Source organism: Heterocephalus glaber, unplaced genomic scaffold (genome assembly GCF_053883595.1).
Source record: "Heterocephalus glaber isolate CG9 unplaced genomic scaffold, H.glaber_assembly_v1.0 deba00001497, whole genome shotgun sequence".
In the NCBI taxonomy this organism is placed as follows: domain Eukaryota; kingdom Metazoa; phylum Chordata; class Mammalia; order Rodentia; family Bathyergidae; genus Heterocephalus; species Heterocephalus glaber.
In genome coordinates this window covers 1041570-1180190 of record NW_028258320.1, presented here as the reverse complement: position 1 = coordinate 1180190, position 138621 = coordinate 1041570, and the positions used below count along the sequence as shown (strand labels likewise).

General features: G+C 54.1%; 4 protein-coding genes and 1 long non-coding RNA gene across 15 annotated transcripts; 3 read left to right on the top strand and 2 right to left on the bottom strand.

Annotated features, from left to right (window-relative positions):
• Positions 1-45766: 45766 nt before the first annotated feature.
• On the top strand, positions 45767-59932 carry Mtch1 (mitochondrial carrier 1). 4 transcript variants are annotated; one of them, XM_087184458.1, is made up of 12 exons: positions 45767-46051; positions 49193-49277; positions 51454-51560; positions 51765-51842; positions 52069-52126; positions 52373-52424; positions 53359-53418; positions 55908-56001; positions 57450-57497; positions 57591-57658; positions 57877-57952; positions 59267-59932. In XM_087184458.1, exons 1-12 carry the CDS (start codon positions 45785-45787, stop codon positions 59336-59338), a joined length of 1065 nt encoding a protein of 354 aa, XP_087040584.1. In that variant the 5' UTR covers positions 45767-45784; the 3' UTR covers positions 59339-59932. The 4 variants fall into 4 exon arrangements, with proteins under 4 accessions (XP_087040584.1, XP_004846724.1, XP_087040586.1 ...); XM_004846667.3 differs by having other exon boundaries at positions 55908-56052; XM_087184460.1 differs by lacking the exon at positions 45767-46051 and adding an exon at positions 46319-46463.
• A 4037-nt stretch (positions 59933-63969) lies between these two features.
• On the bottom strand, positions 63970-71118 carry Pi16 (peptidase inhibitor 16). The gene is made up of 6 exons (XM_004846672.4): positions 70712-71118; positions 67547-67768; positions 66323-66432; positions 66062-66150; positions 64892-65623; positions 63970-64696 (listed from the first exon to the last, which is right to left on the bottom strand). The coding sequence occupies exons 1-6, from the start codon at positions 70877-70879 to the stop codon at positions 64581-64583; spliced, it is 1437 nt and encodes a 478-aa protein (XP_004846729.1). The 5' UTR covers positions 70880-71118; the 3' UTR covers positions 63970-64580.
• Positions 64683-80250, top strand: LOC106009527 (uncharacterized). Its single transcript, XR_001183590.3, has 3 exons — positions 64683-64870; positions 66778-66859; positions 79618-80250. It is a non-coding gene; the product is annotated as an uncharacterized LOC106009527 (long non-coding RNA).
• A 2347-nt stretch (positions 80251-82597) lies between these two features.
• Positions 82598-117113, bottom strand: CUNH6orf89 (chromosome unknown C6orf89 homolog). 7 transcript variants are annotated; one of them, XM_087184454.1, is made up of 11 exons: positions 116931-117012; positions 112018-112128; positions 111254-111330; positions 110945-111014; positions 108215-108422; positions 107567-107780; positions 90048-90202; positions 89818-89957; positions 88965-89094; positions 85549-85672; positions 82598-82776 (listed from the first exon to the last, which is right to left on the bottom strand). In XM_087184454.1, exons 5-11 carry the CDS (start codon positions 108401-108403, stop codon positions 82682-82684), a joined length of 1047 nt encoding a protein of 348 aa, XP_087040580.1. In that variant the 5' UTR covers positions 108404-108422; positions 110945-111014; positions 111254-111330; positions 112018-112128; positions 116931-117012; the 3' UTR covers positions 82598-82681. The 7 variants fall into 7 exon arrangements, with proteins under 7 accessions (XP_087040580.1, XP_087040583.1, XP_087040581.1 ...); XM_087184457.1 differs by lacking the exons at positions 111254-111330; positions 112018-112128 and adding an exon at positions 109651-109856 and having other exon boundaries at positions 116931-117026; XM_087184455.1 differs by lacking the exon at positions 112018-112128 and having other exon boundaries at positions 116931-117006.
• Positions 117114-120946: 3833 nt separating this feature from the next.
• Positions 120947-129742, top strand: Ppil1 (peptidylprolyl isomerase like 1). 2 transcript variants are annotated; one of them, XM_004846674.4, is made up of 4 exons: positions 120947-121320; positions 122709-122863; positions 127968-128036; positions 128541-129742. In XM_004846674.4, the coding sequence occupies exons 1-4, from the start codon at positions 121265-121267 to the stop codon at positions 128759-128761; spliced, it is 501 nt and encodes a 166-aa protein (XP_004846731.1). In that variant the 5' UTR covers positions 120947-121264; the 3' UTR covers positions 128762-129742. The 2 variants fall into 2 exon arrangements, with proteins under 2 accessions (XP_004846731.1, XP_004846732.1); XM_004846675.3 differs by having other exon boundaries at positions 121234-121592.
• Positions 129743-138621: the final 8879 nt, after the last annotated feature.

The window sequence follows — 138621 nt, the reverse complement described above, 5'->3', positions numbered from 1 at the left end:
GGCGGGGCGGTGGACTGGCCGGAAGTGGAGCCAGGATCCTTGTCCTCATTTTTAAGAGCGGGAAAGGTCTTCTCGGGGCTCCACTGGGCCTCTGGGTCAGCAGCAAGGGGTAAGCAGCAGGTGCTTTGACTCGCCCCCCACCCCTGGGGCTTATTATTGTTCTGTTTAGAGACGGATGTCACTATGTAGCACAGGCAGGCCTCGAACTCACAGCAATCCTCCTGCCTCTGCCTCCAGAGCACTGGGACGACAGGCCCGTGGCAGCCCTGGGTTGGTAAAGTTAAAGTCTCAGGTACCCGGCTCCCTGGCATGAAGCAGGGGTTTCCCCATGGCCCCAGGAACTGTTTACCTTCTACCCCTTCTGCCACTTCCTGCCCTTGGATTAGGCAGGAGACCTGGCTATTTGACCTTGAACCCTAACCTCCTCCTCACTCTGGGTTTTGCTTTCTTTTTTTTTTTTTTGGTACCAGGGATTGAACTCGGGACCTTGTGCTTGCGAGGCAGGCACTGGAACCACTAAGCTAAATCCCTGGCCCTGGGTTTTGCTTTCCTGACTTATTAAAAAAGAAGAAAGAGGGCTGGGGATTTAGCTCAGTGGTTTTGCTGCCTGCTGCACAAGCGCAAGGACCCGAGTTCGATCCCCAGTACCAAAAAAAAAAAGAAAAGAAATGGGAAAGGTGCTCTTGGCCGTCAAGTCTGGCCGCACTTGTGCAGTGCACGACACTGTGTTCCGCACCAGTCTCTTGGTGCCTTGTCCCTTGCACCTGGAGCCTCGGCCGGTGGTCCTGACTCCTCCTTCTGGGTCAGGGCAGCGTCCCCAGACCCGAAGATACAGAGGCCCTGTGTCCCTCCAGGACGCCTGCGAAGCTGCAGACCCTCCTGACTGAGTGGCCCAGGCAGGGCCAGAGACTGGAAGCTGCCTGGCTGCTGAGTCCCAACCTGGGCTGCCCCTCAGAGAAACCTGGTGCAGATGCTGCAGACCGAGGAGGAGGGCGGTGTGCCTGGGGGAACCGGCACAGAGCCAGGGCTCACGGCCTAAGCCGAGCCAGGCAGGCGCTGACAGCGCCTTTCCAAATGGTCTTTAGTTCTCTTTTAATTTCTTACACTTTCATTTTACACAGTTGAAATCCTAAAGGAAGAGCATCTGTTAGACTCAAGCGGGCATGCTGGGTCTTGGCTGTAACCTCAGCACTCGGGAGGCTGAGGCAGGAGGATTGCCATGAGTTCGAGGCCAGCCTGAACTACACACCGAGACCCTGTCTCAAAAAAATTTTGTTTTGTTTTAAAATGCTACAGTCTCTTTCCCACACCCATCTCCCAGCCACTTCCCCTCTCAACAGGAACCTGAGTTAGTTTCCCATGAGACCTGGGGATGGGAAACTGCAAATAAGGGCACTGGTTTTTATCAGACTCCTTTTTGAAAATTCAGATGGTAGCCCACCACCCAGCAACTGGAGGACCTGGTGTTTTTTCAACTAATATACTTTATCAATACATAAAGAACATCCTAGATTATATTTCAGCTGAGAATTATTCCATTCTAAGGATAGATCTTAATTCATTCACATTGGCAGGCCTTCTATTCATGGACTTTTATTGTTTTTTGTTTTGTTGTTGTTGTTGTTTTTTGGTACTGGAGATCGAACTCGGGTCCTTGGCTTGCGAGGCAGGCAGCGGAACCACTGAGCTAAATCCCTGGCCCTTGTTTTGTGTTTTTGAGATGGGGTCTCACTGTGTAGTCCAGACTGGCCTCGAACTCACTATGTAGCCCAGGCTGGCCTTGAACTCATGGAGATCCTCCAGCCTCAGCCTCCTGAATGCTGGGATGACAGGCATGCACCACCACACCCGGCTCCTCAAGTATTTTGAAATTGTCATTCTGAGGTGCCAGCCCTTGTTCTATGTTTGGTTTGCAAACCTACACACCTCTACTGGAATTGCTAACACAAACACCAAAATAGGCAAGGTTCAAACGTGCCCCAGGCCCTGGAGTTTGCCTCAGATCCTTGGTTGGGGGGTGGAGTTTAAAGTCCCACACATGCTGGGTGTGGTGGTGCATGCATGTGACCTCAGAATTTGGGAGGCTGAAGCAGGACTGCTGTGAGTTCAAGACCAGCCTGAACTACATAGCGAGACCCTGTCTCAAAACAAAGGAAGGGAATTTCTGACAATGCGACAAGGTGGATGAACCTGGAAGACGCGTGTCCCGGTGAAATCAGCCAGATGCAGAAGAACAAATCTCGTCGGCTTCCGCTCACACGCCGCATCCGTCAGCAGGGGCACAGAAACAGGAAGTGGAATGCAGTTGCCGGGGTGAGGAGAGTCGTGTTCCGTGGGCGCAGTTTCAGTGTGGGAAATGGAAAACGTTCTACAAGGCAATGTTAAGGTCATGGAATGGAAACCTAAAAATGGTTAAAAGAGGGTTTGGTTTTTTTCCGGTACTGGGCACTGGACCCAGGGCCTTCACATGGAGCTACATCCCCAGCCCTTATTTGTTCACTTGACCATTTATGAGGCAGGGTCTCTCTAAGTCACTGAGTTTCCCGGGGTTGTGCCTGAACTGGGAATTCTTCTGCCTCAGCCTCCCAGAGTACTGGGATTACAGATATGTGCCACCACACCCTGCTTAGCTACAGGTATTTTTTTCCTCTAATTTTTTTGCTTTGTTTTTTTGAGACAGAATCTTGCCATGTAGTCCAGGTTGGCCTTGAACTTGCAACGATCCTCCCTCCTCAGACTTTTGGGGTTGATTTTTGGTACCAGGGATTGAACTCAGGACCTTGCGCTTGCGAGGCAGGCATGGTGCCACTGAGCTAAATCCCCAGCCCTCTCCTCAGCCTTTTAAAGGCTGGGATTACAGGTGTGCGCCACTGAGCCCGGCAGCTGTAGGTATTTTAACGTAATAATTTAAAAAATGAAACCGTCCGCTCTGCCGCGCACATCAGGCCCTTACCAACTGCCCGGAGGAGGCCCGTCTCCACCCTGACCACGCCTCCCAGGATCCGAGGCAGCTGAGGACCGCCCAAGGCCAGCAGCCCGGTGCCCCGCGGCTGGGCCAGAAAGGCGGGCACGTGGGCTGGGCCAGGCTGGTCAGGAACGGACAGAGGCCAGGGCTCCGAGCTGGGCTCCGAGCTGAGCTCCGGACTGGTCGGGAGAAGAGGGGGAGGCAGCAGCGGAGGGCGTGGGCGAGGTCAAAGGTTAAGGCCACGTGCAGCACAGTCAGAGCCTGCGCCCCTGATAGGGCCGGAAGGGGCCCCTTTCCTATGGGCGGGGCCTGGTTATCTACCTGTTTGATGAAGGAGTCCGGGTGCCCTTCTGCCCTGCGATACAAATTCCAAAGTCCTGCCGATCAACTGCAATTGAAGGCACTGTGGGATGGGTGCAAATTCCGCCTGGCGGCTCCCTGGGCCCAGCCTGGATTGTGTCACCCACTAGCTGGCGCCTTCCGAGCCGCAGGGCAGAGAGGGTGGGTGCAGCCTGCCAGGTCTTCCTGGTGCCTCAGAGAAGAAATGCTCTGAGGTGGATTCTTTTTGGTTTTGGTTTTTTGTTTGTTGTGTGTGTGGGAGGGGGTTAAGACAGGGTCTCATTATGTAGCCCAGGCTGGCCTCAAACTCCTGGCAATCCTCCTGCCTCAGCCTCCTGAGTGCTGGAATGACAGGTGTGCACCACCACACCTGGGCGAGATGGATTCTTTTGGGGGGCAAATCAGACTTTTAAAAAAATGTTTGCAAACAGGCAGTTCTAGGAAACAAAGGCAAGGCAGGGGGCGTCACAATCCCTGGCTTGAAATTATACTATAAAACTACTGTGATGAGGGCCGGGGATTTAACTCAGTGGCGCTGCGCCTGCCTTGGAAGCGCAAGGTCCTGAATTCGATCCCTGGTACAAAAAAAAAGCTACTGTGATAAAAAACACCATGGTACTGGCAAAAAAAAAACAGACGAGCTGGGCGTGGTGGCTCACTCCTGTAATTCTAGCACTCGGGAGGTTGAGGCAGGAGGATTGCCACAAGTTTGAGGCCAGCCTGGGCTACATAGTGAGTTCAAGGTCAGCCTGAACTACAAAAGGAGAGCCTGCCTCAAAAAAAAAAAAAAAAGCCAGACTGGAGGATCAATGGAACAGACTAGAAGATGCAGAAACAGCTCCAGACATACTCAGTCACCTTATTTTTGACAAAGGAGCCAAACACCCTCACTGGAAGAAAGATAGCCTCTTTAATAAATGGTGCTGGGAAAACTGGCTTTCCATATGCCAAAAGATTGAAACTAGACCCTTGTCTCTCACCATGCACTAAACTGAAATCAAAATGGATCAAAGATCTAAATATTAAAACAGAAACACTAAATCTGCTGGAAGATATAATAGGTGGAACTCTCAAAGACATTAGTGTAGGCAAAGACTTTATGAACAAAACCTCAGTCTCGGGCCAGGATTTAGCTCAGTGGCGCCATGCCTGCCTGGAAAGCACAAGGTCCTGAGTTCAATCCCCAGTACCAAAAAACCCCCAAGAAAACAAAGTCAAAAACAAAAAAAACCCATAAATCCTCAGTTACACAGGAACTGGTACAAAGAATCAACAACTGGGATCTCATCTTATTAAAAAGCTTTTGCACTGCAAGAGAAACCACCAACAGAGTGAAGAGACAACCTACAGAGTAGGAAGAAATTTTTGCCAGCTATTCCTCAGACAAAGGACTACTATCTAGAATATATAGAGAACTAAAAAAAAAAAAAAAATTTAAAGACCCAACCCAAAAATGGGCATCTGAAATGAATAAGCACTTCTCAGATGAAGAAGTAGAAACGGCAAATAAATATATGAAAAAATGTTCAACATCACTGGTCACTCGAGAAATGCAAATGAAAACAACACTGAGATTCCACCTCACCACAGAAAGAATGACTGTTATCAGGAAATCAACAACAAATGCTGGTGGGGCTGTAGGGAGAAAGGAACCCTTCTCCACTGTTGGTGAGAGTGCAGACTGGTGCAACCGCTGTGTAAGATTCCTTGAAAAACTAGGATTAGAGGTTCCACTTGACCCAGCTATTCTCCTTCTTGGTCACTCCCTGAAAGAATTGAAAGTATCATACCACAGCAATATATGCACACCCATGTTTATAGTGGCACAGTTTGTAATAGCTAAATCTTGGAAAGAGCCCAAATACCCATCAACTGACGCATGGATAAAGAAGATGTGGGTTTTTTATACAGTGGAGTGCTACTCAGCCATAAAGAAGGATGAGCTTGAGATATTTTTAGCTAAATGGATGCACCTTGAGATCATACTCCTAAGTGAAATAAATTGGACACACGTGAGTAAAGATTGCATTGTTTCTCTGGTGTGAGAAACTGAAAGTATAAATGAGGACCAAAATGTATAATAGATATTGGGAAATAGGAAGAAAATGTTCAAATGGGAAGGGGAACAAGGGAGAGTGCCGGGGGGAAGGGAAAGAAAGGATGGGGTGGGAGGGAAGGAGAAAAGAAGGAAAAAAGGAAACAAAGCTTTTTTAAACAAGGAGGGGAAGAAAGGTTGAAGAAGGGAGGAAATGGGAATGGGAAAAAAAGATTGAAGATGTGTCACGTGCAGGTACAAATTCCCTACGATGAATGTGGTTGTTATCTATACCTAAAATGTGCCAGTAAACTTAATTAAAAAATAAAAATAAATTCTTGCTGAATTTGATTGTTAAGCTCATTTCTGGAGAGTAAAGAAAAGGCAGACTTACATTAGGACGGTTTTCATGGAAGACATTGGAAGATATCACAGGGTGGTGGAATCCCTGCCGTGCGGGGCAGCTTCCTATTACTTCATTTGAGATAATATATTTTCACAAATTTTACTTACTTTTATTTTCAGATAGGACAGATTTACAGCAAAGTGTGTACATCGTTACAGTACAGCTTGGTGAATTTTTACCTATGTCAAAACCCCTGTGATGTCCATCCCATGGCATTTAGGGGACATTTCCACCATCCCCCACTCATGGGTCATTGTTATTCTGACTTTACCAGGATGGAATAGTTTTACTTGTCCTTTTTTTTTTTTTTTTAATTTTATTGTACGGGGGATTGAACCCAGGCTCTTCTCACTGAGCTCCATCCCCCGTCCTTTTTATTTTTTATTTTGAGACAGGGTCTTGCTAAGTCACTAAATTGCCCAGACTGAGCTTGAATTTGAGGTCCTCCTGCCTCAGCCTCCCGGGTGCTGGGATCACAGGTGTGTGCCACCACACCAGCTAGTTGTGCCCGTTCTTGAGCTTCATGAAAATGTGACCATACTATGCATATGCATGTGCGTGGCTCCTTTCACATACGCCAGTGAGCTCTTCTAGGAGAAATTTCCGAACTCTAGACTTGCAGTCTTTTACCTGAACCCCGTGGGGCAGACAGGCCTCAGAACCAGCATTTCCAGGGCTCTTGAAAGGGCCACCTTGAGTCCCTTGTGTACTCTGAAACATCCAGGCAGGACCTGGGGCGGCGCTGAGTAAATAGGTAAATAATTCCGAGCAGTCTCCACAGATTCCCGCGCCGCATGTGTAGACCACGGCTGTAAGCAGTCTCCTGTCATGAGGTCTGCTTTTATGCCTAATTAGTTTGCATGCTGCCAAATGCACGCTGATAGTACTCAATTATCTAGCTATGGATTTCAGAGGTTTGGAGATTTGTTTTGTTTTGTTTTTTGGAAACAGGGTCTTGCTATGTGGCCTACACTGGCGCCAAACTCACAGTGATCCTCCTGCTTCAGGCTCCTGAGTCATGGGATCACAGGCATGTACCACTATGCCCAGCTAGGTTTGGGGATTTGGAAATTGAGAACCAGGATTGGAGACCTGTTCCTTGCTGTAGAAACTTTGGCTCTGGGACTTGACATCCCAGGCTATACCCAGCAGATGGCAGAGATGGCCTGTGGCAGGGTCTGAGTGTGAACGCCCAGCACAGGGGCACAACGTTTTTGTATGTGCATTGGGGATTTTCCTGGGATCTCTGCTTTGTTCTTTTCTGTTTTTATTTTTCCACTGAGGCATTTTATTTCTATATGTTTTACACTCCTAGAAAAAGAACCCCAGAGCCGGGCGTGGTAGTGCACACCTGTAATCCCAGCACTTGGGAGGCTGAGGCAGGAGGGTCATGGTGAGTTCAAGGCCAGCCTGAACTGCAAAGCAAGACCCTGGGTCCAAGAAGAAAAACAAAAATGAAAACAAAAACAGAAAAGAAAAGAAAAAGAATCCCAGGATTCCCCACACACTGGGTGTTTTTGTCCTGCTTCTTCGTGGCCCATGATGCCAGCTGAGGTTGTCAATACAATGAAAACAAACTGGCAGGATGGGAGCAGATTATCTCGCTGTGTTTCAGCTGCACATCCAACCCTTGGCTGCTCACACTCCACACTTGGTTAACCTGCCCTCGAGGTTCACACTTGATTAACCTGTGGGGCCCTGTGATCATCACTGACTTCAAACTCGCCAGTGTCACCTGCTTTGTCACCACAGCTGGAGACCAGACCGTGGCCCCATGGCCTGACCACCTCTGCCTCTCTCCCCGCCGTTGGTTGACAGCCAGGACACCCCCGCACAGATGCACCACTGTGGCTCAGCTGCTACAGGGAGGTTGGGCCCAGGGGCTCTCAAAGCCAGGCCAGGCACAGGAGGATTGCGATGTCCTCACAGGGACCTAAGCCCAGCCTCAGGCTGGGGGGCGGCGCTGAGAGCCGATGGGTGAAGTCCTCGGAAATTCTGGGTTCCTCACTGGCTTGGGGTCCCTACTTTGGCTTAAGTTTTTTTTCCCCATTTTTTGATTGATTGACTGATCGATTGGAAGGCCTCACTACGTGGCCCAGGTTGGTTTTGAAGTCACGGTGATCCTCCTGCCTCTGCCTCCCCAGTACTTGGATGACAGCACTATGATGGGAAGATCTTTCAAAATCATCGTGCTTCACATGTGAGGCCGAGAGACCCGGCTAGAAGCGACAGGGAGTAATGGGGACTGGTCAATGAAGGAAGCAGGTGAGGAAGTGGAAAGGTGCGGCAGGAGAAAGCACGCAGAACCCTGAGGGGGCCGTGGGAGGCCCCGTGCAGCTGCACCTGACCGAGGGAGGCCCCTGGCCCTGCGTGGTTGGTGGCTGAGTGCCCTGGTGGTTTCTCCCTCTCTTCCCCAGTCTCACAGAGAACAAGAAGCGGCCTCGAGTTAGTTGCCCAGCACCCATGGATGCCAGAGCTTCAGGGCTCCTCCTCCTCTCAGTCAAAATTCCCTGTGCCCACGATGCCATTTGAAGGAAGGAAGGTTGGGTTTTTATTTTTTTGTTATTTAAGACAGAGTCTCCCTATGTAGTCCAGCCTGATCTTGAACCACTGTGTAAACCAAGCCGGCCTGGAACTTGCGACCCTCCTGCCTCAGCCTTCTGAGTGCTGGGATTGCAGGTACTGGGATCGAACTCAGGACCTTGCGCTTGCCAGGCAGATGCGCTGCCAGTGAGCTACACCCCCGGCCCTGAAGCTGATGATACCATTGATCCCAGGCAACCCCTGGTGCCCACCGAGGTTGAGCCTTAGCTGTGTGACCTTGGGCCACATTCTGGCCCGAGCCTCAGCTTCCTCCTCTGTGGACTGAGCTACAGTCTGGTGCTCCCGACCTCCCACAGAGACCCTCACCCTCTGCCCACGGCCCTCACCTCGCGGCTGTGAGGAGAGGGAGACCCTGAGCTGCTTGGGAAATGAGGGTTGCTCCCAGATACTCCTTGGGGTTAACTTCTGGCAGCCTCAGAACACTTTTCACTGCCGTTGCGGGCTAGTGGGGGGCGGGGAGGGCTCAGGGAAGGCGGGAGGCTCCAGACCCCATCCCCACCCTGCGGGAGTGGTGTAGACGCCCATCCTGTCCTCACTATCCAAGGACTGGATGGGCCCTGGGGTCTGCGATCCTGAGAGATGAAAATGGCCTTAAACTTGGGCAACCGTCCGTTTCTCCGAACGATTTTCAGCACTAAGACAGGGGCGGAAGGAAGGCCTGCGGGGCTGTGGGTGAAGGCCTGCAGCGTGCAGCCTCGATGGAAAGGGTCTTGGGCGGCAGGGCGCTCAGGAGGTGGGAGTCTCCGCGGGAGGCGCGGCCGGCCGGAGTCCCCAGCTGTCGGCCAGGGCCTCCAGGCCGGTCACCAGGGAGGCCGGGTTCTCAGGAGCCAGTGTGGGTGCTGGGCAGCGGGGGAAGCGCAAAGAGCGGAGGCCAGAGCGCGGTGCGCGTCCGAGACGGGTCGGCGGAAGTCGGGACCTGCCTGGGGGCTCCAAGGGCGGTTAGCGTCCTGAGAACACAGGTGATTTTTCTTTCTCACTTCTTCTTTTTTCCATACCGGGGACCGAACTCAGGACCTTGTGCTTGCAAGGCAGGCACAGAGCCACTGAGCTAAATTCTGGGCCCTTTTTTTGTTTTTTTGAGACAGGGTCTCACTATGTAGCCCAGGCTGGCCTGAAACTCACGGTGATCCTCCTGCCTCAGCCTCCGGAGTGCTGGGCTGTTTTCTTTGTTTTCATCTTTTAACTTACTTGGGTTTTCCAACAGGCTGGCCTCAAACTTGTGGCGATCTTCTTGCCTCAACTTCCCAAGTTCTGGGATTACAGGCATGCTTTTTGTTTTTGTTTTTTTCTCTCTTTTTTTTTTTGTACTGAGGATTGAATGCAGGTCCTTGTGCTTGCGAAGCAGGCGGGGAAACCACTGAGCTAAATCCCCGGCCCCTTGTTTTTGTTTTTTTGAGACAGTCTCACTAAGTCATTAAGTTGTCCCAGGTAGACTAGAAGTTTCTTTCGTTTCTTTCTTTTCTTTTCTTTCTTTCTTTCTTTCTTTCTTTCTTTCTTTCTTTCTTTCTTTCTTTCTTTCTTTCAGACAGGGTCTGACTATGTAGTTCAGACTGGCCTTGAACTCACTACGTAGACTAGGCTGGCCTTGAACTCATGTTGATCCTCCTGCCTCAGCCTCCCTAGTGCTGGGATTGAATGTGCCACTGTGCCCTGCTTGTGTATAACTTCCACGATTAGTGTATAAAAAAGAAAAAAGCACACATACCAAACCCAGAAAGCCACTAGAGTTGTCAGGGAAAGGAGCAGCTGCAGGCACCTCCTCAGCATGGCAAAGCCTTATTTGGGCAGAGCCATCCCGGCAGATTCCAGCGGGTGTCCTCCCGGCTCCTCCTCCAGCGCCAGCGCCCGGCCAGCTGTGACCCGGCTGCTCCTCCCGCCTTCTCCTCTTTGGTAGCTGCGGCTGCTGGCCTGGGCCAGCCTGCACATCTGGACCTCATTAGAGGCCGGCAGACCAAAGCCCGCACATCTGGCCACAGCCAGACAGTGCACTGCAGGGCCCGGGGGACGGGGCACGTCAGGACAGCACCCGGCACCCAGGGCCTTGGCTCCCCAGACATCTGGGAACCCGAGGGTGGCAGAGCTGTGCCCTGGGTCCCCGGAGGCCTCCGAGGCAGGGGTGGGGAGCGAAAGGGACACTCAGGTCCCCACGCACAGTGTCCTCACTCAGGGGGCCTCTGCTGGGGCTGGGGGCAGCAGGTTCCAGGAGGGAAGGGACAGGAGCCGCACGCCCCAGCCTCTGCCAGCTGCAGGCCAAGAAGGAGAATAGTTTTTCTGGGTTTTTGAGACAGGCTCTTGAAGTTGCCCACTTGAGCTGCACCTTGCGATCCTCCTGCCTCAGTCTCCTAGAGTGCGGGATTACAGGTGTGCACTGCGGCACCGTGGTTGAAGTAAGAAGGGAGGAGGTGAAGGGGACCTGTTGGGCACACCCTGCCCACCCCGTGCTGCCATTCCTTGCCCCTATCAAGGTGATCTATCTCACAGAACTACTTTAAATTCTAGAATAAAAATACACTAGACTTGTGCCAGGTGTTGGCTCGGACTGGTAATCTCAGAATTGGAGAGGCTGAGGCAGGAGGATCTCAAATTCGAGGCCCACCTGTGCTGCATAACAAGACCCTGTCTCAAAAAACATTAGTAAAAACAAAAACAAGGTTATACACTTTTCGGATAGAAATATAATGTAATTACATATATAATTTGGAGAGAGCGATTTACACTTTTCATTGGGATTTTTTTGTTGTTGATTTTTGGAGACAGGGTCCCCCTATGTGGCCCAGGCTGACCTTGAATATGGGCAAATCCTGCCTCAGCCTCTGGGTGCTGGGATTACAGGTGTGCACCACCACACCCAGCATCGGGAATCATTTGATTTATAGAAGAGTTGCAACTGACAGCTCAAAGTTCCAGGAAACCTTTCACCCACTTCCCCTAAGGTCAGCATCTTGCGTAACCACAGTGCACTTGCCAAACTTAGGAAACTAACATCGGCACAGTATTATTGACTAAACTGCAGGCGTTTCTGTGGATTTCACTGGTCTTTCCAAAACACATAGCTTTTAAATTTTTATTTTTTTGAGACAGGGTCTCACTGTGTAGCCCAGGCTGGTCTTGAACTCTCAGCAATCCCGCCTCAGGTTCCTGAGGGCCGGGATTTCAGGCTGCGCCACCAGGCCCAGCTGAGAGCTGACTTTCTATTTACAGAGTGTGGGCAGGGCGGCTGTCACACAGTTGGTAACATCTGTGTCTGCAGGTAGGACCCCTCCTCCAGTCTTGAGGTGCTTGGGAAACCTAATTAATTATGGAACTGCAGAGCCGCCTGTGCTCATAGCTGCAGGGCAAGGGATGGAGGTGTTGCGGGGGATGTTTGTGACAAGCATGGTGGCCGGTGAGTCACCGATGTGCACTCTGAAAGGACACACCTGGTCCCGGGAGGCTCGGAGTGGAGCGCCCACACTCCTCTTCCAACACCCCCTCCCTTCATGCCCCACTGCAGGCTGGTGGACCTGGAACTCAGCGTCAGTGAGTCCCCTCTGGAAGGTCTCCCTGGCGGTGCTCAGCTGTCACAGGGCTGCAGGCCACCTCCTCTGGGCCTTGTCTCCTGTGACAGGGAACGGCCACATCTGGACCAGCATCTGGCCCTTCCTACACCGGCTTTGGGCGGGGCCTTGACTCCCTGGAGTTCACACTAAGTGGGGCAGTGGGCTCCGACACCCAGGTTGTACAGATGGGGAAACTGAGGCCCGGGAAAAGCAGCCAGGCAGGGATACACAGCTAGAAAATGCTAGAGCCAGGCCTGACATCAAAGCTCTTGTTTTTGTTGTGGTGGTGGTTTGTTTTGCGTTTTAAGACAGGGTCTCTCATGTAGTGCAGGCTGGCCTTGAATTCAATATGCACCACTGGCTGGCTTCAAACTTTTTGTGATCCTCCTGCCTCAGCCTCCCAGGTGCTGGGATTACAGGTATGTGCCACCACACCCGGCTATCTTCTATAAAACAGAACAGATGCATTTCAGGGGCTGCTGCAAGAATTTGTGAGGTAAACGGGCCAGGGATTTAGCTCAGTGGTGCTGCCGTCTGCCTCGAAAGTGCAAAGTCCTGAGTTCGATCCCCGTACCCCCCCAAATAAATTTGTGAGATATTGTCCAGTGGCACACATATGTAATCTCAGCTACTAGAGAGGCTAAGGCAGGAAGGAGGACCAAAGTTCAAGGCCAGTCTGGGCAATTTAGTAAGACCCTGTTCCAAAATAATGAAAATAAAAACCAAAGGGCCGGGATGTAGATCAATAGTAGAGAGCCCCTGTGTTCCATCCCTAGTACTAAAAAAAATAAAAATAGGGCTGGGGATTTAGTTCAGCGGTTCTGGCGCCTGCCCTGCAAGCACAAGGACCTGAGTTCGATCCCTGGTACAAAAATAAATTTTAAAAAATAAAAATAAAAATAAAAAATAGAAGCCGTGTATTCTTCGCACCCAGGACCATATATCTATTGCTGCGATCTCACTGTCCCCTGTGTTAGGCAAGACTCTCGGTGTCCCCCATAGGCCGGCAGGACCCCGGACCCTCCCTGCTGTCAGATGTGGGTGGGCAGATCTCAGCCGGTCCCTTCGGACATCTACCCAGGCCGGGGAGGGGGCTGCTGTCCTCTCTGGTTTCCCCGAGCCCAACCAACCCTCCACCCTGGTCACCCTCCCGCCAAGACCCTGGGCTGGGGACTTCCTGCTGCCCTAGGGTCTGTGTCCCTTCCGACTCAAGGCCGCCATCACTTGCTCCCTGTCCTCTCCTTCCATTGTGGCCTTGTCCCTTTTGGCAAACAGCCAGTCACACACTGGACACGGGCTGCTGGTCTCACAGGGCAATGGGGCAGCAGGGACAGGGGCCCCACTTTTCCAAATGCCCATCCCCCCCTCTACCGGCTTCCTCCCTTCTTGCTACCTAGGTCCTCTCTTCCCTCAGGCCCCAGCCCTCTGCCCTGGTTCTCTGTCTTGCAGATGTTCCTGGCTTTTAAAAATAAGGAACATTTAAATGGTTGAAAAGTTACTACAGGGCTGGGGATTTAGCTCAGTGGTCGCCTGCTGCGCAAGTGCAAGGACCCAAGTTCGATCCCCGGTACCAAAAAAAAAAAGAAAAGTTACTACAGTAAAAGGCACACATTGCCAGGAATCCCCCTCAGAATCCTCTCCGGCTTCAAGCACACCGATTCCATCTTCCTTACCACTTTCTGCAGCAGCTCTGGAAATCCTCTTTCGTGAGGGTCTTTAGGGTACCATCCTGGCTGCCTCAAAGTCCTGAATGGATTCCGAACATTTCCTGTTCTGGACCATTTTGACTTTGAGGAAGAGCCACCAGGTGCCAGATCCAGTGACTAAGTGGACAGGGACATACCGTGGTGTTTTTATTTCTTTTTTCTTTTTTGGTTCTGGGGATTGAACTCAGGACCTTGCGCTTGCGAGGGTGATGTTTTTATTGGAAACTGAACATAACAGAAACTGCCATAAGTGGTTGTCAATGCGGTGTAATCAAAACCTACTGAGAATATTTAAATTTAAAATATTGATTACAGTAAAAGACACATTACAATGAATCTCCATCAAAATATCCCCCTCATTTCAAACACACTTATCATTCCTGGCAATGTATCTTTCACTATAGTAAGTATAAAAAATTAAAACATTGACTAATTTGGGGGCCATTCCTTGCGTGATACCTCATTTCACTCGTTTGACGGTACACATGCTGCGTGCCTGGGGACTGGACCGGAGCGAGGGAGGAGGGGACCCAGCCCTTCACCTTTCTACTTTCGTGCTTTATGAGGTTAAGAAAGAGACAGTGCTGGGGTGTTTGGACGTGGGGCCTCTGCGGAGTGGCCGCCCACTGCGCACGCAGATGCCGTAGTAACCGGGGAGCAGTTGCTAAGAAATGACCCACGGAAATGCTGGCCACTGGCCAGCGGCCTTCTGCCTTCAGGATCACCCTTGTTTACTTGGCAGAGGAAGAGGGTTGGGCCCCTGGGGCAGCAAGTGACAGAGCTCTAGGTACACACATTATTGCAAGGCCGCCAGGAAAAGCATCTTAGTCTTCAGCATCCTAGGATGGAAGCTGGGTAAGGTGCTGCCTGCCTGTAATTGTAGCCCTCAAGAGGCTGAGGCAGGAGGATCTCTGTGAGTTTGAGAACTCGTCTCACAGAAACCAATAAATGAACACATAAATCCACCTAAGACACCCACATATCCGTCCTCTGGGCACCGCAGGCCCAGCTGTGTGACCTGGAACATGTCCCTCATGGCTCTGCTGCCTCACCTCTGAAAGGGAGACCATAATGATTTTGCTCTTTTTTTTTGTACTGGGGATTGAACCCAAGGAGGGCTGAGCTAGTCCCCCAGCCTATTGATGATTGATTGATTGATTGATTGATTGGACCGGGGCCTTCCCACCAAGCTACATCTCCAGCCCTTTTATTTATTTAGGTTTTTTTTTTTTTTCTGAGACAAGGTCTTGCTGTGTAGTCCAAGTTGGCTGTGAACTCAAGGCGATCCTCCTGCCTCAGCCTCCTGAGTGCTGGGATTACAGGTGTGTGCCCCCATGTCTGGCTTCGAATGAAATTTCTAGTTTTAGTGTTTAGAGGACTCTCCTTAGCTGATTTCCACACTGGTTGTACTAGTTTACTTTCCCACCAACCAGTAGAAGGGTTCCTCACCCCTAGCCTTGCTAGCATTTGTTATTATTTGATTTCTTTATTTATTAATTTTTAAAGATAGGGTCTTGCTGTATAGTTCAGGCTGGCCTTGAATCACTATGTAGTCTCATGTAACTGCATTTCTCTCCCTTTCAGGGCTGAGTAATATTCCATGGTGGGTATAGACACAACCTGTTTATCTGTTCATCAACTGAGAGATGTTTTAAATTGCTTGCATAGCTTGGCTATTGTGAACAGCACTGGAAGGAAAAGAGAGTTAAAAAAAATAGGCGCGGTCCCACTGAGCTAAATCCTGATTTCAATTCTTTTTAATAACATATATAATATGTAAATGTGGGATTCTTAGTGTCTTTGTTTTTTCTAGTTCTTTATTTTTGTGGTGCTGGGGATTGAACCTAGGGCCTTCACACCGAGCTACATTTGCAGTCTTTTTTTGAGGTAAGTTCTCACTAAGTTTCTAAACTTCCCAATGTGGGGTGGAACCTGCAGTCTTCCTGCTTCAGCCTCCCTGAGCGCTGAGACTGTAAGCATGATCCACTAGGCCAGCTAGGTTTAACCCTTCCAGGGCTTGCCGTGCTGTCTGCCGCGGAGGCTGCGCTCTTATCGGCCTCAGTGCCCAGGGCTCCAAGCACTGCGCATTGTCATGAATGCTGGCCGTTTCCTGTGTTTTTCAGCGTTTTTTTCATAGTAGCCACCCTGATGGGTATGAAGTGCTCAGGGTCTCTTTTTGTGGAACTGTTGCCATTTGTCCGGCAGGGCATGGTGGCAGATGTCTGTAATCTTAGCATTCTGGGAGGCTGGGGCAGGAGGATCTCAATAGTAATTCCTCTGTCTCCACTCCGTGCAAAGGCCCTGGGTTCATCTCCGCCCCCCCCCCGGGGGGGGCACCACGCAGCGCTTGCGTCACTCCTCCAGCAATGCTCCGAATGCGCATGCCCGTGTGGCCTGCAGCTCGGCTCCTGCCCCACCCCTGTCTGGGCCGAGTCCTGCAGAGCAGCCCGCATGCGCCCTGCAGGCTGCTGGGATCTCTGCCCCAGCCCAGCGGCACCTGGGCAGGGAGGCGTCCTCGTCCTCAGGCCCTGTCCTCCTCCTCTCTGAGGGCCCTGTCCTCCTCCTCTCGGCCCAGGGGCTGTTGTCCGGCTCCGACTTCTGCATTTCAAAGCCAGGCCCTGGGGCTGGGAGGGGGGGGCACCACCAGGTGCGGTCCATGCAGGCAGAGGAAGGGATGAAACCCAGAGGGCTGCAGCCCGGGAAGACAGCACTGCAGGCCCTTCCGGTGCCGGCTGGAGAGGGGCGGAGAGCGCAATGGTTAGCGCACACAGCGGAGTGGGAGGAGGGTCAGACAATTCCACTTAGTAACGTAGTCTTGGGAGAGTTACTAAGCCTCAGTTTCCTTTTCGTGTGTGTGTGTGTGTGTGTGTGTGTGTGTGTGTGTGTGTGTTTTGAGACAAGGTCTCGCAATGTAGTTCAGGCTGGTCTTGAACTCATTATGTAGACCAGGCTGCCCTCAAACTCCTGGTGATCCTCCTGCCCGCCTCAGCCTTCCTGAGTACTGGGATAACACACTCCTTACCTGTAAAATAGGGTCAGGGAGCCCACTGTGGTGGTGCACACCTGTAATCCCAGCACCGGGGAAGCTGAGGCAGGAGGATCCCAGGGAGTTCGAGGCCAGCCTGGACTACATAGTGACACCCTGTCTCAAGGAAAGGGCTCCTTGCCCCGAAGTGGACTGCAGAGAAGGCTGGACGCCGTTATCTTTGTGAACTTCATCGAGGAGAGGGGCTGGAGGCTGTGTTCGCCACGTGCCTTTGGGTAAAAACATGGCTCAGAGCAAAGGGCCGCGGAGCTCATGAAGGGGGCGCTGGTTCCGGGCCCCGTTTTCAGTACTCCGCAGGCGAGCGGGACCCCGAGCTCTCTGGTCCGCAGGCCCTGCCACCTCTGGAGAGAAGCCGCTGCCTCCCGGTCCCTGCGTCCCCCCCAGGCGCCCGGTCCCGCCCCTCGGCAGGCGGGGGCCGCTGCGTGTGCGGGTCGCCTCCCGCCGCAGGCGCAGAGCCGGTTGTGGGCAGCGAGTGACGGTGACTCAGGGATTCGCAAGGACTCAGAAAACACCCAGTCACGCCGCAGCCCGGAGCTGCTGACGAAAGGAGGAATTTTTCACATTTTCCCTGGAAGCTTGGCGGGGTTCTGTGGCCTCTTTCAGAGCAAGCACGTTAGGCCGTGGGTATTTGGGGGCATTGCTAGACTTTTATCTTCTATCTATTTATAAATAAGCTCCGTTTTTCTTCCCTGTCTCCTTTTCTGCTGGAGTGTGCATTGCCTCCTGTGTTGAGCAGGACCCTGACAACAACATCCGCCCCTCCTCTCACTCATGCTGCTCCTTAACCTGGCCAGGCCCTTTTTAAAAAATTTTATTTACTTTTGTGGTTATTGAGGATTGAACCCTAGGACCTTTTCCCTGAGCTATATCCCCAGCTCTTCTCTTTTATTTTATTTTTGAAGTTTTGTTCAAGGTCTTCCTATGTATTCTAGGTTGGATTTAAACTATGTAGCCCAGGCTGGCCCAGATTTCATGGTGATCCTCCTGCCTCAGCCTCCTGAGTGCTGGAGTTATAGGTGTGCACCACCACATCTGGCCACCTTTTCTCTTTCTTATCTGCACACCTCCCTTTACCTTCATGGTCATCCAATTTTGTTGAAATGTCACTTCCCAGAGAGGACCAAGCCAAACACCCTGCTTAAAATCACAAACCTCACCTTGCCCTCTTCCCAGCTTTATTTTTCTCTGTAGCAATCACTGTCTTTTAGAGCTCCTATGACTCACTTGTTTTTTATTTGTTTTTGAGATAGAGTTCTGCTATGTTGTCCAGGCTGGCCTCAAACTCCTGGGCTCCAGTGGTCCTCCCGCCTCAGCCTCCCCAGCAGTTGGGCAGTAGACTTACATCACTGTACCAGGCTTATTTATTTGTTTACTGTCTGACTTCCCCACAGGAATGCAGGGCGGCATCTGGGACGGCCTGGTTCACTCTGGGTTCCTGCTGGTGTACAGTAGGTGCTCAATAAACACACGCTGGTGGAAGGGAAGAACCCAGAGGTTGACCTCACCTGGCAGGCTGTACCCTGGCCACAGAGAGGCAGGGAGCTCAGGAATTCAGTCTGTGCCCTCTGAGGGGCCTGCAGAGCTGGTTCCCGGGCAGTGGGATGGGGCCCCATGGCCAGGTGAGCCCGGTGAATCACCGCTAATAAGCCAGCCAGGGCCACGCCAAGCGCTTCCCACACAGGCGGCTGGCAGGTCACTGCCTATCCCGTCGCCTCCCAGAGGACAGAGCAGGACCCCAGCTGGGTGGAGGAAGTGTCCACCCTCGGCTCCACCCATTCCTGAGGCCTGAGTCGGGTTCCCCACCCTCGCCCGCTGGCCAGACACTGAGTTTCCCAACCACGGCTCCCAGTTTCACTTGAGCCCACGCGCTCCCCACAGGGCCTGTCTGTCACCTGTCACCTCATCCTGTGAGGTCCCAGGGTGAAGAGGGGGGATGGCTGGGCCTGGAGGGGCCCTGGGCAGCCCACGGGGGTTAGTGAGCCTGAGTTTATTAGGGCCCGAATCCCACAGCCACGCTGCCCCTACCCTGCCAGGCCAGGCCTGCATGGGCCCTCCTGGGCCGGGCACTCCATCCCGGTCCTGCCCCGTGGGTGGGATCACCCTGCTGCCTGCTCTCTGGGAGGCCGCTCCCAGTCACCATGGCGATGGCTTTCCGTGATGCTGAGGCAGGAAGATCACTGTGACTTTCAGGAAGGCAGCAGCAGAGCCCTGACTGAGTCTCTCCTGGGGCTCAGAAGGAGTGGCTAGTGCCCCTGTGGGCAGCCCGGCAAGGCTGCTTTGTGCTCTGTTGACCCACACTTGTCCTTTAGTTCCTGTGACAGCAAGGGATGCAGGCAGTCCTGGAATCACCTGGCGTTTTAGGGATAATTGTGGGCAGCAGAGGGGAGCAGGAATCCACCTTGAAGGGCCAAGGGAGTGGAGGGGCCAAGGAGCTGTAAGACAGTGTGCTCAGGAGGCTGTCCCCAGACAGTCACATTTGCTTGAGGGCTTTAGTGTATTTTATTCTTTTATTGAGACAGTCTTGCTATGTAGCCCAGGCTGGCCTCAAACTCACAGCCACCCTCCTCCCTCAGCCTCCCAGGTCCCGGGGTCTCAGGTGTGTGCCACCACGCCTGGCTCCAGGTGAAGGTTTTGAGCTGAAGACAGGCGTGGGGTTTAAGGACCTCTCTGGCTGCTATGGAGAAGCTGAAGGGGACAAGGGCTGGGGAAGCAAGGGGACGAAGAGGGGACACTTCGGTAGCCTGGGAGTGAGGAGCAGAGCCCTGGGGACCTCAAGCTAAGGCGACCGTGGGAAGGTGCAGGCTCAGGTGCCATCTGGGCTCCAGGCCTTGCCGGCTCGGCTTCATCCTCTGCCCGGGTGTGGGGCGGGAACAGCCTCCTGGGGTCGCTGGCTCCTCCCAACTTGGGGCTGCTGGGCGCACCCCGCACCCCACACCCCAGGAGTTGGGCTGGGCGGAGCCTGCTGGGCTGCGCTCAACCCCCCCCCCCTCCGCGTTGCGTGGCACCTTCCAGGAAAAGAGCAGCGTGTTCGTGTGTGTAGCGAGCTTGTCACCACAGCGAGCCCCTGAGCCAGGGCCCTTTCCCGGAAGTCGCCAGGGTCTGGGCGTGCAGGGCCCTGGGGTCCCTTCGGGGCGCTAAATAAGTACATGAGCGGCTCACTGGGCGGGAAGCGTCCTGCGGTACTGGCGACCAGGTACGGGGGGAGGGCAGGCCTGCACACGAGCTGCACCCCAGCCCCTTACTGTGTTTTTATTTTGAGACGTGGTCTCGACGCATTGCTAAGTCACCCAAGCTGGGCTCACACTTGCAATCCTCCTGCCTCAGCCTCCCAGAGTGCTGGGATGACGGGCGTGCACCACCGCACCCGGCTGGGCCGTCTTAGGGACAAGCGTCCTTGCCCTCGGAGTGGATTACTGCTGTCCTTGAGTCCCTGAGACTGGAAGAGGACACGGCTGCGATGGCTCCTCTCTGCGGGGCTGGACACGGAACCCAGCTCAGCGAGCCGTCCCGGCCCAGAGTGGCGGGGGCGGCGGCGGGGGGGGGGCAATTGCAGCTGCCACTCTCTTCCCTACGCCTTCCCGCCACACGTGGCCTCTCTCGACCTTTGTGACTCTCGATGGAAGGAAGTGTGAGTTCCCAGAAACGGAGGCGCGGCCGGGCCAAGTCCGGGCCAGAAGCGACCGACCCAGCCCGTCCGGTGACGCCAGCCATGTGGCCTGCCCGGCACGAGGGGCGGGGCTGGCAGCCGGGAGACAGCGGCCCGCGGGGCGCCCCCTCCTCCCGGGAGGGCTGCCGGTGCATGCGGCGGTTCCCACACGGATTGCAGCCAGCCCCACCGGGAGCGAGCGAAAGACGCAAATTTAAGGGGGGCGTGGCGGCAGAGCCTGCGACCCCAGCGTAGCAGGAGGCTGAGGCAGGAGCAGCACAGGTTTAACTCAGCCTGGGTGATTTAGTGACTTAGTAAGACCTTGTCTCAAAATAAAAATTAAAAAAGGGATGAGGATGTAGCTCAAGGTGAAGGCCCTGGATTCAATCCGATCCCGGTACCAAGAAAAAAGGAAAGTTTCTGTTGGACGCGTGGCGTACATATCTAATCCCAGCACTTGGGAGGCTGAGGCAGGAGGATCGCTGCAAGTCCCCAGGCCGAGCTCACATGGGATCCTCCTACCCCAGCCTCCGGCAGTGCTGGGGTCACAGGCCTGTGCCACCCCGAGTGGCCCTGGAAGTCTGTTTTAAGGAACACTCGAGGGCCAAAGTCTGAGGCCATTACCTTGCGTAGCGCCCCACGGTGCCCTGCTGGTTACCCTGCAGATTGTCCCGACCTGGCAGACCGAGCTCAGAGAGGGCAGGGGCTTCCCAGAGGACGCAGGCAAGGGGAGGACGCAACCCCTGCGCTCGGCAGCGGGGCTCCGGGCCGAGTCCTTGGGCGCACGGGCCGCGTGGACGTGGGCTGAGCGGGAGTTGGGGGGCAGTGGGCGCAGCCCTGGAGTCCGGGCTGGGGTGCCGGGCCCCCCATACTCCCAGGGCACCCAGGCCGCCCAGCCCGGGGGAGGAGGAGCGGACTCTGGTCCTGCCGCGCCTCGGCCTCGCCGGCGCCTTCGCAAACGGTGGGCGGCAGAGGCGGGGCCCAGCGCCACCTGCCGGACGGACATCGGACATCGTTGGTGACGCTAGGGGACAAGTGCGGGGACCCGCAGCCGCGCGCCGGTAGCTCAAGGGCGTGCACGTGTGGCCTCCCTTGCACGCACGCGAACAAGGCCACAGGTCGGTGTCTGCGCCGTTGGGCATGTGGAGCCCCAGTCCCAGGACCGGGTGGTGACCCTAAATTGTCTCCTCCATTTGCTCCGTTTCTTTTTCTTTCCTTTTCTTTTTTGAGACAGGGTCTCACTGTGTAGCCCAGGCTGGCCTTGAACGGCAGCCACCCTCCTGCCTCAGCTTCCCCAGGGCTCGAATGACAGGTGTGCGCCACCACACCTGGCTCCTCCATTCATCTCTTCCATTATGCCAGGCACAGGCACTGCAGCAGTGACAAAGTGAAGGGTGGGGACCACCGAGGTCACAGCCACCCCCGGGTCCTGCTGGACACTTCCTGTCCCCAGAGGGGTGGGACGTGGGACAGCTCTCGGGAGACTCCATGGGTGGCCGGGTCAGAGCACGAAGACCCGGGAGGAGGTGGCCCTGAGGTGGGGCCTCACAGCCCTGCGTGGCTTTGGCGCGTGGCGGCTGTGACCCAGCGCCACCCCCCATCCACACCCTGGCCCGGCCGGCCTGCGGTTTTCCTCAGCAGCGCGGTGGCCACGGTTTCCGAGAAGCCCCAGGACTTTCCTGCCAGCGCTGCTCCTAGTTCCTCTTCGAGGAAGGGAAGTGGCACAGTTTCTCCTGGGCTTTCAGTTTCTTTCTAAGAAGCCGCGTGGCCTCATCTAACCCACCCAGCATGGGAAGAGCCAGCCAGGGCTTTCCCGCCTCAGCCAGTCCGGACCCAAGGCTGTGCTCCCACTGGGCCTTCCAGAGAGGAATCGAGAATGAGGCTCTGCAGCCCCTTCCTGTCCCTGCCACAACACACACACACACACACACACACACGTGCGCGTGCACACACACGCGCGCGTGCAGGAAATGTGCCCCCGCCATGAGCATCCAGGTGGAAAACACTTCCTCAACCCTCGGAGTCAAACTTTTGTTTTGTTTTGGTTTTTTGTTTATTTTTAAGGCAGGATCTCATTAGGTGGCCCAGGCTGACTTAGAAGTCCTGGAGCTCCTCCTGCCTCAGCCTCCCGAGTGCTAGGATTGCAGGCGTGCACCATCTCACCTGGCAGGCGCATGATCTGAAGACTGGGGTCTGTGACCTGACACTTGGAACAGCTGCCACTGGATGTGAGTGCTGATTGCGGGCCAGCGACACCACCGACTTCTACAGATTCCCACTGTACCCCACAAGGTCACGAGGCTGATAAAGCCATCACCCCGAGGCCGGGCCACCTGCCTACCCAGCCAGAGCAGTGCAGGGTGTCAGGGGCTCTGGGCTCCCTGCCCCTCGCCTCTCCAAGCCAGCTGTGTCCCAGGGCCCCACACGGTGGTCGCAGTGGCGCATGGCACTCACATGGCTGGGGCATCCCCGAGGGACTTTGAACCTTTATCGCCTTTGGTAGTTTCCTCCCACAGCGTTATTTTCAGGTTTGTGCTGTGCTCATGTGTTTTGGGAACAGTGGGGGGAATTCCCACACTGTGACGTCGTTCCGATCACAAACACTCGCCTTCAGGCCTCAGCTGTGTGACTCACGAGGTGAGGGTGGCAGGAAAATGCCCAGTGGGGGGGGCACCATGGAAAGGACACTTTTTTTTTTCTGGTTTTGAGACAGGGTCTCTCTATGTAGCCCAGGTTGGCCTTAAACCTTGAACTCAGGGCAACCTTCCTGGTTCAGCCTCCCGGGCACTGGGATTACAAGTGTGCGCTGCTATGCCCGGCTCTTCTTGCTGTTTAAACCACCTGGTCTGCCAGTCAGTTGTACTCTGAGGTTCTGGGGGTCAGGACTTCAATGCAGGAACTAGATGGTGGAGTACACAGTGTAGCCCTGCAGTGCTTGGTGATTTTAGCCTACAGAGTTAGCGGTTTGGGAAGTGCAAGTTGGATAACAGTCCCAGGACTACACCTCATGCCAAGTGTGGAAGTGCATGACTGTCATTCTAGCTGCTTAGGAGGCTGAGGCAGGAGTATCGCAAATTTGGGCCCAACCCCAACAATTTACTGAGGTTCTGCCTCAAAACAAAACAAAATTTAAAGGGTTGGGGTTGTGGCTCAGTGGTAGAGCTTTTGCCCAGCATGAGAAAGGCCCCTGGTTCAATCCCAAAATTAAAAAAAAAAACCCGCATGTCAGGGATGACCACCTTCCTGTATAGGATTCGGGAGTCCCCTGCCCGTCAGCTTAGATCAGCAAATTCCAGGGACCCGGCCCGCAGACGTGATGCCCTCAGTGGACATGACCTCAGCCACCAGGGCTGGGAGGGACTTGTGCCACGTCACGGTGTCCGGCCTCTTTCAAAACAGTTTCCAGTTCTGTGTCCGGAGCTGCTATTTATGGGACAACCTATGGATTTTTAAAAAACAAGATGAACTTTGAGTGTTTGTGTTTAGCTCTGCCGGGGTTTTTTTAAACCCAGAGAGATGGAAAAGGAGAAAAGAGAATCGGAGCTGGTCATGGGCCACTCCGAGATGATCCTGCCAGCGTCTGGGTTTCTGTGTCTGTCTTTATCTTCACCTCTTTTTGTATAATTAAATCCACTCCAGAGATAAGATTGCAGGCGCTGTTTCATAACTTAGCAGTTAGCACATCGGGTCCCTTTGCAGCATGAAATCGTTTCAGCAGGCCAGGGACGAGGGCACCCCACTGCTCAGCCCTCGCCTGCTTGAGTAAATGGCTCATGCCACCATCGTGGAGAGGTTACCGGGTGACCGCGACATCCCCTTCTGGCTCAGCCTTCGCTACGACTGTCTACTGAGAACCAATTCCTAGAGGTGAAATTTGCCAGTTGAAGAGAAAGTATTATGGAACACATTTTAACTTTATTTATCTACTATTTTGTTTTTATTTATTTATTTTGGTGTTTTGAAATAGCATCTTGCTGTGTAGCCCAGGCTGACCTTGAACTCGTGGCAATCCTCCTGCCTCAGCCTCTCAAGTGCTGGGATGACAGGGCACAGTTCAGCCCACAACAGCATTTCTGTGGACATGCTGAGCGAAGTGGGGACAGTCACCTCTCTCGGAGCCTCAGTGTCCCCTCTGGGTAATGGAGAGATGCCACATTTCCTTCCCCTTCGGGCAGTTAGACTAGTGTGTGTGAAGAACGGGTCCCAGAGAATAGAATTATTCAGGCAAAAGGGCTCCTAACTGAGTTTGCCTAAGGGAACGACTTGTGCGGACTGCAGCTGTGAACCCCAGGTAGAAGGGTGTGGCGGTTATCTTGCTGGGTAACAAACCATGGGGGTGCGCAGGGCCGGAGGATTGGCTGGCCGCTTCTCGGCACCGGCTGCGGCCTGCTGCTGGTGTAGCTCAGCGTGGCAGGGACCCCAGCTTCTCTCCCTCGGGTCCCAGCTGGGCTCCTTCCTCTGCTTCTACCACATCCTGTCACCCAGAGCTCACCACAGGTGCCCCAGACTCAAGAGGAGGTGGAACGGGCTGCCCAGAAGCAGCCCGGGGTGTGGACGCAGCCATGGCGGCATGGAGACTGGGGTTCCCCTGGGGTCCTGGCCTGGCATCGCCCTGCCCTGAGCCAGCACCTCCAGCCGGGCCAGCCTGACCCTCCCCACCCCGCTGTCCCCAGACCTGCAGCCTGGGGCCCTGGGGCTGGGCTGAGGAGGCAGTGGAGGACTTCTGTCCTCCTGCCAGCTTCCTACTCAAGCCACCCGGCTCTGCTTCCTGGAACCGACAGCCCAGCTGGGCCCCCTGCCGTCCCCGAAGGAAGCTCCCCAACCTTGCAACTTCCAGTTATCCAGGCCTTGGAGAAATTTGACAACTTATACTCTACATTGTCTTTTTTTTGGAGACAGGATCTCACCATGTAGCCTAGGGTGGCCTCAAACTTGTGGAGATCCTCCTGCCTCAGCCTCCCCAGTGCTGGGATTAGCTATGCTCAGATTAGTACTGGGCTTAGTGCCGGCTGAGCATTTCTGAGCCCTCTGGCCCCTACACCACGTGCTCGAACAACCCCATGAATGGGGGGCAGAGCACTCCAGGCCCCTTTGGTGAATGGAAAAGGAAGTCAGGCGAGAGGGAAGCCGCTGGAGGGGACAGGACAGCATCTAAAGTGCGGTCCCCGCCTCTCACCCTGTTTCCTGGAGAGCCCACAGGGCACCTTCGGGCCACTGCTAACCTCTCTGTGCCACCCGGGAGCCAGCGTGAGTGCTGGGGGGAGGGGTCCCCTCTGCCACCCTTTCTTTAGAAGTCTCACGCAGGCCCCGGGCTGTGCTGGGACGAGCCAGGGCCATTCCCAGGGAAAGCGGAGTGTTCGGCTGGCTCCGTTCACTGCGTGTGAGGTCTCCCTAAAGGCGAAGCTGGAAGGAATGAGCAGCCCGGGCTGCTCTGTCAGTAGTGCTGTCATTATTGTGGTTTGGGCCTGGGGAACCAGGATGGGACTCAGGCCCTTCACACAGAGCGCCTTCCCCAGCCCTTTGCAGAATTCTTTTATTTTGAGACAGGGTCTCCCTGAGTCGCTAAGTGGCCCAGGCTGGGGTCAAATTCGCCATCCTCCTGCCTCAGCCTCCCAGAGTGCTGGGATTCCAGGCTCGGGGTTTTAGATTTTAAAACGTGTGGAAATGACCACTAGGGGGCGCGCACAGAGCAGGGGGGCTTCATTCACCCCGGCGCGCGCGAGGTGGCAGTGGGTTCGGCTGGAACATTATCCTGGGAACGCAGGGCTGGCGGAGGGGGCAAGCTGAGAAGTTTGGATTTCATGGCAGGTCCTGCCTGCGGCTCCGCCCCGCCGGCTCCGGAACCCCGCGGCTTGGCGCGGCTGCTGGTGGCTGGGGTGTGAGGCCCGCAGACTTTGAGGGGAGACTCGAAGGTGTGCGCAAGCCGCCTGCATGCTCCAGGTGCTTGAAAGACGCCACTTGCAGAATAATTACTCTTTCTTTTTTTTTTTTTTTAGCCAGAGTCTCACTATGTTGCCCAGGCTGGGCTTGAACTCACAGAGATCCTCCTGCCTCAGCCTCCTGAGTGCTGGGATTACAGTCATGCGCCACCACGCCTGGCTTTTTTTTTTTTAAGGAACTGAGACTCAAACCCAGCTCCTGGTACCTGCTAAGCAAGTGCTCTGCCAGAGGGCTGCATCCGCTGCCCTTTGTATTTCGAGATAAAATGTCACTAAACTACCCAGGCTGGTCTGCAGTGGTAGATGTTCCTGTCTGGGTCGCCTGAGGAACTGAGATTACAGCTGTGTGCCACCATGCCTAGCCCTTTCCTAGTACAGGCCCTTTCATCTTTATACACTGTTGAAAGGTCGTGAGCTCTACACACCTAACAGGACATCTAATTAGTAAACAGGCTGGGTTGTTCAGGTGGGAGTACGCTTGTGACCCCAGGCCTCAGGGGGCTGAGGCAGTAGGATTGCCACAAGTCTGAGCCCAGCCTAACCTTAACCTTGTCTCAAAAAGCAAAATAAGGGCCGGGGATTTAGCTCAGTGGTTCCACCGCCTGCCTCACAAGCACAAAGACCTGAGTTCGATCCCTGGTACCGAAAAAAAAAAAAAGCAAAATAATAATAATAAGCCCTGCACCCCACTTCACCTACAGTGAGGTCACCTGCATAGCCCCACACACCTGAGCCCCAAGAGCACAGGGACCAGGGCTCCCCAGCGCCCCTGCCAGTTTAAACAGCGCCAGTGCCAGCCATGGGGGCTCTGCCCAGCCAGCTCTACCCCCAACGCTGCAGGAGCCCCAAGAAGGCTATGTGAGGGAGACAGGGGACCCGAGCTCACGGCCTCTTCAAATGCAACTCGTGGCTGATGGTGGGGGGGGGGGCTGCCCCCAGGACCTGGCTGCTCCAGGACGGGTCCTACACCTGGGAAGGTGTCCCAGAGGGAAGGCGGTGGGAGGCCAGGTCCTCTCACCAGGCCCTGGTCAGCTCGCCTCCCGGAAGTAGGGACACTTCTGAAAGGGCCTTTGGAGATGAAAACTAGAGGCCCTCGGAATCATCAAGGCCAGGATGTTCAGTGTCACCAGGTGAGTGAATCCAGGTCAAACAGGCTTCCCGGGTCACACAGTCCCTGCCAAAGAAGAGCCCTGAACTCTATACATATACCACTTCCTGGCACCTTATGGCTGCCTGCACCGGCCATCACATCCTGATCCCAGATCTCCATGGTGGGGGTGGAATAAGTGGACCTGTGCTGCCTGAAGCTCCCAGGTCGGGGGCACAGCATCTGACATCAGCGTGGGTGCACAAGTAACTGCACAGTGACAGGCCAGGACTCGGGAAAGGGCAGAGCAGGGCAGGAGAGTCTGCCTTCATTCCTTCCTCTATTTACCCCTTAGTGCGGGAAAGACCTTTTGGTCCTGTGACTGTGGAAGTCACATGTGATGCTGGGAAAGCGGGGACAACATCTCGCAAGCATCTCATGGCCAGGTGGAGTGGCCACTCCCAGCCTGAGCCTGTGACTGGGAGTGGGCGGTTACCCACCATGCACCTCGGCCTCCAGTCCAGGAGAGGAGAATCCCATCCGGCACTGCACAGGCGTCCGGCTGCTACTGAGGATGAACAGAAATGATGGCCAAGGCCCAGCACGGCCCAGCACGTGATGAGTGCCTAGGAATGTCAGCTCCTTCTGTAGCAGTTTGGTTGTTGTTTTACTGGGCTTTTCTGAGACCCAGGCAGGCTTCCAACCCAAGATCCTTCTGCCTCAGCCTCGGAGTGCCAGGGTTACAGGCATGGCCACCACCCTGTGCATAGTGGTGGCTCCACAACACATCACAGGCACCTTGGTGTGCCAGGAGACTGAGATCGGGAGCTTACTTGAAGTTCTTTTTTATTTTCTCCCAGGCCGCACAGCTCTGCCCGGCCCCGAGATCTACGGCTTCTTACGGAATAGTTGCGGAATTCTCGGGTGCATGGGTGCCTCAGTTTCCCTGATGTGTTCCCTTCTTGGGGGGCTCTGTGACAGCGCCACGGTCACCTCACACCTGTCTCGTGACACAGCCTAGTTCCTTGCCAAGTTCTCAGAGCCATAACCCTGGGCTTTGGGGTGCCGTTGGGAAGCCGGGGTGCTCATGGGTAGAACCCCAGGTGCACAGGATCTATCCTCGGACCCCTCCCTTCCGTCACAATCACTTTTTCTGGGGGGGTAACAGGGATCGAACTCAGGACCTTGTGCTTGCAAGGCAGGCGCCGGAACCACTGTGTTAAATCCCCAGCCTCTTCAATCACGTGTTTTTCAGTAAAGGGGTTGAGCCGGGGGGTGGTGGCGCACGCCTGAAATCCCAGAGCCCAGGAGGCTGAGGCAGGAGGGTCACTGTGAGTTCGAGACCACCCTGGACTACACTGTGAGACCTTGCCTCAAAAAACCAAAAATAAATAAATAACATTAAATAAAATGAAGGGGGCCCCCAGACCCCGCACACCGAGGCAAGCACGCTACTGCTGAGCCACCTCCCAGAGCCTGCACGCATTTTCAGACGGCCCCTGTCTGAGTTGCCCAGGCAGGTGTCAAACTCGGTCTTCCTGCCTCAGCCTCCGGAGCAGCTGGAATTACAGGGGCCCGGCTTTCGCAGCAGACCTGAGTGCCGCCAATCACATGGCAGCTCCTCCAGCTGGGCAGCCCTGCCCACCCAGCATGGCGGTGAGCAGCCACCACATGGGCCCTGCCGGCTGCTCCCCAGCCTGCCCCAGTGCCACCCCGCAGCCCTCCCTGTGCCCTTTGTCCCACGCCCCCTGCCGTCTGCTCCTCACTGTCCCTCACAGGTGCCGGGCACCCTCCAGCCCCAGGACCTTGGCACCTGCTGCCCCCAGAATTCACATTCCTTTATCTTTCTCAAGGTTGCTCTTCCAGCATCTTTGGAGTGAAGCGGTCTTTAAATGCATGTGGGAGGCAGAGGCAGGTGACCTGCCAGGTAAAGGTGACTACGCTAGTAGCAAAGACGGCACCTCACCTATTCTCCCCAAGTCCAGGGCAGAAGCCACCAGAGTGAGTGGCTGGGGACTGCTGACCACTTCCACCCCCGATGGCCTCACAAAAACACAGCCTCTTCTGCCTTCAGCTCAGGCTAGCCTGGAACCAAGTACTCCACGTGGGGCTCACATTTGTGACCCTCCTGTCTCAGCCTCCTGAGTGCTGGGATTCCGAGCAGGTGCTACCATGCCCGTTTGGGGATTGTGCTTTCATGATGAAAGAATCCACCTGCAACAGTGAGCACAGGGCCTCCTGCCCAAGCTTGCCTGGTGCCCGACTCCATTAGGGCTCGCTGCTCGGGAGCCCTGCTGGGCTTCCTGCAAACACCGCTGCCTCCCCCTGGGACAAGGAAGCCAGACTTGGCCCTGGGCGATTTTAATTTTAAAACGGGGCCAGGAATTTTGCTCAGTGGTTCCACCGCCTGCCCTGCAAGCACAAGGACCCGAGTTCGATCCCTGGTACCAAAAGTAAAATAAATACATAATCTAAAAACGGATGTTTTCTGTTTGTCATGTGACCCGGTGACAGCCCAGCTGGGACCCCAGCCCAGGAGCCCCCGAGCCAGGCAAACGGGGACACTCAGTCACCGCTTCCGGGAGGGACAGACCCCTTTGCCCAGTGGTGAACCAGGACCTGCACCGGGCACAGACGCCAGGACCAGGCCGTGAGCTCGAAGGGCATGGAGTGCGGGGACTGCAAGCTCAGTCGGTCATGGTCATCGAGGCAGTGTCACGTCCCCCAGGGACCCCTCTGCCTGCTGCCCGCGCTGCGTGTCCTGCGGGAGGGAGGGGGCAGCTGCTAAACCCAGGCCTCACAAGGAGCTACAGGCCCAGCGCTTTGTATTTTTACCTAGAGAGCGGGTCTCCCTAAATTGCTAAGTAGGTCCTCCTTCCTCAGCCTCCCAGAGCGCTGGGGTTGTAGGCCTGCGCCCCCACGCCCGGCTTAAACACAGCCCCTCGGCCACTCACCCCCAAGTCCCCAGCAGGTGGGCGGGCTGCTGGAGGGAAACCCGCCTCCCACGGGCTCTGAAACCCCCGAACCTGAGACTGGGGCTGCCCCGTCCTCCCTGGGCCTCAGTTTCCCTGCCTGACAGTACCGGCAGTGCAAGGGGAGTGGCCATTACCTGCGGGGCTGCGTGGACGTAGAGCACAAGGGAGTCGTCCCGGGGATCACGCACCAGCCTCGGGAGCCGCTGTGGCCCCACTGGTCCCCCGCGCAGCTGCAGGAAGCCGCTCATCAGCTGCCGTCGGGCCCGGCCTGGCCCCTGCTGAGGGACAGGGCGCCGCGTCAGACCTGGCCTGGGCCTGACGTCCCTCGGGGACCAGCGCGGGGCCGGCAGGGTCTTCAGTGCTGGCTGCTTTGGGGTGCAGAGCTGGCCCCCCGGCGCCTCAGTGCCCCTCCCGCGACCGTGTGCCAGGGACCGGCCCGGGGTGGCGGGGCTAGGGCCCGAGGGCAGAGGCGCAGGGGTCCTCGGGCTCACCCGCAGGACGCCCGGTCTCCGGGCCTCGCGGGCCTCGTGCAGCGGGTGGCGGGCCAGGAAGGCGCCGGAGCTCGGCGGCAGTCAGGACAGCGGGGAGACAGAAACCGGCACCCAGGTCCCCGAGGCCGTGACTCAGCAGCAGCGGGGCGTGGAGCTGGGAGAGCCGGGCCAGGCAGGCCAGGCAGTGGCCCCCAGCTCCACCCGGACCCCACGCTGGGGCCTCAGCTGCCTCAGAGTACTTTTTAAATTGAGAAATATAAATTAATATACTGAGCAAATACCCATTTTCTCTCTCGCCACCGCTTTTATGTTTCTCTTTTTTTTTGTACCGGAGATTGAACTGGGGACCTGTGCTTGCAAGGCAGGCGCTGGAACCACTGAGCTAAATCCCCGGCCCCTGTATTTATTTTTGATGAGATCTCACTATGTAGCCCAGCCTGGCCTCGAACTCACAGCGATTCTCCTGCCTCAGCCTCTCCACTGCTGGGATGACAAATGTGCGCCACCACCACACCCGGCCAATTTGGAGACATTTTCAGGACTCTTTGCAAGGTTTCGAGCATGAATTGGCTCAAAGCTCCAGGCAGATGTGAGTCACCTCTGCCTCACAGATGGGAGGCCACCAGGTGGCTTCAGGAGGCGACGGTCAGCTGAGCCGGGTGCCTGTGTGGCCTCAGTGTGTGACAGTCATTTCTGTCCCAGTGGCAGTGAAATGCCTGCTGGGCCCCTCCCGGGCCCTCCTGTCTCCACCCAGCTCATCCCAGCGGGGCGGGCGCCCCAGAGCCCTTCGAGGTCAGCCACAGATCCCCCGTCAGGCCAGGGGTGCTGGGTGGGTGCTGCCTGGGTTGTGTCCCTGCCCCACCCTGCTCTGGGCATCACCATCCTAGACGCCCATCCCTCCACGCTGGCCCTGGGCCCTGGACATTGACCCTGGCACCACAAGGGAGCCCAGCTTCCTGTACCGGGTCCTGGGCATCAGCCACCGGCCCTGGACCGTGGTCCTGAAGGTCTCGTTCTGTCTCTCGATGTGGTCAATGGTGGCCGGGCAGGCCTGGGGCACAGGGTGGAGTCAGAAGGATGGGCCGGGGCTTCTCACTGCCCACTGCCGGGCACCCTGTGGTCACTGCCCACAGCCCCAGTGCAGGCCCCAGGGGCCAAGTGTACGCAGGTGACATCTGCCCCGGATTAGAGAGGCCCAGAGAGGGTGAGGGACTTGCCCAGGATGCCCAGCAGGATCCGAACCCAGGGCCAACCCCAGCCGACCAGGTCGTAGCTCCTCAGGGAGGGCAGGGAGCCTGCATCCGGGAAATCATCCTCTCCCAGGACCTGCGGGTGGAGGGGGCACGGGTGAGGCCGGCAGGGGCAGTGGGCAGTGGCCCGGACGTCCCCGGCGTCCCCACCTACCAGGCCTGCAGCTCCAGTGCGTGCTGCCTCTGACACCAGGGAGGAGTGCAGGAACTGGGAACCAGGCAGCGGCCACACCTGCTGGGGCAGGGAGGCAGGGAGGCACCCCGTGCCCAGGACCGTCCAGTCAGGGTGCGCGTCGGACCAAGGCCGGGAGCTCACGGCCACCTCTTGGTCCTGCTGAGCCAGGCAGTGCCCTGGACCAGTTGTGCGTCTCTGCATCCCTGGGGTCACACTGTGCTGCATCCCCAGCCCTGTTTTTATTTTTAAGGTTAGGGTCAGGGTTGGCCTGGAGCCCTGCCCATCGCCCAGCGCCACTGTGGCAGTTAGAAGAGGGTCCTCTCCCCTAGGTGTTCTACTGACATCTGTTGGCAAACTGGCATCATACCCAGATTTTGTTGGTACAAGACAGCTGACTGCCATCTGCCGGGCAATGCTCGCTATAAATATCCAACCTGGGACCCTGTACCATAGTCAGCTAATCTGTAGTCAGCTGTAGGCGGTGCCCCTTAGAGTGAAGTATCCTGTGAGTGCACAACATGCACAGCTGTACATGGCATCCCCGGGGTGGGTGTGTGTGTGCTTACCCCTCTTTTTTTCAAGCTGGCTAGAGGATGGCCAAACAGTAGCACCATGTCAGGCTGTGAGGAGAATCAGCTGCTGAGGATGAGGTCTCTCTGACACCCAGGAAGGAGCCGGTCAGGGGTCATAGGCCAGGCTGTCTGCACACCCAAATTTAGAAAATGCTTCCTCCACAGAGGTGGGGCTGTCGACTGTGCTTCGCCTGCCATTCCCAGGCTACCCAGAAGGGGGCGCTGGGTGACCGCTAGAGCAGGAGCCGCGTTCACCAGGACAGCCAGCCGGGTAGTGGAGTTTCTTCTGGGTGCTGGGATCAAACCCCCCGCCTTGTGTCCACCCCCAGGCCCTTGGCACCGAGCCCCGTCCCCAGCCCCCTTTTAAGACAGGGTCTCATTAAGTCTCCAGGTTGCCCAGGCTGGGCATGAACTTGCAATACCCCTGCCTCAGCCTCCGAGTGGCAGCTCAGGACAGGGAGGTAGACTGCTCAAGGTGGAGGCTCCCAGCCAGCCTCCACCTCCACAACCCTCAGGCTGCCTACAGTGGGCACCCGGGCTGGGGCGGGGAGACGGGGCTGCGGCCCAGTCACAGCAGAGCTCACGCTGGTGGCTGTGTGGCCCCCAGGCAGAAGTCCCCAGGGCACTGCTGCTCTGAACACAGTGGGCGACACCCACCCCAGCCACCACTTGCCACACCTCCTCCTGTGGTGGGCACCATGTGGCAGGGCCACAGGCTGGGGAGGCTGGTATTTTATTTTATTTATTTTGTGATGCTGGGAATTGAACCCAGGCCTTCACACTGAGCTACATCCCCAACCCTTGTTTATTTTGAGACAGGGTCTTGCTAAACTGATAGGTTGTCCAGACTGGCCTCAAACTGGAGATTCTCCTGCCTCAGCCTCCTGGGTTGCTGGAATTACAGGCGTGCACCACTTTTTTTTTTTTTTTGTGGTACCAGGGATTGAACTCCCGTCCTTGTGCTTGCACAGCAGGCAGCAAAACCACTGAGCTAAATCCCCAGCCCCGTGCACTACTTTTAAAGGACAAAACAAAACAAAAAAAACCCCCAAAACCCAGGGAAGAACCCTGGGCCTCCATTCAGGCCAACCCGAGGATCTGAGAGGAGGATGCAGGTCCCACCCTCAGTGATAATGTGGGTTCCATCCGCAGTGCCGCAAAGTAAATGAATGAACAAAAGGGGTTTTCAGGCCCCACCCAGACTCCAGACCAGAACCATCCCAGTGAGCCACGGCAAGGCGGATGGTGAGGAACACAGAGCCAGGCCCCGGGAGCCCAGACCCTTGGGGCTCCTGCTGCCCCATGGCTGGTCCCTCCCAGCCCAGAGGCCACGCGCGGGCTGGCAATGCAGGTTGCACCTGAAAGGGGGCGCCCACCTGCACACTCGGGCGTGCAGTACAGCACTGTTGAACTTTGGGGGACGCGGGTGAGCCGGCACTGCAGTCTCCTCCCTCTTCAGAGACCACACGGGGGGCTCCCAGGTGACAGCAGGAGGCTGGATGGCTACGGGCCCCAGCCCTGCCCCGGGGCCCCGGGGACCAAGCCGAGGCCGCTGGGCTCTCCCAGGCCAGGGCCCCAGGCTGACGGAGGTGTAGGCCTCCCAGGGGACCCCTTGGCGGATCTTGGGGCAGGCCCTGGCTTTGGGGTGCACCGGCCTGCTGCTCTCGGTGTCCCCTGTGGGCACAGCTGGGGCACCAAGGCCTCAAACGCCCTGCCAGGAAGAGGCGGCTCCATGGGCTGAGGCCGTGGGAGGCGTCCTTGAGCACAGGCCTGGGGGAGCAAGGCGCTGGAGGGGCCTCCAGGATGTGGTCCAGGTCCAGGCAGGGTACCCCGCTCGCAGGTCCTGCAGCCGCTGCAGGGAGGGGCGTGCTCAGCAGGCTGGCCTGGGCGGGGACAGGGGCAGGAGGTGGGGAGGCCACGTCCAGGGCCTCTTCGGGCGGCAGGGTGGAGTTGGCCTGTGCAGCCCTCTCCCAGCTGCTGACCTCGAGGGAGTCCCGGAGCCGCCCTGGGCCCAGCGTCTGGCTGATGCCGAGAGCCCCAGCCCCGTCGAACAGGTCCTCACTGTGGCTCCGGGCAGCAGCTTTCGGACGTGTTCCTGCAGCAGCAGCTGGCAGCAGGTCGCACTGCACCGGCTCCAGCATGGGGTGCTGCAGTGCCCGGCTCCAAGAGGCCTCGACGCTCTTGGGGCGCAGAGCGAGGAGACAGGGAAGTTGGGGGTGCAGACGCCAGGGCAGGGCCAGGCCGGCTGGGCTCCCTGAACCCTGGAGCAGGTGGGTGACAGGCGTCATCCTCACCTCTGTGACCAGGCCCCACCCGGCTCAGCCCAGCAGTAAGAAGCCTTGGCTGAGCCAGGCGTGGTGGCGCTCACCTGTCATCCCAGCACTCGGGAGGCTGAGGCAGGAGGATGGCTGTGAGTTCGAGGCCAGGCTGGGCTACATAGCGAGACCTTGTCTCAAAACAAAACAAAACAACCCAGAGCTGCCCTGTACGCTGCATTCCCAGCCACACTGACGACCGTAGCTGTGTGACCCTGAGCAAGTCACTTAGTCTTTCTGTGCCCTCCTTTCCTATTCTGCAAAAGTAGGGTCGTGGAAGGTGATCTCATTCAGATGTTTCTCTCTTTTTAAAGCATTTTATTACGAGAAAATTTAAGCAATGCCAAGCAGAAAGAACATACCAGCTTGGCCCCCCATAACTATTACCAGGGTCAACAACTACTAACATTGTCCTTTGCCAAAGAATTCCAAGAATGCCTCGGCATTAAGGCAAAATATGCAAAGCAGGTAAGTTTACCACCGCCTCCCCTGCGGCCCCCACTGAGCACAGGTTTCCCGTCTAAACCCCAGGCTGAGGGCTGCAGAGCTGACCCAAACATGGAGCTAGCAGCTGGGAAGCGGGAGGCCAGGCAGCCCTCAGTGAGCCCCCAGATTTCACTAGCGCTTTGCTGTCGTTTTTTTCAGTGCTGGGAACAGAACTCAGGGCTTCACACGTGCTAAGAAAGTGCTCTGCCGCTGAGCCACACCCCGGCCCCTTTTAAAATTTTATTTTGCAGCAGGATCTCACTAAGTTGCCCAAGCTGGCCTCAAGCTTGAGACCCTCCTGCCTCAGCCTCCCAGAGTGCTGGGATGACAGGCACGGGCCACCCACCACTCAGGGCTTGTCTGTCCAAGCCCCTTGCTGCACAAGGACCACACACCCAGAGGAGGAGACTGTGGGAGCCACACACTAGGCAACCCAGTGCCAAGGGTTTGTCCCCAGCCGGCCAGGGCTGCCATGGCCTTGCCAGTCCTCTAGGAGGCGCTGCAGCTCCAGGAGGAGGAGCTGGGTGGAACTGGTCGACGGAGGAGATGTTGGAGATGAGCCAGCTCCTGGAAAACACCTGCGGCCCCAGCAGCATCACTCACTGCCCACTGGGGTGCAGCCCAGCGAAGCATCCTGCTCCCCTATGCTCCCTGTTGAGGGTGCCCCCAGCCCAGGGCTCCTTCGGAAAGCGGGGTGCCAGGGTGGGGCACAGAAGGGAGGCTGTGCAGGCCAGGAAGGCTGAAGCAGGGCACTGTCTGCCGAGCAGGGCTCCCGGGGCACCTCAGGGGCTGGGGATCCCGATTCTGCCCCACCTGAGACCCCTGGGTTCAAACCCAGGGTGCTGGCGCAGCTCGGGGAGGTGGGCAGGGCTGGGTGGGAGCCGGGGTCCTGGGCACCTGCCTGGCCCAGCAGGTGCAGGCACCACACAGGCCTGCTCCGTCTCCAGCAGCTCCCTACGATCCTCTCCTCGGCTCCTGCAGGGCAGAGGCGCCTTGATCCCCGTCCTGGGCTCAGCCCTGAGAGGAGGTGGCGGCCACCCGTGATGCTGCGGAGCCAGGGCCACTGTGGTGCCTGCAGGAGGGACCTGGGGCAAGGCTGTGTCTGGCCTCCCACTGCCCTGCCCAGGTCCCCGCGGGAGAGCTGAGCCGCCTTGGGGTTCCAGCCCTGGCCACCACCAGCTGCGGCCACATGGCGGTGACACTGAGATGCCCCAAGCCGGGTGCCCCATCCACTTGCTGAAGCCCTCGCTTCCAGCGTGACTATTTGGAAATGGGGGTCCCTAGGGGATCGGGGATCCTTAAGGCTAAATGCGCTCACAAGAGCAAAGCCTGAGCCTGGAGGATTGTTGTCCTCAGAAGAGGAAGAGCCTCCGGGAGGCACATGGTCCGAGGAAAGTCCACGAGGGGGCCGCATGAAAATGACCACAAAGGAGCCAGGAGCAGGGGCTTCCCTAGAACCGGACTGCTCCTATCTTCGAGGCCTTGAACAAGGTTTTTGTTGTTGATTGAGCTCAGGCTGGCCTTGAACTCTTGGAGATCTTCCTGCCTCAGCCTCCCAGGTGCTGGGATTAGAGGCGAGCACCACACACCCAGGTCTTTAAACTTCCATTTCTTGCCTAAAAACTCCTGGAGTGGGGGATCAGGGCAGTGTGGCAGGTAGGGGAGAGGACAGTGATGTGGACTGTTAGTGGGGTACGGCCAGCTTCCCGCCGAGTGTGGCTCACACAGGACGCCCACCTGCGCCTGACTTGGGCTGGGGCCCGGGCTGGCAAGGCCTCCTCCAGGGCCTGCCGGACAGCTTGTTCTTCAGGGAGTTCGGGTACCTCCTGCTCACATTCCCGGGCCCAGGACCCCAGCCTCCTCCGCGGGGGGCGTCTCCCATGGCCAGGAGCAGGCCAGGGCTGAGCTCCAGCGGATGCTGGGCGTGGCTTCCAGGGTGCTGAGAACAGAGCAGCATCCCTTGGCGGGGAACAGGGCCAGCAGAAGCAGAGCCCTGGTGGGGACTGGGGGTGACGGTGTGAACCCCTGAGGTGCGGCAGCTCCTGGCCGCCTGGCACTCTGCAGACACTTGCTGGGAAGGACCCCGCTTCTCCCTTCCCCGGCACCCTTCCTGGAGGCAACTTTGGCCTTTGACTGAGTCGGTGCACTGTGGTTCTGGGAGCTGCACACTTCTGTTTAAGGTGTAGCCTGGTCCTCAGAGCCCCCTTCTGCACACAGGGGGCTTTTTGTTTGTTTATTAATAAGATTTCATTTTACTTTTTTTTTTTTTGAAACAAGGTCTCAGGATGCAATTCAGGCTGGCCTCAAACTCTTAGCAATCCTCCTGCCTCAGCCTCCCGAGAGGTAGGATTACCATTGATCTGTTGATGGACAGACAGGCCACTTCCGAGATACAGCTGTGAGCCGTACCACTGTAAACTTGGATGCACAGATGGACAGAGCTTCCTGTCGCTCCCTCCACACTTCTCCCTTCTTTGGGTCTCACCTCTGGTCTAATTTCTCCATCAGCACTGGACATATCAAGGGAAGTGGGAGCCATGGAATAATCCAAAGAGCTGCTAACACTGAGGCCTTGCAGGGGGACCTATGCCCTCCACACCATCTGCAGGGGACACAGCCGGCCCAGAGCAGGGTCCCGGTTCCCCCAGGATGCCACCTGAAGGGGCAGCTCTGCTGCATTGCGTCCTGGGACTTTGGGCTCTCACCCCTGTGGATAACTGTATGTGCTGGAGGTGTGGGCTCTGCTCGGGCCCCTTGAGGCCAGGTCGCCTATGAGGAAGAGCCTGGGGGACACTGAGCCAGCCAGTAGGAGCCCCACACTCCAAGGGAAAGGTGTGGCTTGTGCCCACTTTGCAGTGTGGAAACAGACACAGGCGGGATGACAGACTTGCAGTGTGGATGCAGCAAAGGCAGGATTCAAACTCAGGCTTCCTGAGCCTCCAGAGAAAGCACCCCCTGCCAAGGAGAAGCGCTCCTGAGAGGCACAGTGACTTCCCCAAGCCTCCTGCCTGTCTCTAGCAGAGGGAGACTTGGGGGGTCCCAGGGCGCAGAGGCCCGGCTTTCTGTTCTACATTTGGCTTCAGCTTCTGCATCTCCCTCAAGCAAGTGGGCCAGCTTCTGTCTCTGCTGTGGTTTTGGATCCGCGGAGGCGCTGGGGCATCGTGGAGAAGCCCAGGCCAAGGAGGGACCCTCTGCCCTGGCGGGGGGGGCTCCCAGGGCCCATGCTGAGGGGTGGGCGGCCACCCCGGGCGCTGTCTTTGGTGCTGAACCCGCGACCCTTGGCAAAGGCCCCGGAGCGGCCGCCTGGGACCCTGCCTGAGGCTTCTGGAGGCCTGAGTGCCTCAGCCCAGCTTCAGGCCCTGTGCGTCCTCTGGAGCCTTGCCCGCCCCACCCCCCAGCCCTCGTCGTCCCAGCAGCCACCGCCTCTGTCCCCACACTTAGGCCCGTGGCCCTCGCAGGCCCTCCCACTGCTGCTGTGCTCTCAGGCACTGAGCCCCGGGATCCCGGGCCCCAGAGCCCGCCCCACCTGCCCACCTCCTCAGCCTCAGTGTGTGGTTCTGTGCTTACTTTTTACTGTGAAGAATTTAGAACATATGCAAAAGCAGACAAGCGAGCATAATGCACCCAGGGAGCCCCCAACACAAACCCAGCCAGGGTCACCCCCAGCCAGTCCCCTGTGCCACCTCTACTGCCCCTTCCCAGGGCATTTGGAAGAGAATCCCAGATGTTGGGATTCAGCGGATATGATTTCACCCCCAAATATTTCAGTGTGTAGCCGAAAGCTAAAGACCCAGCCAGGCAGGGTGGACACCTGTAATCCCAGCACTCTGGGAGGCTGAGGCAGGAGGATCCCAAGTTCAACTCCAGCCTGGGCCACTTAGTGACTTAGTGAGACTCTGTCTAAAAAAATACCAAAACCGGAACACTGGTGCTGTAGCTCAGCACAGAGACCCTGGGTTCAATCCCCAGTACCACACACACACAAGAGATAAGGACTCATAAGTAGATACATACATACAAATGTATCCACCCACATACACGTATGGGCATGCACATATTGCCAATAATATTTCTATATACATATATGTTACATGTGTGGAATGCATGTACATAGACACAAGAAATAATATTCCTGTTGTCATAGCCCAAAAGATATTTAGTAATAATTTCTCAATAGAATTGGATACTCAGAAAACAGAGCGCCAATTCCTCACAAATCACTGATGATGAGAAAAGCTCTGTTATAAAAAATGAAAGCCAGGGTCCAAATCAGGCGCACGCAGTGCACAGCCACCCGGTTTGCCAGTTCTTTGTCTTGCACACAGGGTCAGGTGGCAGGGCGCGGGCCATCCTGGGTTTCCGGTCAGTGAGGTCAGATCCAGCGCCGGGCTCGGGCTGCGTGAGGGTCACTGCTTCCTGTGCATCCTCCCTGCCCAGGCCTTCCTGGTCTGTCCTCTGGGTCCCCCAGCCCAGGGGAGGTGTGGCGCATGGAGGGCTCTCAGGCCTGTGGGGAAGATGACACACCGGACTCCCACAGGTGTCATCTCTCAGCTGTCCCAGGGAGCTGCCACAGAGGGGCCTGGGCCCCCCCAGCACAAGGCCTTTCCTTCCAGTCAGCACCTGCTGGGGCTTAATCAGCTGCAACAGGCACCCCTGTGCTGAGGGTGACAACAGGGTGACTCGGCTCCTGGGAATGCAGCGGCCAGCTGAGACCCATCACCCGATGCTGCCTCACCCGCTCCTCCTGCCCATGCCACCTTATTCCTGGAGGTGCTGAGGGCGGCACCGTCTGACAGAAGCCTCAGGGTAGCCAGCGGCCGGCAGGGAGGGAGCAGGCCTCTCCAGGAGCCCAGTCTTCCTACAGAATTTCTTCTACTCCTCTCTGCCAGAAATTCTACCATCTAACCCAGCATGGTGACGCACACCTGTGATCCCAGCACTCCAGGACTGAGGCAGGAGGATTACAGGAAGTTTGAGGCCAGCCTGGGCTACATATGCAGAACCTGTCTCAAAAAAAACAAAGAAGGAAAGAGAAAGAGACTTTCCCCAGGGAGCCCCCTGAGCCTGGCCACCCCTCCAACCTGGCCTCACTCCCAACAACTTCCCTGTATCTTATCTCGGCTGTTGTTGTCCTTGGCCCTTTGGCGATTGGAGTTCCTACATTTGTTTGTCAGCCCGAGGGATGTCACTAATCACAGCGGGCTTAACCTGGGACAAGGGGTCCAGGACACTGTAGGGACACCCCGCCAGCCCTCACCACGCCCAGGTCTCTCTGAGTCCCAAAGGTAGCACAGGGCCCAGGTGGGTGTCCCTCCTGACCTAGGTGGCTGCAGAGATACAGACAGCTTTTTCTCCTCGGTGTGTGAATGATCTGGTTTCAAAGTTGGTATTTTCAGGGAACAGCCAGGCTCATGCCAGGCCCTGGCACTTTCCCACTATTTAGCAAGGAGGCAAGGTCACCAGGGCCAGATATGGGGGCCCTGGGGGGAGACAGATGCCAGGCCAGACTCCCTGAGGTGACTGGAGCCAGGAGATCTGAGGTCCGAATCTGGGAGACACCCAGGAGGCGTCAGGTTTCTAGGGCAGGAGGAGGCCGGGCAAGGAGGCACCAGCGGAGCCGCCAGGAGAGACAGGGCCTGGACAGTGCCAGGCCGGCTGAGAGGTGCCCGGAGCCCTCAGAGGGCTGGGCTCCTTTCATCTCTCCAGAGCCCTGACTGCCAGCCCTGGGGTCCCCAGTTCGAGAGGGGACAAGTTGTCCCTGTGTGGCCTGCACCTGGCGATCTTTCTCCTCCACCCGCTCCCACCTGAGCCCCTCCAGCTGTCTCCAGGGAGACCTGTTATGTGAGCCAGCATGCAGGGCTGCCAGTGCCCATCGCTGGGTGCTGGGTTGTGGCTGCAACCTGGGCTCCATCCCTGGCAGTCAGAGCTGCAGGACCCGGTCCCGCTCCCCGCCAGCTCCTCCGGCCTCCTCTCCACAGACACGAGGGATGCTAGGGGCTCATGGGACCCTGAGGTGGAGGACCTGGCTCCTCTCTGTGTCCCCACAAGAAGGACAGAGCTGCTGCAGGAAGGGGGTGAGGGCAGTGACAGGTTCTCTTCCTCCAGGAATCTGGTTTTTGAGCTCCCCTGTCCCCAGCTGGGTCCGGCCACTCAGGGCTCACAATGCTCTGCCCATTCCGCGCTCTATCCTCTTAAGCTCAGTGCTCCAGTAGGACTGACATCCCCTTTCTGCAAGTGTCACCTTCTGTGCTCTGTGACACCCCACTTTTGTGGTTTTGGGGAGCACACCTGGAGCCCCACACGTGCCAGGCAAGCACCTTACCACTGAGTGACACCCCAGCCCCTGCTTTGAGGATTCCAGTGTTTAGCTGGGTTCGCCGGTTTGGATTGGGACCTGGAAGCCCAGTCAAGGCCCTGGCTGGGCATTGGAGGCCCTCGGTGTCCCAAGTCCCAAGGGCACCCCGTGCGCATGGGCACCCCACAGTGCCAAGTCTGGCGCCTCTGACTGAAGGGCCTGTGAGTGCACATGGTCAGACATGAGCTGCCCCAGAAGTTAACTGTGCATGCATGCACGTGCGCACACACACACACACACACACACACACACACACACACACACACACGCATGCACACACACCCCAAACTAGTTCCCAAGACGGCATCGTCTAAACTGGGACTTACAAACTCAGGTTTCCACCTGAACCACAGGGGTAGCAAAACTGGCTGGGGCAGGTGCGTGGTCAGACAGGGGCATTGTGGGAGAACCTGTGGCCTCTTTCCAGGCAGCTTTTGCCCTGGTGTGACCTATGGCCGCCAAGAGGGAATATAGGCTCCTTGATGCCAGATTTTCTTTTTGGTTCTCCCCATGAGAAAGTCAGATTTGGGAGTTTTAATAAAGTAACCCATATTTGTACTTAAAAACCTCGATGCAGCTGGGTATGGTGGTGCAGGGCTGGAATCCCAGCACTCTGGGAGGCTGAGGCAGGAGGATTCCAAGTTCAAGCCCAGCCTGGGCCACTTAGCAAAACCGTATCAAAAAATAAGAAAGGGCTGCAGATGTAGCCCTGGATTCAGGCCCCTGTAAAACAACAACAACAACAACAACAAATACTGACTTGGCCCACAACGCACTGAGCTGGCTGTATAGCTCCACTCTGGCGCCCCGAGAGGCCACCCTCTAGCAGCGGGGTTAGAGCAGCTGCCAAGAATCCCCAAAGCTTTGGAGTGAAGACCAACTGGAGAAAACCAACCCAGTTCTTCCACCCAGGGTAGCCAGGTGAGCGGACCCAGAGCTAGTCACTGGGGCCCTGCACAAAGCAGCCCATCTTACAGCAGGGCGCAGTGCCCACCCCAGGGCACCCCCATGGCGGGCCAGGCCTTGACCTCCTGTCCGGTTCTCTCCAGAACTGAGTGGGGTGATGCCACCTGAGCCACAGCACTGGGGACTATTTTCTGCCATCTTTTCTTTTCTTTTTTGTGTACCAGGGATTGAACTCAGGACCTTGCACTTGCGAGGCAGGTGCCGGAACCACTGAGGTAAATCTCCGGCCCTGTATATTTTTTTATTGTGAACATAATGATTCTTGAATTTTCTGATTCCTCTTGCCGTCTCCATGAGTCCAGATTGTAGAAATATAACTATGGTGTGGTGTTACATTTGCTTCTGCTTGGTACCCTACAGGTCTAACTAACTTAACTGAATTCTCCTTCCAGCCTCCCGAGTGCTGGGATTACAGGGGTATACTACCCACCACGCCCAGCCTGTGACCTATTTACTTTAATTTCTTTGCTTGGGAAAATTCTTCCATCACTTAAAGACAATTTACTGAACATTTACTGTATGTATGACATGTGATAAAAAATACACAGTGATGCCAGGTGTGGTGGCACACATCTGTAATGGGAGGCTGCACGGGAGGCTGAGGCAGGAGGAGGACCCCAAGTTTGAGCCTAGCCTGGCCTCCATAGTGAGTTCAAGGCCAGTCTGAACTATATAGTGAGACCCTGTCTCAAACAAACAAACAAACAAGCAAACACAGTGACACGGTGAATATTTAAATTGAAAAACTTATTATAGTAAAATATATATTGCCATGAATCCCCCACAAAATACTGTCCCTCGCCCCTCCCTTTGAACACACTTGACCCATCATTCTTGCCACTTTCTGAAGTTCTCCTTCTTTTTTTTTTTTTCTTTTTGGTACCGGGGATCAAACTCGGGTCCTTGCGCTTGCGAGGCAGGCGGCAGAACCACTGAGCTAAATCCCGGCCCTCTTTCTTGTCTTTATGGGACGTGCTCAGAACTATGGAGAATGGTGCTGCCCACGGAAAGGCAGCCTCATAAAAACATTACTGCGCGTCCTCATCCACCTTAGTCACTGGGTGTGGGACCCTGCATCTTCTGACTCTTCCCCAAAATCAAAATGACCGTGAAAAGGAAATGTTTTGAATCAAGTCAGGACATCGAAGCAGCCATGACAGTGCAATTAAAGACACTCGTGAAAGAGGACTTCCAGAAAACACACATGGTGTCTCATGGTGGGAAGTCAAGTTCAGAAAGAAAAACAGACAGCTAGAGAAAAATGAGGAAAAACCCAGTGAACAAAAAAATGTTTGTAGGGCCGGGGATTTAGTTCAGTGGTTCTGGTGCCTGTCTCACAAGTGCAAGGTCCCGAGTTCAATCCCGGTACCAAAAAAAGAAGAAAGAAAACATTTGGGCTGGGAATTTAGCTCAGTGGTTCTGGTGCCTGCCTCACAAGCACAAGTTCCCGAGTTCGATCCCCAGTACCAAAAAAACCCAAAAACGTTTGTACAGGAAAAGAGTTTGATTCGGGCACGGTGGCTCCTGTCTGTAGTCTTAGCACTTGAGAGGCTGAGGCAGGAGGATTGCCACCAGTTCTAGGCCAGCCTTGGCTACATAGTGAGTTCAAAGCCAGCCTGGAATACAGAGGGAGACGCTGTCTCGAGAAACAAAAACAAAGCCAGGCTTGGTAGCGCATGGCTGTAATCCCAGCACTTGGGAGACTGAGGCAGGAGGATCGCTGAGAGTTGGGGGCCAGCCTGAGCTACCTGGCGAGACCCTGTCTCAACCCCCTCCCCCCAAAGGAAGTCATTTTAAGGCCTGTTGGAGGAGAGAGTCCTCCATTTCAGGTTGGAGTTGGAGAACATGAGGTAAATTAAACGAGCTGGGAGGCTTTGCAGCCATGAGACCGGCAGAAACCTCGGCTGGGGAGACCGAGGAAGCAGACTGGCGGGGACTGGAGTGTCTAGATCTCGGAACGTGTACACAGTGTTTGCGTCAGGAGGGGCGGCGGGGAGTGGGGGGCTTAAGGGGCAAGACAGGGACCAGAAGGCCAGAAGAAAGATGTTTAAAGACCTCTCAGGAAGTACTAGAAAGAGTAAATACAGGAGAGGGCCCGCGGCCCGTGTGGCGCTGTCCCTGCGGACTGGGACCTACTTGACAGAAACCTGAACCCCACAATCGCCCCGTCGTCAGCAGGGTGCCCTTCCTGGAGTTGCGGGGCGGGGTGCGGCGCGCTTAGACCAGGACCTTGAGCCCTCGCAGGGCTGTTTCGAGGGTTAGATTTAAACGCGCAATGCACTTTCCAAAGTTCCCAAACTTGGCACACAGTGAGAGCAATTTACGGGCTAGTTGTTATTGCTTTTTTTTTTTTTTTTTTCCCAGTTGTTACTGCTTTTATTAGCAAGGGCTCCCGGCCCAGTGCCTGAGCGTGCTCACAAAGAAGTATCTATCTCGCGAGGGGGACCTCGACTGCTTCAGGGCAAAAAGACTTCCAGGGCCCTGGGGAGGCGGGGACGTGGGGCGGGGCCGGAGGGTGGCTGGGCCCGCAGCAGCAGGACTGCCCCGCGCACGCCCGACCCTCCTGGGCCGCGGGGACCCGGATCTGGGCCGCAAAGGGGCGGGCCCAGAACTGGAGCGGAAACTCCCACAGCTGCTGAGAGCGGCTGAGAAGCACGCAGTCCCGGTCGCCACCACTCAGCCAGCGCGCGCCCCCGTGGCCCGAGGGCCACTTCCGGCGCGCGGCGCTCGCGCGCCCCCGCGGCCCTGAGCAGGGCCGCCGGGGCCCCCCCTGACGCGTGGGGCGTGGCCTCCGCGCACGTGACGGGGCGTGTCCTCGCGCCCCGCGCCTTGGGGGGGGGCTTCAAACCCGGAAGTGGCGCCCTGGGCTGGCGGCCGCGCCGCGGGGATGGCGGGAGCTGGAGCGGGAGCGGGAGCTCGCGGCGGAGCGGCAGCGGGAGTCGAGGCCCGGGCTCGCGACCCGCCGCCCGCGCACCGCGCACACCCGCGCCACCCCCGGCCTGCGGCGCAGCCCACAGCCCGCAGGATGGACGGCGCGTCCGGGGGCCTGGGCTCCGGGGACAGCGCCCCGACCACCGAGGCTCTGTTCGTGGCGCTGGGCGCGGGGGTGACGGCGCTCAGCCACCCGCTGCTCTACGTGAAGCTGCTCATCCAGGTGACAGACCAGGACCTGGAGGAGGATTGGGGCGGGGGAGGCGACGGCGACGTTTGGGGAGCGGTGGGGACGGTGCGCTTCGGGGGCCAAAGGGAAGATAGAAGTGGAAGAGAAGGAGCGGGGCACAGGGGCCTGAGCGACAGATTTGGGAGAGGAAGGAAATAGGGATTTGGGGTGTGCGGCGGAGGGGGTGATGGAACAGACAGACGGGTTGGGGAGCTACAGGAAGGGGGCGATGGCTTGCGATAGGGAAGGCGGCGGATTGGTGGGGAGAAGGGGCGACAGGATTGGGGGAGGGGCGCGAAGTTTGGGCGAATGGGTAGGGAGGACAGTTAGGGGCCAAGGTAAAATAACTAGAAAATGCGGAGCCCATTTCGGGTAGAGGACGAACGGGGACTCTGGATTTACAGAGGTGGGCTTCTTCCGGGAACAAAGGAAGGAGAGGCGTCCGGGCCTGAAATTTAGGAGGGAAACAGCGGGGCGGCGGGGGCGGGGGTGCTGAAGTTTGTGCGGAGGCAGAGAATTCCGCGGAGGGGAGCTGTCTGCTGACCGGAGATGGGGGCTATGGATCTGATGGCGACGACAGATTTGGCGGGAGGAGGGGACGGTGTGACGCGTTTGGGGAGAGGAAACAGGGCGAGGACGAGCTGGGGGAGCGGAATGGCGGAGACGCGCTGGGCCGGAGACGGGGGCCGGAGGGGATGGGGATGACGCGTTTGGAGGAGAAGCGAACTGCAAGGGGCTGGAGGATTGGTGTGGGGCCGAAGGGGCGGGGAAGACAATGGCGGGGTAGGGAGGGTCTGGTACAATTGAGACCAAGGTGGAGACAGGGCTGGCCGCGCTGGGCACCCGGCACACTCTGGCGGCCAGCAGTGCGGCACGAAGAGCAGGGCTAGAGAAAGAGAGGTCTCCCTGGAAGGAGGGCTGTGCACAGACACCGTGGGGGAGCAAGTGCGGGATTGAGGTGGACTCAAGTCTGAACCTGTGCGCCAGAATTTTCCACTTTGGAAGAGTGGAGGGTGGGAAGTAAAAAATTAAGATGGAGATTTGAGGTTTAAGGCCAGTGCTGTCGGATTTTCCTGTGCCTTGAAATTAGAGAGGATACCACATGGGCTGGGAAAGAGAGGGCTTTAAGAATGGGCATAACTGAAATCTGAGGTCAGGAATGGAGGCCATAAATAGGTTTTTGAGTGTGACCAGAAATCTGTCGGAATGAGGAGCTTCGGTGGGGCATCGAGGTACCTGAGGTTCAGAAAGGGATCCTGGGGAAGGTGCCCGCCGAGGCTGGCATTTGATCGCAGTCTGGGTGAGAGCGAGGCCTGCTTTACCAAGAGGCCTGGGATTCACAGCCATCGTGGTCACAGATCTGGGAGAGAAATTGGTGCTTTGCTAAAGCCTGAGTTGAGAAGTGAGGGTTCTGGGGGCTGGGATTTTAGGGCGGCAGGTGGGAGAAGCTTTGGGGTGGGCTCCGTGTGAAGGAAGTGCAGGGGTAGTGCCCACCTGGGCAGTGGTTGATTTGGCTTACAGGTTTGGAAAGAGAGTTGAAATAAGGTGTTTTGGAAGAATTGAGAAATGAAGGAGCCCAAAGGATGAGAACTAGACGGCGGGGGGGGGGCAGGTGAAAATGGGGGAGCCCTCTTGGGCTGAGCACTTAACGGGTACAGCTGGAGTCAGAACAGCATCTTGCAAAGGTACTTACTGTTTTGGGGAGCAGGAGCGAGTGTTGGGTTTGGGGTTGTGTGGACTCAGTGCCAAGCAGTGCCTTAGATTTGAAGTTGGCAGCTGCTTCAGTGCTGGCTCGGGCAGGACCCTTTCAACAGGTGTGGGAACACCACTGGGACACGGAGACGGTGGTGAGAGGCCAGGGGCCATCAGGCCAACGAGTCTTTGCTAAGCCAAGTAGAAGTTCAGAAAGTGAACTCAGCAGATTTGGAGGCCATGGGGACACGGGGAGGAGGGACACAGGCGTAAGGTGACTTTGGAGTCAGCCGGACCCCACACTGCAGTGAGTAGCTGGGTAGAGACTTGGGGTGAAGGGGATAAAGGGAGCAGGACCTGCACCTTAGAGGATGGAATCTAAACCCCAGCCCCAGAAAGGAAAGGTCTGGTAGGGAAGGCAGCTGCCGAGACATCTCATGCCTCCCCTTTCCCTGCCCAGCTCCCCTGGGCTGAATTTGCTTCAAGATAGTCCTCGTAACAACAGGGTTTTAAAATTTATAATCAGGAATCTGTCACCTGTCTCAGAATCCAAGAGACAGTCTGAACTTTCAAACCCCCCCCCCCGCCCCCTGCAAAAGAGCTGGGCCGGCTGGCACACACCTGCAAGCCCAGCAGGCTGAGGCAGGAGGATCATCTGGGTTTGAGGCCAGCCTGTGCTACATAGGGAGACCTGTCTAAAAAAAAACAAAAACAAAACCACTTGCCTGACTAGGCCAAGAAGAAAAGGAAACAGCCTGGGGAAGGTGGTCGGAGGCACCTGAGGCAGGCCGCGTGAGGCTGAGGTGGGGGTGTCCTGGCCCCGCCCAGCAGGGCAGCCTGGGTTCCTGCACACCTTGGCGCCTCCCTGGCATCCCCTGAGGTTGGGCAGCAGAACAGATGCCTAAGCTCAGTGGAGCTGTCCTGGTGGGCATGGGTGGACAGATGCCTGGTTAGGGCCTGCAGCCCCGCAGGCCTGAGGGCGGCCCTTTGTCACAAGGTATGGCTGACAGTGGAGGGGTCGTTCTCGGGACCAGGGGACAGGAGGGCAGCAGTGCTGGGGTTGTGACGGCCTTGGTAGAGGCTGGGAGCAGGTGACAGTGTGGCGTGTAAGGGCGGTGGCCTGCGACCTGAGCCCAGTATGTTCTGGTGTTGCCGGGATTGGGAATTAGATTTCGATGAAGATTTCAGCTGGAGATGAGGTTTACTCTGAGAGGAGTGTGGAGTCAGAAGTACTTGAAAATAGGGATTTCTACCCCCGAACTTGAGGCAAGGGTGCTGGGGAATGGGCGGGCTCAGGTCCAGGCGCCCACTGTTCCTCATTTCTGGGGTGTTGCTGTGGAGGACGGGAGCAGCAGGGGCTGCAGGAGACCAGGCGGAGGCTGGGGAAGAGCAGCGTGGTGAGGGCGTCACCCGCAGAACTCGCTTTGTCTCTCGCTCCCGAAGGTGGGTCACGAGCCGATGCCGCCCACCCTGGGCACCAACGTGCTTGGGCGGAAGGTCCTCTACCTGCCGAGCTTCTTCACCTACGGTGAGTGACGGGGAAGAGGCCAACGGTGGGGTCAGGCCCAGGGGCCTCAGGGACCTGGCGCACAGCTCAGGGCAGAGGTGCCCAGCGGGAGTGGGGACCAGGTGCCTCAGAGGTGCCAGTCCGGGGGCCTGGTCCCTGTCATCCCTTCAGATCCAGGTTGTGCCTGGAAGTGGGGCAGGGGCTGATTGACCCTCTGGCCAGCCCTCCTGTGCTTCTGCTGCCTGGCGGGAGGAAGGGCAGGGGCCTCCTGGCTATGTGTCTCTCCAACCCGGCTGTCGCCATTGTGTCCCCGCCTTGCTGCCGATCCTCGGGCGCTGCTTACCAGTACCTGCTGTGCTCCTGCCTGCCAGGTCAGGTTAGCACCTCCGGCCCAGGGCCTACGTCAGGTCCCTGTCCCATCAGCTGTCCCGGGCACCGTGCTGTCCCCCAACACACCTGGAGGTGCCAGCTGGCCGGGGCCTCTCCAGGTCCACCCCGGCTGTCTCTCTCCCCATCTCCTCCTGTGCCAGACGACCATGGGTGCCTCCTTTAAATGCACCCTTTCCCGCCACGTGTTCACAGCCAGACACTGGTCCAGACTACTCCACATCCTGCCCTCTGCCCTCCTTGTGCTGTTGGGCTGGCCAGAGTGTCCCTGCTGGATAACTTCCACTGTGCAGGATGACTGGGCAGTCAGATGCTTCTTGCAGAGCTTCTGTGTCTTTCTGTGGGGAGATGTTTGTGTGCCTTTGTTTTGAAGTCAGTGTAGGGGAGAAAAGGGCCCCCCAGGCTGAGCAGCAACGCCCACAAACAGAGGGGACCCTGGGTGTGTGGCAACCGCCTGGGCACTGCCAGGCCTCGTCATTGTGGCCTCTTGTGTGTGGCCACCCGTGGTGTTGTGAGAGACTGGAGACTGCCCGGACTGTCTGTGTTCATGGCCATTGCAGAGGCACATGGCGGAGCGACCTTGACCTCTGAGGCCTGCAAAGACGGGCAGGGTTCGGAGGTGACCCTGCCCTATTTCCAGAAACATTACCTCAGCTGGCTGTTATGAGATGCACCGGGCGCTCTGGACACTGATTGGCACAGTGTCTGCTTCTCCCCACGTGTGGTGGAGGCCACCACAGCTGTTGTGACACTTAAAAATTTAATTTAATTTAATTTAATTTGAGGCAGGGTCTCACTGTGTAGCCTAGGTTAGCCTCAAACTTGCAGCGATCCTCCTGCCTCAGCCTCCTGAGTGCTGGGATCACAGGCATGCGGCACCAAGCCTGGCAGTTGTGACATTTTCTGTGGGAAGAGATGGGCAGATCAGACCGGAAGAGTCAAGTGTTTGCCTAGGATGTGTCATGTGGCTCCTGCTGCCTACGGTCTCCCCTACCCCAGAGGAAGCCCTTCCTCTGCTTGCCACCTCTGTGGGTGTCCAGCGTCCCCTCCACTCCTGCTCTCTCTTCCAGCCCCCATCTCAGGAAGCCATGTGTGCAGGTGACCTGAATTGCTGGGCTGGGGCCCCGTGCCGGGAAGAGGCGCGGTAGCTCCTCGCTGCCTCTGTGTGGCGCTAGAGAGCTGGCAGGGGTCTGAAAGGGGCGCCAGGACTGAGGGCAGATTCTGTTGCCTCCCAAGGGGACGGGTTCAAGGAGCGACATTGCCTTCTAGAACAGGTTTCGAAAGCTGATGTGAGCGAGGGAAGTGGAAACTGCTGCCCCCGTGGGTGGGCTTGAGTGCTGGGCACGGTGGGGGCAGAGGTCTGGGTGCCCCTGGTTCAGCCGCCTTTACCGGAAGTGCCAGCACAGGGGCTAGCGCCGTGTCTTCGGGGTGGCCAGGTGTCCCTGGCCGTCCTCCCTTCTGCTGCTCCTCCCCAGGTTGTGAGGACATCACGCCTGTGTGTGCTCTTTCTCCTTTATTTTTTTCACCGAAGAAAAACATTTATAAGCTGTAGAAATTGGTTTTGGGCTGCAGCTCCTACGTTACTGAATTGAGAACCATAGCTGGATTTGCCAAGTAGAGTTTCAAAGCCAAAAAATAGGGAAATGGAAGCACTTGTTTGTCGGAGTGTGTCGGGAAGGTTTTGTAGAGAGAAACGGGCGAGGGGACATTTCATTTTGGGATTAGGGTCTGGCACGGGCTGCATCTGGCCTGGTGTCTGGGGCTGGGGTGCCCTGGCTGGTGTGACACCGCAGCCTCTGCTGTCTTGCAGCAAAGTACATCGTGCAAGTGGACGGGAAGATCGGGCTGTTCCGGGGCCTGAGCCCCCGCCTCATGTCCAATGCCCTCTCCACCGTGACCCGGGGCAGCATGAAGAAGGTGAGCTGGTGCTTGGGAGGCCCCTGCCCGCTGTCCTGCTGCCCACAGCGGGGCGGTGGCTTCCTGCACCCTGTGCTCCAGGCCTGGGGGAGCCCTAGGTGGCCTGGCCTGCAGCTGAGGCAGGGACACACTGGGAGCCTCCTGCCGTCTGGCTCCCTAGAGGTGTCTGCTGAGCCCACTCTGCATCCTCTGTCCCTGAACCAGGTCTTCCCTCCGGATGAGATCGAGCAGGCTTCCAACAAGGACGACATGAAGACCTCCCTGAGGAAGGTGGTGAAGGAGGTGGGCATCTGCACTGCAGGGTCCCGACCAGCGCTCCCGCAGAGTTGGGATCCCTGTGTGTGCTGGCTGGGTGGTGTGAGGGGAGCCCCGTCGGGGATGCTCAGACCCAGAAAGCCTCTCGGCACCGAGCCGACCGGACAGGGCAGCACTCCTGGGGAGGGCGGGCGACCCTGCAGATCCGGGCTCCCCAGACCCAGGCTGACGGGCCGTGCTCTCTGTCCTCCAGACATCCTACGAGATGATGATGCAGTGCGTGTCCCGCATGCTGGCCCACCCCCTGCACGGTGAGCTGGGGCGTGGCGGCTGCTGAGGCTCTGCACAGTGGGAGGGCTGGGGCTCCCACGGGAACCCCCTCCCCAGGAGCAATGGCCCGGATCCTTTCCAGGCAGAAGGGCTGCTGTGGCGACAGGGTCGGGGCCCCCTTTCCTGCACTCTGACGGAGGCTGTGTTGTGCAGTGGGGCCCCGCTGGGCACTGGCTGCGTGTCCCAGGCATTGCCACTGGGTCACCCCCGTGCCTCTCTCTCCACAGTCATCTCAATGCGCTGCATGGTCCAGTTTGTGGGACGGGAGGCCAAGTACAGGTGGGTAATTCTGGGTCTGCCAGCCTGGCCACTGGGCTCAGGCTCCACACCCCCGCTGACCTGTGTCTGTGACGGCACTGGATGGGGTCTGCTGGGCGACCGAACCAGGTCCCTCCTGGCTCCCTCAGTTACGCCCTGATGGTTTCTCAAGCTGCTGCAGAACCCAGATTCTAGCTCTTTCTACCCTCTGCTGAGCACTGTCCTCTCTGTGGGCTCGGAGCTCCCCGATTAGCTGTACACCACATACCTAGACCTGCTGTGCCCCGAAGGTGGGACTGAAGACAGCTGTCCCGACAGCCTTCCCGGGTCAATTTTCTGCTCTGCCCGGTGGGGCTGCCACCCCAGGAAGCTTGCTAGTGGGAATGTCCACTTCCTCAGACAACGTGAGGTTGGTGCCTGGCACGAACCCCAGGGTCCAGGCTGCTGTTCTCAGGAGAGCCCTGGGCCTGGTGGGGCTTTGGCTCCCTGTCCTCCCTGCTGCCTCTCCCTTACCTAGGGCTCTGCGTAGTCTCTGGAGACATGGAAGCTGCCTCTGATCTCGAACCAGCTACAGTGGCCCCTGCACTGGGCCCAGATTCCCCTGGGAGGGCCTTTTGCTGCAGGAACTGGGTTCCTGCTCAAGGCCCCTGGAATGTGGCTCTGCTCACCACCCCTTCCTGCTCTTGCTGTGGGGTTGGCCTGCACCCCCTCTCTGGGAGGCTGGGTGGCCAGAGCTGAGCCCCAGACCCAGGCAGGAGGAAGGCCAGGGTGCATTCCTGAACTGCATCCCACAGAGAACAGGAGAGCGCTGTGCCCCAGACCAGCACTGCACCCCCCTACTCCTTGGGCTCTCCCTGCAGCAGGCTTCCTCCCTCCCTGGGCAGGGGCTGCAAGGCTGGTGGGTGGGCTCCGGCGGTGACCCGTGGCCTGGATCCCTGTCTTGCCTTCTCTGCAGCGGTGTGCTGAGCTCCATCGGGAAGATTTTCAAAGAGGAGGGGCTGCTGGGATTCTTCGTGTACGTGAGTTCCTCACCCTGTCCCCAGCATGGGCATGGCTCTCCCCGAGGTGCCCGCCAACTCCTGGGCCACGGCTGCTGCCCTCCACTGACTGGAGTTCTGCCCCAGCTCCGTAGCAGGGGTGGAACATGTGCCTTAGCTCGTGTGGGTCCTGGGTTCAGTCCCTGGCACTGAGAACAATTGTCCAGCACACGAAGAGGCCGCCCTGCCAGGTCTGCTGCGGTGGACACAGAGCTGGGCCCCTCAGACCTCGGCTGCACTGCCAGCAAGGACGGAATCTGTGACTTGGCCTGCAGGGTGGACGGTGGCAGCTCACAGGCTGGCTTCGGCCAGCGCTTTCTGTCCTGAGCAATTAGTTAATGTTGCACACTGGAGACGTCCACACGGATACCTGTATTTCTGGCTCCTCTGGAAGTCAGGAGGTCTGGTACCGCTGGGTCTGTGTTTCTGCAGCTGTCAACTAGGGCAGAGGCCTCGTCCCCCACAGGGACAGAATCCATTGCCCACCAGCCCTGGCCCTCTCCGGGCCCTCATCCAGTTGGCTTCACCTGTAAAGAGCACTCACTATGAAGAGCCTGTTGGGAAAGCATAGAGCACAAATAGAACCCAGAGGCCAGGCTCGGCGAGCACGGCTGTTGGGCTTTTGAAGGCCCAGGCGGTGGCCTACAGCTAAGTACGTATCCGGCCAGATGCTGGCTCTGTTAACCAGTCTGCCTGTTGCGCTTTCCAGCTCGAAGAGTGGGTTTGTTGATCTCTGTTTAGCCGGGAAACATCTATGTAAGTGGGGCGTATCTGTGGCTGTGCTCGGCCGGAGGTCCCTGCTCTCCAGGGACGGGCAGTGCCTGGGGCGTCTCGTGGTTTCACGCCTGGCGCCCAGGTGCTAGCGGACAGCACAGGTTGCCGAGGTTGGGAAATCCTGGCTCGTGTACATGTTTACACACACGTCTGTGCACTTATACAAATACGGGAGTAGATATTTCCCTTGAGCCTTCCTGATACTTAGAACCTGGAGACGCGGCGCATCCGCTCCTGTAGCGCTTTTCGTGCTTGGGATTGCCAGGCTGCAGCGGCTCTGTGATGAGGTACGGCCTGTGCGCATGCGCGGTGCGGCTCCCAGGAAGCGCCGCCCATGCGCAGTCGGCCTGACGGGAAGAGGAGCCAGGATTGCAATGTACCCCCAAAGCTGGTTTTGTTGATACATCTCATAACAGATATGTTTGGGTTTTTTTTTTAAACCCTTCAAGTATTTTGTAGTTTTTGCGTTCAGGCTGGCTGTGGTAGCACACGCCTGTCATCGGAGGTTGAGGCAGATGAGCCATAGTCCACCCCTGGCTGGTCAACACAGCAAGACCCTGTCTCGAAATAAAAAACAGAAGGGTGGGGATGTAGCTCAGTGTGAAAAAGCCCGTGGGCCAATTCACAAAACTGCAAAAAAAAAAGTAAAAATTGAAAAACAGACATCAGCTTCTCTTGCAGACAGGCAGACATTCTCCGAGAGCATCTCTCAGAGCCCTCCCCACCCACACAAGCACATAAACACATTTTTTAAAAAGTTATTTTTTAGTCTTTTAAAACCAACACATTTCTTGGGGCTCGTTGAAATTCTTGTGATGCCCTGGGTGCTGCTCCTCCATGGAGCCCAGGCTGAGCCTGTGAGGTGCAGCCTGTGGGCGCCGAGTCCGCCAGGCCCACCGGTGCCCACCCTTTCCCTTGGCACGTGCTGTGCTTTCTCCCGCACCTGGCAGGCAGCCACGTTGGCGGCCAGTCGACTTCCGCAGGCGGTGACCTTAGAGTCACGGTGGTGGTGCGACGTGCGTATCCTATACCACTCTCCAAAGGACACCACTGTGGCCAGACACACAGGTGGCCCGAAGGGGCCTGCTTATCCCTGGGCTGGGGAGCTTCCCCTCGGGCTTGCCAGAGCCGTGTCCCTGAAGGGCACCCCTGGGTCAGGGGGCCGGACTCACACAGTGTCATCGCGGACCATTCCAGAGGCGAAGGGCTGTGTGGAGCAAGGTCCTGTCAGCGCTGCTGATGGTTGGGGACCAGGCAGGAGCAGCTACAAGGCATTGCCTTGCATCTGAAAATAATACCAGGTGTGCTACAGTCACAGCTTCTCTCTTTTTTTTTTGGTACCAGTGATTGAACTCAGGACCTTGCACTTGTGAGGCAGGCGGTGGAAGCACTGAGCTAAATCCCCGGCCCGACAGTCACAGCTTCTTACTTATTTATTTATTGTTTGGTGCTAGGGCTGGAACCCAGGCTTTACACTCAACAGGCGAGCGCTCTGCTACTGACTCACACCGGGCACCATCACCACTCCATGCTGGGCTTCTGCGCTCTAATCCGCCCATCTGAGAGCCCGTAACCTCCTCCCTGAGCTGCACCTGGGTAGTGGTGGCCCCAGCTGGCCCACCTGCCCTGCCTCCAGGCTGTGCTGCCCGGGACTGCCCCCTGGCCTGCTCATCTCTGCTCACTTATTTTGTAGTGGCTTAATCCCCCACCTCCTGGGCGACGTGGTTTTCTTGTGGGGCTGTAACCTGCTGGCCCACTTCATCAATGCCTACCTGGTGGATGACAGCGTGAGTGACTCCCCCGGGGGGCTGGGAAACGACCAGAATCCAGGTTCCCAGGTTGGTTGGAACAAGGACTTGTCCTTCTTTCCGTGTACTCCTGATGCCCAGGGTCTGGGGTGCTCCCGCCCCAAGGGTGAGAGGGCGTCCACATTTGTCCCTGGAGTCAGCTTCACCCAGGGGGAGGTGAAAGTTCAGATTGGAACCCAGACTTCAGGGTGCTTGGCCGTGGGCAGCTTTAGAAATGGAGCCCAAGTAGGGTGCATGAAACAAGATGAGAACCTGGTGACAGTTGTAATCATTGGACCTTTTAATAGTAGTTCATGCTCCCCTTTTGTGAACGTCAAGACCTTGGGTCCTGGTTCACTGCCTAGGGACCAGGACAGGCATGAGACCCTCTGACAGATGGCAGGCATGGGGACCAGAGGTGAAATGGGCCCCAGAGTCACCTAGCAGGATCCAGAAGGGCCGGGCTGGGTCTTTGCCCCTCGAGTGTGCAGTGGGGCTGGAGGGTCCTGGCGGGCTTGGCCTGGTTGGTTTTGTCAGGACTGGTCTGGGCACAGGCTGGACGGAGGCATCCAGGGCACAAGATGAGGGTCAGGGCTGGGACTCCTGGTGGCCCAACTCTGAACAGTGAGGATGACCCAGCCCAGGAGGGTCGTGGGGGACAGGGGACCTCTGCCAGCCAGGGTCACTGGGCTGTTGGCAGGCAGGGGACTCCGGGGTGGGTGGTCCCAGTGACACCCTCTGCACACAGAGACCTGGCCAGCCTTTGGCTTGGCTGGGTGTCTGTCCCAACTTTTCAGCGGAAGTGGCTCCGGGAGAGTCTGCCTCCCACCTGCAGTGACAGTCCCGCAGGCCTGCGGCTCTGCTCCTCCCTGGGGCTGTGGTGGGTGAGCTGCTGCTGTCCTGTCCCCCCCCAGCAGGCCTGGGACAGCCCGGGGCCTTGGAGGGAGGGCGCTTCTGGTCTCTGGGGTCTGGTGTAGCTCTCTGCCTGGGGCTGCACAGAAGCGCTGGACCTTGGGTGGGACAGGCGCCCCACAGAAAGCTGAGCACGGGCGGTGACCGTCCTCCCTAGATAGGGCTGTTTCCTGCGCTGTGCCCACCTGAATTTCAGGAGTGGGGTCTTAGTGTCGTCCCTTACCTGGAGGTGGATGCTTGGTGATGTGGGGTAGCAGGAGCCTGGTATTCCCTCGTCCAGGTGCCCAGGAAGAGTCTGTCTTTCCAAAAGTTCAGGAGCCTATCACCGTGCCAAGCCACACACCGTGTTAGGCAGACGCAGGCTGCACCCAGGGTCCCCGGACCCCATAGCCCAGTTCGCCCACTTGTGCCTCTGAGGTCTCAGCTCTGGGTCTGAGCCAGGCAGCCCTGAGAGGGAGGCGCTGTGTGGGTGGGGGGCTGGTGATGTCTGCGCCCCCTGTGCCCGGGGCAAACCGCGCCTCTGTCTGTTTCTCCAGTTCAGCCAGGCCCTGGCTATCCGGAGCTACACCAAGTTTGTGATGGGGGTAAGTTGAGGCTGCGGTGGGCCTGGGGTGGCTGGCAAGGTGGACGTAGGGGCCTGGTGCCTGGGACACCGAGCCCGGGTGCTGTCGTTTCAGATTGCGGTGAGCATGCTGACCTACCCCTTCCTGCTGGTGGGCGACCTCATGGCCGTGAACAACTGCGGGTAGGTGTCCCCCTGACCCCCATGGCCTGTCTGTGCTGCCAGGGACCCCCAGCCAAGCCCCCTCCTTCAACTGTTCTTCTGGGCTTCTCCACACCTTTGGGGTGAACCTGGTTTCCGGGTGCAGGCAGGTGGCAGCTCCAAGCCACCCGACTGGGGTCCTGGGCCCTTGGCTGACTGTCTCCTGCCGCCCTTGGGTCTCATGCGCCCCTCTCCCTCAGGCTCCAGGCTGGGCTCCCCCCATACTCCCCGGTGTTCAAGTCCTGGATTCACTGCTGGAAGTACCTGAGTGTGCAGGTAAGCAGCCCCAGCAGGAGGCGCCTGCACGCTGCCAGATCTGCAGGTGGGCCAGTTCCGTGTGTTCCTCCTTGGGTGGGGGTTAGGAGGTCTCGGAATCTGACATGACCTGACTCCCTGACTCTGTGGATAAAGAGAATAAGACACTTGGATTAAGGCATTTACATTTGCACCTTACCTTACTTGAGAAAGGATTTGAGGTGGCCAAGTCTGGATTTATTTTACAATTGTGCATCAGGCTGAGCATGGTGGCACACACCTATAATCCCAGCACCCTGGAGGCTGAGGCAGGAGGATCATTGAGAGTTTGAGGCCAGCCTGGGCTGTATAGTGAGCTCAAGGCCAGTCTGAACTACATATATAGTGAGACCCTGTTTCAAAAAAACAAAAAAGAAAATGAAATAAAATTATGCATTAGTGCCAGGTCCCAGCTACTTGGGAGGCTGAGGCGGGAGGATCACTTGAGCCAAGGAGTTCCAGGCCAGCCTGGGCAACATAGCAAGGCCGTGTGTCTTAAATAAATAAAATGAAAATTATACATCAACATCATAAGGGTGGTTTGGCCCACACAGGTAGCAGAGTCCAGGACCCTTTTTTTTTTTTAATGATATGAAAAAGTTTACTTGAGAAGTGTGGGGTAAAGGGGTATGAGAGAATCCAGCTCTCCCCAGAGTGAACTTGTGCTGAACAAAGAGAAAAAGAGGGTACAAGCAAAAATAAAAGTACACACCGAGTGTGGGGAACACACACTCCCGCACATAGCCCAGGATCTCACTTCTTAGTAACACGGGTTTAAAGTTGCGTGGCCTAGGCCATTTGGCTGAGCTCCTCTATGGAGGTGCTAGTGTGTTGGGGGCCCAGCCTCCAGCTTCCCATGGGACCCCTTGGGGCCAGCAAGTCCTGAGATGGAGCAGAGCTGAGCAGGCGGCTGGGTAGGATGTGGGCCCTGGGTTCTGGGTTCTGTGCTTAAGCCACCTTCTGCCAGCTGTAGCTCTTGAGCCCAGGGTCAGGAACCAGATCTGTGCCTCTTCCCGCCCTGGGTCTGCCTCACAGTACCACGAGCCATTGCCTGGGGCCGCCCCAGCACTGCCTGGTGTAGGGGTTGAGGACGGGAGGGCAGAAGGAACGGAGACGGGACCCCTCATCACCTCCTCAGGCTCCTGGACACTCAGGCCCTGGCCCGGCTGCTCCTGGGGGTTTGATACCCCAGGCCGCACATGAGCCACCTGACCCCGCCTGTGTGCTCCAGGCACCTCTGGGGGACCAGGAGACCTGGCCTCCCCTCCCACCGACCCTGCTTTTCCTCCTGTCTAGGGCCAGCTCTTCCGGGGCTCCAGCCTGCTCTTCCGTCGCGTGTCATCAGGGTCGTGCTTTGCCCTGGAGTAACCCGAATCACCTGACCAGACAGCTCAGCCAGCCCTGGCTTGGCCTGACCATCAGAGCACCTCCACACACTCGCCCACCTGGGCCCCAGCTCCATATCCGCCCGTGTGTCTGTCCAGCTGTGGGGTCAGGAGGGCCACCTGTTAGACCTGGAGGAGGCGGGTGAGCAAGGAAGGGGGAAATCGGCCCCTTCCTTCCCACCCTTGCTGAGTCCCCTGGGGAGAGGCCCATGGGGTCCAGCCAGCTGGGCGTGTCACGCTGCTTGGTAAACTGGGCCATCTTCCTCATGCGGCCGCTGTCACGTCCAGGCCCCTGCTATAGGCTGCCGCTGGGTTCTGCCTCATTTTTCTCAACACTACTTTCTGATGTGAGGGCTGCACTTCTGAAAGGGAAATCCTGTGACTCCTTGGAACTGCCCCTCATCTCACGCTTGTCCGTTTAACGGTGATGCCTCACGTGTTGGGCCCAATCACCTGTGCTTCTGTGTGAGTCTGGAGGAATTAGGCAGATCAGTGTCTCTAGTCCTTTCCAGTTTAAAAGTTCCTGATAAGATTGGACCCCATTTCCCTCAAATAAATGTATTGGTGGTGATTTGGAGCTCTGTGGGGACTCTCGCTTCTGTGAGTTTAGAAAATGCCGCAGAGTCTCAGCCCTGTCTCTGTAATACGGTTAAAGCTGCAGGGCTGGGACTGCTGCCTGGGGTGCCAGCACGAGGCCTGGTGGGGTTCGGTCGTGGACAGGCATCGCGGAGGGGCTGGGTAACCGTGCACTGGCAGCTGGTGCTTCGAGCTCTCACTGGAAGGAGACCTTTCAGAAAGAGCCCTTCTCAAAGCAGCACTGGCCAAGTCACTTTCGTGTTGCTGACACAGTGCTGACCCCCAGAACTGAAGGGAGAGAGGGTTATTTCAGCTCTTTCAGTTCATGGTCCGCAAGTTCCCCAGGTAGGAAGGCGCGGCCGAGGCTCCCCGCAGCGGCTCACCACTCACCCCATAGCGCGTGGGCTGCAGGGAGAGGGAGGAGCGGGAGGGAGGAGCCCTTCCAGGCCACGCCCCCAGGGCTGACCGGGCTCCTGGCTCCTAAGAGCAAGTCCCGCGGTAACCCCCCCCCACCCAACCCAGTCACCTTCCAGAAGCCGCGCCCGTGAGCACGTGAGGCTTTGGGGGGCCATCCAGGTATAAACCCTCAGGCACCTTTTGAAAGTGACCTCTCTAGGTTTCAGAATCAGTGGGTGCAGTGGCCACAGGGTTACAGCGGAAGGGACAGAGCCCCTTCCACTTGCTTCTGCCCAGTACTGGCATCTTGAACAGGCAGAACTCCCTATGTTTTGAGGTCCAGCTGGGGTCCCCCAAAGGTTTCTCTGCCCTGGCTCCTAAGAGGGGGCCTGGCAACTTTGCCGTGAGTCCCTTCCAGGTGGGGTTTCTAGTCCCCCTTAGGGAGCCTCTAGTACACTTCGGCAGTTCTGCCTTCCTGGTGGCCAAGGGACAGCTGAGCCGAGGAGCTCCGATCCCGTGTGAATGTTGTGACAGCGACAGTGCTGGGCCTCTGCCCTTCCTAGGAAGGTCTCCTCGGACAGCTGAAGGGGGGGGGGCACACGAGTGAGTGGGCCTGGCCTCCGTGGCACCATCTTTCAGAGGACGCAGGTCTCCGTCCCCAGAGGGCATCTCTCATGGCCCCGTTGCCTTTCTCTACCCATGTGTTTTTCCACAGCGCCGACCACTGTTTTGGGGTTAACGTCTTCGTGTTGGTGTACCCTTGAACCCTCTTTTTGCATTACTTCCTGTGGCTCTGAAATTCAGGACGCTTGTATCTTTGAAGTCTGAAAGAAGCAGGCCCTGAGGAGCCCCTCTAAAGTGAGGACCCCCAGATACTGGAGTGGCTGCCTGGCAGGGCTGTGGTGGGGTTGCCTCTTGCTCTCTGCAAGTAACACCTAGGGGTTCCGCTTTCGGGGTGTCCCTCAGTCCTGGGACTCAGTCCACCTCGGGGTGGGCTCTGATCTGAGGGTGGGTGGGGTAGGCTTGGGGATGGAGCAGAGCTGTCAGCAGGAGGGGTGACGGGAATGGCAAGGTCCCTATGGGAGCCAGTCACTTCCTCCTGGCAGAGCTTGTGCTGATGGGCAGAGGTGCCAGGGCCTCTGATGGGGTGAGGCAGGAGTGGTAGCCCGCGATGGGCTCCTCCTGCAATCCCGGCCCCTGTGCCAGCTCCCAGATGGCCAGGGGCCATGCGGCAGTGCTGGGGGTCCCTCCCCACGCTGGTCGCCTGTGCTGCGTTCCTCCTCCGCCCATCTTACTACCACCTGCAGATCTGTCACAGGGATACCGTGCCCTGTGTCCTTGTATTTCCCAAAAGCTAAACTTTCCCAGACCCTCGTGCCTGATCTTGGGATCTTCCAAGGGACAGGTTTCCTGAGGACTGGACAGACGGTCTTGCTTTCCAGCAGGCAGCAGCACTACCACAGAACCAGGAGAGAGCTCTGAGGGCCCCATTCCTGAGCACTGCCAGAGGCCCAAGGAGAGAGCTCCCCAGAAATGCTGCTGTTCTAATGCCAGGACCAGTCCGTGTCATGCACCCCTTAGGACAAAGCACAGGCCACATGGTCATCAGTGACAGAAAAGGCCTCTGACAAAAGTCAGCATCCTGCACGACTAGGAACTGAGGGGAACTTTCTGACCAGAGAAGTAGCAACTAGGAAAGAACTCACAGCTAAGATTAGATTGACTGCTACATTACAGAATAGAATCCTCCTAGGTCAGGAACAAGATGAGGATGTCCACCCTGGTCACTTCTGTCCAGTCTTGTATAGCAGGGTCTAAGTGGGATAACTAGGTGAGAAGATGAAGTAAAAACTGAAAACTGCAGAAGGGAAGAGGCAAAACACGATGTGATATATGGAAAAATCCTAAGGAATCCACTAAAAGCTATATAACTAGTAAAAAAAGTTCAGCAAGGATACTTATAGAATACTAGATAGATAAGTTATTTTTATATACTGAACAATGAAACTAATAAAAGTTTGATTTACAATAACACCAAAAAATAGGAATAAATTTAACAAGAATTATAAAACATTGAAAGAAATTAAAGGGCTAAGTAAAGTGGTGAGGCATCCCATGTTCATAGATAATTTAACACAAAGAGTGGTACTGTATATTACATAATCCCTATCAAAATCTCAGCTGGCTTGGAAGAAATTTGACAAGCTGATTCTAAAATTCACATGGAAATTCAGTGGACCCAGATTAGCCAACCCAGGCTTGAAAAAAAACAGAGTAAATCCAAAACTTAAATACAAAGCTCCAGTGATGAAGACTGCAGTGGCATAAGGATAGACTTACAGATCAGTGGGATAGAACTAGAGTTCAGAATAAACACACTCATGGTCAAGTGATTTTTCAAGAAGGGTACAAAGACAGTAAAGAATATCCTGGTGGTGCATGCTATATTCCCAGCACTTAGGAGGCTGAGGTAGGAAGCTTGCCATGAGTTCAAGGACAGGCTGCACTACATAGACCCTGTCTTTGAAAAAAAAAAAAAATCTAGAACTGGATACTCACAGGCAAAAGAATGAAGTTGGATCCCTAGCTCATATCCCATATAAAAAGTAAAAATATAAAGAACAGGACTTTAAGAAATAAGATAAAACTTAGAAGGAACAGGCAGACATTTTTATGACCCTGGATTGGACAGTGGTTTCTCAGGTATGACACCAAAAGCATAAGTAACAAATGGACATCAAAATTACAAACTTTTGTACTCAAAGGATATCATCAAAAAAACTGAAGACAAGCCACAGAATGGAAAATATTTGTAAATCATATCTAATAAGGGACTTGTGTCTCAAATATATAAAGAACTTCTACAACTCAATTATAAAAAGATAAATACATAAGATGTGAACAGACATGTCTCCAAGATATTCTAGTAGCCTGTAAGCATGCAGAAAGATGTTAAGCATCATTAGCTGTCAGGAGAAAAAGCAAATTGAAATGTGAGATAGTGCTTCACACTTGGTAGGATGCCTGCTGCTGATCGGAAAAATAGACAGGTGTTGGCAAGGATACTGACAAACCCCCAGGTAGTTCCTGTGAGAATGTGAAAATGTCTGGTGGTTCCTCCGGAAGTCCGTTACCATAGGATCCAGAAATTCCACCCTGTGTGTATGCTCAAGTGAACTGAAAATGTGTGTTCGTACCAAAACCAGCACAGGAAGTGTTTACAGCCACACTGTTGCCAATCAGGAGGGGAAACTCCAGTGTCTACCAACTGATGAATGAATATACTGTGTTCCACAGAATAGAGTATGACTTGACAATAAAAAGCAAGTTCCCATTCATGCTGCATAGGTGAACCTTGAAAAGACACTAAGTGAAAGAGGCAATAAATACCTGATTCACCCAAGCATTAGGGTTGGCAAAGACCGGCCGAGAACAGTTCTGACCCCGAGTCCCTAAAGGGCCCGGGGCGCAGCACCCTGTGAAAAGGTCCTGTCCCAAGCCTTGCTCCTGACCCTGAGCCCAGCAACCACTGGGGACCCATGAGGCCCGGCTCTCCCCCTGCAGCCTGTGAAGGGGGGGGGGGGCTGGGGAAGGAGCGGAGGAGTTGGGCTCCCGGGCGCCTCACAAGCACTAACTCCAGGCTCTCGCACAGGCTTTATTCAGGAGTCAGGGCTGCTGCCCTCCCTGGTCCCTGCCTCCCTTCCCTAGAACCTCACTCGAGTGGGCCTTGTCCCTCAGTACCCCCAGCGAGGACTCGGGTGCGGGCGCCAGGAAGGGTCCAGGTCCCCATGCCGGCAGCCTTTGCCCCTCACACACCTCGGGCCAAGAAGCTTGTTGGAGGGGCCGGGGACGTGGCTAGGGAGACGGTGTCCGGGCTGTGGGGCTCTGCACTGGGAAGGCAGGAGGCACTGGGGACAGGCCTGGGCTTGGTGCGTGGGGGAAGGGGCCTGGGGCTTGTCGGAGCCAGGTTGTTCTGGGAAGCCTGGGAGCGCAGTCCCGTGGCCACAGGACAGCGAGACCAGGGACATGTGTCCCGGGATGCTGCTCAGAACAGCCTGCAGCCAGCCGCGGGTGACTTCCCCAGGGGACAAGGTTGGTGCCTCGAACTTGGCCAGAGCTGGGGTGAAGGGGGCTGCCAGGCCACAGAGCAGGACCTGCCCAGGGAGCTGTGGCCTCTCATTGGAGGAAGACAGTCCAGAGTGGGCGTGAAGCCTGGGTCCGCCCACCAGGCCTCGTGCAGAGTGGTGTCCCCTTCACAGGAGTCCAGCCCACAGCAGGGGAGCCAGCAGCAGTAATCCCAGGGCGGGGGTCCTCGCGTGGCCGGTGCTCTGCCTCGGCTCCCCGCCAGGGCTCTCAGGGCCCTCTGCACCTGTGGGAAGGAAGGGACTTGGCCTCAGGCTGGAGACAGCTATGCCTGAGGTCCCACCCACCACCACGCAAGGGCCTGGCAGCAGAACAGAAAGCGCCTACTCGGAGCGCGCATGCTCCCTTTCGCACTGCCTGCGCCGGGCAGGACGCCGACTTTCTGGAGCCAGGAAGGAAGGTAGGGAGCCTCGGGCCTTACCTGGGAAGGAGGAGTGCAGAGCCAGGGTCCGCCCAGCCTTGGCAGTGTCAGAGGCAGAGTCACTGGGGAGACTGGGCAGGGACTTGGCGTGCCCCGGGCGGTCCAGTGTGGCCTGCAGCTCACCTGGCTTGGCCTGGGCTGGAAAAACTGTGGCCAAGGCCTCACTGGGAGGAGGCAACTCGGCTTCCGCCTCAGCCTCTCCCTGGGCTGGCGGAATGAAGGCCAAGACCTCACTGGAAGGGGGCAACTCCGCCTCCGCCTCCACCTCGTCCAGGGCAAGGGGCAGGAGCTCCCCCTTGGGATTCCGAGAGCTCTCTGGTCTCGCGGGGGATGCGCTTGTCTTGGGGGCTACCTCTTCGGTAGCTCTCAGGACAGGAACACGGGTGGATCCGGGAAGGACCCCTGGCCCATCCTTCGAGGAAAGTAGGGTGGGAGTGGCCGAAACGGAAGGGACCGCCGAGCTTAGGGAAGGTAGAGTCTCTATTGCCATGGAGACGGGCTCTTCCGTTGCTAAGGAAGGTGGGACTTTTGTTCCTACCGCGGGCAGGGCCATCGTTGCTAGGGAACCCGAGACCCTGGGCACGGAGAAGCTAGGCGAGGAGCGAGGCCTCTCTGTTGCTAGGGAACGAGTGAGGGTTTTCCCAGGGTCCGAGGCTTCAGCCCTCACGGTGGGTGGGACCTCAGTCAACAGGGGAGGCAAGTCCTGCTCCTCTTCCGGGGCTCTGATGGGTTCTGGAGATAGACAAGGCCTGGCATTGGCACTGCACACGCTTCCCTCGCCCTCCGCCGCCCCTACGTTCGCCTCTGCTGCGGAAGTTTCCCTCATTGACAAGAAAGGCTGCTTGCCGTCACCAATCGTCACCGACCGCTGCTTCTCCCCCGCCCCCGCCACGCTTCTCCGCACGTATTCCAAGACCTTTTCCTGAGCCCCTCAGACCCCGTCCACCTCACCCGCGAGGCCAAGCCCACCCCGGGCCTTTCCACCTGGCCCCGCCCACCGAGCTCGGAGCCTGGGGACTGGCGCTGCCCTCCGTAGTTACGGGGCGCTTGCGGTCCAGGCGTCCAGGGGCTCCACAGCCAATCGGCGCCGCCCGCCCCGCCCTCCATGCCCCGCCCCTCCGTGCCCCGCCCCATGATCGGACCCCGCCCCCGCGCTGGCCCCTAGCTCACCGCACAGGGCGTTCTCGCAGCGGTAGCCTGGGGGACACTCGGAACACGGCGTCCCTTCCCGGTAGGGCCTCTCGCCCTTCACGTTCCCCCTGCGGGAGGCAAGGTCGCTGCTGGGGGTCGGCCCACCCACCCTGCCCCTCCCCCGTCTGCCCGCGCCTGCGTCTGCAGCCTCCCGCCCGGCTTGCTGGGCACCCTGCGCGCCCGGGCTCTGGCCGGCGACCGCACAGAGCAGCCCGCCCCAGCTGGGCGCCCAGCACTCACGGGGGCTCGTAGTTGCACACCAGAAGGTGGATGTTGTTCTCCTCCACTCCCTGGAGCGTCTCGCAGAAGTGGGAGCCGCAGCCGATCCTCTCGGTCTTGCCCCAGACCACCTGGAGGGAGCAGGGCCAGGCCAGCGCTTAGCCCAGAGGCGTGGCCTCTTCCCGCTGCCCTGCACCTGCCTCCTGTGGTGGGGAGGGAGGCGCCCTCCAGCTGTGAGATCCAAATCCACCAGTCTAACCCGGTGACGAACGAAGGCCGGCTCCCAGGCCTCTTTCCCTCTTTGAGCCTTCCGTCAGCTCCAGGGCTGAGAAGCCCTCATCAGTGTCTCCCGTGGGCTCTTCTTAGACATCCTTGCTTTTTTGTTGTTGTTTTGTTTTGTTTTGGGGTACTGGGGATCGAACTCGGGACCTTGCACTTGCGAGGCAGGTGGTACATCCTTGCATTTTAACCCACAGGCATATGCAAAGAAATGAATCTCAAATGGTAGACACCTAGACATCAGCTACAAGAAAAGTCCGGTGAAGAGGAGAGGAAGAGGTATTTTGAAAGCAGACCTTTCCCCACACTGCCACTAAGCAGGGTCCTGCTCTGCCCGTTTTAGGAGTGGGGGCTCTCTCCTCGCTGGTAGACTGAGAGCAGTTTTAAGTACAGAATTTAAATCTTTGCATGCCGTGCCCTGAGGCAAAACCACCAGCTTCCCCTTTCTGCATCCCGGCTTTCTGCTTAAATCAGCTTCCAGGCAGAAGGGAGCCCACAGGGTACCCTGGGTGGAGCTGGGCAGATGCCCAGGGTCTCACCATGAAGTTCAGGCTGGGCTTAAACTCGCTATGTAGCCCAGGCTGGCCTTGAACTCCTGGCGATCCTCCCACCTCAGCTTCTCCAGTGCTGAGATTACTGGCGTGCGCCACCACGCCTGGCTCAGATATATTCTCTTGCATAGTTTTTTAAAGCAAAAATTACACAAGATCGCCTATGTGCTTTATTGGTCCCTGGCAGATTAGAGATTGAGAATTAGGCATCATGATGAATGTAAAAAAGAGCAACAGCGAGCCAGGGGTCATGGTGCATGCCTGTAAACCCAGCACTCGGGAGGCTGAAGCAGGACGGGCAAGAGTTCGAGGCCAGCCTGGGCTACATAGCAAGACTGTCTCAAAAAAAAAAGCAAGGGCGAGGGACGAGAGCCAAACCGGGGGCGTTTGCCACTAGGAGGGAGGCGGGACGCACCTGCGTGTAGTGGCCGCACATCTGGCCCGCGGCGCAGGATGCGGCGCTGAGGTTGTAGTGCTGGCGCTCTCGGTGCCACTCCTCCACGGCCAGCGGCACGTCCAGGCCCTCGTCCGTGATGCCGAACAGGTTCTCGCCCCGCCGCCCGCGGTCCTTGTTGTGGCTCCACACACACTTCTGGGCGTGAGCTTTAGCGAAGGCGGCCAGCTCCGGGTCCCACCGCTGCAGGGCGGGGCGGGGCGGTGGGTGAGAGGGGCGGGGCACGCAGTCTGGGGACCCCGCCGTGACCTGCGACCCAGCCCGGCTCCTGCAGGCTCCTGGGGGCACCTGGGCCGTGGGTGAGAGGTGTGGGGCAGATGGCCCAACCTTTCTGACTCGAGGTGGTGAGGCCTGAACGAGATGCATTTGTGACGGCCGTTATTCATCCCCAGATGCCTGGTTGTGGGCTTGTTTTTTGGGTCCATTTTCCTCTCCTGCTGAGGGGCCCGCACCTCTTCACCCCTCTCAGCTCCCACTCATGGGGGCAGGGGTCCCTCCACACCCATCCGCTGTCCAGGTTCCCCTCCCAGGACAACCCCACCTTCTCCAGGGGGGCCTCAGGTGAGCTGCAGGAGGGGGTCTGAGGCGCTGGGTCCCCGAGGACAGAAAAGGGAGGAGGGAGGGGGTGACCAAGGCATCGCCCCCGAGGACAAAGGGCGCCTGGACCCCATTAACCATCGTCCCTGGCCTCTCCTGGAAGCGATAGCCTGGCAGCGGCTCTCGCTCCCCCCTCTGGGGTGCACTCGGCTTCAAGAGCCAGACAGCCCATAAAGCAGCAGGGCTGGGGTGGCCCGGAAAGAGGCATCTGCCCCCTCCCCACCCACTCAGGCTTGGAGCAGCTGCCCGGAGTGCGGATGGGAACTTGGGGTGGAATGGCCCCACTGTCGTCGCCCTCTGGACATTTCCGTCCCGTGTCACTGAAGTTCTCTCAACTCTGGCAACAGTGGGAGATTCGGGGTGGGGTGGGGGGAAAGCATCAGGTGTCTCAGAGGACCTGAGGCTTGGGGGGCACCGTGAGCTTGATTGACCCCAGTGTTGGACATGGTGCAGGGGCTGAACAGGTATCTGTCAGCTACTGGTGACCAAGACAAGTTCCAACGTCCCCACAGAGCCCAGCGGTAACTTCCCCGACCACACTCGGAGTGCCCCACTGCAGCGTCCTGTGGAGTCCAAGTCACAGCACTGCCCACACCGGCCGCACAGCCACCACCCTTTCCCTCTCAGTAGTCCTGGGCACTGTGCAGCCCCGGGCAACAGCAGGGACCGAGAAGCCCAAAGGCATATGGCCATCAAATCAAGTGCCACCCTGTAGTAAGGGGCATGGGCAGTGAGGACTCATGCTGGGCCACCTGGCAGGGCCATCTGGCCCAGGCCAAGGCCAGAGGAGGGGACACTGAGCTTTGTTAGAAGGAGGGTGGAAGGCCCCCTGCACACAGCGAGGCCTGGAGCTGCGAAGCACAGCCTGGCAGAGACAACTGTTCCACTTGCTCAAGGGCAGCGGGAGAGTGGGCAAGGAGACGGGAGTGACAGGGCAGGGCACACAGCCTTCTGGGGCTGGACTTGTACCCTGAGGTGCTGGGAGCCAGTGGGAGCCACTGAAGGATCTTGAGCAGGGTCAGACCCACACGTTAGATTGTTCACTCTGGTAGCAAAGTTCAATGGGCCCAGAGGCTGGAAACAGGTAGGGGCTATCTAGGAGTCCCTGCGTACAAAACCGGAACCCAGGCTGGGGATTTAGCTCAGTGGTTTCCCCGACTCCTGCGCAAGCACAAGGACCCAAGTTCGATCCCTGGTGCCATATGCTTTAAGGACCATGGAGCCTTTGGGAGGTAACAGTGGTGGCGGCCGAGGGAGAGGGGAGCCCACCCTGCCGTGGGCCCATCCCCTCAGGGAGGGTTAACCATATCTCCCGTGCCCTGGCCACGAGCACTTACCCATGTAACCCTACAGTGGCCCACAGGGAGCTGCTGTGTCATCATCCCCTCCTTACAGACGGGACCGAGGGCGGAGGTCACACAGCGACAAGAGGCAGAGGCCAGACGGGAAGCCAGGCTGCCGGCTCCAGTCTGCTCGGCACAGCTGGGGTCCTCCCCCACCCCTGTCCCATGCACCCGCCTCTCTGGAGACCTCTTCCTCACGTCCTCAAAGTCACAAGCTCTCAGCCTCAGCCAGCCAGACCTTAGCGCATCAGGGCCTGCAGACAGAGCCCCAACAGCGCACCCGGGCCCAGTCAGGGAGCTGCTGGCAGAGCTGGCGCTGGCATCAGGGCTCCCAGTGGCCAAGCACAGCAGTGCTGGATGGGTGCAGTCCACAGGTCCCCTCCAGCAGGGTCGCCACAGCCACCTTCACACCAGGTCAGGGGGCCTCTGAAGGAAGAGGGCCCAGGACCCCAGGCTGAGGGACTGGCCCCAGGTTAGGGCTGAGGTCCTGAGACCCCACCCTGGTCTCGGCTCCTGCCACCCACAGCAGCCCAGGCCACCTGAGGGGCAGGAGGGGGAGAATCCCCTCTACCTCCTGCCCAGCCACCCTTGGAGCGCCCTCCCTGCCTGGCAGAGGTGACCTCTTCTATGATGTGGCTCCCGCCCTCTGCGCACAGGAGCGCATGCGCCCTCCACGCTGCCGCCCCACTCACCGGTTTGGTACCAGGGATGGAGCTCGGATCCTTGGCTTTCGAGGCAGGCGCAGGCGGCGGCACCACTGAGCTAAATCCCTGGCCCGCATTTCCTATTTTCTGGACGCAGTCCCCTCCCCACACAATCTGAGAGATTCGGTCCATGCTGATACACACGTAAGTCAAATCATGCCTCCATTTCACAGACGAGAAATGAGAGTGACCGAGGTCACGGGACTTGTCCCAGGTTCACAGGTCTCACTGGTGACAAGGCAGAGCTGGCACTGTGGGGTGCAGCGCCCCTCTGCTTCCGGTCATGCTCTCAGCACCTCCCTCCTGTCCTGCCCCCCATGTTCCTGGAGGGCCTCCGAGGCCCCTTGCGTGGTGTCCCTTCCCAGGCACGTGCATCACTGAGCCTCGGTCTTCCCACCTGTGCAAGGGGCTGCCTGGGGGACTGAGATGCAATGTCAGGGAGTCTGGGGGGCCGCAGGGTGGCGGCAGACGCCCGCACTCACCATCCGCAGCATGTCCGAGGCGGGCGGGGATACCTGGGCGCGGTAGAGGTTGTGTAGCTGGACCATCAGCTGTCTCTCATCCTCCTTGAGGGCCGCAGCGGGGCCTGTGGTGACCAGCAGCAGCAGTGGAGGCAGCAGCAGCAGCGCCTGGAGGCCACAGGGACCCATGGTGGCTGGCCCTCTCCGCCTCTCCCACGCCCGGGTCTGGCGGCAGGATTTAAAGCCCTTCCCACGCCGGCACCTCCCCGGCCGGCTGCCATCTGAGGCCCAGCCCAGCTCACAGTGTCTGGGCGGCGCCGGTGCCTTGGGTCCCGACCAGAGTGGAGTCCACTCCCCCGGAGCCCTTGGCTCCAGCCTCCATTCTCTTTTGCGTGGCTCAGGCCAAGCACTGTGTGAGTCCTGCAGTCCTCCCCCAGCTGTAGGCAGGTCCTTGGGGCCCAGAGCCCAGGAACATCTGCACAGTCGTGGTTGGCAGCCCCAGGTCACACCCACTGGGTGCTGGGGACAGAGAAGAGGAAGCCACACAGCCCTGCTTCCTGAGGACTGGGGCAGGTACAAGGACGGAGGAAGAGGAGGCAGGGGGTAAAGGCTGGGCCTGCCCCCCCCCCCGTGTTCCCTGCAGAACCGAGTAAGGCCCAGTACCGGCATCTGCCTCAAAGGGCTGTGGGAGGACGGAATGAGGGGTGGTGTTCCCAGGGACCGGCGTGGCATCTGGCATCCCACAGCAGACAGCCTCGCACTGCATGGCCTTGGCTGGCTCCAGTGCCCCAGGGAGGAGGGCCCCAGTGTTTCCCGCCCTGCTGTTGACCACTTTGGCTTTCTGGTGCCCTGAGAAAGCATTGCTTGAGGTACTCATTCAGAAATGGGATGCTGGGACCCTCTGCTCACCTGGAATTCCAGCACTGGGAGGCTGAGGCAGGAGAATCACCACAAGTTCAAGGCCATCATGGGCTACATACATCAAGGCCAGCCTGGACATTGTGAGACCCTGTCTCAAAAAACCAAAAAGAATGAGAGGAGAGGGAAGCAGAAGCGCACTGGGTTGAGTGAGCCAATGGAGGAGGAGTCTGAGGAGGGTACGGACGGAAATGGGCGTAGCAGCCAAGTGCGTGTGCCTAGTGACCTCTCGGGGACAAGGATCGAGCTCGGCTTTGTGACGAAGGAGGCTGGAGCCTGTGCTCATGACAGCAGGTGGGACCCTCGCAGCTGGCAGCTCAGTGAACCAGCCTCGAGTAGAGGCTGGCTTTGGGGGAGCTCAGTAAGCTCTGAGCCGAGGCCTCCAGGGAAGGAGAGAAACAAAACAGCTTGGATTCCGGGTGGGGACAAAACTGACAGGTCCACTGAGGTGCAGGCTACAGACTCGGCACCCCAAATCCCAGTTCTCTCTATTCACTCACAGTGAATAGTCTAAAAGGAAAATTAAGAAAGCAATTCCATTTATAACAGCAACAAAAAAGAGTAAAATTCTTAGGAATAAATTTAGCAAGGAGGCAAAAGCATATATATGGACAACTATAAAATATTGCTAAAAGGAATCAGAGACCCCAGTAAGTGGAAAGACACCATTACGGGTTAGAAAACATGCTCATGTTACAAGTTGCCAATGGTACCTAATTTATAGATTCACTGCCATCCCTATCAAAACCTCAGTGGTACATTTTGTGCAGAAACAGAATAATCCATCCTAAAATTTCATAGGGAACCTCAAGAGACCTCACTAGTTAAAATAATCTTGAAAAAGCAAATTTGGAAGCTTCTCTCTTTCTGATGTCGAAACTTAACCACAGCTGGGCGTGGTGCCGCACTCTAGTACTTGGGAGAAGTCCCAGCTACTCAGGAGGCTGAGGCAGGAGACAGTTTGAGGCCATCCTGGCCAGCTTAGCGAGAGCCCTGACTCAAAGACAAGCTGGGTGCCAGAGCAAGTAGAAAGCTCTGAGTTCCTAGGGCCAGGGATTTAGCTCAGTGGCACCGTGCCTGCCTCATAAACTCAAGGTCCTGAGTTTGATCCCCGCTCTGGGTTCCATTCTTATACTGAAAAATAGCAGCAGCAGCAGCAAAACTACAAAGCTACGGTCATTAAACAGTCTGGTTACTGACATTTAGACCAAGGGAACAGAACAAAGAGCCTGGATGTAAAGGTCATGTGTTCTAATGGTCTCTGCCAAAGTGCCAAGACTATTTGGTGGGGGACGGACAGTCCTTCCAACAAGACTGGGAAAAGAGAGCATCCATGTACAAAAAAATGAAGCGGGACCCTCACCACATACAAGGCTCAAATCAAAATGAATCAAAGACCTCCCCGTAAAGGCTGCTACTTCTCCTAGGAGAAGACAGTGGGGACATTTCATGGAATTGCATGAGACAAGGATTTTCTGGATACGACCCCAAAAGCAGAGACAGCATCAATAAACTGGGCTTCATTAAAAGTTGGAACTTTTCCATCTCAAAGTGAAAAGGCAATGCACAGAAGGGGGGAGAATATGTGCAACTCACACGTCTGACAAGGAATCCATCCCTAGAATATATGAAGAACTCTTACTACTCAACGACAATAAATAAACAACTTCATTAAGAACCAGGCAACAGGCTTGAATAGACATATCTCCACAGAAGGCAGACACGTGGCCCAGGAGATGAGGCTTGTGTCATTGTCATTAGGGAAACAAAGCACCAAGGGACAAGGGACACCACTCTGCACCCATTAGAATGGGCGTGTGTGTGTGTGAGGGGGGTACTGGGCACTAAACTCAGGGGTTTACACTGAACTACATCCCTGTCCTTTTTTTATTTTGAGGCAGTGTCCCACTCAATCATTACGTTGCTCAGGCTGGGCACCAACTGATAATCCTCCTGCCTCAGCCTCCTAGAGTGCTGGGATTACGGGTGTGCACTACCATACCTGGCTTAGAATAGCTATTATTAAAAAACAACAAAAGCCAGAAACAGGAAATAGCAGATATTGGCATGGTGATGGCACTGAAACCCTCGTGCATTGCTGGTACAAATATTAAACGGTGTGGCCCCTGAGGAAGACAGGTAACAGTCCCTCAAATAATCAAACACAGGAAACTGATGCAGAGGTTGTACTTCTAGGTACGTGTAAACCCAGAGAGACAAGTGCACGCTGCGTTTCATAGCAGCATTAGTCACAGCAGTCAGAAGAGGAGAATGATGCAAACATCGTCAGAGAGGGGACAGGGTAACGAAGCAGGGTTACTACGAGCAGTGCGGCATCGTCCCACCTTCAAAAGGAAGAAGAATTGGACACACATTACAAGGCTGAATCTTTTTTTAAAAATTATTTTTATTTTTTTTGGTACCAGGGATCGAACCTGGGTCCTTGTGCTTGCGCAGCAGGCAGCAAAACCACTGAGCTAAATCCCCAGCCCTACAAGGCTGAATGTTGAAGACATTATGCCAAATGAAGTAAGCTAGACAGAGAACAAACCCCACATGGATGAGAACTGAATCAAATTCAACCTTAGGCTCAATGTTGACCAGAATTATGGAGAGAATCGAGTTCGTGAGCCGAGGTATGTGTGAGTGTGTGTGTGTGTGTGTGTGTGTGTGTGTGTATTCTCCTTTCCTCCTGTGAATTGTGGGTCTCAGTGATGAGAAAGTGACTAAGACAGATGTGTAGCTCAGCCAAGTATAAAAGAGCACAGGACACTCTTGGGCACAGACAGTACAGCATTGTGAGCCATCGTTGACCCTTTCTCGGTGATGAAATCCAGCCAATCAAAAGTTTTAAAACGGGCTGGGGATTTAGCTCAGTGGTTCCAGTGCCAGGCTTGAAAGTGCAAGGTCCTGAGTTCGATACTTGGTACCAAAAAAAAAAAAAAAATAAAAACAGAGCTTGGTGTGGCAGCACAGGCATGTGATCTTAGCATTCTGGGAGGCTGAGGCAGGAGGATTGTGGTGAGTTTGAGGCCAGCCTGGGCTACATAGTGAGTTCAAGGGGAGCCTATACTACATAGTGAGACGTCTCCAAAAAAAAAAAAGTTTAAAAGCAGCCCATTTAGGGCCGGAGATTTAGCTCAGTGGTTTTGCCGCCTGCCTCGCAAGCGCAAGGACCCAAGTTCGATCTCTGGTACAAAAACAACCCCCCCCCCAAAACCAGCCCGTTTAGTGCATGCCTGTAATCTCAGCACTCTGGGAGGCTGAGACAGGATGATCACAAATTCAAATCCAGAAGGAAACACATAGACTTTGCAGTGTCAATAGCAGGAGGATGCATACAAATTGAGAAGTAGTGGAAGAGATGGGAGAAAAAGCAAGCTATTTCCTTATCCATAGAGCCTTGAACCATGTTATCTAAAAGGCAACCTGCTGGGCATGGTGGCACATGCCACTTGGGAGGCTGAGGCAGGAGGATCTCTGTGAGTTCCAGGCCAGCCTAGGCTACACACCAAGAGCCAGTCCCAATAAATAAAATAAAAAATAAAATGTAAACCTTAGTAAGAACAATTCTAGTTTCTTACTCTTCACATAAATGTTAGCTTTGTTTAGGAACCAATATTCTCTCTGGAGAAGAAACATCTACTTGAATTTTCTTTTTTTCACATAACATTAGACTTACAGCTTATTTTTTAAGTAGAATGATTGGTCTCATTTCAATAAAAGCATTTCTATCTGGCCTCCCAGCCAGGAAGTCCCAGAGATGCCAAGAACATGGTTCACCTAACGTCAGTGGCTGTTTCTGGGTGGAGGTTTTCATAAGATCACTCAAACTTCATTCTTTATATGAAGAATGCACCATTTTTACAAAAATAAAGTCATTACTCTGAAAAAATAAGAGTGGGGAAATATCTGTCTTCGGCAGGGTATCTAGAGGCTTGGGAGGTTGATTTATTGGGAAGGATGAGTCACGCTGGGGGAATGTGCAGCAATACAATGGAACACAAACTAAGCAAAAGTGGACAGCGGCGCTCAAAAACATTATCAAGGGAAGAGAATTCTAATAGCTCAGCAGTAGAGCACTTTCCAGGCCTCTGCAAGACCCTGGGCTCCATCCCCAGAACCACAAAAAATAATCAAATAAAAATATGTTTTAAGGAAGTCTGCCTGGATGGAACTTGATCTACACATTCAGTGTGATCCCAATCAACATCTCAGCAACTTATCTTTGTGGCTAGTGACAAACTAAAGCTTACACAATACCTGGGAGGCCGAAGGAGGATCACAAGTTTAAGGCGAGCCTGGGAAACTTAGGGAGACTCTGCCTCAACATAAAAATCCAAAGGGCTGGGGATGTCTCTATGTTGTGTGGGGGCCTTGGGTTCAGTCCCCAGGACTGCAGAAAAGAGAGGGGACGCAGAAGGATGGGAGACCTAAAATATCCAACTCAACACTGAAGGGCAGCAGAGGATGGAGGTGCTTTTCCTGACCTCAAGGCTCACTACAGAGCTGCAGCAACCAACGCACCTTCCTAGAAGAGACGATAATCAGTGGAGCACGAGAGAGAACCCTGACTAGACCCGCATAATCCTACAGTAAAGGGTGCCTGGCAAGGAACAGAGGCAAGAAACAGGCAGAGACCGACACTTCAACACATGCTGCCAGAACAGGTAGAAATCTGTTCCAAAAGGCAGATAAATGAATCTTGACACAGACCTCAAACCTTTCACGGAAATTAACTCAGAATGGATTTCAGGGTTGATGTACAAGGCAGAACTACACAACCATAAATGGTAACGTAGCAGGAGAAGGTCTGGGTGACCTTCGGTACACAGATGAGTTTTTATTTTTTTTATTTTTTATTTTTTGGTACCAGGGATCGAACTCGGGTCCTTGCGCTTGCGCAGCAGGCAGCAAAACCACTGAGCTAAATCCCCAGCCCTAGATGAGTTTTTAGATGCAACAACGAAGGCTCCATCCATGCAGAAAACAACTGATAAACTGCGTTTCATGGAAATTAAATCTTTCTGTTCTGGAAGAGATGATTCCTGGAGAACAAGAAGACGAGCCACAGACTGGAGAAAATATTCACCAAAGACACATCTGATAAAGGATTGCTGTCCCAGTGTACAAAGAATTCTTAAAACTCAGTAAGAAAACAACCCAATTAAAAAATGGGGAAAAGGACCTCACTGAATATACAGAGGACACACGGGAAAAACGTTCAGCATCATGTTGCCAGGGCACTGCAAATTCACACTGTAAGATTTCGTCATAAGGGCTGGGGATTTAGCTCAGTGGTTCCGATGCCTGCCCTGCAAGCTCAAGGATCGGAGTTCAATCCCCGGTACCAAAAAAAAAAAAAAAAGATTTCATCACACACCTGGGTGCCCCAAATCCCCAACACTGGGAGCACCAAATACTAGTGAGGAGGTGGACCCATAGCTGTCACTTTGTCACTAGCAGGAATGTGAAGTGGTGCAGCCACTTGGTGAGGCAATTCCAACCTGGCCAGATACCCTGGCCACAGGACCCAAGCCTGCACCCAGATGCATTGGAAACTTATGCCCAGTAGAGGTGGCTACAGTGGACCAGGGGCTGAGGGTAGGAGCGGAAGGAGGCTGCCTCTCCTGGGGGCAAAGGAGAGAAGAGGTGAGGCAACCAGACCTGCACTTCAGAACCATCTCTGTGACAGCTGCGGGAGGGAGGATGCAGGTGGTGGGAAGTGTGAGTAGAAGGAATCAGAGCAAGCGAAGGAGCCAGGCGCTAAACCCAGACGGCAGCAGTGCAGCTGGAAGTGCAGCAAGGAGGCGGAACCCTCCAGGGTGTGGTCCTGCCCTGATCACGTGGTCACGGGTGCTCGGTCGAAGACACCCCCTGGGCACCTGGGCCTCCAGGACCACCCTCCCTCGGGCGGGCAGGGGGCGGGCAGGGACCAGGCGTGCAGACTGGGGTGATGTGTGGTGGGCAGCAGGTGTGAGGAGGGGAAGGAGGCGGCCCTGGCAGGACTGGAGGAGTTTGGTTCAGAGACAAGGGAGATCCTGCAAAGGAGGCGGAGTGGGAAGAAGGGACTCAGGAAGGGGCGAGAGGGCCTCAGGGGCCCAGGTACAAGAGTCTCCACGCTCAGCATCAGATGCCTGGGAGGGGCTGAGGCGGCAACACTGGGAACAGACTTCCTCACTGCCCTCGAACGTGGAACCCAACCAAAATCTCGGGTGAGGGAGCTGAAGTCCTGTTTCCAAACAGGCAAATGAACAGAACTATGGAGTGGAATCTCCTAAAGAACATATATTAGTGTTGTAACAAGTGAGAACATTTTGTCATTTCTTTTCTGTACTGGGAATTGAACCCAAGCAGGCTCTACCACTGTGCTATATCCCTCATTTTTTTTTTTTAATTTCGAGATGGTGTTGCTAAATTGCCCAGGCTGGGCTAGGACTTGGGATTCTCCTGCTTCAGCCTCCCGGAATGCTGTGATTACAGACATATGCCACCACACCCAGCTAAAAACATGTATTTAAAAAATAAACTCCAGACTTCTTAGCGTATAATCCAAATAATCATACGGACCATGACTCACCATCACTGAGAGAACGGCTGAATATTCATTACGGAAAGGTCCACGGTGGGCACGCAGTGTAGACATAATACTGACCCAGGATATTAAACACTGTTTATACATTTACACAAAACCATGTGCACGCATAAAACAGAAATTGCAGAGAATAAGTAAATATGGACACGAACGCCTTAACTCCCATCCACAGTGAGCTTCCCCTCTGAGTGGCCCATGGCCTGCGGGGGCTGGAGTGAGCCCAGCTACCTTCCTTTGAGAACCGAGGCCCTGACCTGTTCCCTGGGCAGGCAGTGGCCAGAAGTCTCCCATCTTGTGGGGGACAATAAACAGGACAAGACTAGGAATGAAAGAACCAAGAGTCTCAGTGGTTTCGCCGCCTGTTGCGAAATTGCAAGGACCTGAGTTCGATCCACAATACCAAAAAAAAAACCCCAAGAGTCAGAGAGTTCTTACTAACATACACATTTTTAATTGCAAAATGTACAAACTTTCACTGCGTGAAACTAGACTCTCCATACATTCTTTGTTTTTTTGTTGTTGTTCTTTTTTTGGTACCGGGGATCAAACTTGGGACCTTGCACTTTCGAGGCAGGCACCAGAACCACTGAGCTAGATCCCTGGCCCGCTCCGTACATTCTTAGTCTCCAGTCTGCAGGATGCCGAGTCTGTCCACACTGTACCCGGACACACTTGCGAATGGGCCTGCGGGTGGGGCAGGCATCTGCTGCCCTCTGCTCACTGGGCCATCCTGGCCACTGCCTCCCCGCCGCTGTCCCTGAGGACGCAGGCAGGGCCACGGGAGGGAGAGTGAAGGGTGAGCCTTAGGTCGACTGAGGCTGGGCATCTCTGTGAATGCCAGGTGGCTACACAGGGTCCTGGTGCCCTGCAGGCCCGGGTGGAGCTGGGCCTGGCTGCCCAGGCTGACCCCACCCACCCCCAGCTGTGCTGAGGCACAGAAGCCTGGCACAGAGCAGTGTCCCAGCTCCCCATTTCTGTGTAAGACTAAAAACTCTGCCGGGGCCCCTCGTGCAGCTTGGTCCCCTCGTGGGTTGGTGACTGGTGCCTGCTGGACAGCACTGGATGGAATGGAGCCGGGAGGGTCTCCACCTCCAGCCTCTGCTGGGTTATGTAACAAACTCGACGTCTCCCCACTGGTCTCCAGAGGGGAATGACAAATGCAGTGAGCAGTAAAGCTTGAGTCATGCAGGCCAGGGTGAGCAGATGCCGGAGGGTCACCCCAGGGCTGGGTGGGCCAGCGGGGGGCACCTGTCTGCGTCCTCAACATGCTCTTGTGGATGGTGCCGCAGAGCGAGGACAGGGACCCATGGGTTGCTGGGACCAGTGTATTCTCAGGGGCTCTGTTTCGTCTTTGCTACAAGGCTGTTTCCACAGCCTTAACTTTCTTCTTTTTTTTTTTTTTTGGATTTTTCAGATAGCGTCTTGCTGTGTAGTTCAGGCTGGCGTGAACTCACTATGCAGCCCAGGCTGGCCTCGAGCTCGCACCGATCTGCTTGCCTCAGCCTCCCAAGAGTGCTGGGATCACAGGTGTGCACCACCACGCGTGGCTTTGTACCTGGGCGTTTCCTCCTTTGCTAGAAGGGCTCGAAAGCTTAAAGACCCCTCTGCTTGTCCGACTCCCAAAGGGTACACAAGATCACAAGATCGCCCTCGCCATGCCACAGGACGCACCTTGGCCCTTCCCCTGTGGCCCAGTCTTCTCCTGCCAGACAGGATGAGAAGCAGCCTCGCTGCGGGTTCTAAGTGTTCACTATGGAAGCAACTGGGATGCCTCACCTGGGCTAAGGAGCTTGAGATCTGTTTGATAAAAACCTCACCACCCAGAGCCCGAGGCTGGACTCTGGAGGAAGGAAACAAAAGGGAGAACTGAAAAACAAGTGATGTAACTCCAAGGGGACACACAGCTGGAGCTGGGCAGAGCCCTCCTCTGGCCCCACATCTGGAAGCGTGTGGTGACAGGAAAACGGCTGGACACAGCTGTGCTCCAGCTACACTCAAATGGGAGGAGGAAGTGAAAGCATTTTTATAAAAATCATGTGGTTCGTGTTTTCCTCCTCCATTTCTGTCCGAGTTTTGCAAACAGACCCTGCCGAGTTCCTGGCTTGCCCACCTGCGTGCTGGGCGCAGCCAGGCATGAGATCTGCGGCTGCCCCCACCCCTACCTGTCCCACACCTCAGTTTCTTCTCTTGCGCAGTGAGGAGCTGCTGCTGGTTACCGGGGCAGGTGGAGACACAGACGCATTTGAGACACTTGGTACACTGGAGCAGTCAGGGACACACATTCTCTTCCCTTCTCGGAGAAAATGAGCCCAAATCCGCCCATTTCTTATGCTGCTTTGTATTTCATCAAATGGGCAGGTTTCTGTTTTCATAAAGCACGACTGTCTTACTCCTTCCCAACCCTAGTAACAGGGTGGGCTGAGGCTGAGCCCTGCCACTCGCCTCAGGAAACAGAAGAGGTGTCCTGCTGGTGCCAGACGAGCACAGTGCCTGCGTGCGGACCTCAGGGTCTGGGGACGAGCGGGCAACGTTGCTTCATCTCGTGAGCCAGTCCCTGCTGCCCTCTTACTGCAGCCTGGGGGCTCTGCTGTCACCAAGGCAGAGGGGCTCCTACCACTCATGTTCCTGTACCCCACTTCCTCGCTCTCCAACCGTCCGTCCCACTCAGGCCTGCAGCACGATTCCTGCTGGCTCTGTCTACAGGCCAGAGCCAGCTGTTGGGGACCCCGCCGCACCCTACAGAAAGGTTTCTCACTTTGCAGTTTTCAGCAGAAACTCTTACGGATGTTCAGGGTGTGAAAGACAGAAGGAAAATGGCAAGGGGCAAGGTAATCACGGAAACCAACAGCGCCCACTCATCCGTGCCTCTGCCCTGCTCTCAAGAAAACTCCCTTCCGTTAACTTCGAGGCCTTCAAGAGCCCACGGTCCATGTTACCCGCTGTCACCTGGCCCTGTGTGCAGCAGGCTGAGGACACGGCAGCAGCTCAGCGCTGCGAAGGAGCTGGCCTCTAGTGGAACCCCTGGATCAAAACCTCTAAAATCACAGCTGCTTAGCAGTGTGGCTTTTCCCTCTCACCGACAGCAGGGGCTGGTTCTGAGGGAAACTCCCTGAGTGCAGTTCACCCTGGTTCCCTTAAGCTCATGGAGGCGGCTCTGAGCGTTGCCACCCCAGCCCCGTGACCTCTGTCCTCTGCAAAGCTACAAAGAGGCCATTCAAGTGCTCGATGTTCAGGAGATACACAACCGGGCATGGGAGAAGGGGTGCAGGGCTCCCAAGGATGCAGACCTCCCAAAGGTCACTGTCACCCCCCTCACTTCGGCCCACCCCAGCCCTCGATGACCCACACGCCCACTGTGCCTCTGTTCAGCCCCTGCAGCTCAGAAGCAGAGGCCTTGGCGAGCCGTGGTTTCCTTTGTCTCTAAGGGGGTGCAAGCAGTAGCCAGCGGTGCCAATGAAGGAATAAAGAACAGGAAAGAGGGAGGAAAGGGCCCCTTATTTACACATCTGATTCACAGAAACAAAAAGCACTTGGGGGAAACAATCAGTGTAGCAAATCATCCGACCGGGACATAGCTTTCTATCTTTACAAAAATGTGAGAACATTTCCCCTCGTCTCCCAGCACCGAGGGGACCCTTAAGGACAGGAGCGGATAGTCAGCTGCAGGCCCAGGCGGCAGCACTGTGGCTGGAGTTCCTCCCAGAGCATCACGGCATCGGCATCAGCTGATGCATCTGCAAGGGATCCTGCGGACAGTCAGACCCTAAAGATCAAGCCTAGGAGGCGGCTCTCTCTCCTCTCTGGTGCTACTTTACCTCATCCTGAGGAGCTGACAGGGGTGGGGGCACCTGGCAGGAAGGGCTCTGGCCTGGCCCAGGAGTGGACAGCTGTGCTGCCAAACCATCCAGATGGGGCGGGGACCACACAGGACATGAGGTGAGAGACGCAGAGGGTTGCTGGGGCTCCTGTCAGCAAGCAGTCACGCCCTGCCCAGGGGCACACCTGTGACTCCAGCACAAGGAACAAGGGACAAGGGACTTGGGTTACTCCATCTTTTTCACTGGCTCTAATTCCATTCTGCAGAAATTATACACTGCAATGATTTGATTTTAGTCAGCCATGGCTTTCCAAAAATGCCCAGGGTGATGCTGCCAGGAAGACAGCAGGCAGGCAGGCAGGACCACTGGTGAAGGGGGCTCTGGTACAACCTGGCGGTGCCTTGCAGTGCTGTGGGCCCGGAAGAGCCCAGTCTCTCAGACAGGTGCTGCAAAGTTCCGGCCAAGCAGCCAGGCCAGAGTCCTTCCTGAGCTTCTGGGGAAGCAGGGAGGGGTGGGTAGGCCCTGGCACCTTCTCCAGCATGCAGGGCAGGCAACTAAGTAACCAACCCCTGGAAAGTGGTTTCATTGTTTGTTTTTATTTCTTCTCTTTCAACCTGGCTTTCAGGTCTGAGTCACTCTGTAGGTAGGTAGTCCTGGTGCCTACAGTTCTGAGAGTGTGGTTCCGTCGCAGATGACCAAAGGCTGGACCCCTCTGGCTATGATGTAGGCCTTCCAGTGGGCAGCGCTGGTGTAGCCTTGGAGGGAAACAGTGACAGGAAAGCAGGTGTCAGGGCCCTGGCACAGTGAGCACGGCTGTGTGCAGAGCCGGCGGGTCTGCCAAGGGGGAGTCTGACCTGGAGGTCTGTAGGCTCCTCTGCATGGTCAGTCAGCCCCTCTACCACTCCTCCTCTCCTACCTGACACCCAGCAGGTGCCACTTCAAACCCCAGGCCTTCCCTGCACCCCAGCCCCACACCTGGCCTGGGCACGGGGAACCCCGCTTCGGCAGCTGCAGGGACAGCTGGCACAGGACTCTCAGCCTGATCCCAAGGGTATTGGCAAGGCAGGAGGGATTCTGAAGGGCGGCAGGACCCTCTGTCCCAACCTCCTTGGGTTATGTAGGATAGTTTATCACAGCGTGTCCTGATGAAGCGAAAGTAGCAGTTCTCAAATTGGGATATCCCACACAGACATTCCAAAGAGAGGGCTCCACAGAAGTCAGTCTGAGGAACACCAGGCCCCTGGGAGGCTTTCTGATGTGTACTGTGTACCAAGGCAGGCTCTGCGCCAGCTCTGCCGACCCAAGAACCCAGGGTGCAAGGGCTATAGTGACCCTCAGACGAGGCTTCTGTCATGAGTCCTGCGGGAGTGGGCCAGGAGGGACAGACCACCAGAAGGCCTCAGACTTGGACTGTTTTGACGGTGATGGGGCTCAGGCTAGCCGCTGCCATCACTATACAACACAGGACTGCCCACTGCGACCTCTCGAGAGTGACAGGAAAATCAAGACTCTCCCAAGGGTGCTAAACATCACAGTGCCCGGGGCTGGCAACACCGGCTCAGATATTTTCGAATTTCAAGAGATCTCAGACTGAGGTTCTGAACCACAACACAATAACCCCAAGCAACAAAGAACCTCTGGAGAGGAAAATTTCTGGAGCAGGTGGTGCCTGTGTTGGGCCGGGGACACGGGCAGCTGTGTGTGGTGCTGTGCTGTGCGGTGATGGCATATGTGGAGCCCAGCCCAGGCCCCTCTCAGGAAGGCTCCAGTCCCAGGTTTCCTGCTGATCCACTGCCCCACCTCCAGAGCACACTGAGAACCTGTCACAGGGCCACTCTGAGGTCCCAAGGAAGCGGGGCTGCCAGGCTGTAGAGGCACTGGACTGTTTCTGTACTCTGTAATGGTGGCAGCTGCAGCTGTGGCCCCTGTCACTGCCACTGCTTCAGCTACCGCTGTCCTCTCCTGCTTCCCTCTTCTCTCAGTCTCCTGGCCCCTCTCCGAGCCCCATCCTGAGCTGACCTCCAGACCCTGCCGGCCACAGGCTCCCTGCCATCTGGAAGCAAAGCGGCCGCTGAAGTGTGGCGGAAGAGCTCCGGCTGGGTCTGAGGCTCAGAGCTCCTCTGACCGTTGCCAGACAGCTTTGTTTCCTTCTCCTGAAGTCTGTAATCAGCATTCTGGGTGTCTGAGGGGACTAGAAATCTGGAATGTGGGTAACTCCGCTGTTTCCATGGTTGGTTGTGTGCAGAGTCAGGCATTTATAGAGCCTAAGGCAGGAGCCTGCTCATGCAGAACTACGAACTTCAAACCCAAAGGCACTGTCCAGACTCCTGCGTCAGTCTCCCTTTGTGAAAGGACGGCTCCCCTGTGGAATCGGCTCTGGAGCATTTCTGTAAGAAGATGCCATTTTGTGCAGAAGTTTCCTGAGGGGCAGGCCAGCTGTGCTCCTTTATTTCTTAAGGCCTAATGCGTTAATTTTATTTTTCAATCCTAAATTGAGGTAAGTTACGTAACTTGGAACAAACTTGGCACAGCTGGCAGTCTTCTCCCTACCCCCAAAGGAGGTGAAGTTTCTAGGAATTCAGGGTCTCCTGAATGGGTGAAGTTCAAAGAAATCAACTGGAAAACGGGTCTGGGCTCTGCTGGGGTCACCTGGCGAGGCAGGAAGTGTGCAAAGGGGTCTGCTGGATGCCTGGCCACACGGGTCCACTTCTGCCCAGAGGCCGTGGTCAGAGACTGCTGCTGGCAGTGGCTGAGCAAACCCGAGTCTGTGGCACTGGTTTTTAGGGAACAAGGCACAGGACGGGGCTCAGCGGGAGGCGTGGAGTCAGGGTGTCATCAGCGTGAGGCTGTGACGTGACCTCGGGACCCACAAAGAGGCACCATTTCCCCGGACCACTGCCCTGAAAGCCACTTGGCAGCGTTTCATTTGCAGTACAGGCCTAGAAAGGGTTCCTCCAATCTCGACTTGTCCCAGCCCTAGCTCAGACAGACACGGCAGACACGGCAGACCTGCTGCCCGCCTGAATGACGTCCTCCCTGGGTCTCAACCTCCTCATCCATAAGATTAGGAATTCGTCTAAATATTTTCCAGAATCTCTTCTGACCTGAAGTTTCTGTGACCAATAGACAATGCACTTGCAGTGCTGTAGGTACAAGGCTTTTATCTCTGCTACATTAGTTGTTTTACTTCTAAGCACCGATATATCATCCTTGTTAATAAAAGAATGCTATGTTTGTGAAGGCAATATTTGCTGCTTTGAATATTTTCTCAGTTAAAAACTTAGCTGGGTGTGGTGGTGCACGCAGGAGGCTGAGGCAGGAGGATCATGCAAGCCCAAGGCCAGCCTGGGCTACATAGTGAAACTCTGTCTCAAAAAACCAAACCAGAGCCAGGGATTTAGCTCAGTGGTGCTACATCTGCCTCGCAAGCATAAGGTCCTGAGTTCGATCCCTGGTACCGAAAAAAAAAACCCAACCCAACTACACAGATGCCTCTGGAGCCCCTGCCCCCCTGGGACCCTACATACCGATGTCCCCTGCCTCGACTGGCATGGCCACGGACTGACAGTGTTGCCGGCAATGGAAGGGCGGGATGAGCTGCAACAGGGCCTCACCACTGCCGACTGCAAACAGGTCATGCACTTTATACATCTGAGAGAATAAGGGGAGGGAACGGAGGGGAAAGAAAACAGAAATAAAACCTGGGGACAAGCAACAAAAACCCTCACACATATGCTTTGAGCTTCCCAGCAGCCTAAGCAGAGAGGAAAGCAGAACTAACTTCTATGCATGGCATCTCCTGGTTCTGAGACCAGGGCAAGGTCCCTCCTGTGGTTCCTCTCAGGACACTCTGAAGCTGCTGCATAGGCTTCCTAATCTGCAGCTACTCTGCAGAGGCCACAGCTTCAAAGTGGTCAAAGGCAAAACACTTTATTGCAATTTCTGACTTTGGAAGCTGGGCCTTGAGCCCAGGGCCTTGTGCATATAAGGTAATCTGCCACTAAGCTACTTGCTGCCATGTCATACAAGTGGGTCCAACAAGCAGGGGTTGAGGAACACGGTCTTTGGAGGCTCTGGTCTGGTCCAGATGTTTTAGCTAAGCAGAGGGTCTGCATCCTTTGGGTTCCTCCGTGGACGTCCACTTCTCAAACTAGCCTTCTGACAAGAGCTGCACAGCAGCAAGTTCAAGTCTACACTGAAGAAGCAGTTTTGCCATGTCACTAGCTAAAACTAAGGCCAGCAGCCTGGCCTGTGAACCTGAAAACAGAAATGCCCAGGATGTGCGCCTGCAGAGGAACCAGCGAAGCATTTGGTGAGACCCACTCTGAGCCAGGCAGGGAACTGTGCGCCCCTGGGGTCTCCCAGGGTGGGAACAGGGGCAGAGGGAGAAGCGGTTTCGCCCAGGCTTCCCGCCCTAGCTCCTGCCCTCTAAAACAGGGTTCACCAGTCTGAAACCCTGGCCAGGTCTTGTTTTTTTCTTTACCACTCTAGGCCTCTAGAGCCTTGAGTTTTGGCTCCATCTGTCCCTCACCCCAATCCTGGGCATGATTCTGTTTCCAAGGCAATGACAGAGCCATGTCACAGGCTGCCAGGGTAACAGGAGGAGGCTTAGAGCTGGCCTGCAGGTGATGGTGCTAATGCAGACTGCCACCCTGGGATCTGTGGTCTTGCAAAGACCCCAAAAGCCCTAGAACAAGAGTGCTTCCCTTTCAGCAGGCTGGGTGGAGGTGGCAGCCCCTCCACGAGGGGTAGACAGAGGCAGCCCCTGCCCTGGGGTGGGCGGAGTGGCCCTGCTGCTTAGTGACCCCTCCCTACTGCTTAGCTCCCATCCCAGGCTGCCTTGGGACCCAGGGCCAAGATGTGAGATGCTCCCCAGGCCAGGGATGGGATACAGACATGGGTGGGGTGGCGAGGCTGGGGAAAGGAGAGCTCGGGCCAGGACAGGAAGCGGATGCTCTGAGAAACCAGACTCTCAGGACCTCTGCTTCTTGGCTGTTCCCCTTCCAAAGGTCTGGGGACCACAGTGAGATGTTTCGATAAGGCTCTGAGAAACCGCGCTCACTCCTTTGGCTGGCAAAACTGACTTCAGTACTCAAGTGGGAAACTGGAGATGAAGATAAAGTCCTCACCCAGGATTATATCATGATCAGGAAGATGAACTCATGGGAGGGCCTGTGTTCCAGCCAGGAACAGCAGGACACACTGCTGTGAAGTGTGAAGCCAGGGCCTGCACCTCCCTGCTGCTGGCAGGCGCGAGCTCTTACTTCTAGACAAAGATGATTGTTTTTATGGCTTTTAAATTCCTTCAACAGAGCTCAGCAGATTTGGAGCCAAGTAAGAATGTTAGGAGGTTGGAGTTACAACCCAGAGTTTGTAGGGATCATACTTTGGGAAATTAAAAAACAACTTTTTGCTAAGATCCTGGCGATGGAACCCAGGCCTCGAACATGCTAAGCATGGCCACACCCTTGCCCCTAAACCTTCTACAAAGGACAATTCCTTCTTCTCATTCTTTTAAACGAATCCAGGTTCAAACTCCCTCTCAGTCCTCAGGCCCAGGCCAGGTGGAACTGAGGGTGAAGAGGGGCCTTCCTACCTGGTGGGGCGGCCTTCTCCGACCCGAGCCTGGGCCAGCCCACTTCGCCACCTGCCGTCTCACACTTGTTCTGTTTCAGGGGAAGCCACGCTGGCTGGGAATGGCGTGGTGGCTGGAGGTATCCTGTGACCCTGCTCTGTGGCCCTGGGCAGATCATTCAGTCTCTCTGGACTCAGTTCCCTACTCTACAGAATGAAGATGTTGGAGCATTCGCATTCATTCACATACTGCCCCTCTGTAGTTTATTGTCTTTTATTTGCTTATTAATTGTATTACCTTTTGGGGAGTAAAAACTGCTATCCTCAATACCAATGTGAATTTTACTTCTTTTTCATTTTGTGGGAAAGAGAATCCTTAGTATTTGCTTAGCAAAAATATCAGCAAATAATAAATGCAAGGTTTCTGTACTGAAGAGGGTAAACATTTTTGGTGTTTAAATGAAAAGTTAACAGTATTTTGGTTTAGTTCTTTTATATGCATTTTTGGGATGCTGAGGATCAAATCGGGGCCTTACACATGCTAAGCACTGAGCTATACCCCTTTCTTGTTTTGTTTTTTGTTTTTTTGGTACCAGGGATTGAACTCGGGTCCTTGAGCCTGCTCAGCAGGTGTCTAAACCACTGAGCTAAATCCCCGGTGTCTCTACCTACACCCCTTTCTAATTTTAAGGTTTTATTTTTTTAAAGTGGTTGTCCTTATTTATTTATTATTTTGAGACAGAGTTTCACTGTGTAGCCCAGGCTGGCCTTGAACTCATGGCAATCCTCCTGCCTCAGTCTCCTGAGGGCTGGGATTACAGACTAGGCTTGGCTGAAGACATAGCTTTTAAACCACATTTTTATACTTCTGTTTTGTTTGTCTTTGTCTTGGACTTTGGCTTGCAGACTGCCATCAAGTTTAGGAACCATCAGGTTTGCCACGCAGCTGTACAGAGAATTAACATCTGCTCTCTATATGGCCAAGTTTGTTGTTTTTGCCAAAATGAATGGTCCTGTAGAATCTTCTCTGTGATGTTTCAGAGCAGGACAGTGACGTTCATAACTCTTATGCATAACTTGCCTGCTTTCTGATTTGAGGTAGGGAAGTCACACGACCTGCACAATCTAGTCCCTGCATATCTGATGGCCCCACCCCCTGAATGCGTAGTAGTAGCTTGGCCCTAAGGGTGACAGGGGGAAACAGGTTTGTGAGGTCACCAGGCTTTCTGGGTACCTGTCTTTGTAACAGGGTGGGGGCACCGTAGGCCCTGGTTAGCAGCAGGAGGGGAGAAGCCATATGGGCCTGATTACTTCAGTCCAGGTCCCCAACGAGGAGAATTCTAGACCAAGTCCTCTGGAAATTTCCTACCTTACTCCCCATAACAGGTTCCGGGTGAAGAAGGAAGCACTTTTTTAAGGAGGCATCTTTTGGAAATGAGAGGTGGGTAAAAACAGGAAAAAGTTCATGTAAAATTTGTGATCTGTTCAGAGGTCTCCTCCTGTAAAAGTGTGAAACAAAACAGCGTCACGAGAATGGGAGAATGGGCGGCAGCCTCTCTGCGGGCCTAGCAGGGCTCCTAGAAAGGGTGGGAAACTGGGTGGGGGCGGAGATGGAAAAGCAGCGCCGCCAGGGTTTAGGTGTCACACTCGGAGCTCCACTGCTGCATGTGTGCGTGTGGGTGGGATGTTTATAAAGCCCAGCTGAAATAATACTGAGAGAGAGGGAGAGAAGCAATCGTTCACTCTCTGTTGGAAGAGAGACTGCAGTGACAGCAGGCTGGGTGGAGAGAGCTAATAAGAGAGGGATGATGAGGGGACACAAGCCCTGCCCCCTGCCCCGAGACTCCGGGAGGCACATAGTGTGAAGCCCAATTATCTTGAGACACTGCACGTTCTAGTACGAACATAAACGGCAAACTCAATGAAAGGTGGGAGTGTTCAGGAATTACCCAGCACAAAACTTGAAAACGCGAGTTTACTTCCACTTGGGAACAGTTGCGTGATGGGAACTGACTTTGCTTTTTCTGCCAGAACTTGCTGAGAAGAGCTCAGGTCTCTCAAGGAGTCTCTGGGCTCCCATGCACAGCCCCTCCTTCTGCCACCTCTGTCCCACCTGTCCCTCTCTCACCTGACCTGAGCGTGGCCATCAGGGTGGACTCGAGTGGCGTCTCTACCTATTGTGAGCCCCGGCCTAGCCGCTGGCCTATCCCTGCTGCACTCACCACGGGTAAGGAAACGGGAACCACCGCTCAGGAAAGCAACGCTGCCACTTGGCAAGCAAGCCCTCCGGGAAGCCTTCCGCAGCCTCTGGGTACTGGCACAGGAAGCGCTGGATCTCCTCGGTCAGCAGAGGCTGTCCTGTCTGCAAGGAGAGCAAGACAAACGCAGAGTTCCGATTAAAAATCCGGGAGCGGGGTCCATGGTGCAGTGAGCGAGCAGGGCGCCTCCTCACCTTGATGACCAGCTGCCGCAGGCTGTCGAACGTCCTCGGGGTGTCCTCCGGGAGCATCACCTCGAGGGGCAGATGGTGGGCACACACGGTGCAGTTGGCAGGGACGTGCTCCGACTCGTTGTGCTCACAGTTGTAGGGCCACCAGGGGTCGAGGTCTGCGAGGGGGCACAACACAGAGAAAGTGGATGGGCGCAGGAAAGGCACTTCGGGAGAGCCAGCAGCCCGCAAGGCAGGCAGAGAAGGACGAATTTCTCAGGGCAAACAACTGGAGCGCTGGGCGAAGGAACCCGGGAAATAAGGGCCTCGGACGCGGAGGCAGGGTGGAAAGAAGTTTCTCTCTCAGAACACTCCTACACTCCCCTAAATCATCCATTAAACAAAGCACAGCAGTTAGAAAACATCCCGGTGACCATGACATAGCTTCCAACCTCCTGGAACCTGCAAGCCACGCGGAGGAAGTGTCTGCAGCATGAGGGGCGGGTGTCATGCTGCACGGCTCCTCCCGTGTGCGGGAGCCGTGAGCCCTGGCCCTTGCTTCACAACGACCCAGGGAGGAAGGGCAGGGAAGGGCCCAAGAGAGCAGGGCCATGCAGGAGAGCCGGGCCTTCCGGGCACCACCGCTGGTGCACACAGCACTCACCTGCCGCTCTAACCCCCGGTCTCACCCCAGGCTGGTGCAAGGTGAAGAGGCCCCTGCAGACCCCACCTCGTGACAACCCCCCCAGGGCCTCTTCCCTGAGGGCCCCGCTGCTACACAGCCTTCCTCAGTTTCCCCACTCCTGCCTCTGACAGGGTCACTCTAAACTTGTTTTTTGGGGGGGGGGGTACCGGGGATCGAACTCAGGACCTTGTGCTTGCAAGGCAGGTGGCAAAACCACTGAGCTAAATCCCAGGCCTTAAATTTGTTTACTTTCTCTTCTGTTTCGGGTTTCATTTGAGTTCTCCAAGAGCTGTGTTTGTTTTAAACTCTAACTGGATTCCAAATGTTTCACAAGCTGGTTCAGATTACAGCCCAGTAGAGAGGGGCAGGAGTGGGCTGAGAACCAGAGCAAAAGACAACAAGTGTGGCTGAGATGAAGTCAAGGTTTTAAACCAGTAACACTGGGACTCATCCTTAATTACAAAGCACTGTCTGTCACCAGCAGGGACGGCCTGGTCTCGGCGCTTTGTGCTTTGTTTAATGCAGCTGTCGTGGGGTAGGCCTTCCCTTCTCGGCCAGCCTGGGCCTCAGTGGCACGGTGGCACCGCTCTGCTGTGAGAGCCTCCAGGCAAGCCCCAAGCCCTCTAGCGCCACCTGTTTCGGTGGCACTGGAGCTGCAAAGTTGTATGTTTTTCCTTCTGGAGGATTTTCAAATGTTCCTTATTAGGGGCCAAATATGCTGCATTCCTGCCGAAATATGAGAACTCCAGGGAATGGCCACACAATGCAAGAGGAGAAACCCTGAGGCCACGTCAGTTACACTGTCAGTTACACAGCCCCGCAGCTTTCCTGGAGCAGGTGTGAGGGAAGGGGACAGGCGAGGGACGGCCAGGTGCTGAGCGCCAGCCCTGCTGGTCACTTTCCCACAGTACACTGCGTCACGGCAAGTACTGCGGCCAGAGGCTGGGGGATGCCAGACACGGGGCGTGAGGGTCAGTGGTGCAGAGAGGACGCTGATGACGCTTGCGGCACAGCCGACTCCAGAGAGCCAAAGGAGGTGTCGCGGTGGCTTTGGACAGGCTTCCCGGATGGGCCAGGAAGAACTACTGTGGGTTGTGATCCGGGGGCTTGGAGAGAGGCCGGGAAGAGGAAGACCCAGTTATGTTGGGGTTCGCGCTCTGTGGGGGAGAAGTGACACCCGTGAGTTGACATGGGGGGAAAGGACTTGGAAGGCAAGGGGGTCCCACAGCCGGCGGGAGAGGACTGACCCGCTGCCCCATGATCCTGGGGCACCTCCTCTGGGGCACCAACCTGGTAGGTGTGGAGGGATGCAATTCATTAGGACATTTTTCTGCAGTTGCACGTTAGACTACAACAGAATCAGTTAGCTATGACAATCTTCTCAAGACACAGAATAAAGTGACAGGAAATAGGGGAACCTTCCTAGAATCTGTACAAATGTGCTAGCAGGCTAGCAGCAAGCAGCCCTGGACACTTTATGTGTAATTTTCTTAACTTAAATTCTGTTTGTGTATTGGGAACAGACTCTCACTGTGTAGCCCAACTCATAGTGATCCTCCTGCCTCTGCCTCCCGAATCCTGGGGTTACAGGCACATGCACCATCGTGCCTACATTTAATTCTAATTTTATTATGAGCTTTAGATGTTCTTGGTATTTTTGGAGAGGCCTTGAAAAGCAGGTACAGGAAAAAGATCCACTGAGGCAAAACCAAGAAAGACCAGGAAAGCAACAGAGGACAGTATCTTGGAAACTAAGAGGAAAACTTGGGGGTGTTGTTCCCTGAGTCTAACAAACGCAGGTGAACAAATGTTAGTACTGCAAAGAGAACCTAAGGTGAAACAAGAAGCAGATAGCAAGATATGTAAAAACTATAGTTCTTTTACTCTATCAGCCATCAGCAGTTAAAGGCTGAACTGCAAAATAATCTGATCATACCTAGCAACAGATTTTTTTTTGCACCAGGGATCAAACTTGGGTCCTTGTGCTTTCGAAGCAGCGCTGGAACCACTGAGCTAAATCCCCAGCCTGACCTAGCAATAGATTTAAGAAGAAAGGTAAAACTATAAAAGTTGAATGAAGGACATAAAATAAGACCTAAATGAATAAACAAATATACCATGTGCTATGGTCCTGGGTAGGGAGAATAGGTATAAAGGTGTCAAGTCTTCCTCAAACCACAGGCACAAATTCAATACACCTGGACAGCATCACATCTGGTTTCTGCCTAATACAGGAGGGGTGGGGTAGCACTAGCCAACTGGGTTGCAATTCCACATAGAAGATGAAGTGTGCAGAACAGCAGGAGGCAGGCATCAGCCGGTGCCAGGCAACCTGGGCAACGTGAGAACTCTGTGTGTCGCTGGTCGGTCCCCAGCCCTGCCCCTGGGACATAGGAAGGGGGGTGACAGCACCGGGAGGGCCATCTGTGACTGGCATTGGGCAAATGACGGGGCTCAGGAGCAGGCTCTGGCCCACCTCATGCTGCAAATGAGGGCAGGATTGGAGGGGAAGAGCATATTTCTGTCCTCCCTGTGTAGTCAGCCAGTATGTTTTCAGAAAACATGGGCCGGGGATTTAGCTCAGTGGTTCCGTCGCCTGCCTCGCAAGCACAAGGACCCAAGTTCGATCCCTGATACCAAAAAAACCAAAAAACAAAAAAAAAACCAGCTCTATTGCTCGGCATGGTGATGCACATCTGTAATCCCAGCCACTCAGGAGGCTAAGGCAAGGAGGATTTTGAGTTCAAGATCCGTCTGAGTTACATAGTGAGCTCAAGGTTGGCCTGGGCTATCAGTGAGACCCGGTTTTTTAAAAAAAGCTTTATTGTGATAAAACTCATAAACCAGATAGTCCACCCACTTAAAATGTGTAATTCAGGATACAAAATCAATTGTGTTTCTGTACAATAATGAATCCACCGAGAAAGAAATTAGGAAAACAATACCATTCACAATAGCCTAAAGAAAAGTAAATACTTAGGAATTCACCTTATCGAGTTAAAGACCTCTATAATGAAAGCTATAGAACTCTGAAAAAGGAGATAAAAGGGGGCATCTGAAAATGGAAAGATGTCCCCCGCTCCTGGATAGGCAGAACCAGTATTGTCAAAATGGCCATATTACCAAGACTACTATACAGATGTAATGCAATCCCAATCAAAATACCAACAGCAGGGCCTGGGGATAATTTCGCTCCGTGGTAGAACGCTTGTCTAGCAAGCATGAGGCCCTGGGTTCGGTTCTCAGCACCAAAAAATTAAAAAACAAAATGCATTCCTCACACAACTGGAGAAGACAATCTTAAAATTCACATGGAACCAGAAGAGACCCAGAAGAGCAAAAGCAATCCTGGGCAACAAGAGCAAAGCAGGAGATGTCATAATCCCGGACTCCAACTTACATTACAAAACTCCAGTGATTAAAACAGCTTGCCACTGGCACAGGTACAGACACACAGACAGACCAAAGGTACAGAGATCAGGATGAAGACACTCCCGGCACACTGACAAAAGGTCCCAAACCACATGCTGGAGAAAAGACAGCCTCTCTAACAGATGGTGCTAGGAAAACTGGCTACCCACATGCAGAAGACTGAATCCAGACCCGCATCTCACCACACTAAGCTAAAATCAGAATGGATCAAAGATCTACATATTAAAACAGAAACACTAAATCTGCAGGAAGATAAAACACATAAAACTGTTCAAGACATGGGTATAAGCCAAGGCTTTCTGAGCAGATCCCCAACTGCACAAGAAACATCAAAAATCAACAAATGGGATCATATCAAATTAAAACGCTTCTGGACAGCAAAGAAAACAGCCAACAGAGTAAAGAGACAACCTACAGAGTAAGAAAAAAATCCACCAGCTACTCCTCAGACAGAGCACTAATATCTAGACTATATTAAGAACTTGAAAAAAATTAATTTCCCCCCAAAATAAAAGACCCAATCAAGAAACGGGCAACTGAAATGAACAGATGTTTCTCAGAAGTGTACAAATGACTAATAATGAAAAAATGTTCAACAGCTCTGGCCATTACAAAAATGCAAATTAAAACAACACTGAGCTTCCATCTTACTCCAGAAAGAATGGCCATCAGGGGCCAGGGATTTAGCTCAGTGGTTCTGCTGCCTGCCCCACAAGTACAAGGACCTGAGTTCAATCCCCGGTACCAAAAAAAACAAAACAAAAAACAAATAAAAAAACAACAAAAAAAGAAAGGCCATCAGCAAGAAGTCTAATCAGCAGATGCTGGCAAGGGTGCAGGGAAAAAACGAACCCTTGTACTTTGTTGGTGGGAATGGAAACTAATACTGGAGAGTCCTCAAAACACTAAACATAGAAATTCCATTGACCTTAGCTCTTCCTCTTGTAGGTATCTTCCCAAAAGAGTTAAAGACATCCTATTACGGAGATCCACGCACATCCATGTTTATAGCAGCACAATTCACAATAGCTAAATCTTAGAAGCTGCCTGTGTCCATCCACAGATGAGTGGATAAAGAAAATGTGGAGTACTACTCTCCCATAAAGGATAAATTTGAGTCATTTGTAGGAAAATGATGCACCTTGTTTTTTGGGGCTTTTTTTTGGTTCCAGGGATAGAACTCAGAACCTTGTGATTATGAGGCAGGCACGGCACCACTGAGGTAAATCCCTGGCCCTGAATACACCTTGAGACATAATGTTAAGTGAAATAAATGAGATACACAAGCTTAAATATCATATGGTTTCTCTCATATGAAAAACCCAAAGTATAAATAATTTGAAGAGCAAAATGGAACATAGATAATAAGAAACAGGGACATAGATCTTTTGCAAATGGGAAGGGGACAAGAGATAGAGGAAGCAGGGTGGGAGGGGATAAGAAGGGAAAGAAAAAGAACTGAGATGTGTTACGTACATGTACCAACTCCCCATGAGAAATATAATCACTATGCACTGCAAACATGGATTAATACATTTTTTTTAATTTAAAGAAAATTTAAAAAAATTAAAAGTACAAATTTGAAAAACGAAAATAACAAAAGAGTCACTGCTTTGCATTTCCCTTTGGCCGTTCTCAGCTGTGATGCTTATTTCACTACAGTCAGCTTCCAGTCCCGAGGTCAGTGGCCTAAGGATGGGCCCACATGTGGCAGAGCAAGAAGATGGAAAGGACCTGGGTCCTTAATGATGCTTCTAAACTGAGTGCTAACCTTTGAACTTCTCTGCTGCCATTGTTCTTGTATTAAGAAAAAATGTTCTTTATACCAAAAAAAGCACAGTTCATCAAAAGCTAAACTACTCATCCAGACAAAAAATAAAATACATACATGGTTCAGGAGGTCTTAGTGCACCCACATTGTGTGCAGCCACCACTATCTGATGGGAAAAGAGCTCCATCACTCCCCAAAGAAACCCATATCCACTGCAGTCACTCTGTATTCCAATCCTTCTTCCCCACCCCTAAGCACCCAAAAACCTGTTTTTGGTTTCTTCAGATGTGCCTGTTCTGGTATTTCACAAGAAAGGAATCATATAATCCATTGCCTTTTATGTCTGGCTTCTTTCATTTTGCATAACATTTGCAAGGCTCATCCTTGTAGCAGGGGTCTGTGCTTCATTCACTTTTTTTTTTTTTTTTTTTTTGTGCCGGGGATCGAACTTGGGACCTTGCGCTTGTGAGGCAGGCGCCGGAACCACTGAGCTAAATCCCCGGGGCCTGTGCTTCATTCTTTTCACTGCTGAGTAATATTCTGCCGTATGGATAACCAAATGTTGCCAACTCTTTCTTCAGCTCATGAACGTCTGGGATTTTATACTTTGGGGCTCTTATGACTAATGTGTTGGTGAATATTTGTGGACAAATTTTTTGCAGACACATGTTTTCAAGTCTCTTAAGTATAGGTGTGGAATTACTGGGTCATAGAGTAACTTTTTTGGGGGGGGGTACTGGGGATCAAACTCAGGACCTTGCGCTTTTGAGGCAGGTGGCAGAACCACTGAGCTACATCTCCAGGCCATCTGTTTAATTTTTTTTCCAGGTTTACTGCAGAGTAGACAATGCACTGGACAAGGGACTAGGCTAGAAGGGGCAGGGGCGTGTCTTCGTCCAAAGGGGCAGACCTGACAGGACGGCCTAGGCCGAGGGCGTGGGTTGCTCCCGAGCCTCAGCCAGAGCAGGGGTGGGGTCTGGGCCCAAAGACTAGAAGAGTTCTAGGGGCTAAAAACAATGAGACAAGAGTCAGGCCACAGGGGACGGGGGCGGGATGGATCTAAGACGGAGAGGGGACCCTAAAGTGGGATGGGAGTAGGAGGGACCGCCGCGGGCTCAGTGGAAAGTCTCCACTTCCACAACGGTACAGTCACCCTGTGGAGAGGCCACGTCGTCCGGGGACAAGCTGGTGACCGCGGTGATCGGCCTAGAGGACCAGTTCGGAATCGCTGAGCGGAGCCCAGGTGCCCCCAGAGACCCCCAACACCACCCAAGCCGCCTGGCCCAACTCCGCTGCCTCCCGCGGCGCCCTCGGCAGCCGCCAGCAGCAGTGTCCGGCTCAGCAGGTGCTGCTTGACACTCGCCTGCAGCGCCCCCAGCAGCAGCTCGCCCAGGCGCGCCGGCTTCGGGCTACACGAGGACGCACCCGAGCCCAAGCCCGCTGTGGCCTTCTCACCTCCGGCGCCCGACAGAGCGCCGGATCCAGCGCGCCCGGGGTGGGGGTTGCCCGCTCAGGCCCTTCAGCGTCATAGGTGGTGCCCGGCCTGTCTGCAGAGCCGGGTCCGCTGCCGGAGGCCAGGACAGGGGAGCTCCTGCGGGGAGAGACACAGAGCTGGGCCTAGGGAGCAGCAAGCCCATCTGTTTAATTTTCTGAGGAAGTGCAAAATTGTTTTTTTGTTGTTGTTTGGGTTTTTTTGGTACCAGGGATCGAACTTGGGACCTTGGGCTTGTGAGGCAGCCGGCGGTGGAACCAATGAGCCAAATCCCCAGCCCCCAAATTGTTTTCTAAAGTAGCCACACTGTTCTACATTCCCATCCTCATGGATGAGGATTCCAATTTCTCTTGTTATTGTCTGGATTTTTTTGTATTATGGTCATTTTCATGGGTATGAAGCAGTATTTCATCATGGGGTTTTTTTAAAAAAAAATTTTGTTTGGTTTTTGTGGACCTGGGGCTCGAACCCCATGGCAAGTCCTCTACTACTGAAGTACATTCCTAGACCTTTCTAAAAAACTTTCATTCTAAAACAACAACAACAACAACAAAAAACAACATTCATTCTGAGACAGTCTGGCCAAGTTGCGCAGGCTGGGCTTGAACCTGTGACCTCCTGCCTCAGTCTCCTGAGTAGCTGGACTTGTGGGTGTCTGCTGTCATGCCTAGCTTCAAGTGTCTTTGATCTGGATTTCCCAGACAGCTAATGATATCGAGCATCTCTGCGTGTGTGTGTGGTCATCTGTATATTCTCGAAGAAAGGTCTACTTAAACCCTTTGCTTGTTTTTAATTGGGTTGTCCCAATTAAAATTTTAATTTTAAGTGTCATAAACTATATTTTTGAAAAGGAAATGCAGGGCTTGCTTTACTAGATATTAAAGTATTCTATAAAGCTACTATAATTCAAATATCAAACCCAGACTCATGCAGATTCCTTACTGGCCAATTCATTCACTCCATAGAATTTATAACCCAAATGAATACCTGATCCTCTGTACCTTGAGACGGTACTAAGTGAAATAAATCAGACACACATGTTTAAATATGGTGTTGTTTCTCTGGTGTGAGAAACTGAAAGTGGAAATAAGGACTGACATGTATAATAGATATTGGGAAATGGGAAGAAAGTGTTCAAATGGGAAAGGGAACAAGGGAGAAAGGAGAGAAGAAGGGAGGGACAAGAACAAAAGTAAAATTGAAGGAAAAAGTAGAAATGAAGCTCTTGCATATAGGGAGGGGAGAGGGCCTTGTGGGGAGGGAGGAAGGGGGAAAAAGAAGAGGCAGAATACATCACGTACAGGTACAAATTCCCTATGATAAGGTGTTATCATTATGCATACTTAAAATGTACCAATAAATGTTTTACTTAAAAAAAATGTGAGATCTTTTTGTCTTAGCAGCAAATCACAGCTGAGGAGGAACAAGGCAATAGTCTGCCTTTTTGTTTCATCTCTTACACTGTAAATGTGCTCTTTTCAGTATCTATATAGTGACTTGTTTTGCATTTTTGTTGGCCATTTTGCAGTTTGAAAGGGACTCTGGGGAGGCAGCATCCTTGCAGGGCTCAGTGGGCATGTCAGGTCTCTCAGTACTTTCCCCTCGATTCTGCTGGAAGCTTGAGGTGCTTGAAAAGAGTTTGCTAATATTTTTTAAATTCCCTCCTGGGCATGGTGGTGCACACCTGTAATTCCAGCACTCAGGAGATTGAGACAGGAGGACTGCCACAAGTTTGAGGCCAGCCTGGGCTACACAGTGACCCCTTGTCTCAAAAAACAAAAACAAAACAAAAAAGTCTCCAAGGGTAGTGCTAAAGTGCCATCTAGATTAAAGATATAAATGGTAAGATTTTGAACTACAGGAAAATGTAGGACACGATTTTTATAACCTTAGGAGCAGGAAGGCTTCCTAAGTAAGATGTCCAACAAAATGCCATAAAGAAAAGATGGGCAGATTTGACCAATACATGCATAGAAGAGGGACAGAATTCAAATCTCTAATATATAGCGCAGGAAAAGAAAATGAACATATATTTAACAGAAAAATAAACGGCTTGCAAAATGTGAAATGACATCCAAGTCCACTAATAATCAGAGAAACCCAACATGAGGGGATATGCTAGCATTCATTTTTCTCACTCACAAACATAACATCCCGTGTTGATGATCGACACAGGTTGTTAATGAAAACACAGGCTGGTACGTTTATAAAGATAATTTGGTAATTTTTATTCCTATGAAATAGCTATTCTATTCCCAAGAACATTCATACAGAAACGATGGTACACGTATGTAAAGATGTGTAGATGAATGTCCCAGGTACCTTATTTTGTAGTTGCAAAACAAAACATAAAAATAAAGCCAGAAACTGGTTAAATTATGGGATGTTCTCCGAATGGAAAATGAAATCGCTCCAGACCCCACTGGGCTGAACAGTGTCCCCCAAGTTCACGTCCTCTCTGGAGCCTCAAAACCTGACCTTGCTGGGAAACAGGGACTTTTCAGATGGAATCAGGCGAGATGAGGCTGTCCTGACAGGGAGCGGCCCGCACCAGTGGGAAAGGTGCCCTAACTGCAAGAGGAGGACGCCGAAGTGCACACACAGGCCCCACAGCCCTGTGAGAGGGAAGTGGAGACAGAGCCCCAAGGGAAGGACTGGCAGAGACTACAGCAACCAGCAAGAGGCAGGCAGGACCCAGCGTCTGAGAGGAAGCCTGACCCCACCAACGGCCAATTTCAGGCTTCCGGCCTCCAGGGCCAGGAGATAACACTGTAGGCCACACAGCCCATGGGGCTTTGCTCGGCAGCCTTCAAAACTAATCAATGTCGGGGACAGGGATTTAGCTCAGCGGTTTCGCCACCTGCTTCGCAAGCACAAGGACCCGAGTTCGATCCCCGGTACCAAAAAAACCCCACAGAAACTAATCAATGTGTCTTGCCAAAAATATTAGCTACATGAGTGCTTTTGTGTATATGCAAACCAGGAAGCATTCACACACACACACACACACACACACACACACACACACACACACACACACACACACACACACACACACACACCTGAATAGTCACAGAAAATTTCCAAAACCCTAATTACTGCTAGTGCTTTCTTAGGTAGAAGAAGAGTTAGAAGGAGAGAGGTAAGAAATGTAGAGCATGTACTTGGCATGTGAGAGTTGCTGGGTTCAATATCCAACAAGGAAGGAAAGAAGGAAAAAAGGAGGGAGAGAGGGGAGAAAGAGGGAAAAAGATAGGGAAGGAGAAAGAATGAAGAAAAGGAAAGAAAGGAAAAACGGAGGAAAGAAAGAAAACAAGAAAGAAAGGAATATTTTTTTAAAAAACTGTGTTTTAAACTGGCTGTGTAGTGCATATTTATATTCCCAGCACTCAGCAGGCTGAGGCAGGAGGATGGCAAGTTCAAGGTCAGCCTGGGCTATGTAGAGAAACTGTCCCCTGCCCAAAGTCACTATAGTCTTAGCCTGCAGGTGCTTCATGTACATCCAAATGCAAATGTTTGTGATGATCAGAAGGGTAAGAACCCCAACTGTGAGGCAGAGGAGCAAAAGGCAGGGCCTGGCGAAGGACCTGAAGGCCAGGCAGGAGGCCAGGCTGGTAGCCAACAAGGAGGGATGATGAGGGAAGGATCACGGGAAGGGGCCGCTTGTTGCCCCAACTCCAAGTGCAGGAGCTACTTCTCCCACCTCCGTGGTCTGGCAGTGGCCAGCTGGACTGCAGTGGTCATGGGTGGCAGGAGAGGCCTGAGGAGGGCGGCTGGGACCGTCTGGGTGGGGACAGGATGGCTCCTCCCTTCCCACGGAGCCCCCAACAGAGCCTGCCGGCCTGAACCTGTGCTGGGCACAGGGCAGAGTGAGCGGGAGCCCACGGGGGTGTGGCTGCCGCACTCCCAGCCTGTCCTGCTGCAGGTGCCCGCCTCACCCCTCTCCCCCCAGCAGCAGACAGGAGCTGGCACAGGCACGGGCACTGCTGTCCCCACCCCGTTTCCTCCAGATACCCTCCAACATTTGCTACTTATATGTTCAGATAAAGGTATGGCAGAGAGAATCGCTACATGTGAGAGTCCAATCAGACTCACGGCCCAGAGTCACCCCTTCGGGAAATGTCAGGCAGCCTCTCAGACCAAACGCTGGCCAGAAGGCTCAGCCTGACTGCCAGGAGCTGCCTGGGCTTGACAGCTGTTTACAGAGGACTCTGCCTCTCTGTGGACCAGCACAGCCCCGCCTGGAGTCGCAGCAGGAACAGGCCTATCTCGCAGACTCGGCACAGAAAAACCTGGCACAGAAAAACGATCAATTCTTTCTAGGACAAAAACTCCCTCTAGTTTAAAATAACAGGGAAAAGGGAAAGGAAGGGAAGGGGAAAGGGAAGAAAAGAAAGAAAGAAATGAAAAGAGACAGGGATGGAGGTGCACACCTGCTAATCCTAGCATTTGAGAGGCTGAGGCAAGAGGATCCTCATGAGTTCAAGGCCAGCCTGGACTCCATAGTGAGACTCTGTCTCAAAAGAAAAGACAAGAAAAGAAAGAAAAGCATGCCAGGCACAAAGCCAATAATTCTAGCTGTACAACAGCAGGATCTTGTGTTTTGTTTTGTTTTGTTTTTGGTACCGGGGACTGAACTCGGGTCCTTGCGCTTGCACAGCAGGCGGCGAAACCACTGAGCTACATCCCCGGCCCCCAGGGTCTTGTTTTGTCCATACCCTGTGGAGAACAGTGCCCAAGCAGTGTAAACAGGAGGAGACCGCCCTGACTCTTCAGCTTTAACGACAGGATCAGGCCTGTGTGGGGAGAAATCAAACCAGCAGCGTAGATTCACCGTACACTCCAACTAAACCTCCCTTCATTTCTCCTCTTAGGGGTCTTACAGTAGAAATGGACCTGGGAAAGCCCCTCGCCCTCGCTGGTGTGCTCCAAACCCTAACCCGGTCGCTTGCCTGAACCCTGGGATCCCAGCCCAGAGCCACCACCGCATGGCACAGGGACGCAGGAGCCCACACCATCTTCCTCCAGGAGCTCTATCTCCAAGAAGTGGCGCATCTGAACCTCCACAACAAAAGTGGTCCGTGTGATTCCTATCTCGGCACTGGTCTGGACTTCTTAGTCTTAGCTCTGGGTCAACGAGTGATCAGCATTTCTCAGTGCCTGTGGTGTTGCTGGATCACCCTGTCCTGAAGCCCGTGGATGTATAGAGCTCCCATCGTGCAATACACACACAGCTTCCCTCTGCATGCAGGGCTGAGCCAGGCCTCCTAGGCTAAGCGGGTGGGGTGGGGTAACAGGGTCACATGGCTGAAAATGCAGGAGCCCACTTGGCTGAGGCAGCTGAGTGTGGCATGGACGTGCTGGGCTCGTGGTCAGAGTGGGGCTGAGTGCCAGTATGACTATCAGCTGGGTAAGTGAGCTCATTCGTCTCTTCTGGCCCCTTTTATAAAATGGGGTATAAACTACAGTAATTTTTTCTTTCTTTTTCTGGTACCGGGGATCAAACCAAGGACCTTGCGCTTGCAAGGTAGGCGCAGTGCCACTGAGCTACATCCCTGGCCCCTAAACTAGAATAACTTTTTTTTTTTTTTGGTACCGGGGATTGAACTCGTGTCCTTAGCTTGTGAGGCAGGTGGTGGAACCACTGAGCCAAATCCCCAGCGAAACTAGAATAATTTTAAAGTTCCTTGTATAGCTCCGAGATGCAGAGGTTCCATGGAAATGACACAAAGCCATTTTGTCACTGGTAGACACAAAATGGATATGAAAATTATGAGGCAGAAGCAGGTGTGGTAGTGTTCCCCTGTAATCCCAGCTGCATGGGAGGCTGAGGCAGGAGGACAGTGAGTTCAAGGCCAACCTGGACTACCTAATGAGATCATCTCAAAACAACAACAACAACAAAATAATTATGAGGCCAGGAGAATAAAGAAAAAAGAAATAAGAATGTGAGGGCGAAGGGACAATCATGGGTTAGTCAGAGAAAAAACGAAGTCAGGTGTCCCCCAGTAGGGCATAGCCTGGAGGTGACTAGGCTGAGTTCTGTGGCTTCTGAAGGCCCATGGCCTGGAACTGCACCACCAGCCGGAAAGCACCTCGCATGCGCGGGCTCTGGGAGCCACGAGAAAGCGCTGGTGATTAGAAGTTAAGAGGGCACACAGAACCCCAAATCCACCTGGAAGCTGACCCTGGATACAGTGTGTGTGGCTCTGAGCTCCGACTCTGAGATGGGGCATAGTGGCTCTCACCCTCCGTGTGTGCCTCAGTGCCTCCGTCTATAAAGTGGCCATCACCCTGGGGCCCATCCCCAGGGTTTCTGGGGAGTCATGGCCATTACAGGAAAGTCCTGTGAAAACCTCGGTGGGCACTGGACATCAGTTACTGACATGCTCCCTGTGTGACTCCCTGCTCCTCTCAGGAGGCTTACAGAGCAGGCGCAGTGGCGCATGCCTGTGATCCTGGCACTTTGGGAGCCTGAGGCAGGCAGGTTGCAAGTTCAAGTCCCTTCTGAGCAACTCTGCGAGACTCTGTCTCAAAAAATATAAAACAGTCTAAGGATATAGCTCAGTGCAAAGGCCCTGGGTTCAATCCCCAGTGGCATACACAAAAAAGTGATTTAGGAGCAGGATTTCCTATTTGAGGCTGAAACCTAGAAAAAGAAGCCCACTTCTGTTTGCATTTGTTCCCCTGGTGGGTCAGGACACCTCCCTCTATTGGTACTAGTTCCTCTAGGCCGGTGGTGGTGAACCTAAGGCACCTATGCCGCAGCAGGCAAGCAGTGCCCTCTATCGGCACAGGAGCTGAGTGTCAGAACTCAGGTTTTACTGTGGCTGGCACTTTGCGATAAATAGGTTTTGGGCTACAGTTTGGGCACTGGTCTCTAAAAGGTTCGTGGTCACTGTTCTAGGACACTGAGGCTCCGGGCATCTCTACTGCGCCACAGTGCCATCTGCATGGAGGGCTGGGTGCCACAGAAGTGCCCCGCATTTATCCCACAGGTTCTGCGAGGCAGGCCTGGCTAGAAGGCGGTAACATGGTACAAGACATTAAAAACGACCTCTTTGCTTTTCTCATCCTCTTCAGCCCCAGAGTTCTGCCCAGCACCCGATCCTATTCAACCCTGCAGTCACTGCATCTCAGTGTTTCTTGCAGCACCACCAGGAAGGCTGGAGGTCACACCCGGGCAAATGCGGTGCATCCCTGTTGTTATGGCTGTGTCTGGGTGCCCCCACTGTCTCATGCCGTCACAGGTGGTGCTTCCTCAGGGGTGGCTGCATCTGGACTGTGTGATGGTGGGATTAAGGGTGTGTGATTACTGAATCAGTCCACTGATTGGTTCGGCACTGCCCTAATCCCGGTAACCTGGATAGAATATAAATGGAGCAGAAAGACGCTGTCAAGGTCCCTTGCTTGCTTGCTTTGCTGTCTTTTGCTTGCCATGAATTTCTCCTCTGTGACGACCCCCTGCCTTGGAGCCAGCCGACTATGGCGAGAAAATTCTCCCGAATTGATCTAAATAAACCTTTCTTCCCCTAACTTGTGGGTGTTTGGTATTTTGTCTCAGCAACGAGAAAGTAACTAAGATGCCTGTCCACACTCACAGTGAAAACAGCACAGGCACAGAGTCAACATTAGGCCCACAGCGATGCCTTGCCAGTGTTCCCTCCAGCCGAGCTCCAAGGACTCATCTGATGTCATCAGCGGGCAAAAAGCTCATGGCAAATGGGCCAAGGGATGTGAGGTGCCCACAAGACACAAAGCTTCTTAAGATTTTAGACTATGATTTAGAGACGGCGCAGTCCGTGCCCTGTCTCTTCACTTGGTAAAAAGTGACCTACAGGGAAAGGAAGCCTGTGTCGCCAGCCAGGCCCTGCTGCTTCATCCCCTGTGCAGAGTGAAGCTGCCTCGAGGGAAGCCAGGCAGGAAGGCTTGAGGGGCTGAGGCTGCCCAACACCTCCTGATCCTCCTCCTAAGGCTGGGGTGTTGGTGCACCCTGTAATTCCTGCCCTCGGGAGGTCAAGGCAGGGATGGACAGTCCAAGATCAGCCCAGACTCACAGTGAGACCTTGCCTCAGGGGGGAAAAATGCTGGAAACTTCCTTTTTTGAGGTCTGTTGATGACAATTCAAAAACAACCTTCCTGATTTATACCAAAAGGTTCTATCTGGAATTCAAAAACTAAATACCTATGCTGTTGGTTAAAAAAAAACAAAACAGAAACTCATGACGCTAAATTCTTATGTTCCCTTCATCTAATTTTGATGTAACTTTGGAAGTCTTTTCATGACTTCCTCTAGTGTACAAAAATAGTTTCTAAAGGAAACCCGATCCAAGAGATGATTTTTTATGACTGATTAGGTCTTGCCCTAAAGAATGATGTTATTTGAACAGTTATGTAGTAGCATCTCATTGTAATCTTTGTTTTTTTTTTTTTTGGTACCAGGGATCCAAGTCATGACCTCGTACTTTCGAGGCAGGTGCAGTGCCACTGAGCTAAACCCCAGCCCCAAGAACGACATTATGACTATAAAATTTAGCTTAATCTAGTACATTTTTTCTAAAAACATATTTCCTAAAAGTTACCCTGGATCATAAAGATTTCAGAACAGAGTTAAACAAAAAACTCCAATCCATTTGTGGTTTTTGTTTTTTTTGGTATCGGGGATCAAACTCGGGTCTTTGCACTTGCGAGGCATGCGGCGAAACCACTGAGCTAAATCCCCGGCCCCATGTGTGTTTTTTTTTTTGAGACAGGGTCTCACTATGTAGTCCAGGCTGGCCTCGAATTCGCACCAATCCTCCTGTCTCAGCCTCCTGTGTGGTGGGATTACGGCCATGTGCCACCATGTCCAGCTTCTGTTTGTGATTTTAATGTATATATCCCTTCATATGGGCAAATAAGGTTAACATTACCCAAAAAGGGGTTGAGGTACAGCTCAGTGGTAAAGCAATCACTCAGTGTATATGAGGCCCTGGGTTTGAGCCTTAGCACTAAAAAGAGGAAAAAATTCCCTCTCTGAAAATTCTCCAGGGGCCAGGGATTTAGCTCAGTGGCAGCTCTCCTGCCTCGTAAGCACAAGGTCCTGAGTTAGATTCCGGTACCAAAAAACAAAACAAAATAAACATTCTCCAAACAATATCCCTCTATTCTTTCTCAAGAAGTAAATCTCAAGTCTTATCACATGCTGTGCTATGCTCACAAGAAAAGGCCTCAAATGGCCAAATGATCTATCAGATTGGGAATTCCTGTACTGTTGCTCATGCCCATCACTAAATTTAAGTGTTTTAAAAATTCAGGGGCCGGGGATTTAGCTCAGTGGTTCTGGCACTTGCCTTGCAAGCGCAAGGTTCCAAGTTCGATCCCCGGTACCAATAAATAAATAAATAAATAACATACATAACTAAAAATTCAATTTGCTGGCAAAAGTGACACGCTATGAGTGCTAAGTCACACGAAATGTGGCAGACAGACAGACTGGGCTGAAAGAATGGGCTACACCTAACGCAAAGCCCACCACAGCAGGTGAAGGGTGATGAGAGGGTCTGGTTCAGAGCAAGCTGGAGTCAGACATGACAGCTATTTACTAAATATCCTTTACCCACAAGGATCTCAGAGAGCGAAAAACAGAGAAAGAGACTGTCAAATCCGTCTGATGGGCATTTATCCCCCACACGGGGGTTCACACTCCACCAGCTGTGTTTCCCTGACAAACGTCTTCATTTCTGAGCCTCAGTTTCCCCTCTGCAAAACAGGGATAATAAAACCCACCCTCTAGAGTGTCAGTGGGGTCTGAATCAAATAAAACAAAATAGAAATGGTGTCTCTCATTAGTTATCAGTAAATATGACTTCCTTTCTCATCAAATACTGTCAAGAAAACTGATCTCAGGACCAGGGATTTAGCTCAGTGGTGCCGGCGCCTACCTCGCAAGCACAAGGTCCCAAGTTCAATCCCAGGTACCAAAAAAAAAAAGAAAACTGATCTCAAGAGCCAGGAGGGGTGGTGTGTGCCTGTAACCCAGCTCTCGGGAGGCTGGCCCAGGAGGGTTGTGAGCTCGAACCCAGGCAGGGCTGCACAGCACACCCTTTGTCAAAGAACCCAAACCCAAACCTAAACAAAACACACATACAGCTCTATCTCAAGGGTAGTGATGGACATCCTACCTGCGAAGTGTCTGTCCTCCTCCTCGGCGGGCAGGACAGGGCCCTTGGTCTCCGGCAGGTATTTCTTGGTGATAGGTAAGGACATGAGGCGGATGTGGCGGATGAGCGTGCACCAGCTATGAGCCCCAGAGAGCACAGGCTCTGGTGCTAGTGGGCTGAAAGGCTGGATCACAAAGTAGGTAAGGAACAAGACTAAGGCCAGGGTCAGGAGCACCTGCAGGGAAAGGTGGAAGGGTTAGCACAGTACCCGCACACTGAGAACGAGTGGGCCTGTCTCTACCATGCCTGGGAACAAGCCCACTCTCTAAGCCATTTGCTTTGCTTCTGAGGGCAGGAAAGCTGGAGAACTATGAGCACTGCAGGGCTCCTGCCAGACCACCGGGGCTACATCCACCACTTAAAAACACACAAACACAGCTTTACTATAAATCCACAGCTTTTGGCAGGGTGTGGGGGCACATGCCTGTGATCCCAGCATTCAGGAGGCTGAGGCAGGACAATTACTGTGAGTTCAAGGCCAGCCTGCACTACAGAGTGATACCCTGTCTCAAAAAGAAAAAAACAGGAAAACCAAGGCTGGACGTGGGATTGGTACTTGGAAGGGCACTAGGGCGTCTGTTCTCACTGAGCTCCCAGCCACATCTGTACCTTGTACATGGTGATAAGCATGGGGTACTGGGGGGGCCCCCGCTGGGGCTCATTCTTTTCCAGCAGCTGCCTGATGAACTTCTCGATGGCCTTCTCTGACATGCCACACTGCTGGCCGGTCTGCCGCACCAAGTCAACAGTTTCCGAAAGTTTGTCATAGATGCTGAGCTCATTAGCAATAACATCCATGTCTTCCAATGCAAAATCCCTGCAGGAGAGAAAATGAAAATAAAATAAAGACAGTTTCTTTAAAGTTCTTCCTCCTCCAGCTCCTCCCTCTAGAACAGTTTCCTGACCCTCTAACAGGAGGTACCAGTTTAGGGTTTAAAAACAAATGCTTTCATTTAACTCAACAAGTATGTTGAGACAATGGAGAACTGTCATGGAGATGAGGGCTTTTTACTATTATTTTTGTTTTTGTTTTGAGATGGGCGTGGCTCTGTTACTCAGGCTGGTATCGGACTCTTGGGGGCAAATGATTTTCCTGCCTCAGCCTCCAGAATAGCTGGGAGCTCAGGTGTGCACCACCACCTGGGTCATGTGCAGGTCTCTGCTGGGCACTGAAGCGTGGGGAGCGATGGTCTCCGCTCCAGCTGCAGTCCCCACATGCCTAGAGGGCCTGCTGGGACCACAGTTGGTCCCTAGCGGGGTTGAGATTTCTGAAACCAGTCGCAGATTTGCTACTGGTCACTTACAGAATAAAAATACTCAGAATGTGGACAATGGTGTGGATCACTTACTGCTTTGCAGTTCTACCAAACAGATCCTTTAGCCACACTAGAGGAGGAGTGGCCCCCGGGAGAGCGCTGCTGTGGGAAACGAGCTGGCTGAGAGCTGGGCTGGCCAGAGCCAGGATTTCAGACAACATAAAAACCACAATTTAGTGCCCTGCACACCCGGTGGCCTGAGTCCTCATCCCTTCCCACAAATACATTGTTGGGGCCAGGTGTGGTGGCACATGCCTGCAGTCCTAGCACTCCGGAGGCTGCTGCAGGAGGGCTGCTTTGAGTTCGAGGCCAGTGTGGGCTATGCAGTGAGTTCAAGGCCAGCCTGGACTGCACAGAGAGACACTGTCTCAAAACCAAAACAAAAAATATAATGCCAGACCATAAAGGTCACTTTATTGGTATTTTATATACTTGAAGAAACTAAAGATCTACACTAATTTCAAAATTTGATGTGTATTCTCATAGTAACTTCAAAGCCACTTTTTTTGTTCATTTGTTTTTGAGACAAGGTCTCACTCTGTAGCCCAGGCTGGACTTGAACTCTCAGCGATCCTCCTGCCTCTGCCTCTCGAGCGCTGGGATCACAGGCGTGCGCCACCATGCCCCACTCAAAGCTACATTATTTTATAGTGGCCACAGACTAAAAGTAAAAATGCAAGTGGCAAAGTCCAGTTCTCTCTGCATCATTTGCAAAGAGAAACTACATACCAATTCTTTCTAATTGTCTTCCCAGAGGAAAGAGAATGTGCTCAGGGTTGACGCTGCCCTCTTCTGGCCTGCTCCTTCTGGGTGCAGAAGGCCCTCTTATTTCACATAGTCCATCCCCAAGGTGTTTCTGTTCTCAAAGCTCACCACGTATTCTCCCAGTAAGGAGACACTGCCTCCAACAGGACAGAGGACACAGTCACGCTGCTCTAGTAGAGAAAATGGGCCCGGAATGTCACAGCTGCACTCACATCAGCCTAGCTACTCTTCAGCACCTGGCCGCCAACAGCTGCTTTTGCTCTTAGTAGAGGTGTTTTTTCTTTTTAAAACCATATTAGCCCTCATTTCAAAGTTTACTTAAAAGGATAGCACAAGTTTCTACTTAAAATGTGTACCAGCCAGGTGTGGTGGTGGACACCTGTTATCTCAGCACTCAGGAGGCTGAGGCAGGAGGTTCAGCACCAGTTTGAGGCCACCCTGGACTACATAGTGAATTCAAGGTCAGCCTGAGATACACAGCAAGACCTTGTCTCAACAAACTAAGGAAAAAACAAACAAACCTTGTGCAGTGTTAAATGAGCATTATTCACAATGGCTCCAAAACGGAAACAATCTGTGAACTGATGGGTCCAACCTCCAGTGCCATAAAAATTTTTTAAATAAAAAATAATTAAAAATTAAAAGTGGGTTGGGGATGTAGCTCAGTGTGAATGCCCTGAGTTCAATCCTCAGTACTGCTCCCCCCCAAAAATACAGTGATGTTTACACAACTTTGTAAATATATTAAAAGTCACTGAGTTGTGAATTTTGGGGTGTTGAGACAGGGTCTCACTGTGTGGTTCAACCTGACCTTGAACTCACTATGTCACTGTGTAGCCCAGGCTGGCCTTGGACTTGCAGTGATCCTCCTGCCTCAGCCTCCTAAGGGCTGGGATTACAGACGTACACCATCACGCTCAGCTCCCTGTATTGATTTTGTAATCACAAAGGCCTAGTTAACTCTAAAGGGTGTCACTGGGCACACAATGAGTCGGCGACGTGAGCCTCAGACCTTCACAGCCCCAAACAGCGCTGCAGAGCCTCCCGCAGAAACAGCATGTTGCTGACTCACCATTTTTCACACTTTGGTTTTGTGACCAGTGATCCCCAGAATGTCCTCTGTCAACCAGAGGCATGTGTGACTGTCACACAGCGGGTACTACTGGCATCTGGCTCCCTCAAAACTCATGGAACCTGAAGCCATGGCTAAGCAGGGGTGCTGGTGCTAGGGGACCGAGGGGCTGCAGGGTGCATTTACCTTGGGAAGGAAGGTCTGGCAGAGGTGAGCCTTGCCCCAGGGGAGGAGTGGAAGAGCCGGCTTCTGAAACCTGCAAGGCACAGGCGGTCACTGGGAGTTAACCACATTCGCGTACCACACGCCCCCCCAACAGACAGGAGCCCCAGCGTGGGGACCCATTCCAAGGCCCCAGGGGGTGCGGTGCTGGTCGTGGTCCCAGATCTATGCTACAGTCTCCTATACGTAGATGCCTATGACACAGTTTTATTTCTCAATTAAATTACAGTGAAATATTAACAATATCAAATAACAAAATGTAACAATTATAACCTTATAATGTAAGGCTGGGGATTTAGCTCAGTGGTTCTGCCACCTGCCTCGTGAGTGCAAGGTCCCGAGTTTGATCCCTGGTACCAAAAACAAAACAAAAATTTAAAAACCTTACAATGTAAAAAGTTATGTGAATGGGGTCTCATTCTCTCAAAATATCTTTTTGTTTTGTTCTTTTTTTTTGTTTTTTGAGACAGGGTCTTGCTATGTAGCCCAGCCTGGCCTTGAACTTGTGGCGATCCTCCTGCTTCAGCCTCCCAAACGCTGAGATTACACGAATTGTGCCATCACACTCAGCAGTATATTTCATTTTGTCCAACATGGGTCTCCAGTATTATGTTAACTACGTACCACAGCACATATTTTTCAGAGTTGTGACTCTATTCTATCTCATGATTTCCATTAATAAAAGATATGGGGTCAGGGATTTAGCTCAGTGGTTCCACTGCCTGCCTCGCAAGTTCAAGGTCCCAAATTCAATCCCCGGTACCAAAAAAAAAAGTTAAAACAAGCCAGGTGTGGTACACTCCTGTAATCCCAGCACTTGGGAGGCTGAGGCAGAAGGATCATTGCAAATTTGAGGCCACGCTGTGCTATGCAGCAAGTTCTAGGCCAGCCTGAACTACCTAACGAGCCTATCTCAAAAAAACCAAACAAACCCCAAAACAAAAAAAGTTAAAGCTAGAACTGACACACAATCCCCCAACCCCACTTGTGGGCACATAGGCAAAGGAAATAGAACCTGGATCTTGAGAGATACCCACACTCCTGTGTTCACGGCAGCACAACAGCCAAGACCAGAAGCATGAGAAATGTCCACTGATGGGTCAGGGTACAGATAATCGGGGTACAAATGCAACCAGATATTATTCAGCCTTAAAAAGGAAGACAATGTCACTTGTGACAAGACAGATGACCCAGAAGACATTACGCTTAGTGAAACAAGCCAGGCACCCAAACTCAAACCCTCCGAGTGACTACTTGTTTGATAGGAAATGGTCAAGCGCAGACCCGGAGTGTGCAGTGTGTTCTGCCAGGGCAGGGCCAGAGGAGCCCCAGGAAGGGTTAGGCAGAGATTACGAAGCTTTGGGTATGCATGAGGAGGAAGCTGAAGAGGCCTCCTGTCCAGCACAGGTGCCTGGAGTTGGCAGTATGGCACTGTATACTCGAGATATATGGAGAAGGCAGATTGTAAAAATAATGAGTGGCTGGGGGCAGACACCGGGAGGGGATGGACAGGGTGAAGGCAGGAACAGCAGGGACTCTTCACCAGTGTGCACCTTCTCGCCAAACTCACTGAGTTGTGTGATTAAGTGCATCTTTCTGTACGTCAGTCACATCTCGATGAAATAGGGTAACATTTAAAAACTTCACAGTTGGGCCGGGGGATTTAGCTTAGTGGTTCTGCCACCTGCCTCGCACATGCAAGGACCCGAGTTGGATCCCTGGTACCAAAAAATAAAACAAAAACAAAAACTCACGGTTTAGGAATGCTACTTCTTTTGCACTTTATCATCATTTAAATCTTTTTTTTTTCCATGCTAGCCACGCATTTGACTACTGAACCGTGCTCCCTTGTCATTCAAACTGGATGCTACTCTTTCCAGGCACCTCCAACTGGGGGACAGAGAGTTTAGTTCTGTCACTTTGAAAATATGCCTCTTCCTAGGGAAGAAAGGAAGTAGCCAGCACCCTCCATCCTATATTTTTCTCTAGAATTTTTATTTTGAAATTAGTTAACTTCAATTTCAAGCTTCTTCAAACGTGGAAAGGTATAATGAAATGTACAAATTGTGCCAAAACGTACCATGTATATCCTCCACTTAGTCACCAACTGTTAATGTGTCATATCTGCTTTTTCTCTCTCCATTTCTACCACAAGCAGGGCCGGGGATTTAGCTCAGTGGTTCTGGTGCCTGCCTCAAAAGCACAAGGACCTGAGTTCAATTCTCAGTACTAAAAAAAACCAAAACAACAAAACAACTACAAGTGTTTGAAAGCTAGTTCCAGCACATCACAAAAGCACTTCTGAGTATTTCAGCACGCAACTCCTAATAGGAACAGCATTCTCTATAACTGGGAATTCTCGTCATTCCCATTAAAATTAATAATTCTCTAATATTACCTAATATTTAGTCCATAGTCAAATTTCCCTAACACATACATACACAAAAGACAACATACTTTTTTAAAGATCCAAGATCCAACCAATGGTCACATGCTGCATTTGGTTGTGGCCTCTCTTTGATCCAATGAATCTGCAACAAATTCTGGGGGTTTTTTGTTTTGTTTTGGTCTTTTATGGCTGACATATTTGAAGGAGTCTCCACATTTCTGTTTGTTTGTTTGTTTTTTGGTACCAGGGATCAAACTCGGGAACTTGTGCTTACGAGGCAGGCGGCAGCACCACTGAGTTAAATCCCCAGCCCGAGTCTCCACATTTTTAAACTTACCTCTAACTGCTTCTCTCCTCACCTTATCCAGTTTCTACATTAGAAAATCAGAATATCCCTTCCCCTCTCTGTATCTCCAGTCCTTTATTTCTCCCTCCCCGAGTCAAGCTGCACCCCACTACCTTCCTTGTCCCTCAGCTCTCCGTCCTTTATTAACCTGCTGAAATCCTATGTCTGCCCCCTTCGTGCTACCAACAATCCTGAGCATACCAACGGCTTTCCGTTTGCCAACCCCAAAGCACGTTTTTCATTATGTCCTTATCTGATCTCCGTGGCACTACCCCTGCCACCCATTTGCTCCCTCGAGTGCTCTCAAACCTTGGCATAATTCTCTCGTTCTCTTGGCAGCAGCTGGCATTCACGACAGTTGTCCTTGACCTTCTCATTCCCTCCATGACTTTAACCACCAGCTATTAATGATTCCCAAATCTCTCCTGCAGTCTAGAGCTCTCTCTAGCCCTCAAGATCCACCTGTTTATCTACCCCCCCCAACACATTCTAAACACATTTCCATTTCCTACCTATGTGTCCACAACTGAACTCCTATTTTCTCCTGCAACCCATTCTTCTCCAGTATTCTTTTTCTTTTCTTTTCTTTTTTTGGTACCGGGATTGAACTCAGGTCCTTGCGCTTGCGCTTGCGCAGCAGGCAGTGAAACCACTGAGCTCAATCCCCGGCCCTCTTTTTCTTAATAGAAACACCAGTTCCCCAAACTGAAAAACTCTACCTCATCCCACCAAACTATCACTAAATCCTCTCAATCCTCATATCCATCCCCTCTCCAGCTCTACATTCAGGGCAGAGTTGGGGTTGGGGTTCTCAACCTTTCTCCGATAGACCATCACTAAGAAAACTCTCCTCTATGCTTTCAGTCCACCTTTGCTCGACTACACCCTCCACCCTGCCACGTGCTATTTTTCTCAGACACATACTGGCCACACTGAACACCTTCTAGGATGCCCACCTCTGCCCGGCACACTTACATGGTGGTTGAGGACACTGGCCTTGGAATGAGCAAGAGCTGTATACAAATCCCGGGTTTTTCCACCCACTGAATAGCCACAGTGTACTACGAAGCCTAAGCCTCAGTTTTCATTTATAAAATGGGGATAATTATATCTATCTCATGATGTCAAGAGGATTATAAATGATATATGTGAAATATTTGTTCCATTCTCAAGCAAATTACTCAATAACTGTTATAGGATGAAGTCCAAATTATTTAACATTGCCTACCTGTTCAGTTTAATTTTCCATTAACCCTACCTTATTTATAGTTTACCCGGTTATGCTGTTTCACGTTTGCTTTCATAAGTATAATTTCCTCAGCCTAAAAGGCTAGCTAGCCCCTAGTGTTTTGTCCAATAAGTGAATTCTATAACACTTCAACTTGGATTTTGCCTTTTTGTGGTTTGTTTTTTGTGGTTTTTTTTCCAGTACCAGGCATCAAACTCAGGACCCTGCACTTGCAAGGCAGACACAGCACCACTGAGGTAATTCCCAGCCCTCTTTTTTGGGGGGTACCAGGGATTGAACTCCAGACCTTGCGCTTGTGAGGCAGGTGGCAGAATCACTGAGCTAAATCCCCAGCCCTTTTTGTTTTGTATTTTGAGACAGGGACTCCTATGTAGTTCAGGCTGGCCTTGAACTCACTGTGCAGGTCAGGCTGGCCTCAAACTCGTGGCAATCCTCCTGCCTCAACCTCCCCAGTGCTAGGATTACAGGTATGTGTGCACTGCCACACCTGGCTCTTGATTTTGCCTTTTGACCCTTCTATAACTCTGTCACTTTGTATTACATGTTTCTCTACTTCCCACCTTGTGAGTTTCTTGGAAGCAGAGATAAATGGAAAAAATAACAAAACAAAAAAAGAATAGACATAGAAATTCACCTCAGACCTAGAACCTGGTCAATGATCAACAAATATATCCAAAGTACTTAAATTTACTGAAAAAAACTGATCATTCTGCTCAAAGTAACTAAATGCAACTAACAGTTTATTCATTTTACTTTTCATTTATTCTTTTTTTTTTTTTTTTGGTACCGGGGATCAGACTTGGATATTCATTTTTAATGTATTAACCTGATGAGGGTTTGGTTCAGGTTAGGAACCCAGCGGCTGGAGCTTTTTTTTTGTACCATGGACCAAACTCAGGACCTTGTGCTTGTGAGGCAGGCACTGTGCCACTGAGCTAAATCTCCCACCCTGGACCTTTTTGTGTAGAGCAAATGTGGGGAGTAGGGATCCAAACTGAGTCTTGAAAAATGTCCAAAGCAGAAAGGCCTGAGGGACAAAAAGGGCCTCTTTCTGGCATCCAAATCAGACTATGTGAACTTTGTCAAAACTGCAAGGCAGCAGACGTGAACTCAGCAGTTTTGAGGCACACACTGTTCCTTCGAGGGAAATTGTGACAACTCAAAGATGAAGGTATTCTGGGAGCAATGCCCACAAACCACTGGACTGTGGGAACTACCAGATGGGCGCTCCGAAAGGACAGAACACAAAGTAGATGGGGGAGTCTCTATCATGAGGTGACTGGTTGGTGGCTTATTTTGAGACAGTCTAGCTCTGTGATTCAGGCTGGCATCGAACTCACAGCGATCCCCCTGCCTCAACCTCCCAAGTACTGCGATTGCAGGACTGCGCCCCCACGCCCAGCTCTCGATGTCTAAATTTAAAGAAATATATTTTTGAATCCCAACGCCCTGCAGGTACTTAGACCAGAAAAAATGTGGCCTGCAGGGTTAGGTCTGAAAATACTACGGGAACACAGGCAGGCGAATTGCCTTGTACTACAAGGCGATTACGAAACACGCAGCTGCTCCTCTCCGCATTCCGAGACGCCAGGTGTTATCTCACAGTAAGTGAACACTTAGAAAGAAGAACCCGTCGCCGGGGCAGAGAAATCTGGACCTCGCTAGCACCGCGAAGGCTTTGGACGCGGCTGTGACGCCAGAGCCGGGGTCGGGCGGGGTCGAGCTCGTTTTTCCCTCCTCGGCGGCGCCGTGGAGAGAGCTCGGTCTGAAGGGACTCGACCCCGGGGGAGCAGCAGGGGAGGCTGTCAGTCACCGAAATGCGGGAGGCCGACGAGAGGTCAGCGCTGGGGTAAGGGTGGCAGCAGCGGCGAGGGAGGGGCAGCGCGAGGCCTTCACGAGTCTGCACGGCCGCGAGGCGGTCACGGGGCGGCCTCCCCCCTCCCGGGCTCGGGCCCCAGTCACTCACATGCGGGCCCGCGCCCCCACGGGCTCCTCCCGCCTCGGGGACACCAGCAGCCCGGCGAGGAGGGTGAGCCGACAACTTCCTGCTTCCGGGAGCGGGACCCGGAAACAATTCCACGCCACACGCGACGCCTAGCCTCCGCCCGCCCCACGCCTCGGTCGACTGCAGAACTGGATGTCACAGCATGAGGGGGACTCTCGCGAGACCTGGAGAGCGCGGGCTCTTGCTCCCCCTGGCGTTGGGCTCGCGCTGCGGCTCTTTGGAAACTTGAACGGACCCAATCTTTATAGCTGAACTGATTCAGATGACATTTTTTTTTTTTTTTTTTTGTACCGGGGATCGAACTCGGGTCCTTGCGCTTGCGCAGCAGGCGGCGAAACCACTGAGCTAAATCCCCGGCCCTCGGATGACATTTATTAAGTCCCTTACTCCGTTCCAGGCAGTTTGCTGGCATTAAAGGATAGGAGCCAGAGGGATACAGAAATGGAAAGCAGAGCTTTCCGTCTGGGAGCTGGAAGCCAGGGAGAAAGACAAGCGGATGGATCACTCGCATTCACACCTGGCCCCCCCCTCCTTAGCATGTACTGGGCACTTACTGTGTGCTAGACATTTCCGAGCACTTTGTATTTATGCTACAGCTACAATAAATAGCCCCACAGTGCTTAGCTCTGTGGAGACCAAACGAAGTTTATGGAGCCATTAACTTGCTCCAAATTGATCTCACAGATAAGAAGTGGTAGGGTGCACATTGAAGCCCATACTCTATCCTGCTCAGTCTACAGTGCCAAAGCTCTTAACTGCTTTCTCCAAGCTATCTACATGGCTGTAATCCCAGCACTCTGGGAGGCCGAGGCAGGAAGATCCAAATTTGAGACCAGCCTGGGGAATTTAGCGACTTAGCCAGGCCCTGTCTCAAAATAAAAATAAAAACGGTTGAGGACATAGCTCTGGCCAGGGGTTCAATCCCCAGTACCAAAGGAAAAGGGGAAAAAAAGGTCAGTATTGTTGCCATACAAGTGACTGCTGAGCACTTTTCGGGTGGTGAGTCAGAACTGAGATGATTTGTGAGAAAATGGATACACTGAAGGAAAGCCAGCTCCCCTCAGCCACCTGACAGAATCCAAGGGCGATAAGAGACAGCCACCTAAGGATTCTTATTTAATCTGTAAGACAGACATGCACACACACCCCTAGCATATACACACATGTATGTCCTCTAACATCAGTATAATATCGCACCAGATACACACATGTACACCTGTCTCCTTAATCATTAAGTAAGCTGCCGTCCTAATAAGTCTGCCCCTTTCACTTACTCATTACAAAGAAACCAGAAGAAACCAAATGGCCAGAAGGCCTAGCTTAAGGTCAAAGACAATCAGCACCCACCCGAGGAGGGGAAAGACACTAATTCTCAATAAAAGGAGGCAGGGATGAAAGCTCCTGGGCTTTCAGCTCTGAAGCTCCTAATATTATTATTATTATTATTATTATTTGGTGCCAGGGATTGAACTCAGGACCTTGGGCTTTCGAGGCAGGTGGCGGAACCACTGAGCTAAATCCCCGGCCAGGTATAAATATTGTTGGCAGTCAGATAGGACTGGGCCCTTAAGAGAGTCAGTGCAAAAGATGCAAACACATCACAACTGTGGCACATCAGTTGGAGACCAGGCCTGCACACTTCCCCAAGGAATGAGATAAGTGGTATCACCTGGTCTAATGAAGTCTAGATAGGCATCAGTCACCTCGGTAAGTGACCAAGACCTCCAGATCCATCCCTTCCTGAAAATGGATGTACACTTGGCTATGTGATTGGCTCCCCCATTGGGTCACTGTTACTTAAGTGACTATTCTTGTAACTTTATTGGTTGATCATAGCTTTAACCCATGTTGTGCCCATGTGTTGTGCTCTATAAAACTTCCCCTGTGAAATGGGGTCCCCGGCAACCCATTCAGGACCCCTCCCACCTCTCAGGAGCTATCCTCTCAATAAATATTTCCTACTGTTAACCTCTGTTGTTCCTTACAATTCATTCTTCAGTTTTGGGGAACACAAACACAGCGTATCTGACATCTAGCACATTGGGAGTTAAAATATTTCCCCTATATCATTTGGAGGTCTGATATCATTCCTTTATCACTATTACCTCATGATGGCTATCTATCCTCTTTCTTTTCCATCTTTTCCCCCAAATAAACCATCTTTTTTTATACTAAACTTTGCCTTTTTTTAGTTCTTTGCTGGTGCCAGGTTTAGGATCACCAGGAGCTGCGTTTTCAGTAGAGTAGTGGCCTGTCGTAACAGGGCAAGGTGAGCTCTCCACCCCTGGACATGACACCTGCCTCAAAATAAAAAAGGTCTGGAGATGTAGCTCAGTGGTAGAGTGCCTCCCTAACGTTCAAGGCTCTGGGCTTGGTCACAAGTGCCACAAAATAAATAAATAGATAAATAAATGTCAAATAGAGCAATGAACAGAAAACCTGAACACAGATAGTAGTATCACAAACAGGGCATCTAACTGGCAAACACACACATGAAAAAGCATTCAACTTCATTCATCATTATTTGTAAGTGAAAGGATTACTGAGATATCATTATGCCAGCTTCGGAATTCCTGAAGTGGGAAAGACTGGCAATGCCAAGCAGTGTTGGGGAAGCAGAGCCTCAGCAATGGCCCCAGGCTGCTGGCGGGCACAGACACTGCTACGGCCATGCTGGCGAACAGTTTGGGTTAACTTCTAAGTGATACATGTTCCCTATGACCCGGCCATTCTACTTCTAGGCAGACACCAAAAAGCTATGTGATGTTCACAGTGGCCTTATTTGTTAAGATGACTGACCCAGAAATATCATAGATGCCCATTAACAACAGGATATATAAATACCTTGCAGTTTAGGGCATCAGAGGGAATCTGAAGAGGTACCCCAAAAGGAGAGAGGGATTTCAACTCACTCTGGGTGGGTTCTTGATTTATTGTTACAGAAAAGCCTTCCAGGATGCCGTTGAGAGGCTTAGGCAAGATTATCAGGCCGAATCCAAAAACCGCACCCTCAAAGGGAAAGAGTGCAGGCACTCGGGGGGGGGGGGGTGTGTGTGTTGTGGACTGGGGTTGGGTGTGTCCTCAAGACAGAGGACTGGGGTGTTTATCTTTTAAGTTATTTATTGCTTACCCAGGGTCTGTCAGAGCATCCATTAGTAGGCTCAGGCAAAAATTAACTTTATGGACTAGGTTAAAATACAAACTGTATGATACCTTTGAAGTTTAGAGACATGGTACCCAATGAATAGTGCCGTTTCTTTGAGAATGGAAGTCTTTAGAATTTGTGGGTTTACAGTATGGGAAGAAAAAAAAAGGCAGTCTTCTCTGCATAGTTGCCCTAAACCACCTCGGCTTCCAGCACAGCCTCATAAGACTGAGATTGTCCCAAGCAGAAAGATGGAGACCACACTGTTCCCTCAAGCATTAAGGACTTTTCCAGAGCCATCTTGCAAAATCAAACTGAGAGAACGATCCACCAGACCCTAGCCCACTTCTGGGGTTCTATAAAAACTGGCCTAGGGGGTGGGGATTTAGCTCAGTGGTTTCGCTGCCTGCTGCACAAGCGCAAGGACCCGAGTTCGATCCCCGGTACCAAAAAAAACCCCCAAAACCCAAAAATCTGGCCTTGTCCCTCCCTTTGTTAACAGGTCCCTCTGCTCCTCTTCATCGGAGTTGTGTCTCCCTTTAGCTCCTCCTGGAACTTCAAGTCCTTTCCCATTTTCTCTTTCTAACTCTGTCTGGTAAATTAGCCTATGCTGAGTTTCCGTTTTCACATCTGAAAAATGGGAGCACAAGACTGTTTTGCGGAATAAAAGAGATTTTTTTTTTTTTTTTTAAAGGGCAAGCTCTGGCTAAATTGTACAGCTCCTTAGTTTCCTTAAGAGCATCTCTATCGCCTTTGTTTCTCCTCTTCCGTCCCCTTCCAATTGTGGGACTGCTCCGAATTAAGTGTCAGAGTACCCGTCCAATCAGAGAGCAGATTTGTGTTCCCGCCTTCCGTACCAAAAGGAGCCAATCAGGTCGTACGGAGAGTCAGGGCCCCGACCTTCAGAGATAGCCGGTAATGAGTCTTGCACTTTCCTGCGTTCTGGCGCTCAGCTTTTTCTCGGCTCACACCTCAGCTTCCTGGCCTTGGAAGAAGGCTCCATACTCTTCTTGTCCCAGCTTCTCACCTCGATCCCTCGACTCCTGAGGGTTGAAAGGCGGGGACCGGAAGTGTGCGCTGCAGTGACGGGTCCCCCGCGAGCCGTCGCCGGAAGAAGCTGCTGCTAGTGGAGGGTTCCGTCGGTTTGGTCATGGCGGCGATTCCCCCCGACTCCTGGCAGCCGCCCAACGTTTTCTTGGAGACCAGGTGAGGGGGTCTAGCCTGTGGTGCTGGACTGGCGGAGGCGACGCGGAGCTTGGGCCTCTCTCGGCCTCGGTTTGTCGCGCTGCTCCGAAAGGCCAGCGTCCACGTGGAGCGGCGGCCCGGAACCCGGCGACCACTGTCGCGGTCGTTCTCGTCGTCTATCTCGTTCACTCATTCACTCAACAAAGGTGTAGTGAGTGAGTCGACCGCCAAGCACGGAGTATCTGAAATCTGAGGGTGCAGAGGTGGCTAAACACACAGCCCTGCCTTTGAAGGTAACAGATAGGGAAATATTACAGTTGAATCACACATCGCTATGAAGTTACAAGAAAAACTTACCAAAGAGTGATGTGATAGTAATATAATTAAGCACCAGCCTGCTAGTGCCGTGCCTCTGATCTGTGGCATCACTTAGTTTAATCCTTCGGGAAACTCATATCATAAAGGTGCTGTTTCACCACCAATTTTAGCAGGGGAGGTGTCAGATTTTACAGATTACATTTCCTGACCAAAGCGGCATGGCTGGTGAGTGGAGGGAGCTCCTGTTTGGAGCCTGGTCGGCCTGTCTCACGTGCTGACCCTTTTTTTTTTTTTTTTTTTTTTAAGAACCTTATTATCAAACACACACACAAAAATTAAAACCATTCAAAGAAGAACAGAGGGGCCGGGAATTTAGCTCAGTGGTTCTGCCACCTGTCTTACAAGCCCAAGGATCCGAGTTCGATCTCTGAACATAACTTGTTGCTGCTCTAACAGTACAACGTTGAAACTTCTTAGTTTGGCATGCAAGGCGATCTCTGTCTGATCGCGCTCTCTCTCTCTCTCTCTCTCTCTCTCTCTCTCTCTCTCTCTCTCTCCCTCCCTCTCTCCTTTTTCCTCTCTCCCTCTCCTTTTTTTTTCTTCGGTATTAGGGATCGAACTCAGGACCTTTCGATTTCAAGGCAGGCACTGGAACCACTGAGCTAAATCCCCAGCCCTCCCTCTCCCTTTTTGTTCTTTCCCTGCTACTTTTTAACCAGAGCATGGGGTTCTCATGCTGTTCCTGCTCCCTGGCCATCCTCTTCCTCACTTTCTTGTATGGCAAAATTCTACCTCTTTAGTTCCCTGTGGTCCTGGGGAATTGAACGCAGGGCCTTTGGATACATAGTGAGTTTAAGGGCAGGTGGAGCTACAAAGCGAGACCCTGTCTCAAAAAACCAAGTGAGGGCCGGGGTTTAGCTCCGTGGTGCCGTGCCTGTCTTGCAAGCACAAGGTCCTGAGTTCGATCCCTGATACTGGAAAACAAAACAAAACAAAAAGCAGGTGCAACAAGAGTACCAGAACAGTCCCTTGATGTCCCTGTGTGCTGTGACCTTGCTCCTGACCGAGCCGCTCTGTCCTCTGCCCCACAGCATGGGAATCATTGTGCTGGAGCTGTACTGGAAGCATGCGCCAAAGACCTGTAAGAACTTCGCTGAGTTGGCCCGGCGCGGTTATTACAATGGCACCAAATTCCACAGAATCATCAAGGACTTCATGATCCAGGGAGGTGACCCGACAGGGACAGGTACATTCAACCACCATTAGTCTGTGACGTCTCACTGTCTCCCAGCTGTGTGATGAGGTGGCCGGAGCTCCCTCCTCCACGTGCCTGGGTCTGGGTGACTGATTCTGGTGACGGTTCCTTCCTGCCCTGCACACACATGTGGGCTTGACCAGAAACGAACCCTGACTCCCAGGCTTGCAAGTTTTCATAACTTTTGTGTATGGTTCACTAAAAGCAAATTTGCCAGCATTGTGGTGATGCCTGGGATAGTTTGACTAGAAGTAAAAAAAATTCCCAGTGTTTTGAAAAGAATAAAATATTGTGTCCGTTCAGTATTTAATGAATACTGAAGCTGGGCGTGGGGTGCACGAATAAAATGGGGTCCCTTGTTTTCAGAGTAAAGGAGGGGCATGACCTGGCCACTGCTGCCCAGATTCCCCTGGCTGCTCCTTGGAGAATAACCAGAGGCCCTGGCATGAGTCCTGGGATTGGCAGGAATCCCTCTGCCATCTGGGGACGATGGGGTTGGACCGCCTGGGATCATCATAAGGTGGTGATGAGCAGCTGGATTCCAGCTGTGCCTGGCAGACTGAGCCGGGGATCTGCCCCAGGTTGGACGGCAGGAGAGGAGGGAGTGGGCCCGGTGACAGTGAGTTTCTGATGCAGCCAGTGAGGTGGAGAGGCGGAGCGCGGGGTGTAGGGGAGGAGGTTGGGAGTTTGCCCTCCACCCTGTGGCTGTGAAACACTGTGCCCAGGAAGATGCTGGGAAGATGCTGGGTGTGACCTTGGAGCTAGGAATCTGTGAGCCACTGCACGGGGCTTCATTAGCAAAGCTGCTGGGATGCCTGTCCAGGACCCTTGCTTCTCAGTTTGCTTTTTCTCTCCTAATCCCTGCTCTTTGTCTTTAAGCAGCATAGTTACCTCTTTCTCGGAATCTTCTTGATTTTTTTTTTTTTTTTTGCTCATTCTCAGGTTTTTGGTTCTGTTTTTGTGGTACTGAGAGTTCAACCTGGAGCTTGAACCCAGGGCCTTCGCACAGAGCTACATCCCCAAGCCTCTTTTATTTTTTATTTGGAGACAAGGTCTTGTTAAGTCATTCAGTTGCCCAGGCTGGCTTACAATTGTGATCTTCCCGCCTCAGCCTTCCAGTGCACTGGGGTTAGAAGCATGTGCCACTCACTACATCAGGCTTCTCAGGTGTCCTTTATGGCCAGCAGAGTTAGTTTCTTTAATGTGTACGGACACATTTCGGAGTACAAGATATACAAAAAATGGGCGCAAATCACCCAGAAGCATAGCTTCCCAAGATTTCTAATCGTGGTTGGCGGAGCCTGCAACCTCCTCCTGCTCAGGGATGGCAGCATTAATGTTTGGCGGTCCTCATTCTGGCCATCTTTGTTTCCAGAGACCTAGGTAAGCAGGTGGATAGACAATGGGCTAAATGGAAGTAATCAGAAGACTAGGATATGTTGTGGATATTATTGTTTTAAGTTAAAGTTATGTTTAGTTTTGAGTATATTTAACAGAAAACTGACTCTGCGGTGAAAGATGAGGCAGTTAGCACTCTTCTACCCATTCTAACCCATCCTAATTTTGGGCATTTTTTATGGTGTGGGATCAAACCCAGGTCCTCACACGGGCTAGGGAACTGCTCTGCCACTCAGCTGTGCCTCCCACCCTAACTTTTGTTGTTTGTTTTATTGTTTTTTCAGTTTTGTTTGTTTATAGTGCTCGGGATTGAATCTGGGGCCTTGTACTGAGCCTCAGGCCCAGCCATTTTGGATTTCTTTATTTTGTGACCGTGTCTCCTCACGTTGCCCAACCTGGCCTCAACTTGCAGTCCTCCTGCCTCAGCCTCCCAGGGTTACAGGCGTGTGCCATCGCACTGGGCAGTTGTACTGTTTTCTGTGCTGTACCTCAACCTCGGTGTGAGTCCTGCTTTGCAGTGGATTCGCGCTTATCCTCGCTTTGTCCCTAAACCCTGAGGTCAGGGTCCCTTGGGCGGTGCCTTTGTGAACTGGCTTGGGATGGGGGTTTCCGCCTGCTGCCTTTGTGCTTGACAGGACCACACTGGAGGTGATGTCGAGCTTAGGCCTCCGTCATTCCCTCCAGTGTGTTTAGAGAATTCTGACCCATCGCCTCTTGGTTTTAAGCACAGTTTTGGGAAATACTGTGGCCAGATTTAATGTTTCCTTCAATTCAGGGAAATTTTTAAAACTGTTGTTTCTGAAGACTTTCTCTGGCTATACTTATTAGATTTTCTATTTCAGGAAACTAATTTTCCTTTGTTTCTTCACCTTTGCCTTCCTTATTGATCACATTTCTTCAGACGGGGGCAAGATGAGGTTTTTTTCCCTTTTTTTCCTGCCTTCACTGAAATAATCTCAGCCCTCCCTTCTGCCTTCCTCAATTTTCAGCTGTGTCTGTTCTGCTCTTTATTGCTCTGATTTATTTATTAGCTCTGTATTGGTGTCATGTGGATCTCTTTGTGTCCTTAGCTCTGCAATCTTTTCACCTTATTCTCTGATTTATTATCTTGCCTTTGAGCTTTTGTTTTATTAGCTTCTCGTCTCTGCTGAATCATCTGTATCTGGGGACATAAAGAAGCCACTTCTCCGGTTATATTTTCTCCAGACTGAGCCCTTGAGGTGCATTTTCCTCCTTCCCTGCTCTCTGTCAGGTCCAGTGTGGTGGCTTCTCCCTGTCATCCTTCCCACCTCTGTGAGGCCAGTTCTCTCCCCATTCGAAGGCTAGGTTGCTTTCTCTCCGTTTTACTCGGCCTGAAGAGGAGGGAGTTGGGGTCCCCGCCTCTGGCTCTCTCTCTGGGGCCCCTAAACTGGATCTCAGGACCCCTCTACTAGCCGGTGCTGACCCTCTAGCCCCATGTGGGCTCCGAGCCATCCCCTGGGCAGCCCTGGTTGCTGCCCCATGGCCTGTGGGCTCTGCCCCAGGGCCCTGCCTTAGCTGTGTTTCCTTCACTGCTCCGTCTCCATGGCTTCTCAGGTTGGAGGGTGTTTGTGAGAATTCCCAGCGGGGCACTCTTGTCTGATTATTGCCTTCAGGAAGTGCACAGAGAAGGATCCTCTGGTTCCTTCCTTGGCTGATTCTTCTAGAAGTTTTAGAGTGGTTGATCGGGGTGGAACTTTAGCTTTTAAAGTTTTCTGTGTTTTGTGTTCACTTCATTGGGAATTGAGGGGAGTCGGGGTCTAATCCTGCAGCCGTCTGCTCTATCTGAAGGTCTGCCAGTATTCCACGTGTTTCTTCTCAGTCTTCCTCTTTCCCTGTCATTGCTGAAATGCAATACATGGCCCTTCGTGACTCCAGGGAGCCGAGAGTCCAGGAGTAGGGAACTGGAAACGGAAGTGACCCAGCAGCTCCAAGTGTGAGATCCTGTAGGGCCACCCTCCTGTCCCACGTTGGAGATGTCGGTCTACTTCATCTTTGGGAGATTTCCAGACAGTGAGCGGGAGGAGGAAGAGACATCGGAGGGGTGTCGGGGTAAGAAATAGGTTTTTGTTTTTGAGAAATAACAGTTAGATTGACTGCAGACATTCCTGTGCATTAGCAGAACCTCCTAAAGGAGTGAAGGAAGTGATAAAGTGCTTGCAGAACACTAAGTGAGAAGGATTGATGTCTCAGCACCCGTAACAAAGTGGCTCTTCACAGAGGACCAAAGCTAAGCAGCCAGTAAACTGGAAATGGTGCACAGCGTCAGGGCGGAGCAGAGTAGAACACAGCATGGGAGCTCACGCCTCACACTGAGACAGGACGGAGGTGACAGGACTGCTGAGCCAGCATGAGGGGGACGGCACGGTGGTGTAGGCCACAGTGGCAGGCAGGCAGGGGTGACCCGCCCTCCTGCGAGAGCGAAGCAGGACAGGGTTCTGGTCAGAGAGGGGAACACTGCGCAGGGCTGGGGGACAAAGTGGAGGGGCCCGCAGACCCGAGGGAACTGAGAAGCCAGTGCAGAGAGATGCAGGAGCGGGACGTGGAGGCGTGCTGAGGGACACGTCCTGGCCAGAATTGGGGTTGCCATCGAGGGAGATGCGATTCCTGTGGGGAAGGGGGACTCATTGTTTGTCCTGACCCTGTGTCTCGTCTGAGCCGCTGCACCTATGCATTGGATGAGGCCTTCAGAGAAGACGGGAGGGGCGGAGAGCCCGGAAGTCTGTCTGTCTGTCCGTCCCAGCTGTCCTCATCCTGGATCAGCACCCCGTCAGCTTTCTGACAGCCTTGGCGTTGTCTGCAGCTCGCTCTGCACCAAGAGAAAACTCATGCCTCCTGTCCTTCCTCCGGCCTCCCCCTCTGGATTGGGAGTATTTGTCTTGCTGACACTTTGCGGAGCCAGCTTCTGGGCTGCAGTGGCAGTACCCCAGTTCTGAGGCTGGTGACAAAGGGGGGCCGTGCCTTTTCCCTGCCTCCGAGCCCTTACCATCCCCAGCCTTGTCTATAGCAACATCTGTGGGGTGGGCCTGGCTTCCTGGAGGCCAGAGGCCTGGGCTTGCTGCTGGACAGCGCTCAGCACACCTGGCCACAGCCCCTTGCTCTCCTCTTCAGCCTGGCACTCCACGATGGCCGAGGGCAGAGCCAAGGGCGGGAGGAGGCACAGCACCTCGAAGCCGCACTCTGACCTGGCTCGGTACCTGGTCGGTAGCTCTGCAGAAGCATGCGCAGCCCAGGCAGGGAAGGTGGCCCCTGGGGTTCACCCTACTCCTCTGCAAGAACAGGGTTTCCTACAGGATGGGCTGTGGCATATGCCATTGTGGAGCAGCCTGAAATGTAGAGAAAGGATTTTTTTTTGGTACCAGGGATCAAACTTGGGACCTTGCGCTTGGGAGGCAGGCGCCGGAACCACTGAGCTAAATCCCTGGCCCCCGTTTTCTGTATTTTTGATAGCAAACCCGTATTAATTTAGGAAGCAGGAGGAAACTTACTTGGAAAAGCAGCGTGTTAACCTGAACGAAGCCAGTGGTTCACGACTGGATCCTGCGCTTGCGTCCTGTCTGGCAGGAGCAGGACTCTCTCTCTGCCTCTTCCTCTCCTGCACCCAGAAAACCCCTGGCCCCTGATTGGGCTTGGGCAAGGGCTGCAGGCCAGGTGGGCTCATTTCTCATCTTCTAATCAGGTCGCGGTGGTGCATCCATCTATGGCAAACAGTTTGAAGATGAGCTTCACCCAGACCTCAAGTTCACTGGTGAGTGTGGGATCGGGTGGGACGGAGGGGTGGCCCGGGCAGCTTGCTGTCCTGGCTGGGATCCGAGGTGACTGCCTGGCACTGGCGTGGTGCCACAGAAGCTGGGGCACCCGAGCGGTGCCGTGCTGTGCCTCCCCAGCATGCTCCGAGCTCCGAGGGCTGGTCCGGGTGGCCTGGACTCCAGTGACTCGTCCAGTGCCATAAAGCAGAGGCCATCAAAAGCGTCCTCACAAGCACGGGGGTGCGCTGGGTGTGGAGGGAGCTGGAAACGACGGCTGGTGGATAGTGGGGACCCTGGGGCCAGCTGGGCAGGAGGTGTTATGGGAGCCGAGGTCCTGGCAATGCAGAGAAGACCCTTGTGCAGGACAGAGAGGGTGAGGTCCCCTGGTCTGCATAGTGGAGATGTGGCCGCTTCGGAGCTTCCCGCGCTCGGTGGTGCGGCGCCCTCGGCTGGAGCCTCCGTCTCGAGGCTGATTCACGGTCTCCTCCGTCCCTTCTCCCCAGGGGCTGGAATCCTCGCCATGGCCAACGCAGGGCCGGACACCAATGGCAGCCAGTTCTTCCTGACGCTCGCCCCCACCCAGTGGCTGGATGGCAAGCACACCATCTTCGGGCGCGTGTGCCAGGGGATCGGCATGGTGAACCGCGTGGGGATGGTGGAGACCAACTCCCAGGACCGCCCGGTGGACGATGTGAAGATCGTCAAGGCCTACCCGTCCGGGTAGACCTCTGCTGCCCGCGTCCAGATGAGCCCGAGTGACAGGCTCTGAACGTCCTCTGGCTCTGCACAGGTCGGGGTCCGGGTGAGCCGGAGTCGGGAGCTCGTGTCACTCGGATGTGTCTTTCTCTCCCAGCCTTGGTGCTGCTCACCTCGCTGCCCCTCCCTGTGCTTCCCATGTGTCTGCTCCAACGCCCTCAGATGAAGGACAAGGCCCAGCTGTTCACAGATTTCTATTCTGGCCCACGCTCTGCGCTCTGGTGGTGACCACCCTGGAATTCCAAGCAAGCGGTGCCCTCGGCCTCCACCCTGGTGTCCGTGGGATATGCACACGTCTGGCTATATTTTTCCTCCAAAGCAGAACATCAACACTGCCGCTCTGACCCTTAAACATCCCACGTTGAATTTTTGCCAAATGAAAAGTGCATCCAACAATCTAGTTTCTAAGAAGATGTCAAGTGGGGAATGATAATGTGTGATGACTGAGTGCGGAATTTATCAGAAGGAAGCAGAAGCACTGTCCATTTCCTCCCCAGGAAGGAGCAGAAATCTCAGGGACTCAAGGACAGACTGCCTTCTTCAAAAGCAGCACCAGAAAAGGAGGCACTGTGCAGTTCTTTTCATTAAGACTTTTGAGAAATTAGATAAGAGGTTTTTGTACTTTTTTTTTTTTAATCATGATGGGGAGGGACGTTAATACCTATGTAATACATAGATTCATCCAAAATAAAAGCCGCCTTGATGGCTGTGGTGTGATTTTAAGTATTGTATGGGGTTTGACAGTCTTTTTTTTTTTTTTGGTGTTTGAGGCAGGGTCTTGCTATGTAGCCCAGGCTGGCCTTAAACTCACAGTGATCCTCCTGCTTCAGCCTCCCAAGTGCTGGGGTTATAGGCGTACCCCACCACACCCGGCTTTGTCTTTAACTTCTTTCTCTATCTTCCTGTTTCTTCTTTCAACAAGGAAAAATAAAACCCATCCCCAAGTAAACTGTGAGTGACTTTGTAACTTCCCAGAGATAGTTTTGGTGTGCAAAAATACTGAAATTTTTTCTCTCAGCCAGACCGGGAGGGCACACTGGAGCCACGTGTGGAAGTGGGGAGTGAGACCCCAGTCTCTGAGCTCCCAGAATTCTGGCTCCCACCTGCACCCGGGGTACTAGGGCAGCAGCAATGTCACTGTCCCTTGACATAAAGAAGGCTCCGTGTCACCTGGGGAGGTGGTCCCTTGTTGCCACAAAGGCCACAGGTCCTGGCCATGTGGGCACAAAGGATGGCACTTGAGTGACACTGAACTGCGACAGTTCTGGGGATTCTGCGTTAGCTGGAGACGGAGCCCCGATTCCACGTAGAGGAACCTTGTTGAGTTCTTGGGTTGTGTGAGGTCTGTACCTTCCCTTGGTGAGGACATGGGGACTTGAGGACACCACTTCCAGGTGGGACGAGACGTCCCCAGTAGGCACGAAGAGTTGGCAGGCCTGCTGGGGCTGCCACGCGATGGGGCGGCAGCTGTGGGGAACACTGAGGCTGGGAGAGGTTAGGGCAGGGAAGGAAGCCTCAGACGTGTCCCCCTGGACTCCGTGTGACCACAGGGTTTGTGGCCTGAGGGCACCTGCCCAGGGCTTCTCCCACCTCACCACACAGGAGCCACTGAGGGAGCCTAGCAGCGCTGGGCGTGGAGCCACATGCCCATAATCCCAGCACTGAGGCTGAGGTAGGAGAGTCACTTTAGAGTTCAAGGCCAGCTTGGGATACATAGCAAGACCTCATGATGTAAAACAAAAGAAAACACAAGAGCACTAGGGTCCAAATTTCTTTTTTTTTTTGAGACAGGGTCTCAATATGTAGTTCAGGCTGGCCTCAAACTCAAGGCAATCTTCCTGCCTCAGCCTCCCTAGATCTGGGATTACAGGTGTGCACCACCATGCCCGGCAGGGCCTGAATTTCTAAGCAGCTCCCAAGGAGGTGACTGCCTGTCCCCATCACACCCATGATGAATGGGGGTGGAGGTCCGGGCACAGGAACATGGCACAGCTGGGCCTGTACCTGGGTCTGCCTCATCCTTGAGGCCGGCAAGAATGTCGAGATTTGAGACTTAGACTTTCAGGGGTCCAGCTTTGACTGAACATTAAGAACAGCGCCCATAGGGGCGGGGATTTAGCTCAGTGGTTCCGCTGCCCGCCCCAGAAGTGCAAGGACCAGAGTTTGATCCCAGGTACCAAACAAAACAAAACAAAACAGCCCCCTCTTTAGCATCCACTTAGTCCACTATGACAACGGCCCGCCATGCATAGCGCTGGGATCCCCTCTTGGCCACCACAGTGGGGAGACAGTGCAGTCATCAGACACTGCAGAAAATTCAGGGAAGGTGGCATTCACCACTGTGACAGTGCAGGAAGGGGCTTGAGCCAGGCGGCGTCAGACACAACCCCAGCCCTCGGCAGCCCAGTGAACTAACATTTCCAGATTTCCCTGTGCTTCAGTTTCCTCACCTATGAAATGGGGGTAACAGACCTAGCGTCACAGGACTGTGAAAGTTAAATGGGGTAGAACAGGATCTAACATTCAGAAAACACTTAAAATGCCAGCTGTTGTTGCTGGTGCTCTTGAAGCTACTGTGTGTCTGCTTGTTCGTCTGTCTGTCTCTGTGCTGAGGGTGGGACCCAGGACCTGCTTCGTGCCAGGCAAGCGCTCTACTACCCAGCTGCACCCCAGCCCCCGACTCTCCTCTCAACCCAGCAGCCCCTTTTGTGTTGACCTGCGAGGGCAGGGCCTGTCCTACTCTGCACATCTTCTCAGTGCCTTCGAGGTTACTGCCCAGTGAATCAAAATGCCCTCGAGCAGAAAGAGACTCAGACCAAGAGGCAGACACTGGGTCACAAATCCAGGCTTTAGCAGGGTGTGGTGGTGCCTACCTGTGATTCCAGCACTCAGGAGGCTGAGGCAGGAGGGTCGCCAGGAGTTCCAGGCCAGCCTGGGCTACATTTCAAGGCCAACCTGAACTACATAGTGAAACCCTGTTTAAAAAAAACAAACCAGACTTTAGCTTGCCTAGCAGCAGAACCTTTCTGCTCAGCCCTCAGAGGCACTTCGCTTGATTTATTTTTGGATCATGTCTCCAGAATATGTCAAAATGTCTTTCTCTGCACAAGGCAGAGGATTCCTGCCCAGGTCCTGCCAAGCTGAGCCGTCGCTGCAGCCTGCTGGGCACCACATCCTGGCAGCGTTTGGAGGAAGAGGATATGAGAAGCACCTTTGTTAAAGTTGGGAGTTTACCGGCCTTGGAGTCCAGTACGACTTTCAGGGGAAGGCCAGGACGCCAGATGTCCCGCAGCACCCTGGACCGGAAGGGAAATGGCAGAAGAAAGCACAGTGCGGTCTCTGCTCTGTCTCTGGAACAGCAGATGGCCAGTAGTGGGCACGGGTGTGAACAGCGCGGCGTGGCCTTGGTGAGACCCAGGGGAGTCGCCTTCGCTCGGGAATCTGAAGACCTCCTTTATCAAGTCAAGATTTGAACCTGGCCCCTTCCAGACCCAGGCTGCGAATCCAGGTCAATAGGAAGATTCCTTCCGCGTTGGCATGCTGTTCCGGAGATCGGCCACTAGAGGGCGCTCCGAACGCAGTTTTGCCTCGCAGCTTCTTCAAAAGGCAGAAGGCGGCCAGCGCCTTTCAGGATTTCACTGAGCCGCGCCCGCCTCTCCCCCGACGTGGAAAAGCAGCGACTGCTCAGATTGTGTGGCTAGGACGAGATGACAGCTGGCACAGTGGGAGCTGGAAACACCCTGGCACAGGCTGAGCAGCCCCTTTCTGCCCGCCACCCTGTGCGGGAGGTTCACGGAGGCCCCGCCTTAACCCCCGAGCGCTTCGTCATGTTCCGCTGTACAAAGCCAGCGTGGTGGCGCACACCTGCAATCCCACCACTCGGGAGGCTGAGGCAGGAGGATCGCTACGAGTTCGAGACCAGCCTGAACTACACAGATCTTGTCTCAGAAAAACCAAATTCCACTGTGGTTGAACTCACTCATTCAGCAGTCATTCCTGACCCTTCTTTTACAGCCAGCATCAGCAAACATTTTCATAGAATCAGAGAAAAGCCAACCAGAAGGAACCTTGGAAGAAAATGGGAAGTTATTGTTGCCCCTTTTGTGTTTCAGGGTTTGTGGATGCCTCTCAAATAGCTTTTCCTCTTAACCCCTCAAACCGGCCTCAGAGACTGGCATGATGCCCACTTCTAGATGAACAAACTGAGGACCAAAGACAAGCAGCACAAAACCTGGTCCAGGACGAATGAACGGATTGAATAATGGGCACAGGGCCTGCGTGGCTAGGAAAAGGCAGGCCTAGGGCTTGCCTAGGACTTGGAGATTTTTTTCTTCCTCTTCCTCTTCTTCCCTTTCCCCTTCTCCTTTTCTAAGTCTTTTTGAGACAGAGTCTCACTATGTAGTCCAGGCTGGCCTTCAACTCCCAGCAGTACTCCTGCCTCAGCCTCCTGAGTGCTGGTATTATATGCATGCACCACCATGATTGGCTGTTACCCCGTCTTTAAATTGAGAAGCTGAGAGCAGATGCACAGCAAGGGGAGAGAGCTGTGCCTCTCCCCAGTCTCCCAGGCAGGCCGTGGGGGGAGGCCCTGATGGGATTCACAGAGAACAGGGCACATGCTTCCCCTAATGGGCGCTCTTCCGGCCCAAGGTGAGGGAGGCAGGATGAGGAGCGTCTGATGAGCTCCTCTGCCCGTGCATCCCAGGCGGATAAACACGCGGAGTCACGGGGCAGGTCCACCCGGACCACAGCTTCCACGAAGAGCTGGCCCAGCGTCCTGGGCATGGTTCTGGCACCTCCCCTCTGGCAGGCAGGCCAGCGTGTACCGGCAGCTCGGTGAAAATGGATTTTAGAGCCTTAAAAACATGTATATTTCATCTGTGGTGGCTTCTCAGGCCAGTGTGGTGCAGGCACGGCCAGGTGGTGAGGACAGCACCTCTGCGTGACTGACCAACAGGAAGTCAGGTGGCACCGCCCTCCTCAGAGGAGCAGGGGAGATCTAGACCCATGGGCTCAGAGCAGCTGCCAGCTTTGTCACCCACGGCTGCTGAGCAGCACAGCCGGGGAGAGCGTCTCTGCCTCCCCGGGCTTCGGGGTCGGATCTGTAAGGCCCAGGGGAGCCCGACACCCTCGGGCCTTGGCAGCACTCTCAGTCTGGGGGCTGTGAGCACAGGCACCGGATGCGACGGGCTGGGACATCTGTGCTTGGAGACAGTGACGGGCGGCAGGGTTGGCCCTGAGCACAGCCCAGGTGTGGACAGGCTGCGGGCTTGGGCAGGGCCGGGCCCCGTGGGCAGGGAGTGAGACCGAGGCTCTGGTGGGGCCTAGCCAGGCCAGGGCAGTGGCGCTGCTGAGGACCCTGTGAGCCCCGAGGCTGATGCTGGGAACCCGCTCCCTTCCTCTGTGAAAAGATGCAGTAAACACTGTGGCTTCTTCTCCTACTGCTCCCCAGGACGGAAACTCAGAGTGGGCCCCCGACTCCACTGGGCGGAGGCAGGACAATCACAAATGTGAGGCCAGCCCAGGCACCTTTGTCAGACCCTGTGTCAAGATTGAAATGGAGGGCCGGGGATTTAGCTCAGTGCTTTCGCTGCCTGCTGCGCAAGCGCAAGGGCCTGAGTTCGATCCCCGGTACCAAAACAAACAAAAAGATTAAAATGGTGGTGCAGGGCTGTGATCTCAGCACTTGGAGGCTGAGACAGGAGGAGGTCCATGAGTTTAAGGCCAGTCTGGGCTACATACACAGACCCTGTCTCAAACCCGCAAATAAATAAAGAATGTAACAAAAGAGTGGGGATGTAGCTCAGCACTCCATGGTCCAGTTCCCAGGGGGTGAGTGTGGTATCTTGGGGCTCGGAGAGGAGAAGTGGGTGTCGGGCGTGAGAGTCCTTGCCCTGCTTGCTGTGTGCTGGGTCCCCTCCCTGAGGTCCCGGCCACGGCCCAGCAAGCACAGTCTGGTAGTTGTCACCCAACAGCACAGCAGCAGGAGCGTCTGCGGGGACAGCAGAGGCCCAGCCCGTCGGGACAGGGAGTCAGTGCCTCCAGGGAGCAGGCGCTTTCCACTCAGTCATTTGACAAAGCAGGCCGAGTGTGCTACCCATGCACACCTGTGGGCGTCCTGGGGCCAGGGAATCGGCGGGCAACGGGACAAGGTCCCCACCTGCACACAGCTTTGTGCCAGGGCAGGAAACGGGGAAGAAGAGTCAAGGAGGGCCGGGGACCGAGTGACCGGTGCTGTGCTGGCTGGTGTGCCGGGGAGGCCTCACGAGGAGAGACCCGGGGACGCCTTGCAGCCTCCAGGAAGAGCAGGCGCAGAGGAGGCGGCGGGTGGGAGGGGCTTGTCAGGCTGAGCGGAGGCTGGCCGCGCCCACCCTGGCCTCTGTTCTGTGCTCTCCCCGATGGAGCGGCCCATCTGCAGTGCCCAGGGTGCCCACCTTGGTCTTACTGGGAGGCTCGGATGAGCTCGAGCCGTTGTGCCCCTTCTGTAAGCTTTTCAGCAAAAGAGGGGGTTGTCTCCAACCAAGCCCCGTCTAGTGTTTCTATTAATGGATGGAATCAGACACTGCATCTCCCCTCCCTCTATATTGCTAGTTTCAAGTTCCCGTCATGCCCTCTGTCTCCGCTCCTCTCCCCAGCGCCAGGTAGAGTGGTGCAGGGCGTTGACTGCACAGGAGCATCCGGCTTAGGGGTGAGTGGGGGCTCACATCCACCCCACACCCTGCCCAAGTGGCCACGAGCCTTCCCTGGCTTAAGGCTGTGTTTGCCCGGAGCACAGAGTGCCTTTCTCTGGTCAGTTCTCAAGGGTGGTGGGCGGCCCTGTTCCCTCGTCCCTTGCACATCTGGCGCTCAGTCTTTCCTGTCCCTTTTCACACCATCAAGTCCTCCAACAGGGCAGGGCCAGGGCAGCATCTACGTGGGGACGGAGGGGGCGGGGAGGCAGCTGCTTCCTCTGTGAGGAGCCGGTGGTGCTTTTCCTCTCCTTATCGATGCTGCGAGTCGCCTCTCAAAATTGCTCCGCCGTCATTAACCCGAGGATTAGGTCAGATGCGCGCACTTGGGTGCAGCTCGGTGGCAAAGGCGAAGCGCTGTTAGTGACGATTCTGGATCCCAGTCCGTGCCTGCGGTTCCTAATCAGACGGACCGCCGCAGTCCCTGGTGGGTGGCCTGGGTGGAGGCTGCTCCTCCTTCCGCAGCGCCTGGCACCTGCCCACCCGGCTGCCTGGCAGCACAGGTGATCGTGGCGACGAGGCCCTGTCGTCTCTCCAGAGACACAGCCTGGTGGCGATGGCCGAGCGTGGCTCGGAGCAGCGCGATGTTCTGGGGGCTGCCCAGTTGGCCGTGCAGCCAGGGTCCTTTGGGGCCCTGCGGGGCAGGCTGAGGAGGCCAGGCTTGGCCCCAGCCACCTGCCTCAGGGCCTCGGGTTCTGCTTGCAGCCTCACCTGCCGCTCCAGCCGCTCCAGCCTCGCGGAGTCCCCGAGTGCAGATCTCTGCCTCTGTCTCGCTGGCCCCCCCAGGATCCTGCTCAGCCCCACCACAGGCTGCAGCTTGTCTCTGTGGCAGCCGCTGCCCTGCCAGTGCCTGGCCCACCCCTCGACGTCCCCTGCAGCACCTGCCAAGTGAGCAGGCCTTGCCTGAGCTTCTGGGACCTGCACTGCCACTATGCCAGGCAGGCCAGGAGGGCAGGAAACAAATGCCCCAGGAATCGCTGGCCCTGAGCCTGCCACCCTGGCTCCCCTGCCCCTGCTGCCCTGGGCTAAGTCGGGGGCTCCCACAGTCTCCCAGAGCCCCTTGGGGGCTGTGGCCCTGCTTTCGCATTCCCGCTCTGTGACCTCCTAAGTGACTCCTAGGCCCAGGCTCTGCCTCAGCCCACACCAAGATGTCACCTTTCGGGTTCCCAGCCACCTCCACAGCGCCCCTTCCTGCCCCATTGAGGCTGCTCTGTCTTTGTGTCCAGGGCCCCCACCAAGCCGGACATTTTAGGGACAGACGCTGTGGACTGCTCACTTGGAGTCTAGTGGCCTCAGTAGTAGCCGCCCATTGCAGCTGTACTGTTTTGCTAAAGAACCAACAGCAGGAATGGAGCTTCCTGCCCAATGCTGGGCTTTAGTCTCAGCTGCATGGGTTCGAGTCCTCAGTCTAATGTTCCCATGGGCAATGAGAGGGAAGTGACTTGGCCTCTCTGGACATTTGCTTCCCTAGTAGCAGAACATGGTTAATAATGCTCCACCCATAATTATCTCCAGAATTTAAAACCAGGCATGGTCCTTGTGAATATACCACAGACCACTGAACTGTACACTTAAAAATGGTGAAAGGCCAGGGGTTTAACTCAGTGGTGCCAATGCCTGCCTCGAAAATGCAAGGCCCTGAGTTCGATCCCCGGTACCAAAAAAACCCCCAAAATGGTGCTGTTTGTGGTGTGTGAATAATATCTTTTTAAAGAAATGTAAGTATGTCGTGTTTGGTCCAGCTTTTTGATAATAAAACAGGGGTGCCAGGGATTTAGCTCAGTGACACCGTGCTGGCTTCAAAAGCACAAGGACCCAAGTTTGATCCCTAGTACCAAAAAGAAAAGTAAACAGGGGTGATCACTGCTAGCAACAGAATTTCCCAAGTGGCCCCACACCAGGCTGGCCACACAGCAGGTGATGGAGAACATAGCCCACAAGCATGTTTTTCTGCTGGGCACAGTGGCACACGCCTATAATCCCAGCATTTGGAGGCTGAGGCAGGAGGATCGCCACAAGTTCAAGGCCAGCCTGGGCTACATAGTGAGACTTTGTCTCAAAAAAAAAAAAAAAAGCATATTTTTCTGTGCCTAGCATATGAGGCTGGGGACCCAGAGGTTTCCAGTCCTCAGCACAAGCTGCCTGGTGTCTGTCTCACCAGAGGATAGAATGCTAGCCCCACCTTCACAGGAACAGAAGATAACCTGGGACCTGAAGACTTGGATGCTCCAAGGCGTGGCCACCCACTTCAGGCATCTGACCTTATGTTTTCTTTATCCAGTCTTTTACAGAGCTGTGGTTTCAAACACATTCATAGCCATGTTTTGGTGAGTCACTTTTAAAAATGACTGTTTTTGTATAGTCCTATTAAAGAGTGTTACATTAAAATTTTAATTCATCCTAGCCGGCCATTTTGGTGCATACCTATAATCTCAGCACTCTGGGAGGCTGAGGCAGGAAGATTACAGTTCAAGCCCAGCCTGGGCAAATTAGCATTTTAGGGAGAAAACAGTAAAGAGAAAAAGAACTAGGGATGTAGCTGAGTGTGAAGCCCCTAGGTCCAATCTCCCGTACAAAAATAAATATTAATTCATCCTAAGAAAATATATAAACCACTGTAATGAAAAGCTCACATTATGCTGGACTGTTAATTCCATTTTATTGCATACATTCGTACTTTTAGAAATGTATTGAAAACACCGCTGTCCCATTGGTTGTTCAAATCAAATTTTGCAGTTCAAGTTGGATTTTGTCATATTTAAAATCAATAAAAATTTCAAAAGTTAAAAAACAAACAAAGAAAAGGAGTCTGAATTAGTCCCTGTGGAGCCAGGGCCTCAGGCCCAAGCCTAGGCGCGAGGCCTCCTGGCCCGGTTCCTCCAGCTCCCCAGGGAAGCGCAGCACCTCTGTTCCCTGTGCTGTCTGTTGCAGGTGGCAGAACCGAGCCCGGCTGTTCCTGAGCCACGGAAAGCAGAACCGCTCGCCCGCGCCGCGCCGGAGGAACGCGTTCTGCTGTTCTTCTCCACTCCCCAGGGTGTGATGTCTTGGGAATCCACTTCCAACAGAACCCGTGGCCCATCTGCCACAGGCGCGGCCCAGG

Bases quoted from the DNA above. Each gene is read 5' to 3' on its own strand.
- Mtch1 (XM_004846667.3), top strand. From the start codon at position 45,785: ATGGCGGGAGCTGGAGCGGGAGCGGGAGCTCGCGGCGGAGCGGCAGCG. The intron at 51,843-52,068 runs GTGGGCATCTGC...TCTGTCCTCCAG, and splicing joins TGAGGAAGGTGGTGAAGGAG to ACATCCTACGAGATGATGAT. The intron at 57,498-57,590 runs GTAAGTTGAGGC...CTGTCGTTTCAG, and splicing joins ACACCAAGTTTGTGATGGGG to ATTGCGGTGAGCATGCTGAC.
- Pi16 (XM_004846672.4), bottom strand. From the start codon at position 70,879: ATGGGTCCCTGTGGCCTCCAGGCGCTGCTGCTGCTGCCTCCACTGCTG. The intron at 66,433-67,546 runs GTGCGTCCCGCC...TGCTCCCTCCAG, and splicing joins TGTGCGGCCACTACACGCAG to GTGGTCTGGGGCAAGACCGA. The intron at 65,624-66,061 runs GTGAGCTAGGGG...GTCTATCTCCAG, and splicing joins CTGCGAGAACGCCCTGTGCG to AACCCATCAGAGCCCCGGAA.
- CUNH6orf89 (XM_004846671.3), bottom strand. From the start codon at position 108,403: ATGGATGTTATTGCTAATGAGCTCAGCATCTATGACAAACTTTCGGAA. The intron at 107,781-108,214 runs GTACAGATGTGG...CTTTCCCTGCAG, and splicing joins TGCTTATCACCATGTACAAG to GTGCTCCTGACCCTGGCCTT. The intron at 90,203-107,566 runs GTAGGATGTCCA...GCCCCCTCGCAG, and splicing joins GGAGGACAGACACTTCGCAG to ACCTCGACCCCTGGTGGCCC.
- Ppil1 (XM_004846674.4), top strand. From the start codon at position 121,265: ATGGCGGCGATTCCCCCCGACTCCTGGCAGCCGCCCAACGTTTTCTTG. The intron at 121,321-122,708 runs GTGAGGGGGTCT...TCTGCCCCACAG, and splicing joins AACGTTTTCTTGGAGACCAG to CATGGGAATCATTGTGCTGG. The intron at 128,037-128,540 runs GTGAGTGTGGGA...CCTTCTCCCCAG, and splicing joins CCCAGACCTCAAGTTCACTG to GGGCTGGAATCCTCGCCATG.